The sequence below is a fragment of the Streptopelia decaocto genome (assembly GCF_964273445.1).
Source record: "Streptopelia decaocto genome assembly, chromosome: 1".
In the NCBI taxonomy this organism is placed as follows: domain Eukaryota; kingdom Metazoa; phylum Chordata; class Aves; order Columbiformes; family Columbidae; genus Streptopelia; species Streptopelia decaocto.
The window spans coordinates 97,135,566-97,279,744 of record NC_138663.1 but is presented as its reverse complement, the minus strand read 5'-3'; the positions used below and the strand labels follow the sequence as shown (position 1 = coordinate 97,279,744).

At 37.1% G+C, this 144,179-nt stretch overlaps 1 protein-coding gene and 1 long non-coding RNA gene across 2 annotated transcripts; one reads left to right on the top strand and one right to left on the bottom strand.

The window, feature by feature from the left end:
• Positions 1-39,406: 39,406 nt before the first annotated feature.
• On the bottom strand, positions 39,407-41,040 carry LOC309452735. Its single transcript, XR_014186622.1, has 2 exons — positions 40,908-41,040; positions 39,407-40,323 (listed from the first exon to the last, which is right to left on the bottom strand). It is a non-coding gene; the product is annotated as an uncharacterized lncRNA (long non-coding RNA).
• Positions 40,847-96,959, top strand: PRKX (protein kinase cAMP-dependent X-linked catalytic subunit). Its single transcript, XM_082076023.1, has 9 exons — positions 40,847-41,340; positions 67,748-67,916; positions 71,677-71,940; positions 78,358-78,477; positions 83,096-83,191; positions 87,412-87,469; positions 90,044-90,121; positions 92,796-92,944; positions 93,458-96,959. The coding sequence occupies exons 1-8, from the start codon at positions 41,154-41,156 to the stop codon at positions 92,919-92,921; spliced, it is 1,098 nt and encodes a 365-aa protein (XP_081932149.1). The 5' UTR covers positions 40,847-41,153; the 3' UTR covers positions 92,922-92,944; positions 93,458-96,959.
• Positions 96,960-144,179: the final 47,220 nt, after the last annotated feature.

Below are 144,179 nucleotides of genomic sequence, written 5' to 3'. Positions count from 1 at the left end.
AAAGATTTAATGTCCCTCTAATTAGAAACATGACCAGTTCTGTTAATTTACCTGAAGGAGGAAAGGTTGTGCAATGGAGTGAGCATTAATTTGGGCCTCGGGAGATTACCACTCAGCTTCTTGCTTTTCCAGTTAACTTTTCTGTGACTTTGTATGAGTTGCATCTACCCCGATTCTGAAAGTTATTTCATTATCTGCCATTAAAATCTCATTCAATCTCAGTCAGCTGCCTAAATCACAGAACTAAATATAACCCTGCAAAAACAACCAAGGATTTGTCTCAGAATATTCCTTACTCCACTTAAAAAGACCATCTATATCTGTTGCATTACTTACAGATATTTGCTTAGTATTGCCACCTGTCTGACCTGCTTTAATACATAGTTAATTAAGGAAATTTCTTTATTTCTCTTAAAAAGCTATTCCAATACTTACTAATCCTTAGATGGACTTGTGTGTATCAGAACTGAAATCTTTCCACACCTTACCGCCTCACTTAGAAAATGAGGTGACTTTTATTATTTAACTGAACTGTTGAAAGAATAAAAATACTTTCATCTGAGAAAGTTATAATTATCAAGTTTAGGTGCTGAAGTCAATGTATTCCACATTCGAAAAGCTTACTTGAATACCTAATCAAAACTAAGCACTGCAATTTGGTCAATTTACAAACAGTACATACAAAATAACTATCTGAAACATTCAAAAATAGATAAGCTACACAGTTTTTGTTGAGTAAATGAAATTCTGTTGACAACAACAAACATATTTTTACAAAGTATAAGAGATTATATTCCTTCACAGAAATTTTAAGAAAAAAAAGGACTAATTAATTGCTTTATTTCATTGTGTTATCTTCACCAACTACTGTTACAGAAGTAGAATGTGAAAATACTATATGTAAGGAATGCATCCCAAAAGAAGTACACTCTTCCTACTCATCAAAGTACAGTGATATAATCCATTTCAAAATTGATCTCTGTAAAAATATGACAGATGCTGATGAACATGAAGTTTCAAAAGAAGACATACTGACATATTTCTAATCTTTTTTAACTTCAAAGTTCAGAATTCATATCTGCAATAAAAAGTTCATTTTTCTGATACAGAATATGATTTGTAAATGTCAATTTTATTTCTATGAAAAATAAATAAATAGCTATCAAAATTGAAATTCAGGATTTTCAAACAATCAAAGTATTTGATTGGTCAGTTACAATTTTCTGTTTGACTACTGGATCATGAAAATGTGTGGAACGTTGATTCATTGTTTTGGTGGAAACATTTTAGACTTGAATACTCAAGTATGGGAGAGGATTTCTTCCTATTTAGCTTTCCTAATAATAGATAATATTTGTTTCTTTGTGGTTTTTTTTTTCAGGAAGTATCAGGTTGGGTTGTTTGGCAACTGCCATTCAAATGACAGTTTAAGCTTAAAGAGCCTATTGCACAAATTTTGGAAAAGTCATCGCTTCATCTTTGCTAGCCTTCCCTTTCCCTCAACAGATTTTTAAAGCTGACACATTTTTTCATATGTGAGTTAACAAGGAAGGTTTTTCTTTGTTCCTTGTCAGACTTTTATAATAGAGATTATCAGTTTCTGAGAGATACAATTGAACATGTATTCTGGACTCAGTTTGCTCAGTTGAAAAAAATCAACTGCTTAAAATTGTTATTCTTGGGGAACAATAGCTATTCCTTTTCTTTTGCATCTTTACACATTTTCACATCAACTGAAAATCTCGCATGTCCAATGTCAATATTGTAATTGATTTTCTTAAGACCAGGGTAAGGAATCAACAATCAAAACAACACCCAAACAGCCAAACAAAAAAAATCATAACCTCAGAGTTTTTTCTTTGGATGCCATCAACAAGTATTCCAAATCACAGCCAGATGTTTTGAAATGCTCTCACTGTTGAAACATATACTTTTGCAGTAGGTGGATTTCTTGTAAAGTCACTCCAACCCTGTTCTGTTTGGCCAGTTGCTCTTGATGAGGGGTTATTTCATTTTTCTGTGTTGCACCACATTTTGTGTAAATCACATGCATGTACAAACTTGCATTGCACTCACCCACGAGCCCAGCTGCTCATGAATAACTTCATTGTGAAGTAATTCAGCAAACCCTGAATACCATGCAGACAAAAAGCATCACTTCAAGGGAGTCTGATGCTTGGTCATATTTTGAACTGTAGTAAGGAACATTGTTATCTTACGTATTCTCATGGCTGCAGAAGAACTGTGTTCCTCTGAGCCTCTGTTGTGTGATCAGTACACCCTGTCACAGCCTGCGTTTTCCTCTAGTTCCCAGAAATGTGTGCACACGTATGTTTGTGAGTGGATGTATGCAAGGAGTTCATAGAGTAATAATCTGCACTATTACTAGTTAAATCACCATTGTACAGTGGTGATTATTAGTGATAAATAGCATGTATAATTGAAGGTTTGGGGTTTTTTTTAATGTTATTGTCACTTATTGTGTTGTTGTGTTTTTCTCTCCATGTATTTGGTATAAGTTTTATTGAAGGTTTTGTTGGTTTTTGTTTTTTTGTGGGTTTTTTTAATAAAAATAATAATATTCTGTGATTTTTTTTTTAGTCCCCTAATGCCTAGAAGTCTGTTCCTATGTCATCACTTATGCCTCTGAAGCAGATTGGATAGGATGCTAAATGCTACCCGAGCAGAACTATCATGTATCACTTTCATTTTGTGGTCATGTTGCAGAACTGTAAATAACTTCATCAAAGCCAGTATGCACCTCTAAGTCACATGGTATCTTAGAGTATTTCAGTGTTCACAAGGTATGAAATTACAAACCACAATAATGGGTAATTATGGCTGGTAAAAAACTGTGACCCATATGACTAAAATTTGTATATTTACAAAAAGCAAGGAGTATGTGTGGAATGACATTTTCTACCTGAGCCGTGTCTACTGCTTAGCAGGGTCTGTCTGTGCCTTCAGGATGGTAGATCACTGGTCTGTCAGCCAAGGACTAGTCTGAGAGATCTGTGCTGTTTACTGGAATTTTAAGAAAAGACTGTGCACCTGATTTTCATTGAAGAAAACGGTATTTGTCCATTGACATAAATCACAAAACAGAATTAGGTCTAAGAATATATCAAAGCAATTTAAGAGCAAAGACATTTCAAGGAAATTGCAGAGATATTTGAGTTCTGAACTTTAAGCAAGTGAAAATACTTTAAAAAAAATAAAAAGCATGTTAAGGGATGGAAATATGCAATATAATTTAACTGTCATATACTTATATGCCAAAGCCACAGACTTTTGCAATGTAGAGATAATGCTGCATGTTTGCAACTAAAAATTGACCAACTACTGGCTTCACAGTGTACCTGATTTCTGCCAAGTAAGTAGTTAACGTAAAGCTCAAATGGGTCATACAACACAAATATGTGTAAGAATTTAATGTAAAACATTATTTTAAAATCTTTAATGAAAATAAATATAGACTACAAAATTTGGAATTTTCAGGTTGGAAAACCACTTCTTTGCCACAACCTTCAGAAGGGGAAAACCCTATCCCATTTCCTGTCCTAATTCCTGTTTCAACTTGCACAGCATGTTTAGTTCCAACGATTGCACTACTTAGCAGATACATTCCTGCCCAAGAAACCCAGTCAAGTGTTGAGATAATATCTTTATTTAAATTATAAGATAAAAATAGTGCCACATACATATTTTTGGGTAGTACTTCTCTCCACGATATTAGGAGCTAGATATCTATCTCTGTGATTCAAAGAAACAAGCCACAACTCTAAAATCCTGTGGAGAAAACACACATTATACTGCCTTTGAATCACAGAATGGTTGAGGTTGGAAGGGACATTTTATGGTCACCTAGTCCAACCCTTCTGCTCAGGCAGAACACCTACAGTCAGTTACCCAGGACTGTGTCCAGAAAAGATTTAAGTATCTCTGAGAATGGAGACTCCACAATCTCTCTGGGCAACCTGCACCAGTGCTCTGACACCCTCACAACAAAAAAGTGTTTGCTGATGTTCAGAAGGAACCTCCTGCATTTCATGTTGTGTTCATTGCCTCCAGTCCTGTCACTGGGCAACACTGAAAAGAGTCTGGTTCTGTCTTCTTTACAACCTCCCTTCAGGTAAACATATGCATTAAGTCCCAATTCAATTTCGTGTATTACAATGATTAGCTCAAACCTGTTTCAGCATTGGGCCAATGTTTAGACAGCTGCACTAGGCAGCAGACAACTGTTGTAATACCTAAAACATGGGCATCTGTCCTTAGCAAGTTGAGTCCAGATACTGCTAAACATGCAGGAATTTTTTATTTTATTTTTAATATTACAGATCATCCTGAGAGCTCCCCTACTTGCTTTCTGAGGTAGTCAGCAGAAAAGTTGACTATCAGTTTAGAGATAGGCCTGTCCCTGTGTGTCCATGAACTCCAGAGAAGTGGCAAAGTAGCCTGAATATGTCTGTACCCACTCATAGAGTTATGACTTCAAACATAGTTAGGACACGATACATAGAAAAGGCTAAATATGTCTGACAGGGCACTTCAGCATTTACCCACACCAGCAAGGAAACTGCCTGAAGTTGCCTCGTAGGACATGTTAAGCCCATCCACTGTGGGGGATTCAAACTGGAGCCATCTCTTGGCCTTTGCCCACAAACTAGGAGGGGTCATGCTTCAAAAAGAGCAGGAAGACGTCATTTAGCCACGCATATCACCATCCAGATTGTCTAATACCCTAGTGGTTAATATATTCAGATGAGGTGTGAGATTCTTGTCTTTTATCAGTGATGTCTTCTTCCAGGAAAATGTACAGCTACCCAAATACAGGATTGACTAAGAGGGAGCACACTTCACCTCTGCATTGTAGCTAGACCACTACAAAGCTAAGGGATAAGAGTAATTACTTTTCTTCACAACTGTTTCATGGTACTATTATTAATAATAAAAATTATATTATGTTTTAAGTACATTAATCATGTACTATTGACTAAATCTGCTAGTCAATCTACCTCTATTCTTTGTTCTTTCTTCACCAAATGCATTCTGAAATGCTTCTATGCAGTCAGAAAAAAAATTGCTGAATGAGTTATATAGAAGATATAGTTTATAAAACATAACTCATAAACGCATAAATACTGAAATGAATGTGCTTATTTTGAAGTACCAATGCAATTAAGTCCTGATGTTGTTGTATACAGCCTTGGGAATCATAGCATCGGTTATCATTAATCAGAGGAAAGAATACAATAAATACTAATCTGTATGAAGAAAAATAATCTGTTCATTTCTGTCCACTAGCAAAATAAGAGACACTGGGAACACAAGTCATTTACATTTATAAGATTTATATGTTCATATATGCAGACAATTTAGAATTTTAACTAGAATTTGATTGATTAAACATAATGCCCCAGTGATAAGCTAAAGCCACAAAGCCTGTACTCTGAAAATTTATGCATGGTATCTATACAAAATATTTTTTTATATTTTATATATAAGGACACTGGGAGACTAAGCCTTAATAAACTATTTCTCCAAAGAACTCTGCTGCTTATGAAATACATGCCACATTCTCTAAATACATTTTTTTCTCAAATGTTTTATTACTCTCTATCACTCCAGTTGGTGGGGGACAGTGAGAGTGGGGCTTAGATCTTGCTAGTTCTTGGAGCTGACTATGAACACTTCAGTGGAAGCAGTCGCTGTTCAATCTGTGTTACTTCTTCTAGCCACATAGTATGGTTTATGCATTGTGAATGGAACAATTCATAGCCCCTTTTTGCTTGAATTTTATACCTTCAGGTGTAAAAAAGACTCCTCAAACATCAGTGCAAATGATTTTAACACTTATGGCAACCACAGCTGACTATGCAGGTATTCACACACACAAATAACAGAAGTTTTCTGTCAAATACCCAGTGAGCAGTTCTAGAGTACAGTAACACTTCCATCTATTAAGCAAAGTCACAATGTTAAATTTTTCTCAAGTTTTCTCTGATATCCTGGAAAAATTTGTGTAAGAAAATATGAATTACAAACATTTTCACAGACCATTTTCCTTGTTGCTTCAGTGTCAACATGGTTCAGTTGGTCTAGAAATGTATGGTTATATCCAGAATCCCTTTAAAAAGAAATATTTTTTTTGGCTGTACTAACTTTTAAGCCAGTGTTTTACAGTTTTCCCATGAAGTGTTGTATGGATGTGCTTCATACTCTGGTTCTGCAGTCATGAACAGAGAAAGGAAAATGAACACTTAAAAATCCATGGATTATGGTTATATTCCTGTGAGCTTTCTGCTGTACAGTAGCAGAGCTGACTCCTGCTGTTAGCAAAAAAATGGGTGTGGCTCTCCTGTGTTTGGGCAATACAAAATTGCATACTTGCATCAGCTCTGTATGAATGCAGTTTTAAACCAGTTGACTTGGCCAAAGTCAAAAGGAATTTTGTTTTCATAAACCCAGGGCCACACAGTGAAAAATTATCCACAAAAGTCTATATGTGGCACTCCAATGTGTAAATAACTAATCTCTTACTCTCCTCAAAGATTGCTGATGGACAAATATATTATCCAAATATGAAAGTTTCTGCCATTTTACAGCTTATCAGGCTTTCCCATGAGTATTTCAAGCCCTTCCAGTAACAAATGCTTAAAGAGGAAGGTAAGAGGAAAGGGACAAATAAAACAAAAAATTGTTTATATCTTCCTTGAAGTATTTCCTCATGTACGAAACTGTTGTAGCTAGCTGCTTATTCAAGGACACATTTTATCTCTCCCTATTTAAATTAATGGCATTAATAGGGTGGTTTATCAGCTAAATATATAAATGCATAACGTACACAGCTACCCAAAGTTTGGGGCTTTTTTATTTAAGGAAAATGAAATATACCTTGACTAGTACGGTAGCACTGTAGATTAATTGTCCCTACAAACCAGCCTATTGAGGAGGTGCAAGCTGCATTGTGTCTACAGAAGTGCAAAGTATTTGCATATTTCAAATATGTGAAGATTCATGGATGAGCAAACAAAAATAATCACTGTGGCACATATTTGTATCAGACAGCAGCATGGCTATATATTTCTGCTGCTGAAATCTTCATTTTTTTATTTGTCAAATTATTCGAGCATGCACAGGGCAAAATACTTGAATTAATATCCTGTAAGCCCACATAAAGATACTATAATTACAACGGTTGCTTCCTCTTAGAGGTTTGTTTGTGGGCTTTTATAGTTCCTGAAATACAGCTCCAGTCATAAACAGGCTATATCAACTCTTTTAAAGCATCTCTTAACAAAATGAATTTACATATTATCACAAGAACAGCTAAACAGATTTACAAGGGGTAGATTTTAGGAGTAGGTTAGTTGAAAAGTATATTGAAATATGAAGGACACCATTTTTATTCCACTAAAAGCAAAGAAACACAGAGGATTCAACTGAAGCAGCACAGGGGCTGAAATTAGCTTTTTTACTCCAAAGCAAACAAACAAACAAACAGAAAATACAAACAATCATTTGCATGTCTCTGTTCAGAAATGCCTTACAGCTGCATATATTCCTATGGAAGCTTCTTAGAATACATGGAAGGGAAAAATTAATCTATGTTTCATTTAGTTGTTTGGTTTAGACTTTATTGTTTATAAATAAACAAATCTATTTGTTTATTTATTCCCTCACGTACTCCACCTCACAGTAAAACCTGGTAAAATGTATTATAATAGGAATTAAGTATGTATGTTTCTATTAACACTAAACACGTATTGTGGCTAATAAATAAATAAAGATTTAGTAGATAACTGTCTCAGACAGAAAATTTTGTGGGATGGTTTAAGAATACGATACTAAAGAGTGTACTTCCATATTAAATTATATGGAAAATAAACATAAGGAACAGAGAGCCAGCAGAAGATTATGCAACATTTTTCAGAATATGAATAAAAATCCAAGAGCAAAAATTTTGGTATTTAAAAGAAACAATAGGATCACTGTGCAGAGACCGTTTTTCATTGAAACATAAGGCATGTTTGTACCTACTGTACATGGATTAGAGGTGGTCTTTTGTGTAGATACAATCCTAATGATTGAAGATGTTTTAAAAAGTCTGTCATGCATATAAAGCACAGATTATGGGTCCATAATAATATGCATTGCCATGAAAATTTTGTAACAGCTCTGAGGAGTTGTGCTGTCTGTTGTGCCAATGAAATGAAGAGCAAAACCTATTTCCAGCCACAGAAGACTGGAAAATAAAGCAGGCACTGTCATGCACTATGCATCATGTTGTCTACTTGGACTGGTCAAATGGATTTTTGCTGTTACTTCATACAAATTTCACTGAATGAAGTTTTCTGAAGTAATGAAAAGAAGAAATAGTAGTCATGTAGTGGTAAATTCACAAGTAAGAATATCCAATATTCATTTCCTACAAAATTACTAAAACATGCATATGCCCATTCACAGCAGCAGGAAAGGTGCTGCACTTTTGTTATGTCTTCCCTCCAAAAAAGTTCTTCAGACTAAAATAGAAAGCTCTCTATATTTGTGTAATTCAAACTCATTAAGCTGATATTGTTAGCTGTTGCCAGAAGGCTACCACAAGGTTAGGGATGGGTAGCCAGACTGTCAGATTCATTTTAATTACTTACAAGTAGGTGATTCCCTCCTGAAAAGCTCCAAATATATATTTTTTATATTTTATTATTATTATTATTATTTATTTTTGCTTTGTTTTATCTTTAAATAAATATCTCAATTCAGTCATAAGGATTGCAGAACTGAAAATTGTGTGGTATCAGATTTTGCTGTATTTCATAATAAGGAGGAACAGTATGAAATATTTATCCTAAATACTTTCAGAGAAAGATAAACCACAAATACAGGAATGATGGGACCAAATAATCTGTATCATTCTACCACTGTAACTGAAATATCCAGTTGGAATGTAACTGTCCTTTAATGAATGCAGCAATACCTATAATTTTAGTTTAAATTTCAAGCAACAGGGACATTCATCCCTAAATATTAGATTGAAGCCGTCTTTTTTTTAATGCAACATCCAAAATAATGCAACATCATTTATGCAACATTGGCCAATACATTAGGAAGATTAGTCAGCAAAAATAGCAGACTGTCTGTTAGCACAGACTGTTAGTTGGACAGCAGTGAGGAGCATATACAGTAGCCAAAAAAAAAAAAATGATGATTATAAGTGTTCATAAAAATTATTATCAATACTGGTTTCATTACAAATATCCAGATCATTGAAAAGAGGTAAGGTGGAAAGTGTGATTAGATTTCTGATTTTGCCAAGTTTAAGATTTAAGAAATGCACATACATACATACATAGAAGCATAATTATACATAGGATGAAAGGGAACTCTGAATATTCTAAATCTGAGTGAAATTCCAAGGCAGGTGAGTTTGCTCTGGCTTTATCCAGCCCAGGTTAGAACAGCTCCATTGGTGGAAACTCCAGAGCCTCTCTGGGCAGCTGGTTCAGTCTCACGTTTTTAGCCACTCTGAATTCACAGCTATTTATTTATTATTCATCTGTTATTGAAGTATAACACCCTCATGGCAAGGAAACCCAGTCACACCTGTCATTGGTATTCACTTTATTTTCCTTTGTGCACTTACATAGAGAGTGCCTAACTCCCTGTAATACAAACTGAAGAAACTAATAGATACCATAGATACTTTCTTTCTACAGTTAAGAGTAGAAGGGTTTGGCCATGTGAGCCTATACTGATATTTTTCCAGTAGTACTGTCACATGAATGAAAGCTCATAATCAGCTCTTCTTATTAGTACTAGATAATATCACATTTATTGAAAGATTGGTCTTCAGTCTCACAAGGGCACCTCAAAATCCATGTACCTCTGGGGCAGAGAAGTCTCTACAGTTTTACTAGCTGTAATGTGTAACAACAGTTCGGATGTATATACAGGCAAAAAAGTCTGGGATAATCTGTCTCTGATTCACATTCACAGTTTAAATGGAGGTGAACTTTGATCAAGTTGCCCATCTATTTGTGTGCATATTAAAACATAAGATAAATAATTCAGAAGAAAAAAAGAACAGTTATCCAGAAGGTAACGTGAGGGATAAAATATGGTCTTGATCCAGGAGATAGAGGAAAACATGTTTTTTGCATGGCCTTTTTGGAGGGGCAGAGAGGAAAGTTATCTACAGATTATCAGTATGTAGGTGTCTGAAGATAATGATGAAAGGGAATTTACTTTTATAACATGTTGTCAAAACAGACATATGCAATGTCATCATAGACTGTTTAATCACAAACCCTTAAGACATACACTAATACAAAAATATCTATTACAGTGATATTATCCCTTTCTTAATTCAGCAGGATCACAACAGTTTTGGCCTAAAACGTTCTGAATAGCTTCCACTACAAAGTTAATAATGTTTATACTGTAATTCTGAATTATTTGGATTTGTATTATATTGTAACAGAAATGTTTTCAAAATATTTTGGAAAGCTTTTCAAAAGACAAACTTAATCCATTTCTGTCTGCCACAGGATCCACATGCTGAACCTTGAAAAATCACATTACTGCATGAGTCAAGTTTCTCTCATCCTTTCACCTAATTTTGTTCTCTGGTTTTTATGCCAAAGAGATAAATTTAGAAACATTTAGAGTCAGTGAAATGTTGGATGAAAATAAGTTTTCTATTCTTAGAAAATCAGTGATTTAAGTGTTTTCTTTTATACACACACAGAGTAATTTAAATTATTCACATAAACACACACTAGTTTTGATGCTATTTTCAGTGCAAGATCTAGTTAAAGACTTGGATGCCTTAAACACAGTCTGAGTGTCCTATCACTGATTTTTTTTCTCCTTTGGACTGAACAAGGCATTCATAGCTATCAAGACCAAATGGCTCTTTTTGCTTTTCTTCTCAAGCAGCTGAAGAATTACACAAGAAGAAAACTGAGTGTTATATTGAGAAATGGGCATGTTCATGCATGAAGTTCAAACAAAAAGTGCTGGCAACAAAGAACAAAATTCACCGGGTAGTTCCAAATACATTCTTTGGGTAATTTTTTAGAGGGCAGTGATCACAGAGTTAGCATAATAAAGGCTCTTTCAATAAGTAAACTGCTAAAGGAACTCAAAGTGCCCTTCTTCTCTTGAAGCGCAGATGTCATGCCAAGACCCTGCCAGCATACTGGCTTTACGTGTGCCTGCTACGTTCTATACACCTGCTACTCTGCTCCATATGTTCTCCTGGCCTGCTTTTTTTATGTGTGTGTGTGTGCCTCCTGTGTAATTTTGCTCTTCTCCATGCCATGCCTTGGAGAAAAGAGGGTCATCCATTCTGACAGGCTGCATCCTGATTCCTGTTAGAGCTCCTTTGACTCTCCACATACCGCACTTCTGAAGTACAAGTCATATGCAGACAATTTTGGGCTGGTGCAGCGGTCTCATTATAGTTCCAGGTCTACAGGTGTGGCCAGGGGAGTGAACGTATCTGGCGCTGCCAGAATCAAGATATATAATTTAGGTTAACCCACATGAGGATGACAGGTGAAACTAAACTAATGCAGAACCCCAAAAGGAGAAAGAAGTTTGGAGATGTTCTCAAACATAAGCCACCACCATAAAAATCAGAGAACAGGACTGATGCCATCAGGATTCAGTTCCCCTGGAAGTCTTCATGTTATAAAAGAATGCCAGAGTTAGGCTGGTGTGAGGTGTATTAGAATATGCCAAAATATGCTAAGAGAGTTTGTTCTGGTACTAAGCTGGAAGGAATAATGCATGGAAACATGTACGTAATTAACAGTCACCCTCATATATTAACAGGATGACCACAAATCGATCTGTTCTGCATATTTCATGTGGGTTAGCTTATACCATGCAACTATTTTCTAGATAGTAATCTACACAGCATCATGAATTCAACTTTTCCTCTATTTTATGAATACACAAGTATATTTTGCATAAGTGTTTACATATTTTAAATACACAGTTCTTACTTCTTCCTGTCTTATGCCACACAATGATAGTTAGACCTAAAAAAGAGTATCTGGTGGTATAGCAGATCCACTGTAAATCTACAGAGAAAGCCTAAAGACAAACCACCTACACAAGCAACAGAGAATAGCTCTACAAAATGCTTTTCAGTAATTCTCCACTGAATAGCCATGAAAAAGCATTAGGCATAGAGTTGGGCAAACACAGCTGTGAATTCCTCTGTGATCCTGTATCAAGAGCTGTTCTGTGGATAATCCATTTAAAAATGCTCTTTGGCCTGAACTAGCATGTGCCAAGTTTCTGCATCAATCATGACATTCTGCCTTTCCCAGATAGAAGGCAGTCAACAACTAACACGATTACATGGCCTTGATAGTTTTTAACAGGAAAATGGCTTAGAAACTTGCAGTTGGATTTGAATCAATAATCCCTTGAATGCAAAGGTGGATTTTCATGTGCTGATGCTAAATTACTATTTCTAGCAAACAGGAGACAAAACCAAATCTGTTTTCTTGCTTGTTTGTTTGGTTTGGTTTTTTGTTTGTTTTGGGGTGGTTTTTTTTTTAAGGATTCAGTAGTTAAAGTGTTCAACACTTAGTTTGGAGGTCACACTTCAAACATTGAGAAGAAAGATCCATTTGATTACAGTGGACATGTGCTGATCAGCAAAATATTTACTGTAAATGGGCTGTGTTCTTTGCAATCTACATTGCAGGACATTGCAGCTCCATTAGAAGGCAGCAGTAGTCAAAGGTGTCCAGGAGCATAATTTAATTCCTTTTTAAATTGCAATTATAATAGATTGAAGTTTGTACTCTTTGCAGCTGAAAATTGCTTATTAACAATATATGAAAATTGAAAGTATTCTATCCTGGCAGCACGGTTCTATGTCATTCTAGCAGAACTAAATTTTATTTCAGTTTAGTAGAACTAATTTTACCTAAATAGCCAATGCACACTACTTTAGACTACAGGGTGAGATAAAATGCAAATCACACTAGTGAGGCTAATTTTTCCATTTCATTCAAGTGAACAGCAACTTATTAAACATCAACTTGATGCATTGATTTCCCTGTCACTTATATTTTTTCCCAAGTTTACAATGAAAATACAGGAAGCATAGCACAAAACCTAGTTTTGCCTTCTGAATACATGGACCTACCCCAGCAGCAAATTTTAACTGCCTCAGTCACCCAGCACAAGGTGTAAACTCAGCTCCAGTCAGATCAATCAGAAGGCATTGCAAATCCAGAATAAGGTGCAGTATGAGGATTACCTGAGCAGAAGCATTTAGAGCCTACATTTGTCTGCTTCCTTTTGTCTATCACAAACAGTAGTTTTAATGTAAAATCTTGGAAGTTTTCCTCGGTCCTCTTAGTATAATTCAGTAGTTATCAAATACCTGGTAATTTTAATTATTCAGTATTTATTTTTTAAAATCTCTCTGCAATTGTAAGCACTTGAATTTTCCCCACATTTCTAGCCAGGAGATGTTATCCTCAGGAGTTAGGTGACTGCCTGTAGTCTGAGGAGCTTTAGTGAATGCAGGAGTCTTTATAAGACCTTAGGCTGACCCTTGCTTGACCCTCAGTAAATCTAGGCTATGGTAAAACATTGTGGCTTCTCTGCAACAGGGTACATAGAGCACACCCCTCATATTAGGTTCCATTTCTGTCTAAGGTTGCACTCGCCTTCCTGTCTTTCATCACTGGAGAAAAGGAGAGCTGTTTTTCTATGGTGAATTTCCATCCATCAGACATTTATGCATTTGTCACTATTTTACTTGTATTAATACTTCTTTCTACCATGGGGCTTGGGGTTGGTGTTTTTTACCCATTTTTATGTATTTTTTTAATACTATTTATTAGTGTGTTTGTTTGTTTTTAATGTAAGACTTTTAAATATTACAAGTGAGTTTATTATTGGCAAAAGAGTCTGGATTCCTTGCATTAAAAACTGATGTGCTCACCATCCTTTATTTTGAATAATTTATTAGTCCAAACCCGAAGAGCACCTTACAAAAGCTTCTTCTGAACACACCACACCCACATCCATAAGTGCTGTTCAATTGCACACTCTCCCTACAACCTAATTAGTATATCTGAGCCATTTGCATCTGTGCCAAAGAAATCTATGGCCAAAGATTGAGCCAAAACAATGTCAAATCTAAGGTTTTTTGCTGCTTTGCATCTAGCACTAAATGACTTTTCAAACCTCAGACTATATTCAAAAGAGACTGATAAAAATGCATCACCTCATCATACAGTAGGGAAGTTGGTGGCTTTGTGTAAGCCTGTTTTCTTCCCCAAAAGTCACTGAATCTTGCTTCAAGATATAATGTGAGAAGTGTGGGCACAAACTGAACAGACTGGGTAGTGTTTAAGGGTGGGATTAATCAGATTTAATCCTCAGATAAAGTTTCAAAGAGCTAGCTCACATCCAAAGACTTGACTATCAGTTTTGAACTGTGCCAAAGCAAACCAGTGGCCTAAAAATAAGACTCTGCCTTGTGTCTACCTTCTTCCACATGGTTCTATTTTTTTTCCTAAATAAAAGAAAATTGCAGTGATACAATCCATCAGGAAACAGAAGAAAAATGAAGGAGGTTTTTAAACCATTTCCCACTGAACAAAGAGCTGATCCAAATGAGAAAAGTTAAGCAGACAACTGGTTTATGGTCCACATCAGAGAAAGGAAGAAATATAATAATTCAAATCCATCTATCCTTCTGGCTTTTATAACTCATTCATTTAAAAAAGAAGAAAAAAACCCAAACCTCTTCTAACCAAATTAGGTTAACAGACTAGTGAGGCTGCCTGTTTCCTATTTCATCTTCATTGGTTTTATTTTGTTAATTAAATTTCAGAATATTAACATTAACTTTAATGTTGAGGTTCCTACTTATTTGTAATCAGATTAAGTGATTCCCATGTCTTTCATGTGTTTTCTAGTTCTCCTTTCAACTGCTTTCATAACTGCTTGCTTCTATTTATATTTCTCCTACCAGAAAGCCAATGTCACTGAGATGCTTCTGCTCTTGCTTGTAAGAGATGTTAAATCTGCTATTTTTGGAAAAGGGCTCAGCACCATTTATGCTGACTAATTACTTTCATTTCTTTCATCTTGTTTTCTGTTTTCCATCTCTGTTATCTTGTATTAACCCTTTTCTGTTAACATCCTCTGGGCAGCAGCCTAGTGGAGGCAGGCTACCATGGCGCTGACAGCTCCTTAACAATAGGCAGAGATGCTGGAGTATTTCTGTGTGACAGTCTGCAAAAAGCACCCCCACTTCCTTGATACAGTCACATTCAGAGATAAGCTATGATGGGTCACGTGATTTCCTTTTGCACTGTTTGTTCCTGCCCAATTGAGCAATGGCAGCAGGGAGACATTTTTCTCCTAGCACTCATCGAGATGTAATAACAGAGTCCCTATGGTTAGAGAGGCAAGCCTTGCTTTTGTTGGCACCGTTAAAGAGTTTTAATGTAAACATCAGCCTTGAAAGACAACATACTTGTAGTTAAGAGAATACAAAAATGTCTAATAACAACATATCTTCATTCTACATTCTGACACATGCTTCTGAGATTGCCAGTCTTTCCTGCTTTAAGTCATAAACCTAACACCATACCTCAAGTTACAGCAATCCTATAAAAGACAGAGGTCAGACTACAAGGTGGCTTTCCCCCTCATCAAGCTTGTTTAAAGCTAATACTGGAATCAGCCAGAGCCTTTTCACAAAGAAACGGATATAAAAGTAAAGGTCAAGATCCTGGCTCTGCCTGCTTCTGCCTTGGCCAGAAGAACCAGCTCAGCAAAGACATGAAAGCAGCTCACTTTGTGCTTCTTCAAAGGCCCAGCAAGGGTGACACTGACATGTGGTATGCATCAAAGCACAGTGCCTCCTGATCTTTGGTATTAGCTCTCAGACTTGATTTAACTTTGCTCCAGGCCTGCAGGTGCACAAAATACTTCAGGAGCTCCCAGTCCAAAACACCTTCCAGCTTGGTACATGCTGTTCCTACTCGCAAGCAACAGATCTCAATACAAGATTTAGCATGATTTATATCTGATTATTACATGTTGTTTAATTGTGTTAGGCTACCTCTTAAGTCTTTCTACAAACCAGATAATTTTAGGAGTAGTTGGAGGTGATAATAAGCTCTGGTATACTGGTCTGCTCTCTCCCAGTTGCAGAAAATGAATGGAATGAAAAAGTCATTTGCCATGTGGCCACTACTTGTACACCTAACACTAGTGATTTAAGTCCATGCTCAGACAGGTAACAAAACTGATCACCAGTTACTGAGGTCACAAGACCTCCGCTGAGCCAGGCATCTAATTTTGCAGATTTGGTTTCTGTTTGCCAGAGCAATATTTTTTCAAAACATTATATAATTTATTAAAAAAGTCCTCAGTGGCTTGACAATAACTAGCCACAAGATCCACAATGTCATTAGTATTAGCAAGACCAGTCATAATTACATTCATTTTTCTATTCCCCACATAAAGCCAAGGGTAATGACTGCCAGATATATCCCATCCACTTTGCCTAGGTCGTACCGCCAGGGAATGTGTATAAAACGATTATGGACCTATCCACGTTGCTGTACAATGTCAGATGCTTTTTTAAACTGCCTTCTTCCAGATTCATGATTTATGTTTAAAACATCTCTAGTCCCACTGCTTTAAAACATAAAATGGGTGTGTAATCAATGCAGCGATGTCTCTCTGAGTTTATAGTCTGGAACAATGGCTTGAAATGACATCAATTGCCTCATATTTCCTGGCAGGATGCTATTGCTGAAGTCTGGGGACAATTCTATTAACATCAATTATTCCACTTCTGCTTCTACTAGATCACTTCTAGGTAATCACCCACACTGGACATACCTACAGCTTTTAGCAAATGTTTGCTGTACAAGGTTAAAGACATTCACAGCTTTTCTTTGCATGTTTAAAGTAATTCCCTACCTGGTCAGCAAAGTCAAGAAAGGAAGAAATGTCTCTTCCAAATCAAACTAGTCCCTTGATATTGAAAACCAAACATTGTCTTATGCTGTTTTATGTGCCTGAGGACCCAATTATCCTTTCTCTAACTGCCACCCTTCAGTTTTCCTTTAGGTTCTAAAATGTCTTGTGTTGCTGAATTTAATTAAACAATATTTGAAAAAAAAGGTAATACTGGAGAAAAACATACTTATACAACAGGGCTGTGCAAGAAAGAAAAACAAGAAAGCAAGCACACTGAGTGAACCAGCTACTTAATTTCATGGTGCCTACCAAATCCAATGTGTGACAGAAGTCACCATTTATCTATTGTAACTAAATTGTCATCATTATCCATGGATAGATACTGCTCCAAGGAGAAGTTATTGCTTGGTCCACAGAGATACCATCTAAACCTCCCTCACCTCCCCAGAAAAATCTCCAGCTTTCTAATATGCAGGGAATACTGCAGCATGAAATGAATGTGCCATAGTCACCTTTCTGTTTTCTGACAAATTTATGACCATGCTTTCTTCAAGAACAGTTGAATAGGTTGTTCCATAATGTGCTACTATGCCTGTGGGAGAAAAAAACCAGAAACAGTTTTATTTACTGAAAACACGTGCTGCCTTTTTTTCTTTAAGATCATCTGGTCTTATTTGGTTAGCATAAGGAAAGAGGGGGAAACGGAGGGAGCAAGCAATGTATAATAAGCTGTACCCTACCCTCTGAAAGCAGGATTAGGCTCACAGACAACTCACTAACAGTTTCTTAGTAGAGATAATTACCAAGTCAGCTTTTGTCTGTTTGCCTCTTGTTCAGTTGTGTTCTGCTATCACAGTAGTTCCAGTCATCTTCTTTCTTTCCACACAGCAAATCTACTAGCGGATGAATTATTCTGGCACTATTAATAATTCATTTTTTTATTGTCCACAGGGTTTACATGTAGCTATTTTTGTAGCATGAGTGAAATTGCATTACACAGAGCATTTTTGAACATTTGCCCTGTTACATCCTTTGCAATTCTTATACTTGTGGAGGATGAGTTGAACGAAGTAGTTTATGACCTAGATATAGGCACCATTAAATGAAGGACTAACTCATGATGAGAGCAAACTTCTGGGATTACAGTTACTGTCACAGGGCAGCAGAATTATCAGAGGACAGTGAGATGTTCAGATGAAAGAGGAGGGTGATGAGCCTTGGACAGGATGATTTTTTGCATCTTCCAGAGACCAGTTTGCTTTTTCTAGGCTGTGTTTCTGATTTACCTGTACTGTCACAATAACTCCAAGGACACATGTCATGACAGTTGAGTACAGAAGAAATGTTTAGGAAATGCAAAGTTGCATGCTGCAAATGTTGAGGCCTCCAGACACTGAGACACAGTCCTTCAGACTCTTTTTTTTTTCTTTTTTTTTCTTCCTTCTTCATGAGACACCATCTTTTCACCAGATTCCTTTCATCTTCTTCATCTATACTCTTACTTTCTACTTGTTCTTACATTTTAAGGAAATTTTAATTCAAATGCTGCTACTTCTTCCTTCAATCAACTGTATTTTCAAATTTTGGGGCACAAACATAAGGGACATTTTTCCCTAAATGTACAAATAAATTACTTCTCACTCCCATGATGTTAGAAGGAGGGCAGGCCAAGGAAAATATAAAGAACACAACTGAATAAAAAATTCTGCTTTGCATTCATGAACAGTTTATAAGAATAAAATCTTGCCACTGATTGCCTAGTTACAATCAAGATGCACATCCCAAGTGCAACTAGTAAAAACTCTATGACCACAGCAATAAAGCTGCAGAAACAATACAAATCAGGCATCAAGGAAAAATGACTTTGCAAAGCAAAGTGTTCATAGCCTTCTTGGAAAGCTTTACTCTAGGTTGGTTTGAAATAGAGAGAAGGGAAAAAGCTAAAAATATCAAAAGAGAAACAATAAAAAAAATTGTATTGGGAGAAAAATATTCTCATTTCACAGTATCAAGGAGAAAATGCCCTGCAAAAGAAATCTGAAATCCTGACTAAACAAATATGTAGATCATAAAAATGGAACTGTCTAGAAGCATCTACTATCATGCAGGATGAAGACAAATGGAAAATGAAATAATCACAAATAGATGAAAAATGTTGGGATAAAACTGCATATAAACGAGGATGTCTATAACAGGGTCCAGTGAAACCTGGATGAGAAAGCAGCTTTTAAAAGCAAATTTTCCTCTTCAGGATTAACAAAAAACACTTAAATTGCAGAGAGATATTTAGTCATGATAATTCATACTTTTCACAGGCAATTTTAGAGTGTTGAATCTAAGGTCAAGGCACAGAACAGCCTAGACTAGAAGAACTCAACAGACAAAATCAAGCTCTCGGAAAAACTCAAGCAACTAAATTAAGGTCACCTATGACACCTTGATTCAGGCTCCCACTATAACATCAGCATTAGCATGGATATTGTTATGTGCTCATTATTCAGTGAATAATTGCAGTACATAGAGTAGATAGTGTTCATTTAATAGAAAGTGAGACACTAATATTTCAAATCCTCCAGTTGCAGTGAAAATTAAATTTAAGGTGCTGTGGTGACACATGCCTCCATTAATAAGAGCAGGCCCATGCAACCAGCTCTTGTGATCACACAAATAAAGGTAATAAAATAGCATAAGAGGCAAGCCTCTATGTGGTATTTCTTAATTTTGCGTGCTTGGAAACTTAGTATTTCCTTAATGTGTCCTTCTCTGTATGTGTTTGCTAAAACATAAACTGAAGTAAACCAAAATAAAAGAGAAACTCTTGTATCATGGTGATAGTCTGTATAGGTTGTCAGTAGAACTGGGAACTACAACAGAGGGTTGATGACACTCAAGGAGTATCTTTTTCAGCCCTGATTTCTGAATAGGAGCATGTGCCTGTGGTCACAGAGCCTTTTGCAGTCTTCACCCACTTTTTTCCATATTCTCCAATTTGTTCCACACCAGGCTTTTCCCCATGTGTTTTCCCTTTTTCATTTGTCTTGACTGCACAACGATGATTTCCTCCTTTCAACATCTCATTCCCAGTTTGTCCATCTTATCTCGATACTTCACTAATAACCAGATTCACCCCTGATGATCCCAGCTGCCAAATTTGGGTTCTTCCCTGTGCTGTCCCATTTTCTGCTGAGCTGCATGTCACAGCCTCCTCCTTCATTTTCAGTCCAGGATTATCCACCTCTATACCTGAATCAGGAATTCAGAGAGATTTTCATAAATAGATCCTCTGGTTCAGGGAAAAGGGCAAATTTAGAAGCCTCTCTCTCTTCACCTACTCTACAGGATTTTAAAAAAAAAAAGGCTTTGTAACTTGCAAGCCTAATTTTAGGTAGTACATATTAATACATCAACTATAGTGCCTGGCCAGTTACAGCAGTGATGAGAGTTCCTTTATTTATTCCAGGATATAATCTTAATTTTTTACTGATGAAATCTAAGAAATCCACCCAGTGGTTGTATACAACAGTTCTTCAAAACTTAAGATGGTTGGATTTCAAAAAGGACAGCCAAAGATGACAGAAACTTAGCACAGTGGGCTACCTCTATTTTCACAAGCAAATGTTCAAAAAGAAGGAACATTCTGACTATTTCTATTGTACCTGAACAATCAACCAAACATACAGACTGAGTTGCCTACAAGAAATAGATTTTACAGCAATTTAATGATACATCTTTTCTCACTCCTTCTCACATCCTGGTACTAATAAGTGCATCAATTTTAAAGAGAGTCAGTTATGTTATCACAAAAATAAATATCCCTAAAGTTTTCTTCTACATAACAGAAACTAATGGGAAACCTATTCTAGACAGGTATCTTAGTGTGATCATTCACAACATCTTATAAGAGTACATTAATACATCCTTATTTGCATAAAGACTGCCACCGTGTGCAACTTTCATTTTGCTATTTATTCAGAGCAAATCAACAATTTGTGTGGCATTGCACTTTGCAGTTTTATTTTCCATTAGTAACACAATGCTTACTGCTGGTTTTTGTTGGTTTTTTGTTTGTTTGGTAGTGTTTTTTTTCAAGAAGTATTGAAATTTGAAATGTGTTTGGGTAACACCTATTTTTCAGGTGCAAAGTTCTAAAGTATCTTGTAGTCAGGCAACATCACTGAACATTCAATATCAGAAACCTAAAAACTGCTTACAGAAAAAACCTGGCTAGCAGCTCTGACCCTCTCTAAAAACAGATTATAACCTGAATGGGCTATGAAATCACCACATTCATTGTAACACGGGGTATGTGCTAGTGGCTTCCACTGTACAAGGCTAGGTCATGAGTGGTGACTTCTCTATAATTCATGACTGACATTGACTTGATAGAGAGAATGTAAACAAAATTTTCTTTTAACATTGAAAAAAAAAAATAAGATAAGGAATGATGTAGCACTCAAATTTCCCAAGCATTTTCTCACTCTCTTTTCAATATTTAAGGTGTGTGTGGTTTTTTTTTATTTAGAACATTATCTGATTAACAAAGGTATATTTTCATTTGGATTTATTCATTTATTTATGTTAATTTCTGCATTTGTTCTCAATGATTCAAATAAGATTGATAACATATCACCCACAGGATAAAAGCTTATTAGAATGAGTCGATTATAGTGAGAATTTATAACTTGAATCTGAAAGAAGGCACACAAGTGGAAATTATTGTTAGCATCAATCTGAACTCCTATAATTACCAAAATTTTCAAATACTATGATGTAGCTGAGCTATGTGATTTTGTATTACACACTCAGTGTATTTTCCATCTAATTATCTGTTTTCTAGAGATCATACACTAAATCCTGTAATCCAGTGATCCAGTTTAAAAACTGGTAAAGTGTAATGAGGCATAAATCACTCATGCATTGTGCCATTACATTTCCCATGTACTGAACCAAATCCTCAGCTTCCCAATCCTAACATGGTCCAGCTGTAGGTTACCAGTTTGATATTAGTTTGTAGCTCCATTCTTAGCCACATACAACCCATTTGGGGGTGAAAATTCTCTCCGAAGTCCAAGCTGTTACTGCCATTAATTTAAAACAGCCCTGGAAATGTCAGAATGGCATAAGAACAAAAAAGTTAATGAGTCCATCTCTCTCTACTGAAGCAGACTAGACCATTCTTACTAGATGTTCATCTAGAATCATAGAATCATTTACATTGGAAGAGACCCTCAAAATCATCAAGTTCAACCATAACCTAACTCCAGCACTAAACCATGTCCCTAAGGACCTCATCTACACATCATTTGAACACCTCCAGGGATGATGACTCAACCACTTCCCTGGGCAGACTGTTCCAATGCCTGACAACCCTTTCCATGGAGAAATTTTTCCTAATATCCAATCTTAATCTTTCCTGGAGCAACTTGAGACCATTCCCCCCAATCCTATCACTTGCTACTTGGGAGAAGAGAATGGCATGCACCTCACTACGACCTCCTTTCAGGTAGTTGTAGAAAGTGATAAGGTCTCCCTTCAGTCCCCTTTTCTCCAGGCTGAACAGCCCCAGTTCCCTCAGCTGCTCCTCACCAGACTTGTGCTCCAGACCCCTCACCAGCTTCGTTGACCTTTTCTAAACTTGCTCCAGCATCTCAATGTCTTTCTTGTCATGAGGGGCCCAAAACTGAACACAGGATTCAAGATGGGGCCTCGCCAGCACCGAGTACAGTGGAATGATAATTTCTCTAGTCCTGCTGGCCACACTATTCTTGATGCACACCAGGATGGACTCTCCTTCAAAGCCTCAAATAACAGAAGTACTATTTTTACACTAGCCAGCTTGTTCATTTTATTAATTATCAATGTGTTTTGAATATTATCTTTTTGCATTTAACTTAAACCTCTCCTGTTGCAAATTCAGCCAATGTTGTCCTTGTCCTCCAGTAGACATGTAAGATAACTGAATACCACTATGTAACAGACTGTATGTATTGGAGGTTTATCCTTTAACAGTCTTATTCTTCTAGACTAAGTTAACTCAATGCTTTCAAAATGTCCTCAGAGATCATATTGCCTAAATCTTTTAGCATTTTTAGCTCTATACTGAACTCTTTGTCACTTGCCTACATCTTTCATACAGAGCAATTCCTAAAATTAGACACATCGTTTTAGCTGAGGTCTCACTAGATCTAGAAAAAGCAGAATAATTACTACCTGTGGTATGTATAGCACAACTGCTAATACCCTCTAGAATGAAATTTGCATTTTTAACCACATCACACCGTTAATTTACATTTATTGTGTTGCTGTATGCAATATCTCCAAAATACTTTTCTGTAATTCTTCTGCCTCAGGAGTGATTCCCTATTTTGTATTTATATTTGTATTTTTTTTTTTTGATCCCCAAATGCCTTGATATGCATTACCTAACAGCACTTTGAAATTGCTAAATCTCCTTTGTTGAAATACACTTCTATCAGTCTTGATCCCCCTCTTCCATCCATGCATCCTCTTCCTAGAATCCCAGATACATCATAATCACACCAACATGTCTTCTGTCTTTGAATTTTCATGTGGTGTTTTCTGGCTAGCTAGAATCACACCTAAAACTGCTAGTACTAACCATTTATTCAAATAAAAACATTGTGTCCATCTGACAAGTTATTATTCCTTGTGTGAAAACCAAACTTACTCTTCCAAAGATACAATATTAATTAAAACCACGTACTACAAGTCTGTTATTTCAAGGCATTACATAGCTACACAAAAATAGCTTCATCCACCTACTCCTTATTTTTGGCAGTTTATAGTAAATCCTTACCATTAAATTAACCTTATTCTTTTCCCCTTTCATCTTCACCCAAGTATCCAACCACCCTGCCTCCTCCTGAACTTCAGAGCAGGTATGTGCACATTCTTGATCCACAGAGCAACAGCTTCCTGTGTTTTTCCTTCAGCATGGGCAGGGTTTCACCCTATATTTAAACTAGACATGAGCATTGTAACTATTTCACATAAATGTTGACTTACATCCTGAAGCCTCAAAACTTGCCTGGGTACTTTTCAGAGAAAACAAAGGATGACCTGTAGTAGTGACCTGCATGTGTACCAGCCCAAGAACAACGCAGACAAGAAGTGCATGTAAGGAGAAGCTGGCTGAGTAGGGATTAAAATGGATGAACATAAAAAGGCAGTATTTTATTAACACAACAAAATGCCACATAACATAGTCAAGCGAATAAATGAGAAAAATCTGTAACAGCCTTATAATTATAATGTAAATTGAGATTAATAATAGTAGAAATACTCATCCCTCTTCTAATCAACAAATAGTAGATTATAGGGTAATTAGTAGGGAATTTATATATGATTATTAGGCTCTAGATCACATGGTGACTAATTATAGTAGCAATCTGAAGGCACACTAATGCCCATTAAATCATCTGGCAAAAAGTACATAAATTAAAGATGTAGCACAGCCTAGAATTGTACACATGATCAAACATGGACATAAATATAACAAAATATTTTTTATCATTTATTCTTTTATCCAAAATAATGGAAAGTAAGGCATCTAAGTAATATTTTTTAATAACCACAAGGTAGATTATCAGCACAAGATTTAGTAGAAAATAATATTCATGATTTATTGAATGACCATGTCCACAAAAGTATCTGTATCTGTTTCATTAATTTGGATAAAGGACAATTCAGATAAAATTTGAAAATTTGAAAATTTGAAATTTGAAAATTTGTATGACCAACACATAGTATGTTTGTGACTGCCACTCCTAATTAATTCCAGTGAGCAATGTACAAGACAATTTCTGTCCTTTCAAATGAGAGCACATCCTGAACTACTTAAAAACAATGTAAATTCTTCCTGAATATGTACAAATAAAATTTATCAAATTTTCTAACTCAACCAAATATAAAACTGCCTTCCTACGATCACACAGGGACACCAATACTATGATTTTCTGATGTGGTAGGGTATGCAGCAACTGTCTAGGGTGAAACTGCCAGAGATTGAGTATTAAGGAAATTCAGACCTTAATTTAGGAGCCAAAAGTGAAGTTTCAGTCTTAAGTTTAGACAGACTTAAAAACGATCCTCTGAAGACATTACCATAAAGCACTGTTTTAGTATCATTATTTTAAAACAATGGTAATTTATTTCCTGGGAAAATCAGAAGACTAGATAATTCCTGTGCAACAGAAAACATTTGTACAGCCACTGTCATATCCACTCCTTCATTTATCAATGCTTGTTTTCACTGCAATCCAAAACAATAACAATGATCTTTAAAATTGATAGAAAGTCTGTAACAGGCACAGAAAGAAAGTAAGAGAGTTAATGGAACAGAGCATACACTAAGCAGAATGCAATTAGAAGAACAGAAAAGTCAGACGCTAGTAAAAAGAATAGAGTGCAGGAGAAAGAAAACATAATGAGAAATAACATGGAAAGAGTGCAGACCATAGTCCTGTAGCTGCCTAAACCAAACTGACTTTTAAGTTCTAGTTATAAATGCTAAACAAGATCAAAAGAAATTGTACTCAAGTGAACAATTTGACATAATGTGCTTCATGCTTGTATTAATAAGGACCTGGGAATGTGCTAGAGAACATTAAACTGTCCAGTGCTGCTTAGCCCTATGGAAGATGCTTCAGAACGTGTTCCTTACACAAAACCTGAATTATCAGTTCTCATAAACTGTGAAGACCACTTATAGAATCGGAACATATATCATTTGGTGTGTGAATCTTCCATTACTCAAGGAAGAAATTATTCCTGAAACTCTAGAACTGCCTGATTTCTTTTGAGAGCCAGCACGGGAGGCAGACCTGGCATGTACAGCTCTTCCCCCTGCAGCACAGAAGACTGGCCTTGTTGCCCGTCTGGCATCATCCAGCCTTTTTAAGCGGGTGCAGAAATGTCATGGGCCAAGGAATCACACAGAGAAGAAGAAATGGTAATATTTTACACCTTCTCTGCAGGGATTTGCTTCAGGGTCTTTACCAGACAAGGCTTAGCAGTGAAGTGACTCCAGTACTGCTGTGAAGAGCATAGTGGGCCCAGAGGTGGAAGTGGATTCCTTGGGCTGTGAAATGCAGTTAAAGCAGCAGTTTATAATGACTCAAATAGCTTATATCATACTCCACCATCATGTTTCTCCTCTTTAGATGAATTTTTATTTCCATGTGGTTCTCACTGATATTTTCTTAAAAGCATCCCTATGCTAAGGTGACAACTACAGGGTGAAAGATCTTTAATAAATTTACCTGGTACAACACAGAAGCAGCATCTCTGCATTAGCCATCATTGCACCTGAGGTAAAAAGCCCTGTCAGTTGGGTACTTACCTGACTTCACTGCTTCCAAAATCCTGAGTGAGGATAGCTATGGACTTTGTTCCACCCTTCACTCAACAGTGACAACAAATTCTAACTTTTTCCTGGTTTGGTATCCTTTTTAGAGAAATCCAGCTGCTGTATTTAACTTATGCTCATTTATCACCAATCACAGCAAAAAGAAATCAACCCACTAATCACCCAAAGGAAATTTTTGCCAAACAGATTTTGAAAAAAATTAAGGGTTCAGCTGATAAAATAAATATATGTGAAATGGATAAGAAGGATAAGAACATAGGAAATCTGCTAAACATTTATATACCTGCAAAATAAGTGAGAAATTGAATCATTAGGGATCAACACACTTTTAAAGATGTATGCAAGACATAAACAGATAGAAATGCCACTACAAAAGGTGAAATAGATCTAAAACAGCAGAAGGGAAGTCAGTTGTAAATGAGAATGAGTGAAATATAGAAGAAATTGTTACGTGATTTACAGAAATGAAAATTAGATGGAATGGAGAGTAAGTTTGTAGGCTACATAACAACAAAAGGTAATGAGAGCTCCAAACTGAACTGTTTATATTCCAAAATGATGAAATAGACGAATGATGGGGAGAAATATGGAGAAACAAATATTAAATACCTCATGAAGAACAAATCCTAAGATGGGTAAATTTGGAATGTATTTTACAGTAGTGCAGGTGTAGTCTTCAAACTAACAGCCATGACAGATTTCACATATTTTATATTATAAATGGTGAGATGCAATTACAAAAGAAGTAGAAGAGATTTTTAAAGACATGAAAAACAGAGATGTGAAATATTGGAAAAAGGAATGAAAAAGTGTCAAAAATCAGAAAAGACAGTAGCACCTTGATATTAACTCTTGAGAAATTCATATAGGGACCTGTCCAATATTTGTTGGAATGTGTTTCAGAGGAAGATAGTAAAGAAATATAGACGATAGTAAGAAGTCAAAATTGGCAAGCTCTTGGGTTGAATTTGGCTCTAATGAGAAATTGCAGTATTAAGATTACAACAAAACAAACAGACATTAGAATGTCAGATTTCTTTTTAAACTGCATGAGGATGGGTTCTCCCCAAATACTTGTGAAAGAAAAAAAAAAAAAGACAACAGCAAAAAATACGTCTATGTTATAAAAGGTAGATAATGCACTATAGGAATGCAAAAGAAATATGAATACAAAATAAATCACTTCACTTGAAATCAACTCATGGAGTACATTGTCAAGGACTACAGTTTAAGATTCAACTGTGAATGCAGTCTAAAGGATGCTAGAAATCACTAAAGAAAGGTTTCCCTATCTTTGTGTGTTTCCTGACTATTCTCATTAATTTTGATTATCTAAATTATTTCTTAGATAAATCAACAGATTTCATAATTAAATGTAGATCGGCAAATGAAAGCTTTTTTGGGGGGGTTTGGTTTGTGGTTTTGGTTTGGGTTGTTTGTTTTGTTGTTGTTTGGTTTTGTTTTAAGAACAGTGGTTTTACAAAACAGCTTTAGATGCTATCTAGATTCAGGAAGAAACACAGGTGTGGTGACTCCATTATATTCTGTAGTAAGTCAATGAAATAGTTTGACAAAAATATAAAAATATGTCTGTGAGGTCATCATCTTAGGTGAGTTTCTTCAGCTGCAGCACCATTGCACATGGTTCACATGCATCCTCAGTTCCTGACCACCTCTGCCATTTTTCTGGAAGAGTTATTTTTGCAGTTATGTCCTGACCCAAACCAAGCAAACGGTGAAGCTGAAAAAAAGCCCTCCATTACATCAGTTTTCAGCCTGAAAACCTTGCCAGGACAATTCACTGGGTGGTTTTGCAACTGAGGGGACAAGTGGAAGGGACCGGGAGAAAAAGAAACAATCAGCTTATCTTGGCCCAAACCCCATTTTGCCCCAATGGCTGAGATAATAAGGCAGCTGCATTTCCACCTTCATTTTGTGTGCTACTAATCTGTATATCAAAGGTAAAGTCTTTGCTTTGCCCACACCGCACTTGCCCTTGCCTCCTCTCACTTCTGCTCACTCATGGATTACTACCAGCTCCTCACTGAGGGCACTGGGCTCTGCAACTCCGGTTTCAGTACTACGTTAGTGTAATTAGCAGTGCTCATTCATTCTTCTGTTTATGCCACAGGAATAATCTAGTCCTTCAGGAAGAAACAAAGAGAATTTTGAAGAATGAAAATAAAACAAACAGGTAATGTCCTGCACTCACAGAAATGGAATTTGTTCAGAAAGCTGTGTGCTATCTTGAATAAATGTGCCTGATTTCAAAATTTAAACAGCAAAAGATTCAATTTTAGAGGAGATTTCTTAAAGAGAACCAAAGATACAGAATGGCATTTTGCATTGTAATTCTATGCTTTTGAGAAAGTGCAAATCATAACTGTCATAGAGGCACACAAGTAATTATCGAATGTGTCTCTAGAAGAAAAATGTTAGACCCTTAAGCAATGTTTGTTCTAAATTTGAAACATTGTGTTTCAAGCTAAAATGTGTCAATATAAATTCTGATTCTAGCCTAGTTTCAAAGTTCCCTGTGTCAGGTAAATGAACTACTCAGAAAACGTCTGATTTTCATTAGCATAAACCTAGATATAAACAGAAATACTGAAACAGACTGAAATAAGTGGTAGACTACTTTATGTTCTTTTTCACATCTTACAAAAGCAAAAATTAAAGAACAAAATAATGAATTAACAAATTGAGTTGTTTTTTGGAGGCAACATATGAAATTCTCAGGAAAGTTTTGATATGAACACTTCCTTACTGTAATGATATGAAAATTTCCTAAGTAAGGACAGATAGATACCACCAGAAATCTTCCTGTGGTATAGCAAGAGGTCTTGAAGGGCTGCAGAGGTTGTATAGTTTTCCCCATCTTAAAACAGTTCCCTATTCAGACCTTACAAGGCTCCACTGCAGAGGAAGTATTCTCATGGGCTTGAACGAATGTCACAGCTTCAGCAGGAACACTTCTCAGAACAGAGGGAGACTCATGTAAAGAATAATCTCTTCAGGATATTTATATCACTGCAGTTTTATTTTGAGGTGTCTAATGCACAATCACTTCTAATGACAACTTATGGCATTTATGTAATATGGGGGAACCCATAAACACATTTAGACTAACGGAAATTATTTGAATTCTTTGGAAGGCCTTAGCACAGAGATCTACATGTGTCTTTTATTCCTGTACTGCACTGTAGGGTTAATTTGGCAAGAAATTATTTCACATTTTCAGCAAATGTATATAAAACCAAAACAGTACCTTTGCAATATATTTTTTCCTTTGCATCAATAGTTCCCCTTTTGATACTTTTAGTGCTTTGTGAAACTAAAATTTAGTACATCTTTGAAAAACAATAAACTGGGGTATTAAAGAAATACTTGAAAGTGAATTTTTGAGTTTCCAGCAAACCTGTGTCACAAGTCCACCTTTTCCCTCTGTCAAATCATCATTCACTGTCAGAAACCATCAGTGTGGTACTTTATTCTTATGAGGTACTCCTTGCTCTGTGCTTATTTCATGCTTTCGCATTAGTGGAAAACAATTTCACACCCCATGAAATTAGTGTTACATGTAATAAGAATATGGAATTTGAAGCTTCATTCTGCTGAATTGGCCTGATTTGGTAGAAATAGTTCTTAGAGAACCATGCCTGTAATTTAAACAGTTCAGTGAGATCAAAGGTATTTTTGCCCTTCTTCTTTCACTCTACTCTCACCACAACTAGAGAAAACATATAAATTATAGGAGATTCAATCTAGTAAAGCACCTACTGTTAAGTATGTGTTTAGGTTTTTGTTAGTCAATAAAGCACTTAAACTGACTTCAAAACATATATAAGCTTAAACCAAAGCACACACATATTTGCTTTCATGAAACAAGGCTATGGTGAGAAATACATTTTAAATTAATTTATCCCAGAAAAGCTTCAAGCTGACATCTGATTCCATTAAAATTCACTAAAGATTTTATCCTGCTCAAAATTCCTGAGTATTGTTTGGGAGATTAAATTGTCAACCTTTGAAACCCTATCTAAAGTTAAAACCTTTCTGTCAAAAAACTTTAAATATCAAAGTTGTCACATCATGTTCAGCAAGTAACTACTGACAAAAATAATCTATGCTGTAATGAGACTAAGATATACAAAATTTGTAATATTGCCAAATAAATGTTAGTAATGTTTTTCAAATTATCTAGTGGTAACCATTTCTCACTGAATCTCACCAATTGTTCTTGAATAGCTTCTCAAATATGCAAATCATCTTTGTGTTGTCTTTTTTCCCCCCATCAAAATTATAAATGAAATAATTTTGGTGGAACAGCAGACTACAATGTTGAAGACCTTGAATATTTATAGTGAATGGAATATCTGTCAATGGTCAGGGAAAAGTTACTCCATCCCACATAACAGTAGAAGAATACTGAATAAACATCCATCTTCTGAATATGTCCATCTTCCAAATTAACCTTGTTACTCTGCTATCTGTAACACTACCATAAAATGATTTCCACATATTCAGATCTTGATTTCTTAACTTCTGAAAACCTGCCTGCATATCCCTTTGTTAAGATCCTCACTCATCCTATATGATATCCACTGGGGACATAGGCGAGTACAGTCAGGTATTACCAACAACAGAAAAATGAGGTGGTCAGCTGTCACAGAATCATAGGATCATAGAATAGTTCGGGTTGGAAGGGACCTTTAAATATCATCTACTCCAAACCCCCTGCAATGAGCAGGGACATCTCTATCTAGATCAGGTTGCTCAGAGATCCATCCAGTCTGGCCTTGAAGAAACACCTCACTGGGTGTTCCCCTAATCACCTGTACCCTAAAACTTGTACTTCTGCATTCTGAGGGAAGCAGTTCTGTCTCTTTATCACTGTTTCTTTGTTAAATCCTTGTATCCCATAACGTAAGTTTCTTTCTGAATTACAGCAATTTTCTTCTTTTCAATATGACCCAAGTTCCAGCTGTTCAGATTCAGATACTGAAAAAAACTGATGAACCCAGTTAAATCATCACTAAAGAACGCCATCCTTCTCCCACTAATTTTAGAATTATATTTGTATCTGGAGTCTAAATCAACCAAAGTTACATAAACTACAGGCAGCACAGATGCTTTGACACACACACACACACAAAAGTCATGGGCTACCATATGTGCACTTATTGCCAAATAACAGTATTAATAGTCCTAAAATTACATTCGGCCCTTTGAGGGCAACTGTGAGGCTGATGTGGCCCCCAGTGAAAATGAGTTTGACACCCTTGACCTATGGGACTTGAAATGGATAGAGGTGGCCAGGAAAGCCATGTCATGAGCCATGGTATATGTGAATCCAATTTCTCTTTTCAGCTGTTTCTGTAGACTAGGTTTCTTAGTCCCCAGTGAAATGTAAATCTGCAGTTCCCCACTAAAGGTTCAGAAAGAAGTTGAAAAAGGAAACTCTGCCAATGCTCTCCTTCGAGAGGTTGTCTCTGGGCCTCAGAGGTCCTTGGCAGCCCTCCTCCTCCTCCTCCTCCGCAGCTCCACCTCTAAGTGCTGCCCTGATCCCCACTACCCTGCCCACCCTGCATTTCACTCAGTTTTCAAACAGGAACATTCTTTTTCCTTGGCCTACCTGTCTTCTATTATTTATATTTGTCATTTTTCACATACTGCGCTTTTCTAGAGTGAATTTAGGTATTTAGGAGAATGTAAAAAAGATGAAGCCATCTGGCACAGTTTTCTATTTAATTTTGAGTAGTAACCTTCTCAGCTGTGTGTCATTGGGAGATATGAACCTTGTTCTAAGCAAGGAGACTGCTTGGCTGTCTGATGAAAGGGTGTGTAAAAACAAAAGCAGATAAGAAACCCACAGTATATAAACATGAGGAGAGCAGCTTCCTATAACATGAAAGCAGCACGACTGATAAAGTGGTTAAAGCAGTAAAGTATCTGAAGAATAACAGGCACAAAAAAAGGAGTAACCAAACAAAGATCAAAACCTTATCCCCATGCTACAGGACCTACCAAGTTGGTAAATGCAGCTCAAGTTAAAAACAGAGTTAACAAAAAACGAAACGCATTCTTATTAAAATATACATACTCACAGTTTTTTGGTAAAATAGATTATATAAATGTGTGGCTTTCATGACACATAACATAAATGAAGGAGAAAGAAGGAAAATAGAACAGTTCAAAATGAAAATAATTCGATTAAACTAAAAAAAAAGGTTCAGAAATAAGTTCAGAAAAAGCATTATTATCATACAATCATAGAATCTTTTTGGTTGGAAAAGGCCTCTAAGATCATCAAGTCTAACCTTTAACCTAACACCATCACTAAACCACGTCCCTAAGAACCTCATCTACACATCTTTTAAACACCTCCAGGTATGGTGATTCAACTACTTCCTCGGGCAGCCTGTTCCAGTGATTTACAACCCTTTCTGAGAATAATTTTTTCCTGATAACCAATCTGAACCTTCCCTGGTGCAACCTGAAGTCATTTCCTCTCTTCCTATCACTTGTTACTCAGGAGAAGAGATCAACACCCTCCATGCTACAACCTCCTTTCAGGTAGTTGCAGAAAGTGATATGGTCTCGCCTCAGCCTCTTTTTCTCTTATGGTTTCTGTCAGACTCCAAAATCCTCTTTTTTTTTTCCCCTTCTATTCCTAGTTAACAGGTTGCAGACATGCACATCTGAGAGGAGAACAGTAACAAGAACTAAACTCACATGCAGAAAAAAGAGCATAGATATATTAGATAAAATATGTTAGAGATACATTATGTAAAATATATTAAAGAAATTAATACACAACATTAAGGGTGCCAAACAAATGTCATACTTCATATCATACCTAAAAGAAAGGTTATTGCCTTATTCTTCTATATCCTTTTATGCCAGGAGAGAATTAGATTGGATATTAGGAAACATTTCTTCACAGAAAGGGTTGTCAAGCACTGGAACAGGCTGCCCAGGGAAGTGGTTGAGCCACCATCTCTGGAAGGGTTTAAAAGACGTATAGATGAGGCCCTTAGGGACATGGTTTAATGCTAGAATTAGGTTAATGGTTGGACTCGATGATCTTGAGGGTCTCTTCCAACCAAAATAATTCGACAATTCTATGCATTGCAGTATCAGACCAAAAGGAACAGGGGTTCTAGGGGATTGCTGTGTCCCCTTCTCAAGCATGGCCAGAAATGGAGAAGCAGGATGTCCAACAGAGGCTGTGAACCCAAGTGTTTGCCTTGTGAAGCCTTTCTGGAGCAGCTGGGGACTGCAAAGTGACAAACCATGGCTGAAAACCAAACTTCACCATTCATTCCAACAGAAAACTAAGGAGAGGTCTCCCTTGCTCTGGACTGTGCTCATCAGTGCTCAGCTCCATGTCTCAAATGGTGAGCCCAGGGAAATGAATAGCCAAACTCCTCTTGTTTTGAACATAAGCAGGATTGCCCATCACATTTATAAAAGATAGCAGCAGCTACAAAGGGTTGTCTGCAGTTCCAGTACAATCTCCTAGACAACTCTTCCATGTCTAGTTTCCTCTACCTGCAAATATACCAAAACAGGAAAAATGCTACAAGCAGAGACACTGAGAGCTTTCTGCACAACAGGAATGCACACATGCATGTGAAAAGGCATCCACAGCATTTTAGACAAATTATCAGAAGAACTGCCTATATTAATGGCAAGAGAAACACTTGGTATGTTCAAATGGTAATGTTTAAAATCAGATTCCAAGTTACAATAACCAAAAGAATTTTTAATACAAATGTTGTCATAATTTATTTATGTATATACACATCATAAGAAATATTAATAAGCACATAATAAATTTATATCACTTTATATTTATTAGGCAAAATATGTGTTTGATAATCAGGAAAACAGTTCAAAAATCATGAGTACAAAAATTAATTCTAAGAAATCTAAAATCTATTTCTTCACTTTTAATAGTGATCGGATTGTAAGAGTATCAGCAGAAATATTTTGAAGGCTTTTCTATCCACTTTAGCTCATGTTTCTATAAGGATATTAACTGACAGTGAAAGATAAAAGTATGAATCAGGCCAGTTTGGAGCGCTAAAGTGTTAAGTGTGCCATTACAGAATGAATGTACAGAACTTATAGTATTTTCATGATAGTAAATTAATGAATTGTGGAACACTAGAGAGCAGATTAAGAAAAGAATTTATTAATTCACAGCAGAAGATGTCAGTTATGGATAATAAAGACATGATTAATATTGCTGGTTTCAACTGATAATGTCTTTTCTTTTCACAGTTCCATCCCATTTTTAAAGATGTAGCTATTGTGCATGCAAGCACTGTGCTTTCAAAAAAGAAAAATGTAACAAGACTTGTTTACATTTAGCCATGAATATAAATATTTATAAAACATCTTTGCATAGTATCTGTAAAACTTGGGGGACCATGGTGTCATCATAATTTTAGAGATAAACTGCAAAGATTTGTAGAGATTTGCCTAAACTTGGAGAAGGAAGGGTCAGACTTTGCTTAGCTGATTTTAAGCACTACACAAGAGAGAGAATGGCAGCCACTTGCCTGGGGCTAACCTGGGTTACATGTAACTACATATTTCCTGATAGGGCTAGGGAGATATCCTCAGAATGCAACAAATCCTGATAATCTAAATGACCTACCCATCACTTTCCTCTGGTTTTATGGCCAGCCTCAATGCAACTGTGATTTCTTCATCCAGAACACTGAATGAGGATCTCTTTAAAAACCATTCATGAGAAACACTAACCTCAGCTGCAGACATGTATATCCATGGAGTACCCAAAATGCTGATTTTTTTTTTATTTGAATGGGCAATGGGAGGGACAGCAAATGCACAAGCAGAGGAAAGTGGAGGATAAAGCTGAACCAGCTTGATGGAATCACAGCCTGCCTCAAAATTCCCCATAGCCACATGATGAGTGCACTGAACACCCTAAAACCTTGTGCATGGCAATGGTGTGGGGAACCAATCTGGCTAAAAATCCTAATGACTTTATTTTACAAACAAATCCCTGAACTAATTCCTGAACTGTCTCACTAGGGAGCTACCTAAATGTCAGATGCAAAAGAAAAGGTGTAGGTGGGACAGCTGATGCGAGAGAGGGAGGACAACAACAAAATCGTGGCAGCCTGGATTTGGATCAATTTCAAATGAGCCACACCTTTTTGAGCCTCAAACCTGCATAAATCGTGACACAGGGCAAACCTGACACTAAATCAATGAAGACGGACTCTTAAGCCTGACATCTCTCTCACTTTGATGCCTGTAACTAGAAGAAGATTTGAGCTGTTTCTTTTTTCTCACGCAAGTCCTTGGTCTTAGATATGAAGATACCAATGTGAAAGCAAATAGAATTAAAAAAAAAAAAAAAGAATTTTTTCTGTTCTGATTTATTCTGTCTATGCATTGGATGTGTGTGCCTTAGAAAAGATGTTATATGCAATTTTACTTTAAAAGTCCTTTAACTATGCTGAATATAGGAGGGAAAATGGTTTGGCACAAAAATTTTACATTTATCTAAGGACTCCTTGATGAGATTACTTAGTTCCCTGAGGTTGGTAGCAACAGATGGGTTTTATTATTCTGTTTGACTACCCTGAATGTTATAAAGTTCATGGAATCCATGTCTTGCTACAAAAAGAATTGATAAACCTCATACCAATTTAATAATTTGTGAAATCTATTATTTGACAGCAATCCTTGCAGAACCTTGATAAAATTTGTAAAAACACACAACAGTTACCTCACATAAATTACATAAATATATGTGACTTATACTATATTTATAATAATTTAAGTAACTTTTGCAATATTCCACAGACCAGTGAACCAAATACCTCTTCCCATGGGCACAGGAAAAAGAAGAAAAGAAGAAGTGTTTGTGAAGTAGGAATGCACAATACAGAAGAATATGTCCTGCAGTTGCTTTTGGCAATTTAAAGGAAGGAGGCTGGAATGAGAACTCCTTTCATACAACTAAGATCAAAAATGCTGGATATTCCATTTCCTGAGTGACTGCTATAACCAGCATGCTATCCCGAGTATTCAAAATTAGATGTGCTAGTAAGAATATGTATAACTAGTTCTTTGGGGAAAAGAATGAACAAAAAGATGTCCCAGTGCATGGCTACTCTGGTCTTCCATCTGAAGAAAATATCATCATCTGCCTTTAAGAGCTTGTCCAGCACACTGGTATTTCAGTGTCTCCTATTAGATAACACAGCATTCCTCCATTTTTTTTTCTAAAAAGGCAGCCACAACTTAATTTTGTGAGGGAAGCAGTTTTGCATATATGTGAGATATGCTTTCAGAATGCTTAACAGAACTAGTTCCTCAGCAAACGTAGGCAAAGCAATGTCTTATTTCCAGATCTCAATCTAGTTTTGGCAGGAGCCAGGCACAAACTTGCTCAGACTGGGCAGAAGTCTAGACACCCTTGCAACAGCATTTCCGTATTTGAACTGGCTGAGTCGATGCACTTTTGAAGTGAGGCATCAACTCACCAAGACTTGACAGAATCATGGTTTTGGATGTAGGCATCTATGTTATATTCTTGGTGCTTAAATTCTCAGTTGGATTCAGCCACTATACTCATAATCATTTAAATTATTTTTTTAAAAAATTAAACATAACCATATTAAAATATAAGTGTGATAGTTGCCTTAAGAATGCATAGATACATTCACATGATGTGTGATTGTTCATTATCCAAATGGTCTTATTTCCATACCATGAAGGAACTACTTCAGATGAGTGGAACAATTTCCCCCTTGCTTTGTCAAAGGCAGGGATTTCTTGCACTGAAGGGTGCTCGTTTACTTCATAAGAACTTGCCCAATCCTGAGCTGCTTTAGCAAAACAAAACAAATGGAAAACAGATACCAGTACTAATTATCTTTACAAGTTATTCTTCCTCCTCAGAGCAGTCCCACGTTTTTAGGCCCTGTACATAATGTGACAAAAGGAGAACATACAGAGCTATTTGTTAGTAATAACCACCATTGAAGGACTTCTCCATTTCCTCTCTACATGTTTGAACAGGTTTTCTAGCAAACTTGTAGTAGTTTTACTGTGACAGCAATGGTAGATTTGCTTTAACAAGATTTGTAAGGAAAATTATATACATGCGGGGAAGAAAAAAATACACTTTCAGGTAGACAAACGCAAAACTGCTCAGCCCACAGGAGAGACACTTCTGTCTGCAGTCTTGGAGACATTTAAATGACTGATTCCTTCTCAAAGAACTGAAAGAGCAAGAGTTAGGTGCTTAAATCATTTTCCATTTGCATGATATGTGTATCACAATGTCCCCTTGAAATGACAGAGAGATTATGTTTTATGTCAATTCACAGGTAGTCAGGTAGAAAGTCTGTAATCCTTTCCATTAGTTTAAAATTTTTAACCAAAGATTTCGTGGAGTGAAATAAGAAATGTACAAACAAACAAAAAGGAAGGAATCGGAGGCAAATTAGTAATTTAGCACCCAAATGATCATTGAACTACTGGTGTGGCTGTAGGTGTGACTAACTGAAGTTTGGCAAACATATACACATGAAAGGCAGCATCGAGTAACCAAATGGATATCTGGGATCCTTTTGGCCCCTCAAAATTCTGAGTTTATAAAGGAATATAAGTACATGAACAGTTTTTGCAGCTGAACTTGAAGAAAAAAGCTCTCAACTAAAACCATGAGTATTGAGAAAACTATTTAAACTACTGTTGTCTATATTTAAAAACAAAAACAAACAAACAACAAAACCAAAACAAAACAACAAACTCTTTTAGTAAGGCATTCACTGTCTTTCAAAAGAATCACCTGTATCATCAGGTACTTGTAAGGGAAAATTAAAATAGAGCTAACCTTTGGTGTAAGCACTTGCAAGGTAAAGGAATGGAAACGTAAGGCATTAAACCCTGCTTTAAGTGAAAGGAACCTGGCTGTAGACATCTACTGCACGTGTTGGTAAAGTGAAAAAAATGAGAACTCTGAATTATTGAGGGCAAGGGAAAGGCTACGATTATTCAAAAAGTACCAGCGATCAAATGTTCAGACATTAAGTAGTGGCAAATATCAAAGACAAAAAGAGAACAGGGCTGAAGACTTTCCTACACAGTGTGGCCAAACTGAGCAAGAAACTAAGTTTCATATCCACTATTGCAAACCAGTGGCCAGCTCTTCCTCCACATGTGATATATGAAGTTATGAGTTCTGATTCTCAGTCTCATATACAGAAGGAACAGCATTTTCTTCCCCCAAAATATTGTGAATAATAATCAGTATCTACAAGATAAATTCTAAGTAGGTTATACAGAGGTGCTAAAGCACACTAATGATATGTTGACGTGCTAAATATAAACACTGCAATTATATGGCTACAGCTACAACTGGCGAATGCTTTGGATGCCAGACTAGCAAGGCAGGAAGGTAACTTTAATCATAAGAGAAGAGACATTGCATTGCATGGAGCTAATCCTGTGCTTACAAACCTTGCTGAAACAAGGTGTGCAGTCAAACAGGCCAGCAACTGCTGAAACATGGCAGTAGATGGCTGTTTAAAGAAAGTTTTAAGTTCCTGAATGCAAGTAATTTAATCACTAGGTAAAGTTTGTAGCATAAATAGAAAGATCAGTTGAAAGTAAACAATGCCTTCTGTAAAGTATTTTATGTCCTTTTATCATCTGAGCAGTGAATGATTTCTTAGTTTTTATGAAAAAAAAAAAAAGGTTTTAGGAAGATCACATCTTGATCTTGGCTAGACCCAAGTTCAGGTATTCTCTCTCGACAGCAATTATCACAATTAGCTTGTACCTTTCATCTCAATTTTCAATTATTTGGCTAAAACCCAACGTTTCCTTTTTATATACACTAAGATTTCTTCTATGTATGAATGTTTATTTTTCAAATTGTTATCTTAAAAAAACCCAAAACTGTTATTGTTATGAGAGGTTTGTTGGCTTGCTCATCTTTTGATCAAACAGGAACTAAATTTTAAGCCAGAACACTTACAATTTGCAATTTAAGGAGTCTTTAAAATATTCCATTAGAGATATAAATCACAACATTTTTTGCATACAAGGTACAAAACATAATATAAAACGAAACTAAGTAAAATAGTCAAGCAAAACAGAAGTACAAAACTGCAAAAATGCAGTTCTGAAAATTGCATTCTGACACAAATGAAATTTGAAATTTTGTAGCAAAAGTGATATCATCCTCCTTGACTGATGATTCTTCTCACATGCTGACAGGAAGCAGAGATGACCTAGCATTTTTCCAAATTAGTCATAACACTTCATGTCAACAAGCTAAAAGATAAAAATACATGTCACATTCTCTGAGTATTGTGACTGTGAGGAACACTGTAAGGGTCTCCTAAAATTCAAGAAAAATGTACACAAATTTGTAATTCTTAATTTATATATTTACACTTACTTTTAGCATACGCATATATAATTATTTCTTATTATTATTGAACCTACTCAACACAGAAACTAGTAGGCCTTACACTCCCATGTTTTCACATTTAATAAAAAGGAGATGCAAAATGCAACCTGTGTGACATGATTTACACATGAACTTTACAGATACCCTGCTCACTGGAGCACAGCTGTGAACTGTGTAAAACCGGGCCCGAACAAGGCATGGAAAAAATTTGGATTTCCTTCCCAATTTTGACACAAACGCTTCTCAGTGACTTGGCTCATACACCAGTTTTCCCTGTCTTTCAGCATAATCGTCAACAGTCTTTCGATTTTCGTGGAAGGAGCTGTGTTCGGTACTTAAGAGCTGCTACATTCACTGCCTTCTCAGTTCATCTCCACGCAGCCCAGTGCACCCGACAGCCATCCCCAGCCACCTTCGTATCCTGCAGGCTTGAGCGGGGAACGTGGAGGGGCTGTGGCCGTTGCAATACCTACACCTGCTTGAAAACAAAGAGTAATATGACGCGTGAAAAACCCTTTAACATATGTGGGTGAGGGACACTCACTAAGCCCAGAACAGCCGAGTTGCTCCAACACGAGCTCCCATGCGGGGGGAATTACTGTGTGTTCCCAAAGCTGTCAGTGTGAAACCAGGTGGGCCGGGAAGCGCTGCGCACAGGCCCCATCAATCATTTTTAACTTTCCGCGGGGAGCGGGCGGCACCTTCCTCTTTCCCCCCAGCAGCTGTAGCGCGGGGGGAGCGCCGGGGCAGCCGCCAGTGCCCACACACACAATCCCCACCCAGCAGTAGAGACGCGCTTTCTCTGCGGCGGGACGCAGCCGAGGAGAAGGACAAGCAGAGAACACCGGCGTTATCAGACACCCCCGGGCCGTGCCCGCGGCAGGGGGCGAGCTCCGCGCTCCCGCCGTGCGGCGGGGCCGCGCCTCACCCCCTCCCCGCCCTGCCAGCCGTCCGCGGGACCGTGCCGCAGCGGCAGGAACCAAACCCCGCCCCTCCGCCCCGCGTGTGGCGCGGCGCGGCTCGGCACAGCACGGCTCGGCACAGCGCGGCTCTGCTCACCCTCGCCATTGTCTGCGCGGCGATCCCTGCTGCGAGAGGCGGGCGGCGCGGCGGCTGTCCGCGATGCTGAAGGGCTCCGCGCCCCCTCAGAGGCGGGAACGGGCTCCAGCCCCGGGGCGCAGCCACCCCGCCTGCTGAAGACTGAAACTTTGCGTCTCCGCCGCTCCCTCTGCTTCCCGTTCCCTTCGCCGGCCCGGCTCGCCTCTCTCCATGTGCTGAGCAGCCGCGGGGCGTCCGCTCGGCCCCATGGACGCCTTCAGCGCCGCCAAGGCCAAAATGGGGTCGAAGAGCGGCGGTGAGGCGGTGGCGGCGGCGGGGCTGGCCGCGCCTCAGCCCGCCGCGCCGGTCCCCAGCCCTGCCGGCCCCGGCTCGCCCGCCGCGCCCGAGCCCGCCGCCTACAAGCTGGAGGACCTGGAGACCCTGGCCACTGTGGGTGAGTGCGTGAAGCGCTGAGGCGGCGGGACTGGGCAGGAACAAAGGAGCTGCCCAGGTGCCTGCCTGCGGCCGTGCCCGGCGGGAAGAAGGGCGCGCAGCGTTGGGCGCTCCCCGCCGTCCTCCTGCCGGGCGCGGTCCTCGGAGGTACCCCAACGGCCGGCTGCACCTTTGCCTTGCCGGGCGCGCTCTCTTTTTGGGAACCCCCCTCCTCCGCTCCTTTCTTTCCCCCGGAGCCGCGGCCGCTGGGCGTTGTGGGCCCGTTCGGAGGCAGCGGCGTTGGACCGTTGGCTGTTTAACGGCTGGCAGGTGCCGTTGGGGGCGATCCCCCCCCTCCCGCTCCACACACACACACAACGGCGGCGCTGCGGAGGGGGCCGCCGGCCGGCGGCGCAGGGCTGCCCGCGGTTGCTGCGCTGCAGCCTCGGCGTAGTTGGGGAGCCGTGTTGCGAGCCCGCGGGAGGCTGCCGGCGTTGTCTGTCCGCGGCGTGGGGGGGTGGCGGGAGCACTGACCGGGCCCCGTGCTGCCAGGGGCACCGTCTCTGGCTGCGAGGTCATGGTGGTTTTTGATGTGCAGCTGAACGAGCCTGTCACCGGCTTTGGCCTGGCTGTGAGGCGGGGGCAGTCACTGCTGAAGCCTGAAGACCTTTTGGTGTTAAAACCTCATTCATCTGTTTTAAATTAATTTACCTGCGTCATGATATAAAATTCATCATATAAACGTAGTTGTCAGGATGGTGAAGAGATGAGACAGGTTAACTGAATAGAGTGTATTTCAGAGCCCCGCCACACTGTTGCCATGAATATTCATGCAAAGACGCTTTGCATGTGTAGAATTTTGGTAGAAGGCAAGGTTATGTCTCACATCTACTACACTTAACTGCTCATAATCAGCAACATTGCATAGTAAATGCATGTGTTTAATAAATTGGCATTTCAGACATCAGTGGTGATGTTCATTGTGTTCATATCCACCACTGTATCTGTCTGTGCATTGTGTTTGATCATGTGCATAGTTATATATATTTTTGCACCTGGTTTGAAGGATTGTATGTTCAACTATGTGGAAGTTGTATTCTTTTTTCTTCATAGGACTGTGAAATGATTTTGGATAGATTTATTCTAATAAGTGCTGTAAAACTTGATTTCCCTTAAGCTCTCTTCAGCCAAAAAGATGCAATTTAAACCCTTTCTCAGTGAATTTGATGGTTTTAATAGGTCTTTAGAAATGGAGTTGAAAAGGCCTGAGCATGTTGTGATCAGTGAAGATCACGTTATCTTCTCTTTAAGTGTGTTGTTTTTTGAGATGATTTTTCCAATTTGGAATGCGAACAGGCATTTTATTGAGAAATTAATTAAGGGTATTAAGAGACTGCTTGAAAGGTTTGTGAGCCTTTTTTTTTTTTTTTTTTTTTCCAGAAGTGGTTGGTCTTGTTTGTTACATCATGACTAGTTGCTCTGGATACAATTGTCATCACAGAGGATTATGACTTCAAGTGAAGCATAGGTTGCAGAAAAATAGTAATTTTTAAAGAAGGGATAATAGTAATGGAAGTCTTCCTGAGGGCAATGAAGAAATGTGGAAATAATCTTGGTGCCAATTTTAAACAGTGTAGCTTTTTGGAGTGTTCTTTAAGGTGATCCTTAGAAGTTAAGGAAGAGGAAAGTTGTGATTCCGCAAGATATAAAGAGAGACTTAAAAATACTGAGACTTCTTGATATGAAGACACAGAGAAGGGAATAAAATGTTAAAGGAGCAGATAGCTGCCTATCAGGGCATGGACAGAATACTTAAAGAAGAGCCTCCTTTCCTTTTTTGTCTTCCCCAGCTGGATTTTTTTCTTCTTTCCTCAAATAGCTCTGTGAGAAGATGACCATTCTTTGCATCTCTTACGAACTGTGGCATTGGTTGCATTGTAGAGAGAAGGAAGACAAAATGCAAAAGTTGAAGGATATAAAAATGTGCACAGATAAATACAGAAGGCTTTACCTTCTCAAAGAAGCTGAGCTGGCTTATTGTAAGTTGGTTTTAAAATGGATTTATGACATGTCTATGCACCTTAATAGAAGGCTTTGAGGAGGGAAGGGATCTGTCTCCTGACCAGGAAGCAATACAGCAGCCTCAAAGTGATACTGAAACTGAACACATACCTGCTCCTGAGTGGCAGAATTTATAAAAGACGCAGCGCCCTGCAAATGTGTCTGTCGTGCAGCTGAGATCTGAGCCAGTAACGCTGCATGAGGTTGGGCTGCTCTGTACACACCTCTTAACGTGCTACGTTGCATTCCTGAAGTAAATGGGTTGCAAGTTAACTAAGTGCAGAATACTATGTAGATGTGTACTTCAGCTTGAAAAGCTCATTTTTGTTGTTTGGTTTAAACCTTTAAAAATTAAGTTAGTTAAGTACAGTTTAGGGTTATTTCGCATGTACTTAAAGAGCATATATATATCTATATTTATTTATTTATTTTAGTGTTTTAAGTCTATATTACCCCATCCTCCATTTTTATCTCTGTGCACAGATGAGATTAATGTATGGACATCAGTTTCACTACAGCAATTTAGAGTCGTCTGCAGTTTGATGTGATAATAGCCATTTTCTTTCTGCTCAAGTTCTGAAAAGCTATGTGCTCTGAGATACTGGGAGATGTTGGTGGAGGGGAGGGCGATAGCCAGAAATTACAGGACCAGAAATTCTGACATCTTCTTTAGTAGAACCATTGTTGCTTATAGACATATCCAGGCTTAGAAACAGTGTGGCCTTGGAAACTACCAGCTTGAGAAAGTGGCAAAATAGGAAGCCGAGCTCCATGCTCTTACAGCTGTTTATGAGTAATTTTTAAGGTAACAAAATGACATTCTTGTAGTGGAGACTGTGCTCATCCCTGACTTTAGGTACCTTCTCTTGGAGGATGGGATAAAGTTTATGTTAAAAAAAAAAAAAAAAATGGAAGCAGTACCTCCTTTGAATATAATAGATGCTGTTTTAAATATTCTTCATAGTCCAAGAGGATTAAAATCTCTCTCTTAACCCAACCAGCATAATGCAGGCTGAATTGGACATGTTCTGAGATTTCTGTTGGACACTGTGCCTTGTTTAGCAAAGAGCTCACTGTGAGGGGAGGAAGAGAATAAGGGGAGAACAGTTTAGCATAATGATTGGGAGGACATTTCTCCCCCCAAACACCCCAGGACTCAATGTTTGTTTTGGTGTTTGTGGGCCCTTTGGTAAAAGACATTGGGAACAGAGGCTAGAGTCTCTAGTATGCTAGGTATACTTTTGGGGGAAGTACCCTAATATTTAGTTAATCAAGTGAACATATGGGTTTAGGGAGGGCACAGGAGTGGGGTGCATACTGGTTTCTGGCACTAAGAGAGGTTAAACAGGAAGAATTTTTCTTTTAGGGTACTTCCTGAGAGGTTGAAGATGTGGCTTTTCACCTTTGAGGTGAATGGGATTTTTTTAACTAATCCTTTTATATGAAAGGTGAGGACTCTTGCTCTGGAACTATTGAAGGTGCCTGGTTGTCCACTTTTGTTTTTTAAGATAATTTTCCTTTTAAAGGAGGTTGAAATACGAGAGTTTTCTCAGCATGCTCGGAAGCTCCTACTCAGACCAGGCTGAAATATTCTGTGAATCTCAGTTGAATCCACATACGTGGCTGTGCTGAAACTAAGTTCTGTGCTGCACAAAGGCAAAAATTTATATGCCATGACCACCATGTTTGTTGGAATTCAGCTGCTGAAAGTTCGTGGCCCACCCATGCTTATCTGAACCCATTTCAAAGTTTTTGTAGGTCTTGTCGGTGGAAGACAGGGACTATGAACAGTTTTGGCATAGTTTCTGAATTATCCTTATTTTTGATGAGCATTTAACAAGAGCAGCTTTTCTACTGCAGTAGCTAGAGTGGCTGCAGTTGGACACCTGACATGTGTCCTGAAGTGAAGATATTAAATTTTTAATTATGCCGTAATGAATAAGTAATTAATGTAAACTAGAATAAGTATGAGGAAACCAGAAGATTTTTCTTCACTTTTGGGTAGGTGAAGTTGGGAAAACAAAATTTATGCTCCCAAATGAAATGTATGGTAATAGGGAAGGGGGAAGGAAAAGAATGCTGAGGAGAAAGATGACAAACTTCTTCTTGCCCTCTCTTCTGTGAGATCTTTTTCTTGCCCATTTTTCAAAGTGAAATGAATTCCATAGCAGACTTTATAAATGTAAATAGGGTTTTGTAAATCTATTCAATTGATTGAAATATTTAAATAGTATTTTCATGTGAAAAGATTCTTTAAAACAGCTGTTCCCAGGAAGTGCTTTACACTAAATAAATGCAGAATAAAAAATTGGGCAAACCAGTATTTTAATTTTTATGAGCATGGGAAAATTTTAAAAAGTACATGGGAAAAGTGAGACACAACACATTTTTAAATACTTAATTTCACTGTGTAGACACACAAAATATGCTAGCCAAATATATTTCTGATGACGTTTTATCAGCAGGACAGAAACTACAGGACTGTAGTCTAATGCTTTAAGAAGGTAACTTCTTCTGTATGGGACATTACAGTACTATTTTCCCTGTGTATAGTCTGAGTAAAAAATTATGCACTGGAATAACTAAGTTATTCTTTACTAGTGAAGGAACACTCTTGGCTTTTTTTTTTTTTTTTTTTAAAGAGGCTCAAATTAGTTCTGTTTCTTACCAAGTGTTATTTTTGGTTACACTACTAAGGTCCTCACCTATTTAAAGTATTATATTCTAAGGGGTGTGTGAGCATTTTTTTCCTGTTTTGTCACCTTTTCTTGATACTGAAATGATAAATAATAATCCATTATTTTACTTGGCAGTATCCGTGAATACCACAAGTTTTGAAAGAAAACATGGTCTGAATGTTGTGACTGTAATGGTGACCTGAATTCACCATTACATTTGTACAATTTTGAGACTTTAGTCATAAAGCTAAATGACTTGCATTTTGTTTTCACTCTGTCTGTGGAATGTCTTTCTTGCCTCATTTTTCCCTCCCACAAGATCATACTTGTCCCAAAATAAATCCCTGGTATTGTTATAGCTGATGATCTAGAGAGAAAATGACCAGGTGTGACTCAGCTTTCTTTTCTTGCTTTTCCTGTTATCCACTGCTGAGGTGAATTTCAGTAGCATAATGTTTATTGTGGAGTAGGCAGCAACAGGTTTTTTCCCATAAGGTTCTTGTTCTCATTTGTTTGCAAAAAATGGATTGAAACAATTACTATCTTTAATCATTCAGAAAGGTCAGAAAAGTGAGAGTATAAGGAAGAAATCCAAACATGTGAAAACTGAAAGTTCACATTTCTGCTTTTCTGTCTTCAGTGTTTAAAATTAGTGTTGAGGTAAATGGCTAGTGTTTGCCTGTTACCTGTTTATTTTGCCTTGTTCTTATTTAGGTGTCTGATTGTAGAAAGAAATTCAGTATTTTTTTCCTCTAATGCTGTGAACTTGATTGTAGGCTGTAGAATGGGCTTTGACACTCAGATATGCTTCTTGAAGATAAGTAATTTGTTAACTTCTGTAAATAGGCCAGAGATGCCCAAAAGCGCCTGTTGCAGTGCAAATTAACAAATAATCTGGAATCCAACTAATACTAATATTTCAGAAATAAAAAGCATGCAAAACTTCTCTCCCACACAATCAAAAGCTCCTAACACCACACCTTCCTCCTGCCAAGTTTATGCTTAAATAAAACTTATGTTCCAGATGAAGATACTGTTGAAGAATTCTTCCATCTTGTGTGTCAGGCCAAACTGAAAAGATAGGAAACCAGAAGAGAAGTAGAAATTTGAGTTAATTTTTTTCTTTCCCTCTCTTCAAAGGGAGGAACATGAACTTCAAGTACTGGTGGTTTACAGCATGTAGGCTCTTAGGGATTGACTCACCTTTTCTCTGTTGAGGTTCCTGAATTTGCATGTCTGGACTGTTTGTAGTGGACAGGGAGAGCAGCCTTTTGGAGGTGGATGTCTTTCTATTTTGGATTTTACATAATGAAAACTTAGGCAAACAAATTCCAAGCTAAACTGCATTTAGTCCTGTCTTGGTCCACTTTAAGGATGATATGCAATATATAAATATCAGAAGAATGAAAAGGGTGGTGGAGTTCATAATACCACTAATAATAAATCCAGTAATACCACTTCTGTTTGTTGTGAAAGGCGTAGACATGTATACAGCAATGAAGAGTGAATTTTTGTGAAGATGGGAACTGTGTGTTTACCTTGAAAAGGCTTGTCTGGGCATAGCCTGTTCTTAAATTAGTTTAGGTTAAACAATACAATACCTTTGCTGTTGATGCTTACCAGTGTAAAGCATCTTCAGCAGTAGCTTGTGCTACTCGTGACTAGTTTAATACAGTGTCTTTACCTGGGAAGTCATCTTCCCAATTCTGCAGTGTTACAGGTGTTTTAGTAGTTTCAAAGATGTTGGCAAGTAAAATTTTGCTGAGTACTGTGTATTAGTTTGCACCTGGGATATTCAGATGATAGGGAAGAGCAGTTCTCAAAATTAGACCATATTTCTGTTTTCCCGCAGAAAGACTATCTTTCAAATGAATGAAGAAAAGTGGTGTTTTTTTGTTTTTTTTTTTTTTTAAGAAAAAAAAGGGGGGACGGTATATGGTACGACATCATTTTAACCACTGTTTACACTTCGCATTAGAGCAGTGGTTCAGTTTTTATTTGAAATACCTGTTGCATCGTTATTATTATTCTTTTTTAATACTTAAGGTGGATCAGAGATTTTCCCATAGTACAGCCTCTTCTGTACTATAGAGACTGTAAATTTAGAGTACTAAGGTAATCCACCTGTGAGACAGGTGACTAAATTGTGAATGTAGTTAACAAAACACATTATATTTGGAAAGTGAGTGGAATGTTACAGAATGAGAAAATATACAAAACACACTTATGTAAGTCTCATTGTATTTCTGTGGATAATTGTAATCTTGCTTTGTTAATTTTGGTAAAAGAAATGTTCACATTTTTGCCCTTAGTATTACACTTACTATTTTATTTTGGGTAAATAATATATTCAAGGGTATTGAAATAGTTTCAGTTGTGATGATAAGACTGTAAGTTGGCAAATTAAAGACTTCTTTCTTGGGGAGTTTCAGGGGAAGATGTTTGATGAGATGTTATCGCTGAAGTAGTGTGTGATGTTTGTTTTCTTCTAAAGGTTTAGAGGGACAGAGTGTAAAAGAGATGCAGCGTTTCTGTGAGCAATTTTGCCCTGAACCTACTGATAATCTAAAAAAGAAAATAAAAATTCTGAGAATAATAGATTTGTCATTTTGTAAAACTTCTTTGAACTTGAAGAAAATATCTTGTTCTACCCTGAGGAGCATTCTGAAAATTTTAGAATAGCACTCTCATTATGAGGATTAACGTAAGCTTTTGTTTTTACACAGCTTAAGGGCCACAATCTTACTGAACTCTAAATATTGTGTTTTTACAATTCAGTTGAAACAACCTAACTGTTCTATGTAATGCCTAAACTCTTTGAAAGGCCAAAGATCACTGGAGCAGGGAAAAATAATGTTGAAACTGTGAATCATAGCATACTAGAAGTATTCAGAATGTGTTCTTCTGGACATATCTACATTGTAGAACATACAAGTACAGTTCTTTTTTTTTTTTTAGACATATCTGTATGAGAGAGAAATTGTTTTCACATCATTTCACTACAACTTATAGTTCTATGGCTAAAGTGCTTGTGTGTTAGTAAAATAAGCTTCCTTGAGCTGCTGTGTAATGCTCATGCTGAAAGATTTATATCAGTATCTATACCTATTTTAAGGTTGTTTGAGGATATTTTCATTTCAGAGTTGTTCTTCAAATGTGTTGACACTCACATTTTCTTTTGGTGAATTTTGACAGCTGCCCTTTCTGATCTTAAATTGTGGACATCTGTGGCATTTGTTCATGAAAATTTTCCACTCTGCTGCCTGCTTCTTCACTCTCGTCTCTCTCGGCTTGGAGCAGTTGATAGCTGGTCTGTTAATTGATTGACAGTAACTTTTGTGTAAATGTGTTGTCATTTTTCTCCAGTGAATCAATTGGTGTGTTTTGATACACTTCACCTCAGACAAATTGCTAGTGTGTGTTTTTATTTATTTATTTATAACCAAAACACATTAAAATTAATGAAGGAAGCATAGTTTCCACGGCACTAAACTGCATGGTATAACATATTTCTGTACAATACCAACGGTGATAGAATTGTAGACTCATCAGTTGGGTTGATCTGGTCAGTGGACCATTCCCGAAGTCTTGCATTGACCCTCAACGGTCCAGCTAAATTGGACATAATTATGGTTAAGTAAATCTGAACTGCACGTCTCAGGCAATTTGAATATGCTGTGAAATATCTGGATTTCTAGTCTTGTGACTCTTTATTTGTTGGGGAGTGTTTATTTAATACCAAAGTAAAAGTAGATTGGTTATGTGGTTTTATTTGATTTGCAATGTATTTCATAGTGCTTATGCCAACAGGGTATGGTGTCTAAAACAGACTACTTTTTACGCAACATCATCTTCGCTCTTGTTTCTCTTCTGGATATTCAGTTTGAATATCACCTACCACTTTCTCATTTGGATTATAAATTATATATATGCATACATATATATATATATATATATAAAAATTCATAAAACAAGTTCTACAATTGTACAGCTTGATATAGAAAGAGTGAGGATATGGAACAGTCTTCTGCTCACTTTCTTTCACATATATAGGGCTTCTTAGTTGGCTATCACATTTAGCAGATCTTTGTTTCTACAGCCTATTCATACAGTGTTTACGGCATGTAGCATTTTTTTTTGTGTCAAATATTTTTTATTTCCTTAAAGTGCTGATTCTGAGCTAATTTTTCATGAAAGATCACACATCTGATATTTAATTTTTTTTCTACCTTGCAATTTGCAACAATTCAGGCGTAATTTGTATTTTGTATTTATTGAAGTACTTGGGAAAGGCAACTCAAGGCAGAAGAGCTATGTAATATAAACTATTATTATCAATTGTAATCTGTGACTTAGACGTGCGTTTGTTTTTCTTGGGTACCCTTGGCATTGTCTAATGCATACTTTTAAAAAACACTAAAGCTATTAATGCAATATGTTATTTTCCCTGAAAGATGTGACTATATAATCTGTGACGTTGTCTAATACAGGAGGAAAGCATGTGGAGCTGTCAAAGTTTGGGTTTTTTCTTTTATTTTTTTCATGATTCTTAACAACGATGTAATGGTTTGTTACCGAACTCATGTGAAGTGACTATTTAAGGTGCCAACTATTGCATTATTTTTTGAGTGTTGGTATGGTTCTTCATTAAAATGTAACTTCTTTCACAGCATTATTGGCTTTTGCTTGAGTGTTGTTCTGTTTGTACTGGAGAATATGGGGACTCCCTGAGCAATCTGATATATTTACAGTAATGACACTGCCATTATTGTTGAAGGTGTAGTGAGCTCTGTGGATTAAAGGAAAATGTCTAGTTAGTACTGCTGCTTATGCCTCTCGGGTATTACTCCAGTCAGTAAATTAAATGCTCTAAAATTGTTTAGGTAGATGTTAAGAGAGGAGCTATCCCTCCGTGAACACTTCAAAAACAGGCTAAACTGGGTGTAAGATTTTTACTTTGCTGATCTACTAATTAAGATGCACTGTAATAGCTATATGGATGGTGAATATGAAAAAATAAGAGGCTGGGAACTGTGTTATGTGAAACTTCTGGGAACTATAATAGGAGACTCCTCTAGCCACCTGCCCCAAAATTGATGATAGACATGTAGCCTCAGACCTCTTCCCTCCAGCTTGGTGTTGGCTTTCTACAGCTCCTTGTGTGCAGGAGATGATAGCCTGTACAGTTTTAATTTGCATGGTCTGACAAAAATAACTTCATATTATGCATTGTAAAATTTTAGTTTGTTTTCAGGAAGATTAGTGGGTAATTCCATGCCTGTCCCTTGAAAACAAACAATGAGGACAGCTGCTGGTCAGGCTGTTTCTGAACTGGGATTCTTGTACCCTCTTTCATCAAAATGTTTCAGGTTGCATGTTGGTATGCTGAATTAGTGTTCTGAGGCCGCTGAGCTCACCCTGACTTTTGTGACTTTCAAAGGCCTATGAAGACTTCTACAATATGTCTCTATTTAGCCAAGCCCGTTGTTACACTTGGAAGTGGTAGATACAGAAGTTATACTGGCTCAACAACATATTCTTCCTCCTTTTTTTGTGACCAAATTAGTTCAGTCCACTTAAAATAAATTCACATTAGGAACTATACATGTAGAAATTGCTCATTCATTAATATATTTGAAAATAATGTCATTTGGGATATAATACATTTAAAACTATTTCTAAAAGTTTCCCAGTACTGCAAGTTAATTCAAATTATTCTGTGTAAAAGCTTTCTGCATGTGTTCTAGTAATTTCAAAGTGAGTAGCAGTTATTCCTTGGATCTGTTAGTGGAAAATTTTCCTTGATTAAAGTTGGTTTGGTTACTTGATTATTTTTTTGTTTTGTTTTGTTGTTTGTTTTTGTTTTGTTTGTTTTGGGGTTTTTTTGCTAGAAAAGACAGCTGGAAAGAAGCGAGGAGAAAGACAGCATGTCCTAGAAGACAGAAGCATTAGAATTAAAACAAAATAACTGAGAAGAGATTTTGAAAGCATCTGAAAAAAAAAGAACTAATACCAAAGTTAATGCAAAAATTTTAAAAGGCATGGAAATATATTTCTGGGGGCGGGGGGTGGTTTTTGAAGTTAATTTTTTAAATTTCAGTTGCATGCATTTCATCCTTGATCAGTTGAGAAGTAGAAACAGATTGAGGCATATCCTTTCCTAATGCTGTAAAGCCTATGAAAACCATCCCTTTTCAGTGTTTAATAGAACAAACTTTAGCCGTTGTTCTAAATGTCAAAGTGAAGAGAGTTTCTAGAATTATGTCAATTCTTTATCTGCAACACTTGAATTATTGTAAGCTAAAATATTTATTTTGGTGACATTGGAGATAATTTTTTGTTGCTTTCTTCTTAGGTAGACCTGAATTTTTCAATGCTCCTACTGCACCGTCGGTTGTGAGTTAGGTAGAATACAGACTGGTTGGCTTGCTTTTGGATAATTCTGGGAAAACAAAGCTCTGGAAATCTGTGATAGGACAATTTGCGTGAGTTAGTGCATTTTATGAAATAACAGTATTTGACATCCAAAATATCATTTAGATTTCAGAATTATGCCTTTCCCTTCCTGCCCCATGCCCCCCTCCACCCCCCCAAAAAAAAAAAAAAGCATAACTTGATTTTATTTTGTGAGCAGAAGCTGACCATAAGATGTGGCTAGGGTGTAATTCCATAAATATTCAACTGGCATCAGAGGCAAATGGAGAAATAGAATCTCAAAATCCTACTTAGCAAGGATTTTTAATATTCTTTTAACTTGAAATGTGTATGAATTGCACTATATGCAGGTATGCAGGTGATGTTACTGACCAGTGAAATCTTTCTGTTGAGAAGAGCTTGCAATACATGCTAATTGTAAGTAGAGAAGCAACACTGTGAAATGGGAAACTCAAAGACAGGTGGCTTTGTGGCTAATTAGCCAAATCCCTCAGCAATCTTTCTTTTTTTCTGACAAGTCTGCAGTTAAACTCATTTAATATAAAACTAAAGCAGGATTTGGTTGCATGGTTATTAGTCAGAATGTTGGAATTCCTATTTTAAAATTATTTTGGAAAAAGAGAGTAGGATAAGGGGACTTAACACTGTTTTGAGATACGATAGGAATTCCAACATTCTGACTGTCTACTGCATTGTTTGAGAGCAAACACAGCTTTGTTGCTGGGCCTCCCTTGGTTCTCTGTAATATTCTTGAAATAAGGTAAAGCAATGATTGTAGTAATAGAAAAAAAACCCAACCAAATAACAAACAAATAAACAACCCTGCACCTACACACACCCACCAAAAAAACCCCAAACAAACAAAAAAAACAAAAAAAACCCTCACAAACGAACAAAACAAAACCATACCAAAAAAAACCAAACACAAACAAACAAAAACAAAGAAAAACGAACCAACCGAACAACCCCCAAAACCAACATAGAAATCCTAAGACACTTGGGGGAATGGGAGAGCAGTGAGAAGGAAAAAAGCTCTACTGTTTAATCAGTTTGCTTCGGAGATCCTTCCATAACATAGTTCATTTAGTTTTATAAGCAAGACAAATCTTCTTTTTTGGAGTGCAAACTATTGAATAATTTACCGTAAAGTGCGGTCATCTCTTAAGTTTTGCATGTCATATACAGGCCTCATATTAAAGACTAAGGAACTTGGTGAACTTGACTATAAAGGGCAGTACAGTGAAAACAGGTGCTTAGGGACTCTTTAAACATTGATAGTACCTCTTATTGATAGGACCTCTTATAAATGAAATAATAATGATAACAATAATAATTTCATCAGTCTCTTTCCTGTCTTCTGAGACTGTTACTTGTTCCTAGGAAACGTGCAAGCATCTGAAATAAACTGCAGTTCACTTTGTAGAACTGTAAATGAACTATACCTAACATATTTCAACTTTCTTCAGGGCAGAAGTATGCCTTTTATCTTTGCTGCTGAAAATTTAACATGCTTCAGATTCTGTAAAAACTGTTCATGGATGATGAACTAATAACTGTCAGATACAGTAAGTTTCACTTGCAACTGATTTGGGTGATATATGAACCAATGACCTGGCCAAGATAGATGGATTTTATGTTCTTTTATAACCCTTCTATCTGGCCCTCCCTTCTAATTTTAGCACGTTTGTGCTTGTGCACTGTTTATTTGTAAGTCCTGAATTATAATTTATATTTAAGTGCTTGTTCTTTAAAATGAATAGTTAAAAAACATTTCTGTTGAAGGGTATGCTTTGTCAACTATAATCGTGAATGAACCTCTTAGTAAACAGTGATGCTACAGTTTTGAAAAACAGAGGTTACAAGGGAATGTCAAGTACTCTTGGTGTGTGATCTACACCTCATGAATTCAGTTAGATGTAATTTAATCTATCCTGTCAAGGTGGTGTTGGATTTGCTGTTCATTGCTCTCTTTGCCACAGACTGTGATCCTGTTTTTAAGTATGTTAGACTAGGTTCAGATAATTTATTCTGAGATTTTATGGGGTGAGAGAATGGGGGAGAGTGGAAGTGAGAAGCAACTATAGCAGTAAACAACAAAATAAATTAACCTGTGGTTGAGTAAATGGAAGTATGTGTGCATATATATTATATATCTGTATATCTAGGTACATGGGTATGTATTGCTAAGAAATCTGATATGTGATGAAGACACAGGATAGCAGAGTGAAAAAATGAAAATCTAAAATAAAATATTGATTCTTATGAGAAAAGCGAGCTTGGGTTTATTTTCAAGATTAGAGTATTAATGATTAACTGCTTTCAGTGACTGGAAAGTGAGAACACTGCAGACATAAAAAGGGCTCTTTATGGCTGACTAGCTCGTAACTGTGACTGTGATATGATGGGTTGGAAATTCTGTTTCTTTTAGTAAGGTCCATCCAGTAGACTGCACTATTATTACTACAGTATAATATACTTGATAGTCTTTATGACCATACAGAGTATTATGAGTTAAGATCTGGAAAATAACTACTCAGGGCTTGTGGAATACAGCACTTGATAAGTCTGTAGTGCTGAAAATAGCTTTCCATGCAGTATTTTAAATACACTTTAGGTAGAAGTTAAATTCTTGTGTTAGAGGTCTGTGAGAAACGGTGTAACCAGGTAACTTTAATAATGGACTGATCAGTTTTAGGTCTTAAGGTTCTGATCTCCTGATGCTTTTGACTGTCATAAATAATGGAGAATTTTGCTTTGGTGTTTTAAAGCTTTCCTTCCTTCCTTGGTCATTAGTAAAGATTTTTATCACCCCAAACTTAAGGCGTGAAGAGTTATGTGGTCTTCTTAATGCATTTAAAAACTGTGAACTAAATTTTGTTTAATGGTGTTGGAAGTGTTTTTAGATTTTTGTGGCAAGCTCTTGGGTCTTATAGAAAGATTTGTGTAGAGTATGTGCTCGTATGCCTGCCTACTGTTGTCCTTCTGGATTCATATGGATTTTTATCCATGGTATTGTTCAAATTCTACAACATGAGGATGAGGTAACATTTTTAAATTTTTATTTTAATGGAGCCAGTCTTTGAATTGACAGATAATATTGAAGACAGGCCTACTAATAAACAATTTAGAAATCATCAATTTGAACAAGATTTCCATCAGAATTGACACTCAATCTGTATTTTGAAAGTTTATATACAATTTAAAGAAGCATATACTGTGCCATTAGTGGAAGTAATAGTGTTATGCAGTAAAGGTTTTGATTTTATTAGTTTTAAGCATTTTCACACTACACGTAATGTTTTATATTGGGTAAGCTGGTCATGATATAAAACTAGCTATCAAATAATATAAAATGCATCTGAAATAACTTACCTGCATTTTGATACAAATATTGCAAGAAGTAATAAGCTTAGCTCTTCTCCAGTGTTTATATTAGCTTGGAAATTTAGGAGTGAGTATTCCAGCTTGCTAGGTGTAAATAGGGGCAAATTAAGTTGTGCTCATATGTCCAAACAAAGCATCCTTCAAAGAATCTTAAAAGCCTTGGCCAACATGTGATTGAACCACATATACTGTAGAATATTTTATTTCCTTGTGCCATTGGTGTTTAATTTTGAACCTTATCCTTCTCTTTGTTCTTCATGTGACTGTATGATGAATTCTCTGTTTCATATTGTGACTCACAAATAATTTCAAATCTGTGAATTCTTTATGAAAGAGTACATCCATATATATATAATAAATTCTTGAATGGTCTCATCCTGGTTCATCTTTGTCCATTTAAATAATTGTCAGTTTTGTGCAACCTTCTGTTTAAAATCTTATTTGTTCACTTGGGTGGGTTTCTTGGGTGTGATATTCAGAGGTATAGAACTGGACAGAGACTGGATCCTGGTTTGGAGATGGAAGGGGAAGGAAAGTGTGTGTATAAAACTAACAAGGGCAGCTGGCTTCTAACTGTGGAAACTTCGTGAAATGACTTTTCTTTCCTATTAAGAAGCTGCACAGTAAAACCAGAAAAAAAAAAAAAATAATTCTCCATTCTGTGTTTCGGTTAGAAAACAGAACAGAATTTCAGTTGAGTTTAGATTTATGTTTCTACGTTATAGAGAAAAAAACAAAACAAAACAGTGTAGTGGTCTAAACAATCCTGAATAGTGTGAAAAATTTAAAGACCACAGTTATTTTTTGCTAGGGTATTTAAAAGTTTACACTAAACATAATTGCTAAATTAAAACTGGCATGTCCTCAGTAACATTAGGTATTAACACAAAGAATATTTTCAGTATTTGCTTCTATCAGTAATGTAATTCCTGGGCACTGTAGAGATTTTCTTCTGAAATGTTTAATTGATATTTGAGAATGGAATTTGGAGACTGGGAATTTGAAACTTAGTATTTGTGTTAGTGTGTTTGTTCCAATTCCATATCAGATATAACTTTATTTAGATATTCTAGAGTTACTTCATTTTTATCACATAATAGCTCTTTATGTGGAGAATGTTATTATGTCTATTCTAGTGCCAAAGAATAGTGATTTCATCACCTTCCGTTGGACAGTGTTACACTATTTTTTGGTAGTGTAGCATGAGAGAACTTGGGAAAGTGATAAACATGTCAAGTAAATTCTAGATACATAATGCCTCTTTACTCTCTAGTCTCTCAGGAATATCAGTTAATAACTGCCTTATGAATATAAACTTGGGTCACAATGCTGAAGATTATAGACTTGTAGAGTTATCACTTGGCATAGCTCTGGTGACATGTATGAAGAATTTAGTGAGTTACTAACAATTCTTTTTTAAATCTCACTGCTGTATACTTCCTTATACAAATTAGCATTTTATATGTCAATAATTTCCATGTCATGATATCCCACATGCACTTATCTGTCCATAAAACTTCAAGGTTGGTTTCATCTGTCTGAATGTAGACCTATACACTAAATGGCTATCAAACCTACATGTGTAAAATCACTTTATAATCGACAGAGAGAAATAGGTACTTCTGGATTCATAAACTGGATGTGTAAAACTGCTCAGCTGAATATAGAAGTGCCTTTCTTCCCCCCTCTGACTTGGAAAGGATTCCACCTGACTGGTCTAAAGATGAGCTCTGTAATGCATGAGGAAGTTCCAGCTCAAGGTGTCCGGAGAGGAAGTATTTCAGCTTGTGTTTGGGGTACAGATGAGCTGGTTGGTTACTGTTTGTACAGTGTTAGCCTGTAACTTTACTACTGCCATTTTTTTTTTTTGTACTGGAGAAGACTTTTTGTAAGTTCTCACCATAAACTGCAGCAGGCCAAGAACAATAAGCGCCTTTCACAATGTATGTCCATTATGTGTTTGAATGTCCAACCATAAAGAAATTAAGTGAGGCTACGTGGTCCTCTGTGGTAATCTTCTGTCTTTCAAAAAAGATAGAACTCCAGTTTGTCATTTTTAAAAAATTTCGGTCTTAAGGTTTGAAGATATAATGTGAAGAACAAACTTTCTGATGCTTTAAGGCCTTTAACTTATACTCAGTGGACAGGCTTTGTCTTCAATGTGAATGTCCAGAGGTTGTTCTTTGTTTCTTTTGTTATCCTGAGTTAGGTCAAGGTCAGTGAATTTTCAAAAATGGAAGTCAAAAGTCTGAATGAAAAATAGGTTAAACTTAAAAGAAAAAACTGGAAAAGTAGGTATTGGCTGCCACAGAAGTTTAATTTCACTCTTAATGTGTAGAATTTGCTTTCTGAATATTACTGTGTCTGGATTTCCACCTGGCCTTTATAGCTAAATCTCAAATTTGCTGGTATACTTGTCCATAAATACATATACAAGTGTGTTTCTGGACTAGGGCCTCCTATGCCTAATTCTGTGTGAACACACGAAATAGTAGGCAATAGATGATCTTGAAGAGTTTTTTCCTCAGTTGCCTATGTAGCTATTTCCTGAAACATACGAAAGAGCTAAGTGCTGAGTGCATTTAAATTAAGTCCATCTTCGATCTGTCTTCATCCAGGGGCTCTTCAACATAATTTACTCTTCAGTCTTATGCTTGAAAAGCATTATAGAAATACCATATTAAGCAGTGAATAGATAATCTGTTTCAAAAGTTTTTAAAAATATAGGCTTTGTGCACTATGTGAAATGTCCCCCTTGATTTGTTTCTCCTTTAGCACTACTTTAGATGGAAGTGAAATGTAAATGAAAGGAATGTAATGTAAGAGGTATGAGTCCCGCAAAGGCTTCTGTCCAGCACTGGTGAAGGAGGAAATCGTTCAAGTAGAAACAATGTAGCTTTTATTGTGTTGGTTCAGCAGTAATAAACCTTTGTACTTTAATAATATTTTTTGTTAGCTTTTTAAAAGAACACAGTCAAGGGTATTAAGCCTGATACTTTGTTTACATTAATATGAGACTGATTTGCACCAAGTGGTTCTTTTGGAGAAAACAAAGGAAGAAATCTGCAAGAGCCGAGTTCCAGGACAGACAAAAATATGCTGATTATGTAAAAATCCTGAAAGTGTGTTAGAGGCACACATTTCTGGGTTGGAAAGGAAAGTGGCTAATCGGATGTTAGATACCTACTAAGTACCCTTGTGTAGGTTCACATAGTTCAGGGGGAACTGCTGTTTAGATACATGCTGCAGCCTGTATCTCTAATCTTTACCTGACTCCACGGAACTTTAACTTCTATGAAAAAAGTGACTTTTTAAATCCATCACAGATTACTGCATTCATAAATGTTTGTTTCTTAGTCATCAAAATGTTATTTACTAGATGATAATGTGAGTTTTGGGCACAGCCATGATTTGTAGTTATTTGGCTCGCCAACTTTATTTTAAGATTTTCTGTTTTCTTTGGGTATAATTTTAAGTTTTGTCCATACAGTACTTATGCAGCATCATATAGGACCTAATATGTAGCAACTGAGAAGAGCAAAAGCTGCTGAAACAGTCTATGAAGTACTTGAACTGTGGTGTATCTTCTACAGAGGTGCTGTTTTAAATTTTAAAGACCTTAATGACTGTTGCCTTTAGTTGAAGTTATTTGAAAAGCTTTTGTCTGTCCTTGACTTTGTGACACATCATATTGGTTTATTTATTTATTTGTGTGTGTGTAAAACCAAACTAAATATTTCCATGTTGAATTTGAGTAAAGCAACTAGCCAAGTCACTTTCATAAATGATTCCTGTAAACAGGGAAACTGATGGCAAAGATAGAAGTAGTGACAAACGATGAGAGAGAAAACATTGCTGTCCTCTTGGGTACAGATTTGATTGTGGCAATTAAGCTTAGGAACAGAGCTGTTTTTCCAATTTAGTATATCCCTGCATAGGTATTACATCTTCTTACCTTCATTGAGCGGGGGAAGGAGTGGGAGGGAATCACTGGGAAGCACTTCTAGCTCATAATCTAATAGGAAAAGTGAAAAATTATGTATTAATGATTTACCTGAATTGAATATTTGTGTACTACCAGAGATAAACTGCAAGATATTTGTCTTCATGGAAGACAAGGCTTAGACTGCTTCTGGGACATCCAGTTCAAAACTTTGACTGTAGCAGTAATCCCAACTCAAGAAGCAGGTGCCATATATTCGTAACAGCAGACCCAAAATCAAACAATATCTGAAGAGAGATCAAGATTCATCATTTTGGATTATAATATAAAATGTTTCTGTCATAGCATATATTTTTTTTTTAACAATCAGAAAGAATCTTGTAGCCAAAAATCTGGGATTTGATGATACCTGGAATAATATTGAACTCATCTTTTTGGTTTTCCTGCTCTTTGCCTGATTCTGTTTACTTTGTGATGCATTCATGTATTTTTGTTGTTTGAGATTTTAAATAATAAATTATAACAGTTGTCTTCCAAGAAGCTCTCAGTTACTGTGCTTATTTTAATCTCTACCTGAAATAAGCAATTCTGTAAATAGGATTTGAATGACATTTTGTAACTTTACAAAAAAAAAAGTCCGAAGATAGTGTATCTTGCTAGTATACTTCCTAATTTACAGATTCTTTTCAAACTGTTAAAAAAGTGACACTTTTTGATAATGCTTTAATTACCTGAAATTCTTATCAGATGAAATAGATAATTTAATGCTTTCTAGTGTTTTAACTTTGAATGTGTTGCTAGCCAGACAGGTACCCAGTTCTTAGCTTAACTGTGCTTGTCTTTTAAAATGTGATGGACCAAGTTGTTTTAAAACCAGGTCAATAAAGCTTGATATGCTTTACTTTTAGCAGGGCTTTCGTATAATTTAAAATACGCTGTTTCAACAGGCCTCCTAAATTTAGTTCAGCAAAAGTAGGTTAGTTTCTAGGTGGAAAACCAGTACATCTTTTCTATTTGAGCTATATTTATGAAAAAAAAAAAATATATATAGTTTCACAGTTGAGGCCTCTCAACACTTCATGTGCAATGTTTGAATAGGTAAAAAGGAGTAATAATGACTTTACAATTTCATGTTTTTCAATACAGAGGGAAAACTTTTCATCCTCTCATCTGTTCATATTCTTTATGTCAACATGTCAGAATTTACAGGTAGTGGAAGGCATGGGAAGGGTTAAAAAAATACCATTGAATAATCAAGTGGGGAAATACCAGTTTTAGGGGAATTGATGTGAATAATTGTGGGTGTTAAAGTTTTGCAAAGGGACATGCATTTAGTTTCATTGTTCTAAGAGCTGTTCAGAAATGGAAAGGATTAAAGGTTATCACCAGCAGGCTAACGACTTTCTGGTCTCATTTATTTATTTGTCCCTGGTATTTCAAAATAAATAAAGGATAAAGAGAGAGGAGAAACTTTAAAGAGTTCTGCTTATTTTGTTTAAAGACATCCTGATATTTACAATATTTTTTGAGAGACCAAATAAGTTGTGAGGCACAAAAAAGAATTATCTGGAATTAAAGGAACTCCTCTTGTGAGTGTTCTGTTCAGTGGCACTTTTTAGAACTCGGAATTCTGTCTCTGAACTATGTGAAAAACAGGAAGCTTGACTGGTGTGTATTAATTAGCCTGGTGATTCCTGTGTTCTTTGTAATTCAGAAAGATTTAAATGAGTGGCTCAACAAGAAGAGTTATTGACACAGTTGCTTGCCTATTCTCTGGTATATGATCTTTTGAGGTCCCTTCCAATCCCAAACATACTGTGATACTGTGATATCAAATCTTGTGCAAAGCTGAGAAGAGGCTATACCAAATCCCAGACTGTTAAATGTAGTTTTAATGGTGTGTTGTTATAGGCTCCCTATGTACCAAGTATTAATAAAAAAGAACCTTAAAATATGTTAGATCCATGAACCTCTAAATTTCTTTATTTTTCTGGTATGTTTTTCACGTTTAGATCAGAACCCTAACCATCTAGAGTGGTACAGAAGTGTAGAAGCAGTGATCTAAGTTATGGTGAGCAATCCACAGCTGTTTTGTGGAACAGTGTGAAGACACTGAATTTGAGAAGGTTGAGCGGTAATCTGCTAGGCATTTTCTGTTGACACTGGTCTAAGGACTGAAAACTTAAATGAAAAATGTGAACTGGGCTGCTGTGATGTCCAAAATCATCATCCTTATTCTGTGTCACTCTGTTCATATGCCAGTCACATCTGTTGTATAATAGAAGCCCATAGTTACTCATGTAATGCGGTTTCCCCATATCTTTCTCCTAAGTGTTAATCTTCTGATTACCAGCCTCTTTGGGCAGGCTGGTTTCCTTTCCTGTGCCACTTCTTCCCCTTCTTTGTCAAGAATTATTGATGGTCCCTACTCCCCCTCTTAAGACAGGTATTACTAGGCTGTTCAGGTTCCATCCCAAAATGAGACAGAAATTAAATGGCAGACAAATTTGACATTCAGTATTGAGTTTATAATCTGCTACAGTTCACTTAGTTTATCTGTGGTATTCAACAGAATTAAATCTGTTGTGCTTCTGGCTACCAACAGAGACTAATACGTGGCACAGTAGGAAACAGTCTTTTAACTGTAAATAAAAGCAAATACATCATCTTTTTTTTTTTTTTTTTGGCATCTGTTGAAGTCTGTACCAAGCCCTCTGGGACTCAGAAAGCAGCCCTCAGGGTTGTGGATCCCATGACCTAGTTCTTTCTTCATTAAAACAGATGGTATCTATCTGAGCAAGGCAAACTTGGTTTTAAGAAGCTGGAACAGCTGGGCCTAGTTAATGGGAGCAAATAAAAGAGGCAAACTGAGCATTAAATTAGTCACCTACATCAGTAGCAAAATAGTCACTACATGATTACTCACTCAATTTTTTTAACTGATCAAAAGTTGCAGGATTAGTTTTCTTAGCATCAAAAGTATCTAAAATTGCTTCAGAAATATTCCCACATTCTTTATTCTTTTCTACCAGGCTTCAAAGAGAGTAAAATCCTGGAAGCTAGCTATGGTATTTTGGCATGGCATTAGGGAATCAGCTTGTCTTGTAAGACTGAGAAGTCCTCCTTGTGTTTGATACCTAGCCCAAGCTGATCCTCTGCAGTTTTTGGCCTCCTCCCTTTGTGTGTGTTTAACATCAGCAGGTTACCTAATGGAGAAGATTGCTGGCATTCTTTCAAGTTCTGCAGCCTCACTAAATTTGCAAAGGCATCAAAAAATTTTATTGTTTCTGTTGTAAACAGATTATACCAGATTAGTGGTTAGCATTTTGCATGTTTTATTCTGTTTTCCTGTTTAGTCCTGAAAATCTTGAATTGCGTTGCATGTTGCAAATAGTGCAGGCACTCTTCACTTGCCTTTGTTACTGGTGGCTAGAAACCTTCGTTTGCTATATGCCTTAGTAGGGAGAAAGGGGACTGTGCAAATAAAATACAAATACTCCTTCACACCTTCTAATAACTGTTTTCATGAAGTATAATTGTCTTGCTCTAACACTCTGGCATTATGTGCCAAAATAAAGGGAGGAGTGTGTGTGTCTAGCCATTGCCCTTCCTTCAGCAACATAGTACTTGGTAGATCCCAGGACTCATCTAGAATGGTTCACAGTCCCTGAAATTCTCTTGGTTTGAACTAAACATTAAATAAATATCAGTAGAATATTGTGCAAATCTGTAAACACTGTACTTCCTTTCATTGTTATGTGCAAGATGGGCAAGTACAGAATATTTCTATTTTGAGGTAATCCTAAGGAAAGTTTATCTGTCACAGGTCAAATGTAGCTTATTCATACAGCTGAGCTCAGGGGTGATCAGGGCAAAAAAAAATGAACACTTCTTTCATGGAGATTAGCAGAAACTGTTCATGAGCTCAGTGTGTCCTTCCCAGCAGGCAGCAGTGCTTTGATAGAAGGCTAGTTAGTAACCCAGCCCTCTTCTGCTTCCAAAAACCTTCCCTCAGATTTATGGAGGTGGGCCTCCATCTTTCATGCTCCCCCTTTGTTGCTTCAGTTTTTTTGGTTTTCTTTCCATGAATGTGAGAGGCAGATTTTCCACCTAGTCAGAACAATAAGACCTGTTTTTATCGAACAGCTAGATTTTTCTCGTCTGTGCTAAACAACCACAAAAATACCCAGTTGCAGCCTCCCACCTTGTCTGTTGTGTCCCATCCCATTCCTCTCCCTCCTGCTCCCAAGTAAGAAAATTTTAAAAATCTTTGCAGAAATGGCTAAAAGCATGAGTAGGAGATCCAGACCAAAAGTTTGAAGTGAGATTTTTGAATTGTAGATATCTTTGTATGCAAACTTTATCTGCTTATCTGAAAACTAGACTTGCTAAGCATTAAAAAAAAAAGGCGGGGGCTGGGGGAAGGCAGCTCAGTGATTAGTCCTGAATGTGGCTTTGCAAAGGCATAAATTGCACCTGATTTGCTTATTTTAAACAGCTGTTTTTAAGTTTCAGCAAGTTCACTTGCCTGCCTTGTTCATGGCCCACACATGGTTAAAGTCTTTTTTTTCCTTAAATGAAAAAATCATGGTACTTACCATGTTTACTCTTTGCTTCTCTCTGCAGTGAGAGGAGTTTAACTGAGCAGCTTAAATGGTGTGGGTAAATTCCAGAACATCGCTGTTATTTTTCTTTAGAGCTTTAAGAGAGCATATTGTTTGTCAAAAGTGCTGGAGGGGTGGTTAGTTGTGTGTCTGGGCACTGTCACTACCAACTGATGTAGGTCTAATAGAGTTTCTGAGAAGACTTGAATGGGAGAAAATTCATATTATGAGAAGAGACGTCTGAAAACAAATGTTAGATGACTTCTTGGTCTGTATTGTCATCTTGATTTCCATAGTTGCTTGAAAGCGGGCTAAAGATGTTTGAAAAAAGGCCGCCTGCAATCAGTTAATAATAAAACTGGTTAGGGAGGTTGTATGTTCTCGCCTGTCTGTGTGGTCTTCTGTCTTTCCCAGAGGCTCTCTAGATTAGGTGCCTGCCACTATTCTGGAATAGCCTGCCAGACTTTGCTGCTTCTGGCAGAGACATTTTCAAAGAGGCTGTGTTTCCAAAGTTAGAACTATTGCTAAATAGATCCCTTACCGGTCCTTCTTTGCAAATGGATGGAACTTGTGATTTCTATTATTATTACTAGTATTATTTCTTAGCAGCACCGCTTGTAAAGTTAGACCAATAACGTAATGAAAAAATAAAGCATTCTAAAATAAGAATTTGTAGGACAAGTAGAACAAGTCATGAAATGTGGGATCACTAGAGACCTAGGAACAATTAGGTATGTGTTCATCTGACTTCCCTGTTGAATATGTCTATGGAAGCACTTTGCACTTGGATACTTGTATGAGCATATAAACCCAGGATTTGTTTATGGGATTGGTACTATTAGTTTATCTGAGTCCACATCTGGAACTCTTAAAAGTTTAAGTTGATTTTTAGTTTTGGTGTGAACATGAATATAGTTATTTTTAACAGTGTTTTCACTCAGAACTTAAATTTCAGCTCCTAATTCTGAAATAACCTAAATTATTTTTTGTCTACACATTCAATAAAGATTATAAATAATCAGTATTTTAAGTAGCTTGAAAAGATAGCTCTGCTTGGAAGCTTTTGGGCCTTTATTTTGGTATATTTTTTAGGGTTTTTTTTCTTCACTGCAGAAGCCCATCCCCATGAAAATAAGGTTGTTTACAGGTATAGAGATACAGTCATGTAATATGACTGCATTGTTAAAGGATTTAATTGCATGATAAATTTTCCAGAGTGATGTGGTGCCTTACTTCACTATAACAGCAAGCTTTATCTGACACCTGTTTTCAGTTTTCATAGTTAAAGAACTGTAACTCAGGACAGGTGGGAATGTAAAACTGCTTTGATAGAATCTTTTGTGCTTGGACAACGGTAATCCTTTGTGGGTTTGTGTAGTGAGAACTTTTATCTCAAACTGGTTTTAAAAGCTGTATTAGTAGTGGAGCTGCATGTTCCATGAAAGTGGATTGCTGAAGTTGTTAGTTTCTAGTTCGGAGTATGGGTCTTTTGTTTTCTCTATTTTTTTTTTTTTTTTTTAGTTAGAGAAACAAAATGTGAATGCTTCAAGTGAGAACACACATACAGGAAACAAATTTTTTTTTTTTAATCTCAAGTTTCTTGAACCTACTGGAGGTAAAAACTCCCTTGTTTTTCTCTTCCCTCCCCAAGTAATGTAGTTTTGGAAGTTCATTTTTTGATGTCTTCCCCCCAGCCTCTCTCTCAAAAAATCTATTTCAGGTACATACTCATCTCCCTACACCCACTACATGTCTTGGAAAATTGTCATGTAACATAGGTGGATCATAACTGGTCAGCACAATCTGAAATCAGTTGACATACTAGTTAATAACTGAAATAGGTCTGTGGGCTGCTTTCCTAGGGTGTGTGCAAAGAAGAGGATGATCATGAGCTTCAGTATGAGATTTTGATGTATATGGAAGGCATTTCACAGCAAGAGAGTGACCTTTCACAAGTTAGGCAATTCATTTGAATGCCAAGTGTCCTTTATAGTCACACATATTTCTGTCAGAGAATAGGATTAAAAATATCTGCAGTACTGTTCTTAATGGAGCATACATGGCATTGTTAAATGAGCAAAAAAACAATGAGCGACCACCCCATGAGCTGAAATGTTTGTCTTCAAATGTGTAACGCTGTGCTGCAGCACAAATAGAAGTGCGGCAGAATGTGCCAGTTTAAACTATCACTTCAAACTGAGAGAAATACAGTTGTGTATAATTGTCTTGAGTGCAATGCACTTAAAGGAACTTCAAGAATTACTGTATTGAATAGAGAAATGCAGAATACATTATTTAAAAGACGTTTTTATTTTTCTTTTATATTTTTAAGAGTGAATTGGAAGAGGAATACATTAATTAAAAAAGGGTGCATGAAATCTACTGTTTCTGTATAAGTGTGCAGCACTCTTAAGCAGATTTTTTTGTTGTTGTTGCTAGAAGGCTTAGCAACTTGTAGGTATTTTTTTCCAAGCATCCCCTTATCCTGCTGAATCACTTTGCCTCTGTGCACATTAAAGGTAATAATCTCCTCACCTGAATAACTGCAAACAGCTGTTCTTGGTCATGGAACCTTGGTAGCTGGATATTTTGAATTTTGTTGCTGTTGTCTTAGTTGTTCTTGTATATTCTGTACTCTGTGTTATGAGTTCCTACCCTGATTGATTTTTAGCTACTTTGTTTTAATAAATAATATATGGAAAGTTAAGTAGTTCTTTTGTGTTGAGGAATCATTGAATCCATTACAGTGAACTTTATATTCTTGGTCAGTGATGATTTTTTTTCTTCTATGCCACACATGCTAGATATAATAAACTGAATGCTACTTCTGAGTTTATCCTGCCCATCTCTGCTCGATCTAAATTAAAACTGATCTCTGAAATTTAAGACAGTGTTTCCCAGCCTTTTGTCTGCACTTGAGGACAGATTTGCTTATTTCATTTATATTTGCTGCATTTGAATCTTACATAATACATACTTGTTATTTTACATCTCCCTTACCCTTTCTCAGGACCACTTCTCTTCTTTGCAAGAAATGCTTCCAATATCTATCCAAAGAGTGGCAGTATCATGATGCCATTATTTTAATTAAAATCATTATCACAAGAAATTGAGAAATCCCCCCCAAAATGGTATGAAAACAGGTAAAAAAAATGTAATACTGATGTATTGATGAGGAGTAAAAACAAACCAACCAACCAAATGCCACCACCAAAACCACCACCGCCAAAAAGGCATTGAATTCCTGTAGGTTTTAATTTGGTGAATTGTCTTTTTTTTTTTCTTTTTTTACAATAAGCTGACATTTCTTCTTTGACATTTCAGGCACAGGTACCTTTGGGCGTGTTCATCTAGTGAAGGAAAAAACGGCCAAACGTTACTTTGCACTGAAAGTAATGAGCATTCCGGATGTCATTCGACTGAAGCAAGAGCAACATGTGCACAATGAAAAGTCAGTCTTGAAAGAGGTCAACCACCCCTTTTTGATAAGATTGTAAGTTCTAGTCTTTTTAAGTTCATTTATCTATAAAGTGCAGTTAAAATGTTCCATTGCAAGTTCTTACGCATTTAACCAACACCAAGCATTTAATTTCTATGAGGTAATCTAGACTAAAATAGACTGAAGTATTTATTATAGAAGAAACCAAGAGCCATAATTTAAACATTTAAGCAATAATTTATTATTAGCTTTACTTTTATGCTGTAGCTTTATTCTGTTTGTTGTTTTCATACTGCAGAAAAGAAATTTCCTTAAGTGGTGGGAAAACATTAGCGAAGACATGTTAGGATTGGCTCATAACAATGACTTATTGAATGATTCTTGATGTTAGAATGATGAGAAAACAATATTTGTGCATATTTCTTTGTAGATATCTAGATAAAGATATAATTAGGTATAAGTATCTTTTGTGAACTTTAGTTTTGCAAACTTTATTTTTAAAGAGTTTAAATGTCTGCAGCACTTCTTGGGTTTTATTATTCCCATATTTCAGGTTAAGTGATAGAAACTATTGAAAAACATGATTTAAACACATTTCATGAAGAATACTTTTTTCATAGAATTGTGGTGATTCTAGTGATCGCTTTACTAAAGAGAGAAGGCATCATACTTTTATCTTCACAGCACATTTTTCGCGTCTGAGTACATACTTATTAATGGGATAACTAAACCTCTGGGTAATTGCACAGTTAATTTCCATTTGTATTTTCTCATGCATGGATGCAGGGCCATTGACTGAGATTTGTTTTGCATTTACCTATCCTAATCAGTTTTACATAAAATTACAGAAAATTAGTCTTACTTGATTTCTAGCTTCAGGGAGTGCAGCCTCCGCCCTGGGCTAAGAAAGTATCAGAGGGAAAAGAAGAGGCAAAAGCATGGTCTTCACATGAAATATGAAAGACCTGCGGGAGGAGGCTCTTTCCCTGGTGTGTTGTTGCTTTTTCCAGCATCATGGTGCTATTAGTTTCCAGACAGTGTTCAGAAATCCTGTGTGTGGCAGAGTATCAGTAACAGGAGTTCTAGGGTACGTGAAGTTCGAGATGCATGCAGGAAAGCAAGATGGAGAGGCAGAGTACATCTAGTTAAACTGGTTAAAATATAGACAGAACAGGGAAAACAGGGTTTTATATGTATATCTGTGTATTTGATTGGTGCAAAAGTAATTGCAGTTTCAGACTATGAATTTTAAATCATTATAACGAAGCTCAGTCACATCTTTATTCATCAAAATAGGAACCATTACAGTCAATGCAGTTTTGCCAATGAGAAATAAGTTTGTTTATTCCTGTAGCATAAAAATCCGTGCTTCAGGATTCAATGAACTCTTGCAAAGCATTTTCTGCATCCTGCTGGTTGTGGAAGCATTTTCCTGGCAAAAAGTTCTTGAGATGCTTGAGGAAGTGGTAGTTGGTTGCCAAGAGGTCAGGTGAATATGGTGCATGAGGGAAAACTTGGTAGCCCAATTTGTGCAACTTTTGAAGCGTTGGTTGTGCAGTTTGCGATCAGGCATTGTCGTGGAGAAGAATTGGGCTCTTTCTGTTGACCGTAGCCAGCTGCAGGTGTTGCAGTTTTCAGTGCATCTCATCAGCGTATTGAACATACTCCTCAGATGTAATGGTTTTGCCAGGCTTCAGAAAGTTGGAGTGGATCAAACCAGCAGCAGACCACCAAACAGTGACTGTGACATTTTTTTAGTGCAAGTTTGGGTTTGGGAAGTGCTTTAAATGTTCTTCTTCATCCAGCCGCTGAGCTGGTCATCGCCACTTGTCATGTACAATCCAGTTGTTGTTGCATGTCACAAGCCAATTGAGAAATGATTCGTTGTTGTTGCGTAGAATAAGAGAAGATGACACTTCAAAGTGATGATTTTTTTTATTTTCGATCAGCTGATGAGGCAGCCAATTATTGGGCTTTTTTACCTTTCCAATTTGCTTCAAATGCCGAACAACTGTAGAATGGTTGGCATTGAGTTCTTTGGCAACTTCTTGTGTAGTTGTCAGAGGTTCAGCTTTGATGATTGCTCCCAATTGGTCGTTGTCAACTTCTGATGGCCACTGCTATGCTCCTCATCTTCAAGACTCTCATCTCCTGTGCAAAACTCGAACCACCACTGCACTGTACGTTCGTGAGAAGTTCCTGGGCCAAATGTGTTGTTGATGTTGCGAGCTGTCTCTGCTGCTTTATGAGCCATTTTGAACTTGAATAAGAAAACCACTCGGATTTGCTTTTTGTTTCACATAGTTTCCATAGTCTAGAACAAATGTAAAATAAACAGCAAGTAATAAGCCAATAGCAACAAAACATAAAGCGAGAATAGTGCATTAAAATGATGTGTAACATAACAATGCTTATTTTGGAATGTATTCCAATATCAAATGGCAAATTTCAACAATGCAAAAACTGCCATTACTTTTGTACCAACCTAATACATATGCAAATTCTTAAAACACCACCTTGCAAAAATGACATTTGTGTATTGTAGGTGCGACTTTGCTCAACTTCTTAAAATACATCTCGAGAATTTTTATGTAGTCGATAAAGATACTGTGGACATCAATAGCTAATTAATGATGTTGATGACTTTGTGATGGGGAAGTAGTACCATAAAAGCAAAAGGCAAGCCTGGGCTCTGCTTTATTTGTCACTTTGAGGAAATGGTAGAGCTGGTGCTTATGTCTGATGCTCTGTCTCATTTTTTGGTTGCGCTCAGTGCTGGTATCAAGAAAGAAATCTTACAGAGCAAAAGTCCCTCATGGGTTTGGGAGCTCAATTTGCTCTGCTTGTCTGTCTTGAAACTCTAAGCTTTGATTAGGAACCAGCTAAAGAAGGATGGGAAAAAAAAAAGATATTTGATCTTTCCATTCTTGTGATACTGCAGAAACAGTTACTAGAAGCTAAATTAACTTCTATTTTTCTATCAATAAGTTAGGTAGGGATACAGTGTTCTTTATTAAAATAATAGAGATAGCTGTTTGTTTTAAAGTAGCAGAATATTCTTCAAGATTCCCATGAGGAGTTATGTGTGAGGAAGCATTTGAAAGCCACATGGAGTGATTTTCTTTCTTTCTTAGCTGCTCTTTACTGCACCCTAGTAAAAAATGTACCACAATAGTAGTTCTTAAATTAAAGGCGATAGTCTAAATTACAGAAATTAATCTTGGTTTGCTGTCATGTTTGCTTTTCTATTGCTTTGCTTTAAAGATGCCATAGAAGAGCAAGCATTGTGATCTGATGCTTTTCTAGTAACTAGTCACTTCACTTGGGGTTGTATATTTCTGGGGGAAGGAGTAAAGGGAAGGAGAACTCTCTTGTCCTGGTTTTGAACATACTTTCATAAACATCTTTGCAGAAGCAGATTCTGCTCACTCTCCGTCACTTTAGCAATATTTGATTAAGTAAAATGTAAGAATTGTCTGGTCTTAGCAGACTGACAGTAGACTAAGTCACTTTTTAGGTGCTTAGCGGAGGCCTGTTGTGTACAATGCAACAGAATCCATCCATTAGATTTTTCTCTCTTATCCTGTGCTGTGCACATCCTGAATTATCTGTTTTACTTTTCAGGTTAAGTCAGCTGCTTGAACATCTGTTACATAATACTGCTACATTCTTGGAGTTACAATATTTGCACAATAGGAACCATAAGTTAACTGTGTACATAGTTTTGGCAACAGAGATCATTTTATGAAATTTATTTCTGAAGCAAATCAGATAGAGAAATTATGTATTCAATAAAATAATATTTTTATTACAGATTTTGGACCAACCATGATGAACGCTTTTTATACATGTTAATGGAATATGTGCCAGGAGGAGAACTTTTTAGTTACCTGCGCAACATGGGACGGTTCAACAACAGCACAGGACTGTTTTATTCTGCAGAAATTATTTGTGCAATAGAATACCTGCACTCCAAAGAAATAGTTTACAGAGACTTAAAACCTGAAAATATACTATTAGATAAAGAAGGACATATCAAGCTTACTGATTTTGGATTTGCGAAAAAACTGGTGGACAGGTAAGTGAACATGTGAAATGTAATTACATTTGGAAGAATACAAGTTTGATTTCAGAGCTCAGCATTTCATCTAGTACTGCATGTACTTCACACATATCAAATCCCTTAATATGAAGGAAATTATAGTTTTAAAATGGGTGTATGGAAACCAATATTACACCCTTGGTATAACAAGGAACAATATCACAGATAAGCTACCATAAAAATATTTTTATATGAGTATGTTTGTTTAAGTTTTCAGTAGTCATCTTGTAAAAAGGGAGTTCACTGAAGTAAAATGAGCAAATATTGAGATGTGTACATCAATATATTGTACATAATGGAACATTTAGCAATTCAACTTGTATGGAAGATTAATGTTTTTTAACTTGTGTTTCATTCTTCTTTCCTTTTAGAGAGATTTTTGAAATGTGGGAATAACATTTTAAAACTGGATATTGTGTTTTCACTATCCTGTTGCTAAAATGAAACTGGAGAGTCTAGACAGAAACATTAAGGCCAGCTGCATCAGAAGTATTTATTTAACTTCTACAGTACTGTCAGCCTTATGTCTGTTTTATTGGTGTATGTAAACTTTTTGATAATGCAGAGATTTTTTTCCCAGCAATTTCTCTGTTCTCTCCATTTGAACTATCTTTCCAAGGCAAGACCCCTCATTTGGATTGAAAAACTAGCCTGTCATATTAGAAAAGCGGTTTTACAAGGTTTGGTATTATGCCTTAGGGCCACCTCTAGAGAGAGACGGTATCTCATTGTTCCAGTTGAGGCAGCCTAGTAAGTGAGTGAAGTGTTACATGGGTGCTCATTCTCTCTCTTCCCTCATCTGTTTTACCTGTTTGATGCTGCAACAGTTCAGTGGGGGACAGGGAAAAAACAGAATTTTACACGATCAGTTTGAAATTACAGTGGTTCTGAGGGAGCTACTCTTAATGGTCCCTTATGAAGTAAAAGTCAGACAGGAGAGATCAAGTGGTGTTATGAAGATCATAAAGGTTCCTTGCCTACTGGTTACATGCTCATGGTGCTGGGCTGCCTCTGCACAGGAATAGTAGGCATCAAATATGTACACTGGTTCTATTCATCCTTAAAGTCTAAAAGTCTCTTTTAAAACCACAGTGTTTTAATATCAGCATGTTTGATTGAATTCAGTTTTCACTGGGCAAGAAGATAGGTCTATAAATGTTGGTGCTTTTTTTAATATTTTGTTTTTAAATCAAAATAACTTTTTGTAGGAAGAGGTAAGGCTACTTCTATTTAAGAAAGTAGGACAATCTCTTTATAAGACAGTCATACAAATTGTTATGTCTTGCTTTTTACATGCAGACACTGCCACTTAGTGGTTATTCTTAATTTGGATTTCTGTGGGTTAAAGGCACAGCAGAAGTAACTGTTCATAAATTAAGGTGATAGTTCACATCAAAGTACATTTTTCAATCCGGAAGATGAATCTATTAGAGTAAATGTGTTCAAATGCATTGTAGGACATCAAAAACAAGTTACCGCTGCTGCTTTTAATTGGTTTTTTTTGCATCACATCTTGCTGGGTAGGGAGAGGTACAGAGCAGGGATGAGACGGATCAATTTGTGTTGAACTGAATCATAGAACCCTATAGTAGTTTTTTGTCATACCTGCTTCACCTATTAGTGTACAACAGCTAATATAAAATGCAGAACATGAAGTTGAAAAGAGCACAGTAGTGACCTATTCAAGTCCAATTATCTTTTTTTTACACCTACGTAGTATTCACCCTACTAGCTGTAGTCATTTTCATGATGCTGTTTTTGTCACTGTAAAGATACAGTCGTCAGCAATTTATCCAGTAATGCACTTCAGTAGGTTATTTTGTTTCACAGACTATTTGATCTAAAGCATTAGAGATGTTTTTGTCATTTTTATGCATCACAAACATCTGTACACATTAACCTTACAGGTATATGTGTGTGTATATATATGTATACATATATAGTGCATATGAGTTGTGAAATAAAACACAAACTATATATGTTTTTGAAACAGCTGTGAGGAAGACTGCCACTTAGGAACAACAAATGTTTTCCTATAGAAACATGACATGTAAAATAAAGCATGGTCTGCAGAAGACCTTCAGTACATTTGCAGATTTTGTGATACATATTATTTCCTACAAATGATTCTATAGTTGCTTAATTGAGACTTCTCTGTATGCATTTTCCTTTCTTCCTGCTGCCACATGTGAAAGAGTGAAGCATTCTCACCAGGTCCATCTACTATGGAGCTGCTCTTTAGAGAGAACAACCGTCTTGAGCTCATATTCCTGCTGTGAGAAGCAGCCTGCACACCTGCTTTCTTATTAGTAAATTATCTGAAGGGCTAGACTCGAATTTATTTATTTATTTTAGTTATTTATTTTTTTTTTTTTAGAGAAAGAGGAAGGAGGAAAGCGAGGAGGTGTTCTTGTCTCCTTCTATTCCTTCTAGATATGTCCTTCTGTTTATCCTCGTTTCTTCCTTCTCAGCCGTAGTGTACTTTTAAAAATTGTAATTTTTTTCTCCAAAACAGTATGTCTTTGCCTCAGCAGCTCTTTATTTCTTTTCATTTCCACCTTCATGTTCCTTAATTGAAGATTTAATAACCTTTTCAGTTTCTTGTAAGTACATTCACATGAAATATATGTGCTGCTGCTTTTAGAAAGAGGCCATGCAGAGAGAAAAAAGGAGGGGAAGGGGGTTGCCTTAGGGATGTAGAAATTACTTGCTTTGAATAACCATTACATTTTTAGATCTTTCACTTTTCAGATATAGTATATCCATTAAACAAGTATTGATCTTTCCTAATTTTTCTTTCTTTTTGTTGTTGGGTTTTTTTTGTTCATTTGGGTTTTATCTTTTTCTTCTCTTGTGTTCTGTCAGAGAAACTAAAACAAAACTTCATAGAATTTTATATTATTTATGCACAGGCTTCACTCAGTTTTATGAACGTTTCAAGTAAACATATGGGTTTTGTGGGGTTTTGAGGACTGTTATTCACTGTTAATTTTATTTGATTTTGGGGATACTTCTGCACTGTTGCTTAAACTGCATGCACCTCATGGCTATTCTGCGGAGTGGACTTAAAGAGAAAGAGTAAAACAAAACAAGATGTAGCAAATCTTGTTTGTAAAGTCTATCGTGTGTCACTGTGGAAGCAAGGATGTCTTGCGGACCAAACTTCTGTGGGCTGGAAACAAATCATTCTTCTTTGCGTATAATTATGGAGAAACTTCCAGAAGAGAATAGCGAAAAGTACATTGTTCTGATCTCTGGTTCCTACGTGAAAAGCTAGTTAGAAACTGAAGAGGTGGATGCTGGATAGTGTTTAACACTAAAATATGTTAGCCATTGAAAGTTAACTTCTTAAAATAATACTGTTAACAAGCAAATATTGTTTTATAGCTTATCTTTGTGACCATAGAAGCTTCTTTGTTTCATTTTTATGCTCTAAAATTACATTTTCAACTTTATAAACTATTGCTTACCTGTAATTCAGCTTTTATCTTGAAAACCCAGAGCAGTGGAATTTTTGTAGCAGTTTGAAGAAAAGAGTCTATTCTTATTTTTTGCTTCAAAATTTATCTTCAAAAGGATAATCTGGAATTTCAGATGCATATGCAGCAGTCATGAAATAGTAATAATAAAACAATACTTAAAACAATTTGGTCTTTTTATTGAATTTACTTGATGCACTTTCCAGTATGTTGAGTAGTTTGTTTCATGACCAAATAAAGAGGAGTACAATGATCCTATGGCACAAATACACATCTTGACAAAGAATTTGAGCTTCCTCTGTGTTTTTATGTAGCTAGTAAACATAAATTTGATTGAAATTAAGAGGTAGATGACCTGCTGGTGGTAGCAGATTTTATTTCATAGTCCAACTAGGGAACTCAAAGTTATGTTTGCCTTTCCTTAATTTGTGGCTTTCCTTTTGCTTGAATAAAAAAGATCTTGTGATTAAGCTGTAAGGTAATCAAGGGTCATTTTAGTTACATTGTTACCAGCAATTTATGTGGGTCTTGGAAGTCATGGTCATGTGTTAAACTATTTTTTTTTTTTTCCGTAAATGACCTTGACAAGGCTGCATCTTTGCTGAATTTGTGCATTCATAGGGTTGGAACTTCTGGTAGTGGAAAGGACAAGTGTGGTGTGGCATTGTCCTGCAAACTGGCTTGTCCATTAAAACACATGTGCCTGCCTTGTCTGCTTTATTTGTACAGCCCTTCTTCCAAATAAAGTAAAACTGGCAGTTGCTTCATTTGGAGAGCTGGCTAAGTCGGTATGAATAACAATTCATACGATGGATTGTAACCAAGCTTTTTAAATTCTGGGGAAGGGGGGGAATATTCTGTTTTAAAACACAACAAAACTTTGTTGTTTTTCTTGGTTACCCAGTCCAGATCTAGGCAACTGCTAGATGGCAGTAGTGTGTAAAGCAGTGCTGGAGGTAAGAATTTTCTTGAGCATGCTTGATTTGGAAAATAAGAGTTTATATTTTCTAGCAATAAAAATTAATGCCACCCTTTTATTATAAAAGTTAAAGATGTATTCTTTACACTAATGAGCATAGTTTCAAAAGCCATGGACCATGTGCATATATAGTGTGTCTAAAGCTGGAGTAATTTAGCTTTTGTCATATTAAAATCAAGCCTAAAGAAATTCAGTTCTGTGTATCATAAATCTTCATTTAAAGTCTTGACTGGCTATACAGCTCCTCTTCCTTAATTTTAAGTATTTTTATCAATCAAGGCTAAGGCTTAAAAAAAAAAAAACAAAAAACCAAACAAACAACAAAAAACCACAACAACAACCAAAAAACCCCAAAACGAAAGTAAAACCAAAACAAAAAAGCAAACAAAGGAAAACAAAGCAACAAAAACCCAAACAAAACAAAAAACCCATCCAAAAGCTCTGTTTAAGATAAGTGTATTATTTAATCTTTTAAACATAATAAATTAAAATTTTAAAATGTTAAGAGGAGTCTGAAATTTGATGAGGTGCATCTTGAATATCCATTTATGGTTAGGAAAAAAAAAATTTGTTAAGTTTAGCAGAACAGTGGTAGGAAAAACTAGACGTTGAAGGGGGTATATATTATATTAGTGTATACTATTTCCAAAATTTATTGCTATTCGTCTTAATGCATTTTTTCAGGACCATGTTACCAGTTTGATTCATGCCTTGGAGAAGATTCTTCCTGCTCTCACAAATAAAAAAACATTGAGTTTCTGTTGTTGCAAGTTAAAAGTCCTGTGCAGTTACCGTTAATTTTGTAACTGCATCATTTGCCATTTTTTTTTCTAGAACTCTTCTTAAAATGCAATATACTTCTTATTTTTTTCTTATTCTCTTTTGTTATTTCATCATTTCTTGAATTTATGAACAGTTTTTCAAAGTTTCATCTTGTAACTCGCTGTCATGGATGTGTATTTTACTGAGAATGAAAGCACTTTTTTTTTCCTCAAACATGTATTTAAACACAAGTGAAGGTAGTGAAGCCAAGGAAATTTTGCATTGGTATTATTACAAAGAAGATTTCATTCTTGAAATTCTATTTCAGAATTTTCTGTGTTTCAAATTGTAATTTGGTCTTTGTAATTAACCTCTTCAATTTATTTCATGAATTTATACAACTTGAAATACACATTTCAATCAGGTAGCAATATAACACGTATATCTTGAGTTTATCACTAAAAATGACAATAAAGTAGATCAAAATCAGCATTACTTACATGTCTCACGCTTGCTTTATTACACCTTGTATTTTAAATAATTAAAACCACAAAATGTTTTCCTTTTGATGGATATTGTGAGTGTGATGACAGGTTACGTTTCAATACTATTTTAAAAACGTTACTTATGTTGTAAAAAGAATCTTACTGATGTCTGCAGCTATTTACTGGTATAAGCTACTACTTTTTTATCTCCCCCTCTTCCCTTTATTTTTTTCTACACAAATTTTTTTCCTTTTTGCTGGAAAAAGCCAATAAGGTTGCTGTTTGCTGGGCGTGTCAGAAGTAGTCCATGAATTCCAAGGATGTGCAGCTTATGGTGTGAGAACCGCTGTTAATAATTCCAGAACAACATATAGCCTAATGGATACCACACCAGCAGCTAGAAACTTGGTGCACGGTTGCTTCCTGTGGCCAGGAAATTTCGTAATTTACATAGATCGCTGTTAGAGGAGAGCAGCAGCAAAGCAATCCTTTTAGATCTCGTAGAGCTCTTTCTTTTTTCTCTTGTTCCTATATACAATAAATATACACAGGCATATGTTTGGTACTTCCTGTGTGTTTGATTGTGGGGTGGTTTTTTTTGATATTTTTTTTTTTTATGTTACTGTTATTTCCGTTTCGTCTGATTTGGTTTGTTTTGTGTGTTTTTCTGTTTTTCTTTTCCTTCCAGGACATGGACGCTCTGTGGCACTCCTGAGTACCTTGCACCAGAAGTTATACAAAGTAAAGGCCATGGAAGAGCTGTAGATTGGTGGGCCCTGGGAATTCTTATATTTGAGATGTTGTCAGGGTAAGTGATAGTGATTCCTATATCACGGCAATATGATGTAATACAGGTTTATTTACTAGTTCTGTAAATTTGGGCTAAATGTATTATTGATATACCAGTTTCACTTCTATCTCTGAAGAAACAAATTGGGAAACTGTACAAAAGAACGCACTTCACTGTTGTTACCAAGATTTACTTTTTTGAGTTTGCTGGTTTGGTTGGTTTTTACTGAAGACTTTTTTAGCAGCTGCTATTTTCCTTATCTGTTTTGGAAATTTCAGGTTTTGTTGAAGGTTAGATTTTTATACATAAAATCCTTTATATTTAAAGGGTAAAGAAGAGGACTACCTGTTTTCTTTGAAACTTCTGTAATTAATTTCTAGCAGAGTAAAATAATACTTGCAGTGGGAGCTTTAGTCTGGAAAAATGTGTAGTTGCAAGTAGGAAGACTTTTATTAGTACAGCTTGTATTGCTACTGAGCACTCATTTTCTTCAAAACAAATTAAACATAACAGAGAGACGCTTAAAAGGTCTATTTAGAAATCAGTTTGCTCTAACATGACTTTTGGTGTTTTGGAATTTGATTGATAATCAGTGTTTTGGAATGATACAAATTCAAACTGAAGAGAGACTTTCTGGCATTAATATAATTAACAGTCTTAATTTGTTCTGATTTCAAAAAAGAAATACTATTTTCAGTAAAGTAACTGGTTTAGGGAGACCATGACATTATATGCTGAATAAGGCATCCATATGTTTTTGCCTTTTTTTTTTTTTTTTTTGTCTTGGCTTATATCTATTGAAGGTACTTGCTAAAAAAGAAATGGCATTTTGAAAGAAATGAGTTTTGCTGTGGTTGGTGCAGTAGAATACAGGTAAAAGCAAGATTTTCATAGCTTTGGAAAAAACATGGTGTATTTCATCAGTTTTAGTTTCATAGTCATTAGAACTACTTTTTGGTACCAAGGCCAGCACACTCTGCCTTCACATGCCCTGCAGGTGCGTCAGGGTGCTTTATTGCCCTTCATTCTGGATCTGCAGCCCCACAGAGTGAAGTCAGAACAAAAATATCCTTGCATGGATTTGTTCTTCCTTTCTGTGTGCAGCACTGTCAGTTCAGGGTAATTTCAGTGACTCTTCTGATGTTTGGACAAGCTTCTCAGATTGCCTGAGCAGACAGTTCCCCTGATGGACAATCACTGCAGAGCTCCAGTCCATCATGTGCATTGGCCGTGAAGAAATTCACCAACGGCTTCGAAACTTTATCCCAGGACAGCAAATGTACTAGTAGTTCCCGGCTGACCCAGGCATGCTTGGCTGACTGGTCTAATATTATAAAAGTCATTATTTATATAGGCCAATCTGTGCAGAGGCCTTTTCCATGCTCCTTCTAAGGGTGAGTGGCCCATATTGATTAAGGGGTTCCCTCTTGGAGGGTTGAAAGCAGCAAGAGGTTCCCAGAAGCCTTCTTGACACTAATCTTAGTCCTAGACAGCATGAAGACTGCAGATAAATGGGTCTGGTGTTGCAATCTGAGCACAGGTGCTGCGGTCTCCCAGCTCAAGTCTGAATGATTTACCTTCCTGCCACTGGTTTTGATGGAATCGCTGTCTCATCTGTCTGGTCTCAGCGTAAGTGCATATTGGGCGTTTTCCCTTCCATGCCTTACAGAGGTGTTGATAGGATTCTCTCTGCTAAAGCAGCAATAGAAACATGGTTTCCAAAGTTAACATAATGACTACAGGTCAAGCAAAATTTCGTCTCTGGAGTGAGACCTCAAGACTACAAGGCACTGAAGTGTGACTGGTATATGTTCTTCATAGAAGAAGGGAGCAGCTGCACTCATTACTATATAGAATCATCTGTGTCCTGAAACTGTCTGGCTCAGATGATGAGATCTGGATTCCCCCAGGCTTAATAGAAACACTTTGGCTATAGAGACTCTTAACCAATAGAGATAAATAACACATTTCTAAAAGGCAACTGTTAGGGAAGGCTGATTCACACAGCAGCTGCCTGCTGCAAGTGATTTTGTAACTGGTTTTGCTACAGTATTTGGGTAGATACTCTCTTCGTAATGATTGGATGCTGCTTTTTTTTTTAGTGTTTTGTTGTGTTGTTTTTGTTTTGTTTTGTCTTTTTTTTAGGGGATGGGGGCATTGGTACTACTTTCTTAGGGTGGTTAAGATTCTGGGGGTTGAGAGAGCTGGGGATTGTGGTGTGTGTGTGTGTTTTCTTTCAGATGGCAGGTTGTCACATTGGGCATTTTTCAATGCTTCTAGCATTTTATCAGCTTTCCACTATTGTTGGCAACAGTGTTTTAAAATGCTTTTCCTCACCAGCTCAAGATGTCTTGATATTTATTACTAAAGCTGTTAATGCCAGAACAGTCTTAAGTAACTTTAGCCCTTGAAATTCAAAGTGGATATAAGAAATGTAAAAATTATTAGTAGATGAACAAAACTAAACTTGAAGACTAAGTTATTGTCTGCAAGTAAATTACTTAAGACATTTGGTAGTTATTTCCTGAAGTTACTCTCTCTGAACCCCAAAAGCAATTAAAAATAATTGGTAGATGTGTGCATAAGGAAATAGTCTCTCTAAAAACAAACAAACAAACCTACATTTTCTTGTTCTGTAGTGTCTTATTTCTCCAGTTTAATCTCTAGTGGCTCGTGGAATTCTAGTCCTGCACATACTAGATTTAAGGCAAGGATGAATTTGGGTTTAAGACAGTAAAATACAGGAAGGGGAAAGAACAAGCAGAACCAGGGGTGAAAAGAAATGTTTACAGAGCAGATCAGTAACATTGAGATCACCAAGTTAACCTGAACAAGCTAAACAAACCAGCAGTAGAAAGAGTTGAAAGATCTGTTCCTTTTGAGTAAATGTGTTCCATTAAAATCTATCATAGAGGAAAATATACCTTTTATTTTAGGTTAGTTATGGTAGCTCGTAATTGTACTGTCATTAAATATGTAGCTAAATGAATTTTCTCATTTAGTGAGGGCTTTGTGGTTTTTATTCTTGCTGTGGTGGTTGTATGTGATGTGCTGGTCTGTCATTTTAGGTAGCTAATGGTTGCTGTTTTGATATTCTCAGACCTATGTGTTTTCCCTTGAGGTTTTAAAACTTCTCCTCTTCACTGCTAAACTATCTGTTATCTTTGAGACCAATGTCAGTGCCATTGTTATGCATCAGTTAGCAAAGGGAATGGTTTGCAGCTGTTCTAGCATATACTTTTTTTTTAGCTTCTTTTCAATTAGTGGAAAAAAGGCAGCTGTTTATATTTGTGTTATGGTGTGAAGACAGTCTGAAACTCAAGGGGGGTTTTGTTGATTTATTAGGCAGATTCCAGCACAATACTTGTGGTGTTTTGTTTAAAATCTGTGCTGTGTTGCAGATTGACATTTGCAAGCAGTATCCAAAGTCAAGTAATTTAGTTTGTTTGTAAGAAAACTGTGTAATCTTTAGAAGCTATTCTAATTTTGCATACAATTCAAATACACTTTAAGCAGTGTTGCCATTAGATTATTATATAGCCAGGTGTGATTTAAATTTCTCTCAAGAATTCTATACATAGTAATTTCAAATTTTCAAAGTGGAAAGGTAAACAGCAATTTAAACATGTAAATATGTGAAAACATACTTCATGATTTCACACCTCAGTAGTGTACAGAATATTTGGAGGAAAAAACCCCACATTTCCTATCAGTCTGCTTACTGCAGCTGGCACCTTTGTAATACATAGTCACAAAGTTTCATTCTCATTGTTTTGTGCAATTGGTTTGACTCAATGATCTTAAAGGTCTTTTCCAACCTACATGATTCTGTGATGTATAGGTGCTCACACTGAGCTTCTTGCAGTAATTGGTGTATGTGCTATAATGGTCAAGGAAGCACAAGAGAAAACTCAGTTCCTACTGTAGCTGTAAGACAAGAATTAGTCTCACTGTTAGCTCCTGAGTTCATTAAGAACTTATTAGCAAATAGTAAGTGTAGAATGTTAATTGCATCTTGATTTAGTGATCATCTTGGGAAGATTTTGAAATTAGTCTTATCTGTCCAACATAGAAAGACAGCTGTGCTTTGAGAGGATGTCAGGTTCTGAACAAGCTGTCTCTTTCAAACTTTCTCTAAGAACACATATACTAGAATTCAAGAAGTCCAACAAATAACTGAACTGGACAACCTATGCATATGATGGTCCTTTTGACACTTCACATACATACTAGTGAAGAAAGGTGTGCCTGCAGTTACAGGACAATCAAAAATGGCAGTACTGTTTTGCAAAGTGTACCCTTAGATTTTATAGAAAAAGCCAAAGCATTTTTTTTTTTTACTTAAACACTGAGACTTTGTATCATATTTGATATTTTTACTGCTTTAATGTAATAAATACCCTTCTTGTAATACTTTTTAAATAATTTTAATTCCATATTTGTTGTGTTGCATACAAAAATGTTTTCTGTTTTGCAATAGAAGCCTTAAGTTACTCGTCAAGGTAGTATTTGATGATGCCCTACCAAAAAGAGCTATATAATCAATTTCTGATGGGAATTACTATGATGTAATACTGTGTATAAGATTTTCAGAAATTCTTTTTCTAACTTCTATAAATTTGCTGTATTAAAATAGGTTTCCTCCATTTTTTGATGACAATCCCTTTGGTATATATCAGAAGATTCTTGCTGGCAAAATAGATTTCCCGAGGCATTTGGATTTATATGTAAAGTAAGTCCATGACTCCTAATACTGCCTTTTATATTCTGAACACCTCCTGAGCACTGTTTCTAAAGGATCTTCACAGAAGACCAGATATCAGATTCTGATTTTCTAAAATACCATGTTGGAAAACACTTTAGATCACGTTCGCTTTTGCAGTCCAAGTAAAATTATGTGTTTGATAGACTTCAATATTGTAAGATAGTATCTGCCTCTCTTTTCTGCATATTTTGGAATATTAAATGCTTTTCCACCTTGTACAAAGCTCATTAGTGTTATGTTGGTGCCTGGAAGAAACAAAAGAGGAGAAATATGAGGAGATAATCTTAAATGAGTAAAAATTAGGAGAGCAGGAAGCAGACACTAAACTGTTTCTTTGTATAAATACGTACCAGTTAAGTCACTATCAGTGTAAATATTTGAATTAACTCCAATACTTCAGAAGTTCCAGTTTAAATCAACTTCTGCTTCTGATAGCAGTGCCCCAGTTCAGTATGCAGTCTTATGCATGCATCTGTGGCTTTATTCATAGTATTTTGCAATCATTACAGGTATATTGCAGATGAAATGCTTTCCACTATTAAAAAGTTCCATGATTGAAGTAATTGTCAGTAAACATTAGAACAGGGAAAGTGCTATTTTAAACATGAAGTTTCTCCTCAGAAGCAGAGATGATTGAGTTAGTGAGGACAAGAAGTTTTTCTTAAATTCCTAGGTTAATCATTCAAGGTGTTTTGGAGAAGTGACCTTAGAGATGGCACTTGCTTGCTGTCACCACTAGGAAAATGTATAAAACGTTATATGGCAAATCTAATGAAATCTGTCCAGCTTTGTCTGAATTCTTATGAATCCTCTTGCAAAAATAATCATTTGGGGAGGATATTTTAAGCCTCCATTGAATGAGCAAGTGCACTGAATCAAGCATGTCTGTATCACCATGGACTGATCAATGTCTCATATTAGTGTTTCTTATTAAAAGAGTTTTCCCCTACTATCTTGATGCTGTTTCCAGTGTAGTGTAGTCTCATTGTCTTGTCTTCCTAACTCTTGTCTCTCTTAGGAAGAAAACTGAGTATCTCATCTAATATTGTGTGCACTAAAGTATTAGAGTGTGACCAGAATATTAACAGCTCCAATTAGGTTATTATTACTAACAATCTATCTAACATGGTGAAAGCATTTAAAAGTAGAGATGCTGTTAGTTTCTGTTTGTGCGCAGCAATCACGAACTGACATTGATTTCTATTACGTAGAAGATGCTGTGAAGTTTCCTAGTTACAGTAGTAAGCATGCATATGCAGACTTTTCAGTCTAGATATGACTGTCAATAAATTGTAGGATATATTAATGAATACAGTTGTTGATATACCTCTTTCCTGGCTTTTCTTATTCGGATGTACTTTCAGTATGTGCTTGGCAACTGATTCCCATTACACTCCTGCTTTAAGAGGTCTCACGGAATGCTAGCTTGGGCTTTCCTCCTTTCATACCTTGGGTCTGGGTGATCTCCTTCATTTGTGTGGCTCCACCTGCTTTCTGCACTGAGTTGTTGGCATAATCTATCTCTCTTGTTCCATCAACCCCTCTTCCTTTTTTTTTTGAAACCACAACTTTATAGTCTTTAAAATCTCTACACTATTAGCTGAAAGCAAGTGCCAAGATTGTTTTGTCCTAAGATGACAGTCTGCTTCTTACCTTAGTTCTATGGCATTTGCTTTCTCTCTTTTCTTCCTGTCAGTTGGTATCTCAGCAAGGATGAAGACTATTTTGTGTCCTGTCACATCCAGGCTATGTATGAAATATTAGTGTTATATGTAGTATTTATAACAATTGAACTTCAACTTTCTGCTCTTAGGCAACAAAACTATTTTCCTTTTTGAACTCTGAAAAAACTTTTCTACCTAGATATACTACATAAGCTTACTGGTTGACATTTTTTTCTACCCACCTACTCCCCATCATCCTCCGGCACTTCTTACCATTTGAATTTGTACCACTTTTGTCTTGTATCGGTGCTGTTCCTGCCAACCTGATCCAGCATCTCTTTGTGCTGCTCTCTGCTGTGTCCCTTTTGTGAACCACCTTGCAATTTGGTCTGATGTTTTTTCCAAGTCCTTTGTCCTGTATACATGGAAGTCCTTGATGTGTTTGACTATTAGTTCAAATCTCCTCTGAACAGCAGCTTCTGCCATGGTGGTGTTAATAAATTAACCAAGTAGAAATTCCAAAATATGGCTGTCAGTAGTTTTGTGTTACTTTATTTCTGATGAAACGTAAGTATTAATTATGCTCTACCTATTTCTTTGGTCATTAATGAGTTTATAAGGTTTTTTTTATATATATATATATATATTTTTTTTTTTTTTTTGCTTTTGTAAACTTTGCTAAGACAGTTTTGGAAAATAACAAATGAAGCATCAGTGCTATAGCAGTTTAATTATTGGTCTGGAAAGACCTTGATGTAGAATTTAATTCCTCAAATACACACATTAACGTATCTATTGGATTGACTTTAACATGATCATTTCTAAATGATTCTTTAGAAATTGTAATAAAGAAGCACTAAACTATCTGTTACTTGATTCAGTTTAATAGCTGTTTGTTCAACTGAATGCCTTCCTCTTTAATGGCAGCACAGTACCACTGAGCAGGCGCATCCCTTAACTGTGCTTTTCTAAGATTAATTTTTGAAGCAAACCAAGAATGATCCATTTAATGATTTCTGGTTCTATAGGAACAGGGAACTCCATAATTTATCTTTGGCTGTATAGCCTGTGAATTGAGTTCTGGGTTTCTGGTTTTCTTTTCAGGCATACTTCTCCTTTAAAGTCTGGTTATAACCATTCTTGTGGCCTTCTCCAAAAGAGATGATCTTCTCCGTGAAGACCTAAAAGGAATTATTTCAGTGAAGGTGACTGTAAAAGGACTCAGTCACGTGATTTAATCTAATCCAAACATTGATTGTCTGGAATGATCATGAGGGTTTTAAAAATTGGTTTCTACCTTGACTTTTTAATTGTCCTTTTATCTGGCAACTGAATGTTTTTCCAGTTGAATTTTAGAACTATATTCCTGCCAAATACAACAGCTTTTCAAACATTCTACAACTTTCTCAGTTCATATTTTCTTTATGCATATGCTTTTGTGATTTCAAGGATAAGTGACAGAATACTGGTTTTGTTTTGGGATAGTAGGTATTGCCGTTAGGGATGGAGAGAGGCAGGTGTGTCATTGATATTTTTGCATTATTTTCTGTAAGTAAAGCTGTTATTTTATTTTTTTTAAACCTTCTGCAAAGTTAAAAATTGGAATTAGCAATACTCTGTAGATCCCTAGCATTTTATACAGTATTGCATTTCTCAGTTTTATTCAAGGCTGTAGGAAGAAGGATGGGTAAACTTTTGTTCTTTGCTGTCATTGGTACTTACATGAGACCAGAATGCTGTTATTCTAAAAATAAATAGCAAAATAATCTTCAAGATAAAAAGCTACTGCCAGATTTTTTTCTCAACTCATAAGTAATCAAGCTACCTCAATAAATTGTGATACTATGAGTTTTTGTTGGAGTTTTTTGATTCTTAATATTTAAAGTAATTTCCTATTAAAGTAGAAGTCCTTTATGTCTGAAGTTATGTTCATCTTTTGAAATGTTGATTTAGCTTCACATAGAACTAGGATCTCAGGGGAAGCTTTTCATTTTCAGTGAAATTAAAGCTTATAGATACTAGTTTTAAGCAGATGACTAGCTCTTGCGTGGTTTCTGTGAACATATAGCTGCCACAGAATTTAAATGTCAGTGTATGAAGTCAAGGGTGCAGCTTTATCCTTATTTTAAAAATATGTTGGAGTTATGTTCTGCCAAAGAGGTTTGAGGTCCATTTTGAGATTTGGAATACCCAGCAAAATACAAAGACAAACAAAAAGCAAAGCAAAACAAAAAAAAACAACCAAATAAAAGGATACTACTTTGCAGGGGAAGACAGAGAAAGTTTTTCTCCTTTGTTTCTTTAAGGAGTCTAAAAGGAATGTGCAAGAATTCTGCAAGTTCCTTTCAGAACAGGTTGTTACTTTTTTAACTTTTATTCTTGTGTCATAAAATATGAAGGAAATGAATGGATAAATGATGCACAGTATTAGCTAGTCAAAAGGAAGTACACTAATTCTATAACATTTGTATGACAGTCAAATATAAATTACTTTTAACAGAGAACATGCTTTCTTTCCTGCAGAGACCTTATTAAGAAGCTGCTTGTGGTTGACAGGACAAGACGATTAGGAAATATGAAGGTCGGTATAAAATGTTAGATATAACACAGAACATGGCACAAGGTTGAAAGAATTCTGTAGGAGAGATGTAGAAGAGCTCTTCTATGGCTTTTGTTTTTATAAGCATGAAATTGAGATATATCTTCTCATACATTACTTCAGTTGTGCAATCCCAAATGCAAAGTTTAACTGTGTTTTTCTGGAAATCATACTCCTATTTGTCTGGATTAATACTTTCTTTCATGACAGTTTTCCTCTTGCCTCACTCCAGTGCCCCATCCCCCTAGAAAAAAAAAATAGAAAAACAAAAAAACACCCCCCACACCAAAAAAAAACCCACCACATACCCGTTTACTGATTAACTTGAAGACTTACATTAGGCCAGAAATATGGTGCTGAGACCTGTAGTACAGGGCACCGGGTGGTTTGGTTCTTCCTTTGGATTTGTTTAAGCCCAGAAGGCGCACTAATGAAATTTTAAGCCCAAATATTATTTTTGAAAAATGTGAGGGTTGTTGTAGTGCCATGTAGTGAAGTTTGGTCGTTGTCTTGACAGTCTGGTGGTGGGGCTGATTAAGTGCAGTCAAATAGTCTTCCACCAAGAAGAATTATTCATCCTATTCTCAACAGACTTCTGAAGGCAATAGCTTACTAGTCAAAAATATGCTTGTGTGTCTCAGGTAGCTTTTCAGCCTGCCTCAGAAACACACCTGTATCTGTGATACGTCAATCCTGTGAATTCTGGGAGTTGTGCAGATGTGGTACCACTTGTAATGCCAAGAAGATGACAACAGCATTACAAGCTGATGTGATTCTGCAGCTGTGCATCAGCTGTGTTTGGCAGCGCAGGGAGAAATCAGCTGCATGTGAATTAACTCTGTACTTTACCAGGCTGGACAAAGTACCATGTGAAACTCAGTGTAGGATAATTTACCCTTGTGGCAGAGTATGTTAATCCTTTATTCCATTGATCTGTTACTGTTGTTACAGTGTTGCAGATACCTAAACTAGCTTGTGTAATCTCTTAGTTTTTAAGAGAGAGCTAAAATTTCCATTTCCAAGGTTTGCTTTTTTGCACAAAGCATAGTTTATGTTGCACAGAGGTAAAGGAAGTAAAAGATACACAGTCATCCAGGTTCCTTGAACATGTTGATATAAGTACAGATGCTGAACCTGCAGTCCAGAGTTCTTTTACAGAGCCTTTTATGGCACAAACTTGGCCTGGTAAGAAAACCTAGGAAATAAATGTGTCCCTTATCCTTCAGAATTCTTTGATGCTTTGCAGTGTTGGTGGGGGGGAGGCACAGGCATCAAGAGGATTAAGGCTGAATTTTCATAAACTGAAAATTTAGAAAGTTATTGACCAGTGCAAACTTTTATATCTTTTGGCAGTTTTGAAGGAAAACAAAAACAATCCTTGGTTTATTCAAATGTTGGGTTTGGGAAATGTGTTTGGCTTGCTTTCTTTTTTCTTTTTTTTTTTTTTTTTTTTTTTTTTTTGAAGTCTGTGGTTGTTTTGGTTTGTTTGAGGGTTTTTCCCTGCAATTGACTAAAATGCCAAAATCAAAAATAGTTCTAATTTGAAGTGGGATTTGATGTGGGGGTGTTAGTTCAGTCTTAATTCTGATCCTTTTCCGTAATTATAGTTGGTTTAAAAAGATTTAAATCCCATTGGGCATTTTCTGGTGAAGCGTTCAATCAGATCTACTTTTGAGGGAACAAGGTGATAAATTACTCTCCCTATTGCCTCTTTGGATCTGAGCAGAGGTAGTCTCACTCCATATAAGTCTGAATAAAACAAATGTGTGGTGTGCTCCGTTCCATGGAGCTGCGTGTGGTATGAGTTTCAGTGCTGTGCATTAAAGCTGTGCTGTGATCGGGCCTGAGACAGAAACAGCTGGTTTACTCCAGTGCTTGGTGCCTTGAGAATGAGTCTGTGCTTGAACCGAGCTTCATCCTGGGGGGGGGAAAAAAAAGAGAGAGGAAAAAGAGACATTTTCATTCTTTATGTACATAATCAAAATAGTCAGCCTAGAGAGGATAATCATTGCAATGCAAATACGATATATCTAAAATGAAAACAAATGGTTTTATTATGTATACTTCTGGAATAGTACTGAGAACTTCTTGTCAGCACTAAATATCTGTCATATTTGGTAAAACTACATGCTTTCCAGACATCATTTTTGAGACAATGTCAACCCTCAATTATTTTTTTTTCTTAATGTAAAAATTATAAAGTATGTCTGAATAAGAGGCATTCGCTAAAATGTTGAAGAAAACAGAAGTGAGTAGCGCTGCAGTGAATGGTTTTGTGGGTATTTTAAAGCCTATTCTTGATCTTTGTTCTATCAGAAGAATGCTGATTGAAAAAAAGGGGGGGGAGGGATATCTTATTGCTGGAACTTGTGGTCTGGTAGGGAAATAACACTGAATTTATCCTGTAGAATCTTTTAGTAATTATCACCTGAGAAAAGATAAAAGGTTAGGTGGACCATTAGTCTGCCTTGATACCACAGTTCTTATGATTAAATACAGGATTTGGCATACATATAACTTACTAAATATTTATTTATTTTTTTTCTCTCTTTAAAGAATGGAGCAGATGATGTGAAGAGACATCGATGGTTCAGGTCTATAGACTGGGACGCTGTACCGCAAAGGAGACTAAAGGTATATTCTGCAAAATACTGTATAAGACCACAACAAGATATCATTGTTCTTTTAAGATGATCTGTTGAGGTTTGCTTGCTTGTTGCATCTATGTTCATGTGTGTGTATATGCACACATCAATAACTACATGTAATTTTTCTCTTATACATTGCAGAATTTATATGGCTGTCTACTTGCATTTTTGTCTGTATACAAAATGTCTAAAACAAAAAATCCCCACTTTGTTTTGCTGAAGTTCATTAGTAAATACAATGTTTAATTTTCAGTTTTAGGGTTTTACAAGTAACTACTTGTTTTAGGTGGTTTTATGTTGGGGGATGAAAGAGGATGGTGGCTTGGTTAGATTGTTTTGTTTTGTTTTCTTGCTCTTATGTCTGTGGAATTTTCTTACTTTGGGCTTTATATTTTAGTGCCAGGTTCAATTCAGGTAAATGCTTTAATAAAATGTAAAGCATATAGGAGTAGGAAGAATAGGGAAGGTGAGAGGGGAAAATTTATGAATGTAATTCTAACATACTTTTTAACAGCACTGAGTTCTATGAGGGCAGATGTTTGCAAAAGCTATTAACACTGCAAAATGCTTTTTAAAGTCCTTTGGAAGTAAAACTGCCTTCCTCCTTTCCTTTTTCGAGTTCTAACTAGTATGATTTCTTAGAGCAATGATATTCAGTAACACGGGTTGCTGTATGCAGTCAGTCAAGTACTGATTAAATGTTTGCTCTTTCTTTTCTTTGCATTAGTTTCTTATAAAGAATTTCTGGCTAGATACCTTAAATTGAATTATTGCAAAATAGATAAGAGATAAAATGTTTTTGATGTGTTCTTGTGGACAACATCCTAATACAAAGTTATAGTTGACTTTTTTCTTAAAAAAAAAGAAAAAAACCCCACAAACACGGTTTTACATTGTTTTGAGTGTGTGGGTTTTGCAGGTTTTTTTAATGGTTACTACACCCAGTTGATGTTTTTCAAATCATTTACTAAAAATCCCCATCACACAAATAGGCAAAAATACAAACTGGATGCTAACACGTTTTATAAATATTTCAACTCTCAAGTTTATTACAACCTACTGGATTACTAAATAAACAAATAGTATTAAAAACTGAATGTTAGAGGCACAAATCAGAAGTCTAAGGTCCAAACATCCTTTGTATTGCATTTTTATTATTAAAAAACAAACAAAACAACAACCTCACTCTGGCACTCAGATTATTATGAATTTTCCTTTATCTTTTTTTTTTTTTTTTTAATTTTATTTTTCTCTTCTGTGTCACTTCATAGAATTTATTTTCCTGCCCAAATGCTTACAGGGAGATGAGGATCCCTAGGCGTTGCGCACAGTGGAGCAGGTAGTTCTCTGGAGCAGAGCAGATTCTGTACGTTCTCAGGCATCTGGGCAGTGTGCTGTGGCTGACACATGGCAAAAGCAGGACTCCGCTTTGGGCTGAAGCTCAGCAGTGCCATCCCTCAGGACCCTTTCTTTCCCACCGAAAACCTGCTGATGGCACTGTTACAAACTGAGAAGCCAAAAAGATTGGAGATCTCAGAGCTCGTGGAAGCCAGACATGTCTCTTTTTGAGGAGACGCAGAATAACATTTTGCTGTACTGTGTCATTCTGTCTGTGGTACGACTTTTATTAGCCAGTGTGCTGATTGTCCATAAAGTTTTGTCATCCTCAGTGTTTTGTTGAACTCGTGACGATAGTTAAGTTCTCTGTTACTGAGAAGGGGATAAAAAGATGAACGTCCTTTGAGAGAAGAAACTGGTTTTACCCTGCATTAACCCCTACATTAATGAAATGTTCCAGAAAGGAGCTTTGTCTCATAGCGTGTGGGTAGAAGGGCAGAGTAATCTTGATGCTAGATCTAAGACAAGGAAAAAAAAAAAACAGGAACTGTGAACCTGTTGGGCAATACTAGAAATTCAAAGAAATAGAAAGCAGATATTTCTCTTGGCACCTCCAAGTTTCCTTAAAAAGATGAATTTGAATTAAGATGCTTTTACAGACATCCTTGTGTGATTAATTTTTTTTTTTTTTTTTTTTAAAAACAGTGCAGCAATTTCCTTGCCGAAGTTTATAGCTATGCTTGGAAAAAGCGTAGTAGTTAGTGTGAGGTATACACAAGTTAGTTATTTCAGCCTCCTTAAAAGCAAATGATCTATTTGAAAGTGAGGAAGAGGAGGCTTTTTTCCTTCAGTGAGAAAGCAGTTACCCACACTGCTATCAAGACCCATTCATAGTTGGAAGGAACCTAATGTGATTCCACTCGTTTTTGCTCACAGGGCCACAGAAGTGGGGAGGAGTGAGGAAGGAGAATGGCAGATGATGCTGTAACAGCATGTGCCTGGAAGCGCAGTTGTAGGCATCATTGGCAGTAGTTACCTTCAGTCTGCAAAGCAGTTAGGACCTCAGTGCTAAATAAAAGATATCTGTATTATAAGTGTCTTTCAAATAGCTGCAGCTAAGACACAGCATTGGAATGTAGTCCGTGTTGCTGTAACCTTCTCTCTCTCTCTTGTGCTGTTCATTATTGGTGAAAAAGTGAACTTTCATAAATATGTACCCCTTTTGTTTAATCAGTCTTTTACAGAACTCCTGCTTTAATATGATGGAGAGGAGCTCATTGAGGAATCTATACTAATATTTTTGTTGTGCTTGTTCTGACTAGCCTCCCATAGTACCAAAAGTGTCCAATGATGGGGATACTTCCAATTTTGAAGCTTATCCTGAGGACGACTGGAACAAGATGCCTCCAGTACCCCCTAAAGATCTAGAAATTTTCAAGAACTTCTGAAAGCGACATCTACACTGGACAAGGTGTGTCCAAATGTCAGGAATCCTCTTCAAAACATTGGTCTGTGAGTGAGAGCCATCTGCAGAAACTACGTCTTCTGATTCATAATAGTGATTAATACTTCCTTACAGCTCATAAAACCAACATGAATCACAGTAATCAATAGTATAATTAAATTGTTGTAATAAAATATTGTAAAGCAGGCTTATGGAACGACAAAGGTAATTTATCTGACAGGCTTTCATGTTCTGAAGTGATGAGTTATTCACATACAGATATGAAGTCCTTTCCTTAAACCTTTTAAAATAGTGTGTTAAAGGCAAATATCTAGACTGATTTGACAGATAAGAAAACGTGATTGTTCTTGATTGCAAGAGTTTTATATTAAGAATGAAGATGTTAGTTAGAGGAATAAGATTTTCAGGTTAATTCTGTACCCTGAATTCTGTCTGATCACTGTGATAAGTTGATACTTGTTATTTAATTCACATGCTCCACATTGTATTTAGTGTTCCTTTCTCATTATTTTTTCTTAGAAACTGGAAAGGAATTGAAGTGCTAAGACGAAGTCTGAAGAAGAATGGAGTTCATACGTAAATGAAGACTTTCTTTGTGGATAAGAATGATACTGCATTCAGATACACATCTTAGTATAGATAAAATACCTAAAGAGTTGGAGGCAGACAAGAATAATTTTTTGCTGTAAACATTTGACATTAGTAAATTGTAATATTGATAGTCTACTCTGAAGTAGACTCACTAAAATGATATATTTTAGGATTATTTTTTTTAACTTATGGTTTAGTTAATTTTCCTGCTATTTTGCATAGTTAACTCATAGACTTAATTTTATAAGTTTGTACTAAACTTGTGTAATTAAAAGCACAAATTAGTATATATATGTATATAATGAATACAATACAACTAAAGCACAGGAGCTGTGCAAAGATGTAAATTTTTGTACTTTGCAGAGTCTATGATTTTTATTTTTCAGATAATGTTTTTCAAGAAGTTCTCTAGGAATAAAAATCTTAAAAAGGATAAATGAGTTTTTCATCATCTTATATACATTTTATAATTCTTTGTAAAAAGTAAAAATAATTACGTTTTAAAAAAGGTTTGTACCTAAAATTTCCACTTGCAACCATAGTACTTGAAAGCAGAAAGACAAGGGCATGTTTTATTGTTGATTAAGATGCATCTTAATGGCTAATTTATGAAGTTCTGTTACAGTGATGTCTCTTTACAAACCAGGATACTGAGTGATGATTCACTGTCTGAAATGAGATTCCTCACATGAAGACTCTGTAAAAGTTCGGTTCAGTGCATACCGATAAAAGGACTCTAACAGGCTCTTACAGGAGATGTTCTCTCTCAGGCTTGCTGTCTTCTCCAAATGTGATGCACAAGCCATAACAGACTTCTTTCACTGTTGAAATAGTTGTTGTTGAATGCTTGGCACTTTGGAATATCAGAGGGAAGACCGAATATATGTTAGAGCCTGATTTTTCTGCTCCTGCTTTTGGAAATGTCCTGAAGTCTCTGCTGCCAGGAATTTGATATATGCAGAGTTCAAACCTTAGATGTAAGGAGTCTCTTTTTTTCATCCTGTACTTAGTATCTTTCTAGGAGCTTGAGTACACTTTATTTAGGAAGTATTTGCAATGCTGTTTCATTTTAAGTAGCACCAAATATCAGTATGTGCATATGTATGATGCATCTACCTATATGAATACACATAAACATGAAAGTAGATTGTATACAAGTCAGGATCTTTTTTTAGGCTTTTTTCACGTTGCATATTGATACTTGTGTTACTGTAAGGGAAATGATTTTGAAGTGCTTTGATTTCAAAAACTAATTACATTCTTTCATATGTTGTGGTTTTAGATAACTTTCAGTGAAATTATAATATCTAGACCAAAAATATATTTTTTAAAAGCATATCAGATCACTGAAGCTCTGCTACTATGACTGATGGGCTCTATGTAAAACTGTTTAAGTAGATCATACAGACAGTTTCTTCCCCAAACTGGTCCCCACATTTTTGATCTGCAATGCCATAAGAAATGTAGTTCAAAGATTTATTTTTCTGAACTAAATCCTGAATCCTTACGAAGTAGTCATTCTATTAATTGCTAATTAAATTAAACTGTTCCACAAGTTGGTGGCCCCAGCTGCCACTCAGTAAATACTGTGTCGGAATGTATAATGGAATGCAGGAAAATCCATAGTAAATGATCGTTTTAACCTGGTAAAAATACCTTATTCTCTTAAAAAAATTAATCTGTTCCATTGTATTTGTATCTGTGAAATTAGTTATTCCAAATCAATTGGAAAAACTGAAGCACACAGCTTACTTTGTCTAAGGGGAGCAAGCACAGTTTTTAATGTGTAAGCTTACAGTATTTTGTGGAATCTGAGTACTACAAAACCAGTTTCTTATTTTAAAATGTACATAGTACAACAAGCAAGTGTGCTAAATATAGGTTTTTTTTCAATTTTAAAAACTGTCTTCAAAGTCTTCAAAGCTGAGGAAATGAAGTTGCATTTGACTAATGTGCCACAATAGTGGTTAGAAGTATGGAATGCTTCAACAACAGGAGACAGTGGATTTTCTTTTTATTTATCTTATCCATTGCTGGCAGTGGATGCACTGACACTCATTATGATAGAGACTAAAAAAAAAAAAACAAATACAATCTTCTTAATAATGCTAATCCATTGACTTTATATTATTTCTGGAGCCATGTGTACAGATGCTTTACTACTGACCTCGTCAAGATGCTTCCTAGTACAAAACTGCTTTCAAATTTTTTTTAATTAAAACCCTTTAATTAAAAAAAACACCCCAAACATTTTTCAATCATTATTTTAAGTGATGAGTTATTTTCTCTACATTCTTGAACTTAATGAACTGTTATTACATGTCCATTTTATTGATTTGCACAAGTGAGTCTGGTTTAAGTACTGGGACTTCATGGCCCACTAACATAGTTCTGTCTGAGTGCTCATGCAGAAGTCCCTGGATACACACTGCACTAAGGACTGTGGATTTATGTTTTTTTTTTTAAGCAGACTAGAACACTTTTTTATTTTATATTCAGGTATGGTATTCTCTGAAGTTCATTTTATTATGGTTAGTTCTTTTAACACATGTTTTTGCGTATAGACTGTTGCATAAGGACTGTTCTCTTGCAAGACCCCATAGGCCTTTGGTATTCTGCTTCGGTGAACAAGAATGTTAAACATTAAGAAACAACCTTTATTTTTGAGTTTTATATATCTATATTTTTAATTGCCCAATTTGAGGTTTTAAGTGATAAACATGCATTGTAAACTCAATTGCCTTGTAACCAAATGATATAAATGTTTCATTATATCAATGGAGAACATGCTGTAGATTTTCCTGTAAATTAGCTTATCAATGAATATGTGTGCTACTGAGCTTTAACTGTGATCTTCCACTGTAGAAAGTCATTGTTAACAGATCAAATATAGGTACTAAACTATGTTGAAATGGATGAACAGGGATTTTTGCAGTTTTGAAAGCAATTAAGATATGGCTGTTCCGCAGCCCATCTGCTTGCCTTTCAGAAGAGTTGTGATGCAGTGCTTCCTGTGCTATAGAATTATTTTTCAGCTTTCAATGACTGTAGCATGATTCCTTTTGGTACTGTACTGTGTACAGGCTTTCCATGTTTTGCACTTTTCTATGGCAAACCTTGACTGCTTTATAAATACTCCGTTGTGTAGTAAGTAGTGATAGCAGTAGTAGGCATTTGTGTACTGCATAATCAGTTTGAACTGTTAGACTTCAGAGGTTAACTTGGACTAGTGGTGTATGTTGCTGGTTGCTTGTGGTAGCTCACATGTGTAAGTACTGTTCAAAGTTACAAAGTCAGCCCTCATTGCACAATGAAAATCACTGTGATCTGTACATAAAACCTAGTAAAATTTTATTGCTGTTTAATTTATGTAATATCTGTCAAATCTGGATTCATTAAATAAACCTTTATATCTTTTTAAATGTTTAAACCTAGTTTGCTTCCATTTATGTTGGGAGGAGGTAGAGGTTCTTCATCCAAAAAATTATGAAAGGGAGAGGAGTAGAAAAACAACTGTTCCTTCTTTTCAGAAGTTGACTCTTTCCAGAACAAGACACAAGTTGTGGAACATATTTCAGTTGCTGTAGAAGAAGCACAAAAAAGTATATTTTAAAATTCATTTCAGGTAGTGCACCAATAGTGAAAAGTGTTAACTCAGACTTCTCATTAAACTTTGATTATATGACTGTAATTCCTTCAAAATATTCACAACTTAATGACCAAATAGATACCGTTTGTGCTAGTTAAGGGTTGTTTTTTTCTAAGGTTGGTGCAAAAGGAATTATGGTCTTTGCATTGTTGAAAATTGACATTTGATATTGGAATACATTCTGAAATAAATGTGGTTATGTTTTATATAATTTGAATGCCATTTTCTCACCTTTTTTTTTTTTTTTTTTTTTTTTTTTTTTTGCTAGTGACTTATTACTTGCTGTTTATTTTAGACTATGGAAATTATATGTTAGACAGAAAGCAGCGGAGACAACTTGCAACATCAACAAGACGCTTGGCCTAGGAACTGTTCCCGAATGTACAGTGCAGCAGTGGTTCAAGAAGTTTTGCAAAGGAGACAAGAGCCTTGAAGATGAGGAGTGTAGCAGCGGCCATTGGAAGTTGACATAGACCCACTGGGAGCAATCATCAAAGCCAACCCTCTGACAACTACATGAGAAGTTGCCGAAGAACTCAATGTCAGCAATTCTATGGTTGTTCAGCATTTGTAGCAAATCGCAAAGGTGAAAAAATTCAATAAGTGGATGCCTCATGAACTGACTGAAAATAAAAAAAAATTGTCCGAAGAGCCTCATCTACACGTCTGTTAAACCCCTTCAGGGATGGTGAGTCTACCACTTCCCTGGGCAGCCTGTTCCAGTGCTTTACAACCCTTTCCATGAAGAAATGTTTCCTGATACCCAATCTGAACCTTCCCTGGTGCAACTTGAGGCCATTTCCTCTTTTCCTACACTTGCTACTCAGGAAAAGAGACCAACCCCTCCATGCTACAACCTCCTTTCAGGTAGTTGTAGACAGTGGTAAGATCTCCCCTCAGCCTCCTTTTCTCCAGGCTCAACAACCCCAGGTTCCTTCAGCTGCTCCTCATCAGAGTTATGGTCCAGGCCTCTCACCAGCTTCGTTACCCTTCTCTGAACTCTCTCAAGCTTGTCAAGGTTCCTCTGGTTGGCATTCCTTTCCACCAGCATGTCAACTGTACCACACAGCATGGTGTCATCGGCAAACTTGCTGAGGGTGCACTCAGTCCTACTGTCCATGTTGCCAACAAAGACGTTTAACAGGACCGGTCCCAATACCGACCCCCGAGGAGCGCCACACCTCACTGATCTCCACTTGGACAGTGGAGTGATGAATTTTGTCATTGTAGTTCAAAATATATTTTCTTATTGTGCTACTGTGAAAATCATGAACAGCACAGAAACCTATCTTCCTTATTTAATTTTGTTATCAGTCTTTATGTTCTGGTTTATTGTTTGGTTTTGTTGTTTTGTTTTGTTTTTTCTGATTTCAAGCTGTCAACAATAATAGTAGCTAACAAAAATGTAAATGAAGTGATATTTACCTTTTACTGTCTTTTAGCTCCTGGTGTATTCTGTACACTAAGTGGAGATTTCATCCTACTTGAAATAATTCAGTCCATAAGTTTTTTCTCTCTAAATCTCATTGGTTGATCTTAGATTGGCATAGCTTCAAGCAGTTAAATAGAGAAAAGCTGCAAAAAGACTATAGAAACAGTCAATGACTTTTAGAACATATGTTGTCCAAAAGTGTGGGGTATTTTTCTCTGCATAGGGCCATAGCATATGATGTATTAGAAAGAAAAATACAAGCCACCTTGAAAATCAGGTTTTAGTTACAGCATGGTTTCATAGATTGCCAAAGTTTGTTGTATTTACTGGCTTCTTTTAGCTAGTTCCCTTTAAAGAGCTGTATTTTCCTGTATTGTTTTGGAAGTGCTTGCTTCATGTTCAAGCTTGTTTCCCTATTGCCCCGAGGGTGACATTCAGTGGAGTTCACTGCTGTTTTTTTCTATCCAAAAGATAGAAAGAGGAAAGATCTTCTTTCCTCTTAAGGTGTTATGGGAGGTAGCAGCAATAAATTGCAGATTAAAACAATGCATTATAGTGAGTCATATGAAAGACTAGAAATAAGAAATAAAACAAAGCCTTCCATACAAACTAATAAACTAATTATTTTCACAACTTTAACTTCAGCAGAGTTGAAATAATGAGCTAAGGAATTTGTTCAGTACCTTGCTTTCTCAAATGCTGTGGAAAGACTGTTTAACCCCTCTGGACTTAAAGGAGGTCTGAAGTCACGAAACAGACTATGTGTTCATGTCAAGTGCTGCATACTGGTTGCTCATGACAAGCAAGTTCTTCTGGTGAAGGTGGTGCTGAGTTGCTGTCTCTATAGACAGCTTTGAGTTTTCATTTGGAAGAAAACTGATTTGTATGTCAACCAGGTAATTGTAGAAGGAATGTTACCTCATTGACTTCCATGTGTAGAACTAAGTTTCCAGCAGTTCATAAACTTTTTAATCTCAGAGGTGTTTTAAATGGCCATGCCTTTCAACCTTTCTTTAGCAAGCCAGCGTGGCATTTCTCTGGCTTGTGGGGGAGTTTTGGAATTAGTGTAGCACCCAGCTCTTTGCAAACTGAGAGGCGGAACACTGGTGTGCTCATGTGTTGCTGGATGTGCACTGGATCCAAAAAGTACTGGATGCTGCTCAAAATGCACCTCTGTCAGATAAAGAAGTTTCAGCAGAAACTTATTTCCACCCAGTTCTTTCTATGGTGATGTGACAAGCTGGCAAACAATGAAGTCTTATAACATTGTGCTGGCATTTCCACCAGATGTGGTTGTCTGGATGATTCATAAACACCGAGGAGCTCCCATACGGCTAGCTGGAGTGTGGAAAGAGAAAGCGTCACCACGAGAAAGCCTTTCCAGGAACCACAATTCCAAGCATGATTGCATTCGTCTTGCCAGCCAAGCCCCTCATCATGGCAGATGGGAATGGAGCACAGTGAGACCTCTCGGAAAAGGCAATGTTACTATGGGCAGGAAAGGCATTCAAGACAAAGGCTGGAGCAGTTTCACATATGTTCCTTGGGCTGGGTGACAAAGTTGTGTGATAGACCTAAAGACAAAGACCTGTCCACACCCACCTAGTTTTGTTCAGGCACCCCAAAAATGTAACTACCATGTTGCTCATGCAGGGCTCCTCGTGTCAGCAAAATAATTCCCTCTGATGTTTTGGCTTTTGCAAATACAGAGAACACATCTCCTTTCTCCTTCACTGAAAACTGTATCATGGGAATTGGCCTGGAATATGTTCAACTGAAAACAGAGGAAGACTGATGCCATTTCCAAGTAATGCCTTTATTGTGATATATCTCACGTTTACTTAGCAGTCAGTTTATGTACATACAATAATAACACCATCTATTTTTTTTTTTAATTCACAGCTTTTGAAATGGCATATAATGAAAAATAAAAACTTTCCAGATAAAGTCAATAAGTGTTTGTCCACTGTTAATTAACAAGAATGTGAATTGGTTTTGCCCTTTTGGTGACAGGAGGGTTGAGGAAGAATTGTTATCCCTCTTAAAAAAAAAAAAAAGTATATTTATATATTTACATATTTGTATCTATAAATATATATAAAATAACCACAGAAGTACTTCTATAGTATACTTAGTATACTCCAGAGTCTTTATATTTATTTTTAAACAATAGTAAATCATTCAATTGTTAGTTCCAAACAGTTCTAAATTTAAAGATTTGATCTTGATAAAGATATACAGGAAAACAAAGCACTCTTCCGTTCTCATTTCCTGTTTGAATTGATGAGAATTCGAGCTCCTCTTTAGTTAACTTGGCAAACATTACTTCCCCATGAACTGTCCTTTTAATCAAGGATCACAAAATGTCCTCATAAGAAAAGCATGAATATAATCCAATCTGTGTTGTAAAAAAGTTTTTCTTTAAAAAATAAGACACAGCACTATTAAAAGCATTTAAATGGCTTTATACTACTGTGTACAGAAGTGATTCCACTTTCAGCTTGCTGTGTTTCCAATACATTGTGTGTTGCCTTCTAATACTGCTGATCACAATCTTAGAAGTATAATACATAGCAATAAAAGCACAGCAAGGCACAGTGAGATAACAAAAGCACCAAGTGCTCTGATTCCTCCCAATGGTCCTGATTCAAAAAGGAATGATGTGAATGAATCAGGAGATGGAGACTCTGGAATAAGTATTTAAGCAAACAGCCAAGGAGCTTCAGAATGTCCTTAGACAAAAGGAGATGGCACAAACCTCTGGAGGGGCTGTGTATCCACTTGCGTGGGGCATCAAGGATTCCTTTGGGACATTTAGTGTGGATGTAGAGTATAAGGAGGCTCAAGGGTTTTGAGACTTTGGTCAAAAGACTTTTTTATTGTATCCTCATCTTTGTGAGTCTGACAAATTTGAGATTTTATAATTGAAATAGGTATTTTGTGATAATAATGTCTGCAGATACTAGTGATTCTGAAAGTGACAACATTTTTAGGGTCAGTGAGCCTGATAGAAATCACTCACAAAACAGTCCATTTAACTGGGAGGCATCTAATGGAAACATTTTCCAAAACAAAAGTAATTTTGTTTTCTATTAGTTTTTCTGGTATTTTCTGAGAATTTCTAATATAGAGTGTCAATCATAAGTTTATTCACGTGAACACTAAGAAACTGCTTAACTGAGTAATCATCAGACACTCCAATTTTAGGTAAGATAACATTGTCATGGAGGCATCCTGAAAGTCAATTTTAGGCAGACAGTAAGTTCCAAAAGAGACTTTATTCTAGCTGGAAAAGCATAGCCAATAAACCAACCAGAAACAGGGTTTATACAATTATTTAGCACTCTGACAACATAAAACACAGGTTCAAGTATCAGTTGAGGAGATTATTGGGGTGATACAGGGAATTAACAATTAACTAATTAACACTTAAAAAACTAACACTTGACACTTAAAGAACTAACCCTACCCCACATCACTAAAGACACTTAGAGACTAACCCTTTAACCCACATCACTATTGCCTAGCCTTGCTTAGCTTTGTGTAACTTATTGTATGAGAAGCAGGAGTTCGCTGATGCCTTGCAAAGATAATAATCCTTGGGTGCATCCTTGGTGCATCCTTGGGTGAACTAGATAACAGAAACTTGGGCACAGGACAGGAGACACGCCAGTTTTAACCAACTCAGCATCCTGAGACCTAACCAGCTCATCACACTGGACCAAAGGTGACTGTACAGAGAAAGAGGACCCGGGTTCACGATCACTGCGCAGCTGCAACCAGGAGGAGCCAGAGGTGGAGACTATGGAAATGGTCTCCCAGAACTCATTGTAATAAGAACCGCCTTCTTGGGGACAGGTTATGAATATGTATAGGTGTTCCTAACACTTTCATGAATATGTAACACTTTACTGCATTTAACCAAGTTCACAGCTACTGTAATTTTACACACACGTTAGGTGAAACGATTCCCCGTGTGTCCGGCATCGTAAATAAATGCATACCTTCCTTATAACTTCAAGGGTTCTAAGGTCATTCCGTGCCTCAGGGGTACGACAACATAAGAATAAAGAGGATCCACGATGTGCACACACATACAAGGAACAAAAACAGAGGTCTTTCACTCATGGCTACTCGCAAGAAAATAATCACTCGCCTGGGTTAGGCAAGCGCTCACACTTGCCAGGGTTAGGTAAGGACTCATTCAAGGATATATCCAGTAAATAACTGCTCATCACAGGAGGAGGTGAGGTGCTCTCAGTCCCGGGAAGTCCCAGTCTAAGGAAAGGGCTCCAGTTCACAGACCTGCTGCTTCAAGAAGACCACTCAAAGGGGACCCCATTTTATAGCCTGGTCAGATCTGGCGGTGGGCATTACAATGTGGTCCAGAAGCTTCTCAGCTACTCTGAGCACCTCCTTTGTTAAGGACTCTGTTGTTTGACTGAGGGTCCCACCCCTCCTGCCCCCCCTAGCTGTGTGGAGGTGAAGTCACCCCTGCCCCAGGATAGGGGAGGATGTGACTGTCAGCACCTTGGTGCCACCAAAGTTATGTACATGGGGACAGGCACAGTGGGGCACAAAAGGTGCTAAGGAGCCACCAACTGCCCTATTGGAGGCTCCAGACCTGAGTGGGATGTGCAACCGCCACAGCCATGCAGGTAGCTTGGACATCTGATTTAAGAAGGCTGTGATGTTGACATGCTCTGCTATCCCTTTAGGTTGCTTTTACTCACTGAAAAATAGATTTGTCATCACATTAACAACACCTGTAAACTTGGCTTGTTCTTGAGAATGGTAATGAGATTGGGAAGATTATTTCTTCTGTAATATTTTAGGAGTTTCAAACCACTTCACAAGAGCAAGATAATAAATTTATTCTCGTGTGTGTGTCCATCTCCCTTAACACAGTCATAGTGGGTTAACATCATAACGTTTCTGTTTTAACTGAATGAAATAACAATTATTAACTTTAAATGTATAAATCAGGCATTTTGAAGGAAAAAGTGTATGGTACTCGGGCTAGCACCATAGAACTGTGAAGAAAAAAAAATCCAAACCTGGATCAAAATCTCTGGTTTTTGCTTTAAATGGTCTCCAGGGAAGCAGCTGGGAGATGAATTAAGGACAAAGTGATTTAATTCATAAGAATGCTTCAACATATGATTTCAGAGACAAGAAAAACCTTTACTAATACACTGAAATATTTTTGTATCCAGGTCCCATATGTGATCATTAAAAAAGTGTGATTCAACAGACTGGAAATGCGTCACCCTCATGTACAATGACGGTGCCATGATCCAATAAAGAGCTTCGGGAGACCTATTTTCAGTCCGAGTTTTCCACGACATCCAAGTAGTGAGCAAAAATTCTCTTGAATGCTTGCAGTACACTGGATTTTTGGATGCTGTCAGACACTGTACTGAAGTCGTGTAGGCTTAGTACCTCCCAGGCTCTTATTCAGCATCTATCATGAGAATTCACTGTACATGTGCTTCTGAAGTCAAATTAATACTTGAAATTCTTTTATAATTTTACCTCTGCAAGCATTTGCCGGCTTTAATGTAGTGGAATGAGGTGGATGAGCAGGTGCTGGGGAGGGTGAAACCGTGCGGTAGTGGCAGCATGGAGAGGAGCAGAGGGACGGGAACCTGCTGGATGATACAGAGCAGTGGCCCCCACCACCCAGTACCTGCTAACCACAGGCATGAAGCCTGAAAGGGCGTTTTTAGTAGATGCATTTGTGGTGGAGGTGCTGAAGCATCCCACTGTGCAGGGTGCAAACCCAAACACCCACATGTCTCGTCTGTCTTTCAGCAGACCTATAAATGGTAGCACAAATATGGGAGCCAAAATAAGGAGTGGTCTTTTTCCATGTATTTTAGTAAGATGAGAATGTGCAGCATGATCCAAGGTGGGGGGAAAAAGGAAGGTGAAAGAAAAAGTAAAGAAAAAATAAAGGAAAAAAAAAAGACTTGTGGGGTAGAGCCTGTGGTCTGGGGTTTGCACAAAGATGTTAAATAGCAGCCTGAGAGAGAAAGCAGAGCTTTGACAGCTAGTTGGGGGAAGAGACGAGATCTGAAAGAGCAATGGGATAGAAAAGGGAAGCTGTCGCCATTCCAAAATGAATTTAAAAGGAATGAGGCAGAAAAGACTTGAACGGAGACATTTCATTTGCCTCTTCTTACATAAAGACCCAACTTCCTTAGAAAGGAAAAATCCTTTTAAAGTATTTTAGAATGTTACTCCCTATCAGTAGCCCTGTTCTTATGGCACAGGTTGGTCTAGAAATAACAGGCATGCTGCTGTCATCGTGAGGCCAAATTTCCTCTCCTTTCTCGAGCTGAGGCAGGTACACACAGACACGCTTACAAGATGTCTCAGTCTGACTGACTGAAAGCCTCAAGTCCTCTACTACAGGCTGGCACAAGTAACCACGAAAGCACAGTCTCCCAAGAAAATGGTGCTGTTGTCATCTTTAGTAAAATAAAGTGGTTACTTACACAAAAAATGAGAACAGAAGTTCAGAGACCAGTTTACTTTCTCAGCTTTCACCATATTTTTTTTCTTGGAGCTAGCTGATATTATAGGGGCAAGGATCTAGTATGAATGGATGAGAAAGAAAGCAAAAGCTCAGGGTTTTGCAGCCTGGTAGGGAGTCTTGGACTCCACACCTGCACCAGAGGTTATTCCTGTCCAGTGTAAACCAGTCTTACTTGGAAGCACATATCCTTATTTTCTCAGCATCCTAACTAGTTTTGTAGTAGTTGTAGTTTGCAACTGTCCACTCAGGAACTGTCTTTCTAGGCCTGAGCCTGCAGGACAGAAGACCTTGGCAATACTTCAGTTCCTTTCTTTCCTGAGAAAATTGAAAGGATAAGGGATAAATAATGAAAAGCAGATTACTTACATAATTATATAACAATCAAGAAAATAAAAAAAATGCAAACAGCTCTAATAATTACAGCTGTGTTGCCAAGCCTTGGCAGCCTGGCTTACTGCATTTCACTGTCCTTATCCACTTAAGGTCCCAGTGAGTCTGCAAAGAGCCTTTGCCTGCCTCTCTGCTCTTCCACACTTGGTGTTTCCAAGGGCAGGGCCCTGCAAAAGCAGGATACCAGCACAGAGCCCCTTTCCTTGCTCTCTCTGTATTTTTAATCCTCTTCCAAAGTAGGGCCAAAAAGCTGTGAGGTCAGTGTGAACCATTTACTCTAGGTCATATGTTGAAGGGTTCCTCTGTCCTTTCATGGCTGTGAACACAGTGATGATCTATTACCATTTACATGCAATACAGTCATGGTACAGCTGCAAATCATAGCAGTGCTGCAAGTGTTATAAATGACACTGGCCAAAGCTCCTTCTATCGCTATATGTTCTCCATTTCTGGGGCTTACACTTGCATTGTGTTACAAAGGCTTTGGCCAAACTTCTTTCTTCCCCAAGGAAGCTCAGCACAGCTCCCTCATGCACCACAAAGTCCAAATCAGAATCACATTTCTGGACAGTGAGTCGGACTCCTGGCCCCAGGTCCAGCTGCTATGTCTGGCTGGGGAAGCATGTAGCAGCCTTGAAAACTGCTCTGAACACACTGTGGAGTAAGACAGAGGGGAAAGCGGCTTTGCCCATCCTAAACGCTCACAGCAGTAAGGTGAGATGGACGTGCCAGAGCTGGCTGTGGCTCTTGGTGGTGGCTAGGTTAAAGGAAACATAGCTCTCCTCCCACTCCTCAAATATTTGCTCTATTGATTTGGTCTGATTTTTCCCTAGCATGAGAAATTTAGAAGGTGGAAGCTGAGATCAGTTTCTGATAAAGCAAAACCATCTGTTAACCTTGAGTGCTGTCATGTCTGTATCCAGCAGCCAAGAAACTTCCATTTCTGCACTGCATTATCACTGTACAACACTTTGATCAGCAGGAAAAGTCTAGGGCAAACAGATTTATGGAGAACAGAGCTTTGCTGGTGTGAATCTGAAAGGTGACTGCTCTCACCCAGCAATGAGATCTCTTAAAATGCAGGTCCTCCTCTTCACTTGCTCAGTGAATTAGTTGTGCATGGTCAGTCCCGCATGGAGGACTCAAAGAGGGAAGGGATTTCTGGTAAATCAAAGCCAGGAAATGGTCCTGCAGAGGATGTAAATGTCAAACCAATGTCTTCTCAGTTACTTTAAATGACATTATTTGTACAGGGTTTTTGGTGTGTATGGTGATCCCAACTGCCACTGCGTGGAAGGTCTGCATTGTGAAAGAGAATATTTGAGTAAATAAAACCCTTGGTTTTTTTCAGTTAAAAATTGTCTGTGCAATTGTATGCATATAGGGACTCAAACTGAGAGTGAGTTATCTTAAACAAATAGCAAAAAAATCTTCATTTAGGATGTCTGAGACCATAATACCAGGTGGCACTGTCCCAGACATAAAGGGTGGACTCAGACAATCAGTACCCTGGCTTACTTCCCATATGTGTGAGAATGACAGTCAGTCTCAAAGCTTGCATTGATATACAATTTTTCATATACCTGTTCCTGAATCTTACCTTTAAATGACCTGAAATGGTATTTATTTTTCTGAAACTTGTAGTCTGGGACATTGACACTTCCCTGAGTATCTCTAATTAGAAACATTTGTAATTGATATCTGTTTGTGTACATTTGTTTGCTGAGAGAGTAGAGCAGAGAGACATCTTGACTAAATCTGAGATACTGTGTCCTGAACAAAAAATCAAACTTTTTGCAGTGAGGTCTCTGATATGTAGCAAATCACCAATGACATCAGTAGTATTTTCTACCTATTGTTGCTATAGGTATGTAGTTGTTCCTCTGTCAAGGTTCTTTAAATACATCTCGACAGTAATGCTAACAGCTGTGGGTTCAGGAATGCAGAATGCACTTATTATTCAGGAGATCTGACTGAATTTGGATGTTTTCCTTGCAATTTTTTTGTAATTATGTGACTGCAAGAGGTGCTGTTTAAGATTTCAAGGGTCAATGAGCGAAAATTTAATTATATCATGCTGACAGTTCTTTTGCTTTCCACACATAAAGTATTACATGTTAAAATCCTTGGGCCGATTAGCAGAAAATCAAGATTAATGTCTTATCATACTGTAAAGAGAAGGAAATATGGGCATTGTTAGCAAAAAAATGAACTCTGATAAACTAGACAGCTATAATCCTTTTGTGGAAAGGACTAGGATAATAGAATGTGACATTTGGCTTTGTTGATGAAAAGAGCCTTATAAAATAAAACACAACTCAGATGTTTGATCACTTCAGGGTGACATCATATAGGCATTAGCTGCCTCCACGTATCCTCGCCACACGCGTTCCATGTACAGCTCACTGTGGAAGAGGGTGGATGGAAACAGCTGCTTTGTCTCAAATATTCCAGATAGCAACTCCTCAAAACAATCTGCTGGTGAGCAGGGAGTTTGTTGTGACTAAGTAATTTTTAGGGGATGTTTCATCTATTTGTCTTGTTTTCAAAGCCCTGCTTCCTTCAGGATTTTCTAGTGCAAGAGTCATGATATACAGCTAATATTAATGTTGTTTGCATTATAGATTGTTGTCACTTTGTCCCTGACACACAATTTTACCATCTGTATATGTGTGTTCGTCAGTTTTGTACTGTATTCAACACAGATGGGTTGACTCTGTGATCAGGGCTCTTGGATGTGAGTCATGCAAATAATTAATAACAGTGCCACCCACCCAGAATTCTCGGCGTCCTGCGTATTACAAATGACAGTCATGAGGGAAAACTGACGTGCAGCATGAAATAACTTTGCTGAGGGTCACTCAATTAAATGTTTAAATTCAGTCTGCCTGCCAAGATTCTTGACCTCCAAAGCCTGTTTCTTCTCTAATCCATCTCTTGGTGATACCGTATGACATTGAACTCAGCATGAAAAAAAAGGCGTCGTTTTGCAGTGGTTAAGAGGAACCCATTTCACGTCCTGTCATCTATGTCAAAAGCCAGATCTGGAATGCAGATAGGGAAAAGTATTTCAGATTGCATGGGAGTGAAGACAAATTCATTGCACCTACAGATCAACTGAAAACTCAAACAAAGTAAACACACACCCTTACTTACAGAAGAGCAAACTGAAACTTGTAGTGTTTCCTGATTTTCTTTTGGCTACGTTTGCATTTGAGTGGAAGTATTATGAAGAACAACAATGTTTGACTTTGATGCTTTGATGAAAATATTATCGACTTTTTTTCAACAACAGTGAAGTTACACAGCTTCATAATTCTTTAGACGATTTTCTGAATTATTTTTTAGCATGCACATGCCTTCTTTTTTGATACGTTGATTACTAAGTACTGCATCAACTCCCTATGGAATTTTACTTACAATATTTTCTACAAACCACATAATGAAAATGTATATCATTTGGATGAAGTAATGAAACTGACCTTACTTAATTTCTTTGTGTAATCCTGCCAAAGTGTAACAGTAACAATGACAAATATAAACTCAGAATTTCTTAGCCAAGATTTTGTAATGAAAAAGCATCAAATTCCACACACATTATATTCAGCTGTGTAATTGCTTTGTAGCGACTCTGTGATAGAGCAGGTGGTTGGGAAGAGAAATGATTCAATTTGCCTCATTTTGGTATGCCTTTACACAGTGAAACACTCTTTGTTTGTACACAATAATTGTACAAGAGGCCAAAGACACCACCAGAATCCACATATGAGGTTGTAAAACTGCAACGTAGCATGAAATAGAGCAAGAGAGATTTTTTTTTTCAAAACTATAACTCTCTGGTCCTAAAACCAGAATACCTTCAAAAAATGCTAGATTGCTACAATAGCTTTAGCTATTTCTGTGTTTACCTCCTAAACCGCACTATTCAGTCATTAAAATCAATATGCTGATTAATATATCCACACAAACCTCTGCTCTTTTCTGGTATTTGCGTGCCAGACACTTAAACCTGTTTTAGCTACTCCACTTCAGACTGTCTGCACAGGAAGAAAGCAGGAGTTGTAGGAAGCAACCCACCAGTGAGCTATCGGGTTTCACTGGAACTGCTGTGTGGGATTAAGCAGAGAGATTGCAAAAAAAAAAGGGGGAATGGAAAAAATCTATGCATCTTTGTGTCCTGAGGCAATGTCTGACAGTTAATTTAAGCCTTCTTAGACCCTTATATGCTCTGTCGTATCAGCTGAGAACTGAGATTTCACTGCTGAGCTGGAGCTGTGAAATTGTCTGGCTGCAGAGCGGACACGCAAATTGCTGGTATTCCCAGCTGACTTGATAACAGCAGCACTGGTGCCTTCTGCTATTGCCTTGGTTTCACAATAAATACGTAGGTGGTGGGTCGGTATTTCCCCTCGGCAGTGTCTACATGCTGTGTTTAGTAATAGTCATGTAGCTGTAAAAATAACCAAGCCAGACTTTACCGACAGCTCTCTTCCCCGTATGCTGAAAGCAAGAAAGGCAAAATGTATAGCTTGCACTTCCTATACCCTGGACATAATTTTAAGGGCTTTCTTTTTTAATCTCACACATCTTAATGTCCTTTCACCCCCTCTCTCCATCCAGAAAACCCTAGATGCATAGTAAAATCTTCAGACAAAGCCACAAGTGATGGAAAGTCTGGAAATAAATAACTATTACAGTCCTGTAAGGTGCTCTTTGGCCTTTATTAGTACAAAGATGGCCTCATCTCCCTCATTTGTTTTCCCCATCTTCTCTGTGTCTTTCAACTGAGCTACTATTTCCAGTAGCTCATAACATATACTGAAAAGGTAACATTTCTCTCCTGATTATAACAGAAACAGCATTGAAGCCTCGAAACGTGGAGTCTGTCTGGGTCTGTTGTGATTGGACCTGCTTTCAGATCTGGGATTGCTAGGTGCAGAGAGAAAAGATTTACTCTATCAGTCTACACATCTTTGCCAGGGCAGGGATGTTCCCCATAGCACATTTTCTAGTGTTAAGTCTAATTTTAAATGTGGCTTCTACCACTTCCTTACTCTAGCCTTTTGTACTTAAGAGTTTATCCCATTGTCAGACAATTTTTCCATATATTCAAGTGTTTACTCTCTCAGTTCCATCATATTACTCCTAACAAACTCCCTCATACTATGTTTAATAACTTCCCTTCTTAATACCTTCAAATATGTGCGGACGATTATATGTTTTGCTGTAGTCAGAATTGAATCAGCTTGCACATGCTGAACACATTAGGACCTTCCAGGGTTTTGTGTGCCGAATGGCTGGCCCCATGTTACCGGGTTTTCCTGAAAGACGACAGTTCCTCGCACATGCCAGTGACCTGGGAACATCGCTCAGATGTGCTGACGGGTGCTCCAATGGAAGAGTGCCCAGGGGACATCTGTCTGGGGAGGAAGGGAAGTGGGGAGGAAGAGATACAGGAGTTTAATTCCCTTCTAGCACCTAGAGGAGCATTGGGCATGGGTGACAGGGAAGGGAAATGAAGCTCTGCATTTGTCAGATACCTGTTTCTAGCAATACAACAGCTGAGAGCCTTGCATTGAATGAGAAACGTTCCTGAGCATCTCTCCTTCTTCCTGACAGCAGGGAGAGGAACAGAGGGGATAACTTCTCAGTTCACTATTTCATGACAGACTTCTCTCCCTGCTTCTTGGTGCCTAATCTTTATTTAGCACTATCCATATATTTTAGGCTTTTTGGCACCTCTAAGATATGTGTGTTCAACTCAAATTGGGGTGAGGGACACTGGCCAAGTGCAACGTGACCTAGTGGACAGTCCTGTGGGACCAAGGGGAGCTTCCTCTCAGCTTTAGAGGAGAAACAGGCAATAAGGAAACTGTGAGAGGGAAGAGGATGTTTGGATAAGGTAGCTATTAAAATAAAAACAATAAAGTAAAAAATTAAAACAATAAGATAAAAAAATAAAATAAAAACAATAAGGATCCCTCATGTTAAATTTAGATGGAGATAGACAATGCTTTACTATACTATTCTCAAGAGATCAGGATAGCAGATTTTACTAATCCCATTACATACAGATTTCCCCAGCCAACTCTCGTTTCCTTACCATAAAGGTATTTCCATCAGCATCATGTGCTCATGAGCTGCACAAAACTCTCCTTCAGCTACCACCTTATCTCGCAGGTATGTAATTCCACTGCTAAACCAGCGTAGGTACATTTAGTCCATCACTGTCCCAGCAGGACACAGTAATCAGTTACGTTGTTACTAACGTTGTCCAAAGGACTGGTTTTACAGATATATTCTGAGTATCTATATTAAATAAGATGGTGCCCAAAGCAGTGGCTCCTGGCTTTCCCAGTATTTCGATGGAGAGAAAAGTCATGCAATTTGTGCAGGATCCAGTTCAATTTCTTCTTTATTTGTCAAGATTTGAACCAACATCACCTCCTCTCCTGTGGATGTACTACTGGGGAAAGTCCTTTCCTGCTCACTGATTAATGCTACTTACAGGATGTATAACATTCTTTATTACTCAAGCAAATGGAGAACAGAACCCAGCTTATCTGCTTTTATGGAAGAAAGCTGCTCTGCAAGGTTATCCTTCTTTATGACTTCCAATGTAAATGCTGAACAACTAGACCATTAGATATCAGAGATGCTACTTGCTTCATTTTGTGTAAAAAGTTATTATTTGAAGCAACTATTTTATTTTTTTTTTAAGGGATCCCAGAGGTAGCTGGGACAGGTGACCTATTCGTTGGAACAAACATTGGTGATGTGGGACAGCATCGTATCCCAATGGCACGGGACAACTCCTCAGTGTTGGCATTTACTACACTAGGTAGCTCACGTAGCTCACCACAGGGCTGGACAGATCTCCTGCTTAGGTATCAGTGCATTTCACAGGAGTGCTCCTTGTGGGGGATATGGATTTGACTTTGCCACCCGATAAAAAAATAAATCAATAACTACTCTCAATAACTACTCCCAGCTGAATGTCCCAAGTCAGTGTGCTGCAGATCCACACTTTCACTGTATGTCTCCATACTTCCTCTTAGAGTGAGCTTTAAGTTATTTTTATGCACAGCTTCATTGGAGGCCTGACGTGTGCTCTCATGGGAACTTTGGGTCTGAATCCCTCTAGGTAGGAGAAGACTTTCGGTGCTTCTGCACTGAGGTATTAATTCTGTCCAGGAGTGTGCTCAACGCCTTTTTATGTGCCGTGCTTAATGAGAAACTGTGCCTGGACTCACCTTTAGCAGAGGCTTCTGCTTTGAAGGAGGTTTTCCTCATAATAAAAGGCACTTAAGCACCAGCAGGCAGGATTTAAGATACCCTTCTGCTTATTAATAGTATTTTACTGTAAATGCTTCCTTACTCACAAGGCTGGATTTAAAAAATTAATTGTATTTAGATTTACCTCACTTTTGTGTTATGGAAGGAGGCCTCGATGTTTTGCATATATTGTTATATATTTTTGAAGATTTTTTTTTTTTTTTTTTTTTTAAAGCTTATCAATTTAACTATCCAGTTGCCTTGCATTTTAGATTGTTATGTCCCCTGGGTAAGGACCATGCCCTCTTTTTGCTTTCTAGCACACTGGAAGTTGGTCACATATTTTTAGGTAGTAATTATAGTAAAGGAATAAATTAAGAAACATGAGGAAGAAATAGGTGAAAAGGCCTATCTAATGTCTTTGTGTTAAAAACACTTCCAGTCAAGACATCTTCCTGGAGCCTATTGTTTGTCTAGCATAACACTGAGTAAAATGAAAATAAATTATAACTGCTTGCATTGTTTTGAAGCCCAGAATATGACTTAGAAAAACCATTTGCAATAACAATGAAAATGGCTTATTAACAAAGAAGCTGAAGTATCACCAGATTTAATCCATCACCTGCTTCCCTGCCAGCAAAATTATGTCTTGTGTGTATTTACTGCTCTGCCCTTCCAATTCTGCTTGCTCATACATACAGAAAATTTCTTTTAAAAGATTACAAAAATATCCAGTTGGCATTAATTGGAGAGATTTTTGTCCTATGAGAAAGAATAATAACAACCATACCCATTTCAGTGGTACTACACACAAAAGCCTTATGATAGGATTGAAGGAGGGTGAAGGAAACGTCTGGAAGTTGTTCAGTGCAGCCTGGACTCCTTTTTTTCCATTGAAATGAAGGCTGAGCTGTTCAGTCATGAATGAGAACAACAGTGGCTTTTAAAGGAATGCAGTTCGGAAGATTGGCTTTTATTGGCAGTTTGTGCAAGGTCTGTGCTTCCAGAGTGCTGTCAGATGCAAGTCTGGAGTGACTGAGGAGCTGGACCAGCTCTTTTCTGTTGCGTAAACTCAGATTTGGTCTTGCAGCAATAATCGAAGACAGACAGGAAAGAGAAGAGAGGCTCCTCTGAAAAGGGCACTGTAAAACTTCAATTATAAACCAGAATGTGCAGATTCCACTTGGCTGGGTGGAAAAGCCCACTATTTCTCTGCTGTTGCAGTAAGGTTTTAATTAAAGGTAGGTTCTGGTTATAAATTTTACAAAAACTGCATCTGGATGGTTTCTTAACCTTTAGCTAAATGACTGAAGGTATGGCTTTCCCAAGGTTTCAGAAGGAAAGTTTAAGATAGTATTTTCTCTTGACGGATTTGAAACTTCTATGAAACTAAGAATTGAAAAGAAATCTTCAGCAATTCTTTGACTTTTGCTGAGCAAAATGAGGTTAAATCTGTTCATTCATTTAATGTCTCTCTTAATGGAAAGTCACAAATGTGTAGGAAGGAACAAAGAGTTCCCAGAATAGGGAAGCAAAATGCATTGGCCAGGTCAAAGCACATTCAGACGCACTGCAGTAATATCCTGAAGAAGGAAGCCTGGCAGGCAAAATTGTTAGCATTTTATTATTATTTATATTACCGTCGCCCCCAAGGAGACCCCATTGCTCTAGAGTTGCTCAGGCCTGTCCCAGAGCGCTTTTGACCTGTTCTCTACCAACTTCTTTTCCATAATCATGTTCTGCTCAAAGGGCACTGTAAAACTATGAAATGCAAATTAAATATATCATTACCAGACTCTTCCATGTCAGGATTTTTTTAGAATAGAAATGACCCTTATGATGAATACACAGACAAAGAGAGTAAAGGTTGTCAGTACAGGCAAATTGAGCTTATTCAAAATGGGTTATTGTTATTTCTGAAAAGAAGGAATATCTAGGTGATCTAAGTACATTAAAAAGTATTGTGAATTTCCTTTCTCATCTTGCCATTTTTCTCTGGGACTTAAACTCCATATTCAGTAAGCTATACTTTCCAAGTGATGATCTTCTCCCAAAGCATACTTTGATGTTACAGGTTTTTTCACAGAGTCAATACAAAGTGGTATTTCAGATTGTAATAAGCATGAGGACATATTCCAGATGTACCATCCCCTTTCCACCGCATATGTGTGCAATGAACTATCGTTCTCTCTTAATGTGACAGCATTGTCTCAGAACAAGTTTCTGAACCTCCCATTTACCTTGTAAATTCCTTACATGCAGTTAAATCATGCTTGGTTTTATATAAAGAACCAGACATACATTGCGGGATTTAAAAAATTCCTTTTATCCCATTGGGCTGAACACATTTAATAATGTGAAGAAATCCAGAATACCTGTCCTTTATTGTAGTATTTCTAGAATCCTGGCATATGCAAGAACATACTTGTCAGAGAAGGAAAAAATATCTGTGTTTATACTACATTTGATAAACAGAATATCCTATTAAATCATTTTCTTGGTTCTTAAGTTGGAAAAGTTCAATAAAATTGAATCTTTTTATTAATCGTATTAATTTTCCTTGCAGAACAACTATGAATCCTGGTTAGACCCTGCTTAGCCATGTTTCATATAAAGGTAGTCTCACCCTAGAGAGCAAACAGCCTGCACTTGTAATGCACAGATAATAGAATCATAGAAAGTCCTGAGTTGGAAGGGACCCACAAGGATCATCGAGTCCAACTCCTGTCCCTGCATATGACAACCCCACAGTTCACACCATGTGTCTGAGGGCGTTGTCCAGTCTCTTGTTGAACACTGTCAGGCTTGGGGCCGTGACACCTCCCTGGGGAGCCTGTTCCTGTGCTCCACCACCCTCTGGGGGAAGAACCTTTTCCTAATGTCCAACCTGAACCTCCCCTCCATCTTCCTGACATTCCCTCGGGTTCTGTCACTGGTCACTAAAGAGAAGAGTTCAGTGCCCGGCCTTCCTTCTCTCCTTGTGAGGAAGCTGGAGATCACTACGAGGTTTCCTCTTAGATGAGCAAGCCACATAAAGGGAACACGTAAAGGTGAAAAAACTAACAGAGGAAACAAGCAGAATACACAGAAGAGGCCAATTCCCCCTTAGCATGAGTTTTAAGTCCTTGCTTGTTGTTATTTATTATCAATAGACTCAATCATGGGTTACAAACTAGCAATTTCATTTGACATTTTTATATTTGGTTTGTGACATTTGTCTGATATTGTATGAATGGGAGCTTGTAACACATAAAGGCTCCAAAAGCCTCATCAGGATTTCAGGAATGAGTTACAAGGGGCATATACCTTACAGTATAAGGATTTTTATCATTGCCTTCACCAGATTCCCTGCATCTGTGGTCCAATTGCCAAATAGGATTTATAACTCATTCCATCCTTATGCTATGTGAGAGAAGTGAGCAATACAGGTTCCCTCAGCTGCAAGCTAGAATTAGGTTGTGGTTGGAATCGATGATCTTAAGGGTCTTGTGTCCAACAAAAGTTGTTCTATACTTGCATTGTGGTCAGAAAAGCTGCACTCTGGCCCTGACCAAGGGCTGAATTTCTAGTGTGGTCAAACAGATTAGCTGTTGCTGACAATACTTTAGCAGATTTCTCTACACATGGCCACGAAACATTTTTGGAAAGGTGAAATACTGTCTTACAGACATTCCCCTCTTCTAAAAACATTTCTGAAATGAAGAAAACTTTTTCTAGGCTTTCTGTCAATTTGAATTTTAGAGCACAAAAAGCCATCTTCATCTCATAATCCCACCCACTCGAAAATAACTATTAACTGCAACATTGTACACTGGTTTTCTATGAAAGTCATGGCAAGTTCCTTCTTGATCTAGGTTGTACTCCTTCTGCACACTGCTGGCTCTGATAATTTGTTTTATACTGTTTCAGGTAGTCCACATTTACAGACATTTTACTTTATTTAATAGTTCTCTCCTAGTGTCTGCTTTAGACAACAAAAGAGAAAAATAAATAATGTTTTGTAAAAAAAAATGTTTGGGGATATAAGAAAGAAAAGGTCAAGGAAAAGACAAAATCAAAAACATGAAGAGGTAAAGAACCTTTTAGTAAAATTAGTAATAAGCAAATAACCTGATTTATTGTACCTTGACACAAGGACTGCTACACAAAATTCACTAGTAACATTACCTTTTTTTTCAATTCCCTTCTGAATTGCTGTGCAATTCCTTAAAAAAAAAAAATGCACTGTCAGCCTTTGAAATCTTGTGTGCATGAGTTGCATGTGAGAACTGCACCAGGGTACAACACTTCCCTAAACCCTTTTTCCTTTCCTTTTTCCTTTCCTTTTTCCTTCCCTTTCCCCTTCCCTGCCCTTCCCTTCTTTTTCTTGCCTTTGCCTATTTTTAAAGAGGTCCTTAACATGTATCAAGTACCAGTTCTAAAGCCAAAGATCAAATATGAAAGGGAAAAAGTTAGAAAAAACAGAGACAGAAAAAGAGTCAGAAAGAAGGGCTGAAGTTTCCCAATATCAGGTTATAATTTTTATGAGAATTAAACCTGAATGAGGCTATGACCTCAATGGCATGCTTCATAGGCTTGGTCCCCTGATCCTGGGGATCTCTTGGAAATGCTGATGTAGTTTCCTACAGACATCAGACCAGAAATGGTGCATCCCTGTATCTTTTTCCAGAGTGGTGCTAAGGTATGTTCTGCTACCTGGGAACTGAGAACTGTACTTACCAATATACCAGTTATGAAATGAAAATGGCATTTGTTATTGAATGAACATTTTGGCTCTTTAATGAGCCCAGAAAATGTAGATGTCTCAACAGTTTTGCTTGTTTTTACAGAAGCCAAAGAGAAAATCTTGTTTCATATTAAAAAAGATAAATAAACTCAAATAGCCTAAACTGTAACCTCTGCCACTAGTCAGGAATGTTATGTAGTGCATTAAAAATGAAAATCTTTATCCAACAGAGATCAGTATTTTATATGAACATTAAAATAAGTGTGGTTTTACTACTTTCCACTGTTTTAATAATACAATAAACCCCCAAGCAAAATGGACAAGGGTAAGTCAGCATGATGTCTGCTTTATATTTCTGAAATAGCTACCAAGAATAGTAATGAATGTGATCTCAGTGGATGCATTATAAAGCATATTCTAATGAATTTTCCCTTTTGAATAACTGGTTGGCAGATGAACATGGCTATGTTAAGAGGAAAGCTAGGGGAACGAACGTATAACGGTGTCAGTTGTTAGGATATTGTTGCTAACAGTATGTTCTTGCCTGATCTACATGAAGCCTTCCAGAAACTAGTATTTTAGTAGAGTGGAATGTATTGTTTTGCCTTCTGATGTCCCTTCCGTGAAACTTGGGAAATGGGAGAGAAAACAAGGCATTCAAAAGAATAAAAAAACGGAGTGAGAACATCTGCAGTCTTCAAATTACAGGGATTTTCATACAGTTACCTTTGAGGATTAGGGGTTTTGATTTTCTGGGAGGGTTCCCTGGGGAGTTGCTCTAAGAGCAACCCAGGATCTCTGAACTTTCATGCTGCAGTAAGTATCTTCTTTTATTTATAACCATCTTTCTGGAAAAGTAGTCTTCATTTTCTAATTGTCTTAGCTTTTAGTTTTAAAGAAAAAATATTCCTTGTGAATTCAGTTTCAGCTACATAAATAAGGGATGGAGAAGGCTTCTATATTAAGAAAAAAAAATTAATGAATACTATTTTCCATTTGCACAAGAGTTGTTGAGCTATGTTTGATGACCAAGTTCTCTGGTCTTGTAACTGTGCTGAACTTCACTGAAGACACTGAAAAGCTCACAGTTAAACCTACTAAAAATGAACCTTTCCTGAAACCCACATTCTTAAAGATGGAAATTAAATTGAGACAACTGTTCAAGGCTGATTCAACTTGAAAATTTTCTTAGGCCTTCCTGAGATGCTCCGAAGGAAATACATCATTAAGCCCACGATTATCAGGAAGATTATAGTCAAGTCTGCATTACTTAGGGTGGGATCATATGACTTTTGTATTATCTATACAGAGACCCTTCACTTCATATGGCTACATGAAGGAACATGACTAGGGAAGTGATTGTGGCATTGTACTCAGCATTGGTGAAGCCCCATCTTGAATATTGTGTTCAGTTTTGGGCCTCTCATCATAAGAAGGACATTGAAATACTAGAGAGTGTGCGGAGGAGGGCAATGAAGCTGGTGAGGGGCCTGGAGCACAAGTCTGATGAGAAGCAGCTGGGGGAACTGGGGCTGTTTAGTCTGGAGAAAAGGAGGCTGAGGGGAGATCTTATCACTGTCTACAACTACCTGAAAGGAGGTTGTAGCATGAAGGGTGTTGGTCTCTTCTCCCAAGTAGCAAGTGACAGGACAAGAGGAAATGGCCTCAAGTTGTGCCAGGGGCAGTTTAGATTGGATATTAAGAAAAAAATCTTCATGGAAAAGTTTGTCAGGCATTGGAACAGGCTGCCCAAGGAAGTGGTTGAGTCACCATTCCTGGAGGTGTTTAAAAGGCATTTAGATGAGTTTCTTAGGGACATGATTTAGTGCTAGAGTTAGGTTAAGTTATGATTGGACTCGATGATCCTGAGGGTCTCTTCCAACCTAAATGATTCTATGATTCTAAATCACTGTTGCGGCCTGTAGATTCCCCAGCTCAGGCCAGCTCCAGCTCAGAGCTTCTTCATGCCACAGCTCATGCAACCACCTTTGTTCTGTCTCTTCCCCTGTTCTTCTAGACGAGATTACATTTGTTTATATTACTTGTGCTTTTGTATTACCCAGGTTTCTGTGACAATGGGATACTAGGATATTTGAGCTAATAGTCACTAGCAATCCCATGTCTACCTTAGTTTCTCCTGAAAGCATACCATGTTCCCAGAGTATGGGCAGAAAAACTATTTTCCCCAAAATATAGGCCACTGCCAGCCCTGTAGGCCTACATTTGGTAGGACTCAGGGTAAATGTTTGTAGAAACACAGAAACACTAGTGCTTTTCTTTGCAAAGCTGTATTGCAATTTCAGCTGCTTCTATTATGTGTGTTGTTAGAGATGAACAGCACCTCTACTGATACCAGATTAAACAAAATTGTACTGACATTTTTATTCTTTGGAGAAAACAGAATTTTTGTATTCCAGGTTAAAAAATGTGTGTGGCTAGACAGATTTTATGTCAGTTTTTCCATTTGGTGCTGACTTCATTTAAAACTATTTTTACTGAGAGTTCTGCTCAAAGAACATAATATCTTGTTTTATAGATTGATTCTTAGGACATTTATATACTGACTTTCTTCAGCATTGCATACTTAGATACCCTGAAGAAGTTTTTGTGTGCAAATGATTTATTATAGGAGACAGACTTTTTTTTTTTCCTGAAAAAATTTATACTGGGGTTTTTCTTTTCTCTCTGTTTTTAAAAAGGATCATTATCTCAGAAAATATATGGGAGAAACAATAAAGGATATGCATGTTGGAGTTTTTGCTTAACTTCTTGCTAACAGTAGGGAAGTAGGCCAAAATAAAATGAGAACAGAGCTTACCAATTTTTTTTTCTATGAGCCCAGGACCACCATAGCAGTGTAAGAAAAAAGGTATGATTCAGAGCTAACACTTTGGAAGGAAAATAAATAGAAAAAAAGCATACAACTGATGTCACTAAGTTTCTTACTAATTCTTCACAGATGTAATTCAAAAGCCCTAAAAGTCAAAGGAGAAGATAAGAGACAGAGCCACTGGTTGGCATTCATCCCAGGGACATAGCTATATATAACTGGTTTACAGTAGTCTTCCTTTCCTGAAAATTGAGGGTATAAAAACAAAAAGTCTCTTTCCATCCCAGAACCCTTTTAGAATATTGTAGCAATCTGAAAGTTATCTGTTTTCATTTGTTCTGGGTAGAGCTGTGAGAAGTATTACATACACATCAGCTAAAGCATTTAGGACATAATTAAAACTTATATGAGGTATTTAAATAAAAAGATCTTTGAACACAAGAATTTCATTAAGGATGCAGAAGCAAACGTCCTACAGACACGTATGTCTAAACTTGGTTGTTTTGATTATTTTAGTATTTGAACAAATAAATCTTTCATTGCCAAATAATAGTTTTAACCTTTTTCAATATGGCATTGTCTTCTCACGATTGACATGTGGACTGTCTTCTGTCCCTTTTCCTGTATTCTGCAAATGTATAACTACTGTAAATTGTTTCTTGACAAATATAGTGAGTGCAGTGAAAGTAGATGATGCGTTATTTCTTGAAAAAGTGTTTAAAAACACCCTGAAGCTTCTGGAAAAAAACTGGTTTGATCTTAAACTGGACAGTATAAACTTCCCTGGAAGACTTAGGCCTGCTGATGAATTATCTGTCTGGAAAAGATATCACTATTGATTCTTATAAAAATTCAGCAGTCTTTCTTCTTACAGTTTTGAATATTTTCACATGAAATTTTTCATCAAATGTGGACAAATGGTAACAACCACTTAGCCAGAGACTGCAAGTTGTGCCAAGTGGCTTGAGCCTCGAAAATATGGGAACTCCTATCCATTTACACAGCTGATATAGGAAAATAATGTGCCCACACCCAGCCCTCTTACAAAAACATGCAGAACTCATGCAGATCATTTTTCTTAGTGAGGTTGGCCTGTTCTTTGTGTGAGACTACACTTCCAGGGATCTTTCTGGGAAGTAAGAGAAAGCTACTAAGATATAAATTGATTGCCCTATTACTGTGCCAGTGCTGAGGCCAAAGTCTTATTAAGTGCACCACATCTTTCTAACCATTTTCTTCCACAAATTCTAGATGACCAAGACAATAATTCTCTGTCACTTGCTTTCATGTTTCTTTATAGTTTTATAATCCAGTTTTCAAATTTTTTTTTCCTACTAAATTTTACTTCTTCTAATAAATAATGATAGTGGGATTTATTATTATTATTATTATTATTATTATTATTATTATTATTATTATTATTATTATTATTATTTTTGTTTGTTTGTTTGTTTGTTTGTTTGTTTGTTTGTTTTACTGAAAAGCAGAAGATAGAAACAGGACAGGTTTTTAAAGCCCAAATTCATGTGACTATATCTACAGATGTAAAAAGGTGATCTACAAGTGGAAGACAAATATAAAAGTGATATCATTGTCTTTTTGTTTGGCTATGATTTGAGCTTAGGATTTTTGGGTTCTCCAGTAGTAAATGAAGACATCACTAACATCAAAAACACAGCAAAGAACTAAATGACTTAGAATTGCACTTAGAGGGAGAATCTCTGGAAAGATTCCCATATAGATTAGGCATCTATATGAGAAAAATATTGAACAAAAATATCCAGCAAAAAATAAACTTCCAGAAATTTGAGGCCTATTCTTATGTTTTCAATTTAGGCCCATTTCTATACAAGATGATGTAATGAACTTGACTTGTAAAAATAAGTAATTTGTTTTGAGGATGATAAACGTTTCAGGTTTTACTTTGGGAAAGAAGGAAAAAGATTACAGAGTTATGAGTGGTTATTTTTGTGGTTTTGTTTGCTTGTGTTTTTTGTTTTGTTTGTTTGTTTGTTTTTCCCTGGCATAAACTATAAAGACAATATTTTGTTGTTTATTAAAAAAAACAAACAAAACCACTTCTCAGACAAGAGAATGGATTTTTCAGACAAATACTGTCCTTTTACTAAATTTCTGAATGGAAACTACATAGACATCAACAGAAGTAATATGGAAACTCAGAAGCTCTTCAATACCTTGGAAAAGAAAGAATTAGAATAAAAGAAAAAGAAAACATCAGAAGCCAGCAGTCACACTGTCTTTTCCAATACTCTCTCCTTCAGCCTCAAGACCAAGTCCAAGTCTGTTGAAATTGTTTAGTAAACACCCTTTGCAGAGTTGATTGGTGCAGATCTCCATCCAAAAACATCAGGATTACTTTCACAGCCTAAAACATACCTAGTGTGAGTGTGAAGCAGTTAAGTAAACTTCTAATGAGCAGCATGAATTTGAAGTATCTTCCTTTCCTTTTAATGGCCTACTGGTTTACTGATTTCTTTTCCAATCTGGATTCAGGTTTGGATTCAGTGTTTGGATGGAAGAAAATTGTAGCAGCAGCAGTTGTTCATTTATATTTTCTTTCTTGTTCCCCCTTTTTGTTTGTGGTCATTCCTTGTCCCTTCCTCTCCCTACTGCAGCTGTAAGTAGTGTTGTTTCAAATGGACATACAGATTACTTGACTTGGTTAACATTTTTTTTTTTCCTAAGTCTGTCTTTATTTATGAACTTTCTGGTTGTTATTTTTACTTTCTACTTCAGAACCCTCCAGTTAGTTTTGATTCAGAATATAGCTGTTAATTATATTTAATTATTTTATTATTTTCATTCAGCGTCTTTCTGGAACAAAGAAGAAGACATTTCCTTCTCAAATACCATCTTTTCCTCTGAAACCTGTTAAGTGACAATGGCTGGAAACAGAGGGACCCAGCACAGGTCTGCCTTGCTGGCGAAAGTCTGACAGATCAGTATTTTGTAAGATGATCTTTTCCATAAAATCACAAGTTGTTCCAGATGGCTTTTTTGACTATGTCTCTATGGAAAGGCAAAGGAGAGGGACTGAGAACAGGCATGTGATTGCCAAGCCTTGTGCGTACTACTGGCGAGCACTTGGCCATACCTGGGCCTCAGCTTTCCTGCTACTTTTTGTATCTGTCAGTGGTTATTTCAGACCACTCCCATGCCTCTGCAGGCCACATGAATAATATAGTGAGCTTTGGAGGGCTGGAGTAGGTCACCAAAGGAGGCTAAGGAGTCTGTAGTTTTTAAGAATTAATTAGATATGATAAGAGTGAGGTAAGAGCAGCTTGAGGAGGCAGATAGATCTCAGTATCACATGAAGGTCTCCCCAGAACTGCTTATTATTCTTTCACGATATGTCTGGCTGTGCGACAGCATGCTAAATGTTTTGGAGACTAGCTTCTGCAACAAGGGCAAAGAACATTTTTAAGATAGTCTGTCAGTTCACAAAGTGGTAATCTTGATGAACCTGCATTAAATTTAACAAAAATCTTGTAAGGAGACCCTAGGAATTCCAGTTCTGTACAGATAATTGTATGTGTTAGACAAAGTCATAGCTGCACACTGTACAAACTCATGATTTAGGCTGGATTAGGCCTAGGCAGAACTTGGGTGAGATTTAAACTAGAAGAAAGCTTAGAAAGATGATGTAACTTTTTCAGAACTGGCTTCTGTTTTCAAACGTCTTCTGTGTTGTTACAGGATCTTCTGACATATTTGGCACATTACACCTTACAGACTGCAATAAAAAAATGGCTAAACAGTAATAATGAGATTATCTTCAAAAACAGCAGATGTTAAATACCTGTTTTTTTAATAGAAAATCTTTCAGAAATATTTTCTGATGTTTTGTGAGAAGAAGAAGGTGGATTTCATTGTTCTCTTTCTTCATCCTGCCACAGAGTGATAGAAAGAAGTTGATACTACTCTGTCCAGGTTCTGTGTAACATCAGTTGTGGCACATCAATGCACAAGGCTCAGAAAATCATTTGCAGGTTTCAGACTCTAATATCTCAAGAGAGGTTTTGTTTTCACTTTTGGTTTTTGAGAAACTGTATACCACTAAGAGTTAGGAGAGAGAATGAGAGTGCGACCTATGCCCCCTAAAGGTCATAAAAAGTTTTTTGAGGAGGAATAAATAGGTTTTGGTGTTCTTCTCAATACTACTAGCACTTGAAGTGTCATGTGTAAATGAAACATACAGTTGCTTAGGTTGCATAAAGGTGAACACAGGGTGAAAACATAGATGTATTTTGGGTAGTCAAGTCATGTAGCAAAGCAGATGTGATTTTTCTATCAGCATATTTGAAAATCCAAGAGATAGATATTGAATTAATATACTTTATATAAATTATATAGCTATATATACACATGCATAAGTTTAAAGCTGTCTAAAATTTAACCTGTTTTCTTCCCAAATTGGATTCTACTGAATTTAAATTAAATTATGCTAAATTAGAGTTCTGCATAAGTTAAATTCTGAAATTCCAATCTCATTCTAAGGATGCTGAATTTGGTTTTCCATCAGCACAATCCTCCCAAGCCTACTCTGGCAACTTTATAAAAGCATTTTCCTTAAAATATCATATTTTGAGGGCTGACTGTTTATGAAGTGAGATCTTTAGCTGAGAAGCGTAGTAATGCACAGGAACTGTTTTCCCTAGATGTTGCTTGGCTGTGGCAGCAGCTACTGTGGTCTTGGACAGCACATGTTTTTCAGAACTGGTGAAGCTGACCATGTGCAAAAGCAGTCCATTTTACTACTTCAGTAATTCTAAAGGTGATCTACGTAGTATATATAATATGGGCTCCATGGGATTTTCCTTGCACTCCAACTCGTGGTGAATGACAGTGATTATAACTTTCTTTGCATCTTCATTTGCATTACAAATTATTTAACACAGACTGTGATTTGGTGCTATCTGGATGGGCCGTGGCTCACAGGTACCTGAGGCAATGCCCTTCTGTTAAAAGTAGTGGAAATAGCATTGTCACCAAAATGTACCTGGCACCAATTCTCTTAAAATTCTGATAAAGATTTGTATGTATAATAGAAAACTGTACTCTAAGACAGCATAGGTGCTAATGATACTCGGAGAAAATCACAAAGAAATAGCTAATAGAAAATCCCTTCCAAGATATTTCAAATAAGCATGTTGGACTGATGTTCATTTGATTCTCCATTAATGCACACCTGGAATAGTCATTGCACCACTCAGCAGGAAGTTCACTGTGCTCCCATCGTGATTAAGTGGTATCTGACACCTTCTGCATGTTCATTTTGTCTCATGGTTCCATAAGGTGGAAAGTAGGGAAGAAGCAGGTTTATTGTTTTCATTTACTAATAGTGTTATGGAAGACCTAACAGTATTGTCAAGGGAAAAAAATAAAAAAAAAAAAAAGCGAAACCAAAGCATCTCCACTGAAATAGATATAAACCATCACAACCTCAACATACACTTTAGTTTAAATGATATTTCCATTTTCTTTCTGTTTTTAAACCATTGTTCTTGTATTTTTAGATGTAGGACAAAAAATAGTTATAGAGGGTAGGTTGTGAAAGTTAAAAAGCCAGGTCATGGACTTGCCTGCAGAAGCTGCCTAAATTTGTCAAAAAACAAGGCTTTTTTTTTTTATAAGTACTTTCTGAAGTTTATATTTTTAAACATGTGATAACAGTGGAAACTTGATTTGCATAGAAGTCTTCAGTGTTTCAGGATTTATAGGTCTGTGTTATTAGACACCTGAAGTACAGAATTCATGTGTGAGCAGGCACACCCAGACACTTTGGAGCAAGCTATTTTTCTGACCAAACTCACTAGAAATGATTGAATTTCCATTCAGGAATGCCAGAAACACTTTCCACATTTCCTAAATGCTGTAAGAGACCAGTTTTGAGTTATATGCCTCAGTATTCAGTAGAAATATATTTTAACAGTAACTTTCTGAATCTGATTTTTTGCCGTATCAAGTTCAATCTTTTATTTGGAGTATATGAAGTTGTAAGGTAATAAGTGGTGTTAATTTCATGCAAGGTATGTCCATAACCTGCCTTCTTGCATTTCTTAGAAAGGTTTGGATACCATCTCTGAAACTGTTTCTGCAAATAATACTAGGTATCTACACCAGAGACTGTGGTGGTACCACTACTTTTTGAAATTGTTACATGATTTACTGACTTTCCTCATGATGTGGTACAGGGTGACCTAGTTTATGTAGAAATCTGAAAGATGCTTATATCCAGAAAAGGCATATATTTCAGAATTACTGGAGAATTTCTCTGTTGTAACAGCCAATTTATGACCATTGCAAGTGTTTGAGGCTTAGGAGTTTGACGGTGGTTTTCTTTGGGAAGCTGTTTTTATGGAGAAATTGATACAGAATAGGGACAGATGTTAGGTTTGATTCTAGGAGACTATTAACCTACAAAGATAATTGATTGTGTATATACCAAGCAAATTTCAACAGGGAAGAGATTTTGTTTTTAAAGTTAGAGCAGTTATAAACAGACTTCTCTAGTTTCTTTTCCCAAGAAAATCTGAGACCTGTTCGCCCATTTGTGTGAATGGGAGATGGGGAGCGGAGCCAGGTATGTCAGAGAGATGTGGTAGCAGACATTGTCTGCTTGGGGCTTTGCAAGTGGCCAAGACCACAGCATGGCACTGGGACCTCTGTTCTGCTCTTGGACCAGCAGCAAACGAAGTCAGGACACTCATGTCTAGAAGGAAGAAGCTCCGGCAGACATGCAGACACACTTACTAGAGGTTAATTTTTGTTCCCTTGGTAATGTTTGTTGAAGCTCCAAGGCGCACAAGTTGCCACTTGTTTTCTCTTTTGTTCTCCAAAGGTAAAGGTCCAAATATTTGCCACTGAAGATCCCAGTTCATTCTCTTCTGATTTCTTTTTGGGTTAAACAAATCCACTCCTTCTTCATCTGCTTTTCTCAAGGTTTACCAAGAAAAGCAAAACCAAATCAAACCACAAAACTCCATGGAAAAAAATGACATATTTCAGGGCCTGAAATGCATGGGACATCTTCAGTGACAGAAACATAATTAAGTGTAAATATGTAGTACAAAACATGACTCAGAAGTATGATGTGTTTTACCAGGAACCAAGAACTGGGCAGGTCCTTTCTTTTGAACAAGAAAAAGCTTCTGGTAGGTTAAGGCTAAAATGAACAAAGGATTTATCAGAATCTTAATCTACATAAAAATTTAAAATGCTGTTACTAGAAATGTGTATAATCCAAACTTATAGCTTTGAATACCATCAAGCTTTGATTAGTGGGCATGTTAGAAGGACTTTGACCAATGGAAACATGCTAGTCTATAGTAGAATTCATGTGTCCAAATCTGGAGGGAGTAAGTAGTAATAATATATTTTCCTCAGCTCACAGATAAGCAAAATATAACACAGTAGGATAAGACAAAAGTAGAACAGTGATTTCTGTGGAGTAATCCCAGCTAATCAAGCTCTCCAAACCTTTAAGAAGATCCAAATCTTTAAGTGAGGACCTTGATGAAATAAGCCTTGATTTAGAGGTCATACAGACAATGGCTTTTTATATTAAAAAATCAGATTATCTGCTTTATTTATAACAGGAAAAATATGTGAGTTATTGATCTTCTTCATAAAATGTTTAAATTTCCTGTCTTCTGTATATAGTGATATAACAAGGTCAAACATACTGTAGGAGAGATATGTGGAAGAGGAAGTTAGCAGTGGATAGCAGAAGGGCCCTTTTTTCAAGGAAAAACTTGGAGGAATGTTTGACACATGATGAAATGGAGAAGGCTCCATTCATAGAAGACCAAATTATTAAGATGGAAAGTAAATAAAAGAGTGAAGAGAAGAAGCTCTGTTTGTCCTTGTATGAAAGACCCACAAGGTTTAGGGTATGAACCCAGATCTGGGATGACTGTAGACCACAATGATATGAAACCTGGAAGGAGAAATTACTGAGGGCCAGCATGGAATTTTCTGGAATTTTTCTGGTTGTGTTCTAGGATTTATATGCCACTGCCATCAGTAACTGTCTCCTGATAACACTAGCTTTCAGAAATACGTGAGAATGCCTGTTCCCAGTAGATCGGGATCAGTAAAAGGAGAGTAAAAAGATTTGCCAAATGGTATGCACTGAGAGTGACATTCCATCAGCCTCTGCAGATGAGAGTTTCCCGGTGGACCCAGCTCATATCCTTGTTTGTTGTTTCACAATTATTTGTAATATGTTAAATATCATTGAAATCATTCTGCTATGAAATTAATTTTTTTGTTGTTTCCATGCTGCCACTCTGAAGTTGTGATAATGGTTGTTGGAACTAGCAAGATAAACAACCATGATTTTACCTGCTAAATATTCAGGAAGAAGGCTTTTCTAATATACCACAGCATTTTTCAACCCACTTTAGATATAGTAAATTACAAAACACCAGTATTTTAGACAAATGATGGGATTTTCTGAACATATCAAGTGCCTACTTACTTGTAAAGCACTGTAACTCTGTTAGGTCAGGACACATCATTTTGAGAGCATTAATTGGTTTTCATCAAGCTGCAGGGAGAAATAAAGAATCTCTTTTAAAGCCTAGGAAACATTTTCAAATTGTTGTTTGAAACAATAAAGTTTAACAAAGGAATCCATCTTGCACAAAAATGTTCCCATGTTCAGCCAACTCTATTTTTTTCACTCGTTTGCCACCCAGTATTATAATGATCATGCAATTCAGTTATGTTTTTTATTATCTTCTTGGGAATCTCTCAAGAACTTTTAAACCAAAAATAATTGTCTACCATCCTAAAAGAAAAAGAAAAAAAAAAAATCTTGCAATGCAATCCGCATGTATGTGCTCTTCCTATGGGGATCCCTGACACATGAAGTTTTCAGTTTTAGAGTATGGGAGGAAATTAAGGTGGCTTTCTGCTGTTGCTGATAATCAGCCCTGAGCAGAGTTAAGTCCAGACCAAAGCATGGCTTAAATCCTCATGGTTTCTCTCCAGCAAGAGATCACTGCTCAACACAATGGTACAGAGGGCACTGCTAGGCATTCTGCCTCTGCAGTAGAGGGCCCATATCCAGACAGCATATGACTTGGCTTCAGTCTCTTCTCAGCCTCATGTAATGCCTTGTAGCTCTAAGAGGTAGTCTATGATTTTTATTTATATATATATATTTTTTTTTTTTTAGTACAGAGTGCATAAAATGTGAAAGACCTGTGCTGTAGAAAGAGTGGTATGGCCAATATGATAGCATCTTGTTCAAGTGTTCATCATTTTGTAGTGCTGAGCACTGAAACAGCTAAAGGATGAGAATGATAGTTTTTGTTGCCTTTGCTTTTGAGATGAAAATCTCCATCTGAGGAGAGGTGCTGTGACAAGCCCAGTAGTGTTCATCCGCACAGGACAGCATAAAATCCTACTTAGGTGAAGGAGAGTGTTGTAGGATTCAGTATTCTCAAATTTGAAAAGAAAGAATAAACTGCACCCAGAAGGAGAAAACAGAACATCTTCATTTCAGATTAATTCCTTGTTTTTCATTAGCCAAACTAACATTCCATGGTGATGCATCAATAAAATATCAGTTACTTTTCAGCCTACCAAGTTGTCAACTTCATGCAAGTAACAGCTTTGTGGGTATCTATTAACATGTCCATAGACTAAATGACTCAGTAGACTACTCCTGTAGGGCTCAAATCCAGTTTTCTCATGAATGATGAAAATGGCTGCATAATAGTGAAATTAATTGAACACTTGCACTGATACACTTATTATTCATCTTATCCCTAAGAAGTTCTCTCTAACCAGTCAGATGGACCCTTCCCTAGAAGCAACCATTTCCCTCTATTGATGACCGTGGGTTCCACAAGTGACTGGCTCTGCTACAAAAGGTTGTCCTGTAGATGTCCTAAATGGGCCAAGGTAAATGTTCCTTTAGCATAGCAAGGTTTTTTCCCAGTTTTAGGGGAACATTTATATTCCAACAACAATAAAAATGTTAGTGGTGCTGCGATTCAGGCACTTTGACCTAGTTGTGTTGTGGTGCTGATGTGGTTTTAGAAATGCATAACTGCCATTGTGTCCTATCTTCACAGTGGACTGTAGGGGCTACGAGAGTCAGCATTGCTTTGGCTGCCTTTCTGACATCATTTCTGCCATCCACGGTGAATTTCAGTAACTATCAGATTCACCAGAAATAATGGGGAACACTCCCACAGTACCGCAGAAGATAGTCTGGATTTTTGGCCATTTGTGGGAACTGATAGATCAGTCTGAAACTTTTCAGGCAGGGAGGGAAGGTGAACATGGTTTCCTATCTGCTTCTTTGACTTTCCACAATTACCAAGCAGTAAGGAGGAAATTATAAGTAAAGAGGGTGTTCCCCTTTTGCATGTTGCATAAAGACCATTTTGGCAAGTGGACTCTGTGAAGAAGACTCCTTTCCGTTCAGATAATCAAGGCAAAACCATACCTAGTTTGTGTCCTGACTCAGTATGTGATACTCTTCTACTGTTCAACAGCACAGGACACAGAGTGTGGGGCTGTCCCAGATCAGAACTATAAAGATCCTTAAGATGTGTAGTATTAAAGGACTCAGCTTTATGCACCTTTAGAATTAGATGAGGCTAAAGAAAAAAATTTCAAGCATTTATACTTTGGACTTGGAGGCACATCGCCAGCATTTTTTTTTTTATATTAAACTATTCTCTACATTGCAATAAGCTGAGATGAAAGAATGTCATATGGCTATTTGCAGTGCAGATGTTCTGGAGCTAAACACTGGAGCTGAACCCTACCTTCTTATCTTTTATAAGGATGTTCAAATTAAGGGATTGGATTCAACCCTATCTCTGATTTATATGTATTTTAAATAGTGCTATGCATATATACATTTCTATTACTAACAGCTTTCCTTCCTGAAGATTAACAATGTCTGACACTTACATACAGTTACAAATACACAGAGTTAATAAACATGTCATTTAGCCTAACATAATATGTTTGAAATAAACCATCCGAAGAAGTATTTTTAAAAATATGGCAGCTGTCATATTTTTGTCTGAAGACATGAACCACTAGGGGCCACCATACACCTCAAAAAATTAGATTTATTTCCCAGAGGAAAATCTTAAAACTCATTCTACTTGTATGTAACTGACTTCACCTTTCTCATGAAATTTATTTGCAGAATTTTCAGTGACATGGTTTTCTTGTAGTTAGGTTTTACTTTCTGTCTCATTTCCAGCGGCACAGTTGTGTACATGTCCATGACAACAGACTGAAGATTAGGAAGCACTAAATGACAAGCTCACTTCATGAAAGGTGCTTTTTCTGTGAATTACTCCCAGATAAAATCAACTGTGTTCAACACCAGTTTAACAACTATAAAAATAGTAAAGCAGCCTGCTTTGTGTTTTCAAACAAGTGCCTCCTGAGAGAAGACCATACAATTATAAAAAGGAATCCTTTTTTTCAAGGCTGTGATTGAAGTTATGATGAATTGCAACTACTTCCGTTGGAGCTAGTTCTTCACTTGAGGTCTTTAAGATTTTAAAGGAAAATGTTCTGTTTAGTCACTCAGCTAACTACTTATAATACATACAACTTCTGCAGTAAAAATAGCATTTAGAGAAGTTATCTTGTTTCTTTGGCAGAGGCTGCATGCACATAACTTTCCACCTCCACCCCTTCTCTTTATCCCAGTTGAACAGTAATTGATGATACAGAGCATCCTGTAAGATTAAGACCTTTGTTAGTATTAGAAACAGGAGAATCCTGAAATCCTGCGTGGAAAGAGTTTGTTTTAACCAGTAGACCGCTTAGATTTGTAAGAGAGAGAAGGAGAGATACTGTTAGTTGGATACTTGGGCAGATGTTCAGTCCATATGTGTACTGGCGATATGATTGCATTAGACCCAGCAAAACTGTCTGTACAGATTACCACAACCTAGCCAATAAGATTCATGGCTACCTTCACATTTGTCTACGGGTTTCATGTGAGAAATTTTAAGCTACATTAGCAAATTTCTAATATAAACTACTAGAATCCAGATTCCAACTAAAACTTCTTTTTTTTTTCTTTTTTTTTTTTTTCTTTTTTCCTGTTTCCATTTTGGATATTCTGTACAGAACACTGGAATTTCCATTTTCAAAATGCTTACATTTAGGGCAAGTTCTTAGCCACAGTGGAAGGATTAGAAATACCAGTTTATAGCAATTAATACTTCTCAATTAAAATCATGTGGTGTTCACTGGAGTCATAATGAGACTCCTATTAAAATGAGGTTGAATCTTGCACTTTTACATTTCTTCCCTTTTAGATGAAAGCAGCCAGCCTTTCTTCTGGTTATTCCTTTATCTCTGTGTTCAACCAGCTGAAGAGCCTCTGCTGCTTTGCAGACCGAAGAGTTTTCAGCAGCCATTGCCTTTCTGGAGCAACCTGCACACAAAGAAGACTTTATTTAGAAGGTTAATATGTACTGTTATGCTATGATTGTTAATTTCAATGCATAATCAGTTTTAAACTGCTGCTCCTTTGAGAGTGTGAGATAGTAAAAGAAGACATTAAATTTTGTTTAATGTTTATTGTCTTTGTCATAATTTGAGAAAAGTTTAAAAAATGAAGTTATTGAGAAATCTAAACTCATATTGAAGGTTGTAGCCACTAAGGCGCTGTTAAGTCACTGATCTCTTTAATGTAGCATCCCCAAATTTATAATCCGTACTCTTACAGGTAAAGGTCAATAGTCAAATATAAGGGAAACAGACTGCCTCTTAAGATGAGCATGTGATTCATGAGAGGGATAGAGATCAAATGTTGTTTCTGCATGTTCTTTATTTTCTGAAAAGTCAGAACTTCAGTGTAAGACGATAGTGTAAGAATAAAAAGTATTAAAGTGTTGCCAAGGGTAATACCTCAGAACAATTAAAGATTTCTGAATTCTGGCATAAGACACTGATCAAGACATAAATCATAAGTGGGGGTAGCAAAAGCATTCATGAGTTTTTACACAGTAAACCCTGCTCTTCAGTGGGACAGTACCGTCTGTCACAAATGCTGTCCACGATTTTCAAAGGATCCTCTGGATATTAGACATCAAGTTCTTGAGACTGTTCCACAGGATTTGATGATTGTACTCCCTTAAGACCTAAATGTTGTTTGCATATTGCATTGGAAAATGAGCATACATGTGTGGAAAGAGCTCAGTATCAGTTATTCCATTCACACATGCAAAGCTCTGTTCTCATTCCTTCGCTCTCAAACACACCACATACCAGTTTTGCCGCCCTAGCTGAGTGTTTTGTCTAATTGCTAAACCATAAATGATAATCTGCTATACATAACTGCCATGCTGACCAGCATCTTTCTGTCAAGGGGATACTATCTTGGGCAACAGTTTTGACTCATGTTTTATGTCTTCCTCAGAAGAAAAATGCTGTTAATTTATGGACCCATGAGGAAGGGAATGTAAGTGGCTCCAAGATACAGTTGCCTCTTCTAAAACTGGTTCTGTTTGCTTTTTTGTGGTGTTTTTGTTTTCAGTGAAAATAGGTATGATCATAAATCCATATCTGCTTTCTTTTTTGATTTTTTTTTTTTTTTTTACACGGATTGTATGGTGTATCTCAGAGTTCACCTTTTAAACAATAAGGGTAAAAAATGTTCTGTCACCTCATGGTTCAGCTTTGGAAAATATATTTTCAGTTTGTGTTTCAGACAACTTCTTGGTTATACAAAGACGCCATTTTCGTAGGCCTAAAATTATTAAAGAATTTGGTGAAATTTCAGCAACATGTTTTCTTCAGGGAGTGAGTCAGAAAGTCAAAAGGTTTAATTGCAGACCTCATAGCATATTTATAGTTTTTGGACTTCTTGCAGTGTTTCCATAGCATTTGAGTTTTAAAATTATGAATCTGTAATTTTAGAAAGTTTTTTAAGAGTTAAAAAATCAAACTTGAATCTGAAATTAACCTAAATTTAGCTGACATGTTTGTTTGTTGTTCATTGATCAAAGGGAAAAAGCCCATGGATTTTGTATGATAAAGTAGGGACCCATCCCTACTTAGGTTTTTGGTTTCCATATTTTTTCTGACTCAACTACCTGTGCACTGCTTTTTAAGAAGACCTCAGGATATGATTTTTTAGTGAATTTTATTTCTTCTTCAGACAAGTGTATAACTTCTGTTGAAGTTAGCAGGACTTCTTTCTTTTTCTCTCCGCTGCTTTGCAGAAACTGCTAGGCTCATTTACTTCCCCGTTATACTAATTTCCTAAGCTGACACTTTAACTTACCTATCTGGTTTTACCTCCTTCACTTTTTCTGGGCTACCATTATATGTTTCTACTAGTTTTGCTCTTTCTTATTCTAACTACTTGCATGGATTTGGTGCAAGGATTGATGCACCATTTTGCCTCTGTGGCCCCAGTAACTAACTCTTCAGCACAGAGTGTCCCCACAGCCTGACTCCCTGTCTCTCTGCCCCCTCCCCACTGTCAGGGCTGTTCCTGATGGGTGAGATGACCCCTTGACCCACATGCTGCAAGCTGGAACTCCCTTTTTCCCTTTTTCACAGTCCTAGCAAAACATTCCTCCTTCACGATTCCCAGAGGAAGTGAATAAGTCATAATAATGGAGGGAAAGGAGAAAAAGCTGCCAGTTGTTCCAACCCCTGGATATTTTGGTTGTAAGGAGGGGCATCACTTGATTATTGGGAAAGGATGCTGTGCTATTCTGAGATCTCAAAACATGAGGAGGGTAAACAATTCCAGATAGGGGAGACATTGGTCCTCTGGACTCAGAAACCGATTAACAAAATCTGCTTTCATTTGGCGGCTTAAGGTTGTACTTTGGACTGGAATAAAACACATGCTGACCTTCCTGGGTTTCAGTTACCTGCTTTGCTGTGACCACGTCTCAAAAGTGTGCAGGCTCCCTGTATCATGGGGGACATAATGCCATCTCTTCTCCGCCCTCACAGGTTGCCTGCAGTCTGCCCAGATGCTTTTTCCCCAGCAGAGGCAGGGAACCATGTGCCACTGAGAACCTTGCCACACTGGCAACGCCCTGGCCTCAGCCCAGACCCCCACAGCCAGGCTAGGGCTTCCTGCCCCAGGGGCTGCCCCTAACCCCAGCTGCCATGAAGGGAAACAACGGTCTTTTGCAGAGCCCTGTGCTCCTCTGACCCTTGGGAAGCCTCTGTATTTTGCCGTTAATGAGCTCAGACGACCATTACAAGCTGGTAACACTGTTTCTAGTCCCACGTGGGTGGACATTTCTAGCATTCAAAGCAAAAGAAATCTGGGTAGACATGTTATCCATGCTACAGGTAAGTGCTAACAAGATGTTTTAGTGTAACAGTTAGACATGGAATGTAATCTCTGGCTCATTAACAAATATGCACATCACCTCCGCATTTTAGATTGGGATGAGGCCCTGAAAGGTAACAGCTTTGCTTTACGTTTATAGAACAGATGAATCTGAGGTATAGGTATTCTCTTTCCTTCCATTTGCTAAGGTAAAAAGTTCAACATTTTTGTCTCTTTTTCCATTCAATCCTGCATAGATCAAAATTTGATTTATCAGTTATGTATCATTATGGCCAGCCTTGGACCCAGGTTTATTTAATTGCTGTCAGAGTGGCACGCTGTTACTTACACCTCCTACACTGCAAATGGAGCACCTCCCATCAGAAAGCCTACTATCGGCAGCTGTTACCCATCAGATACCGCTGTCATGTCCAAGCAGCCAGTAACATGACCTCTCCCAGGAGAAATAGTACTGTAGTGTTACTTGATTCAGGAGTCCAAGGCTGCTTTGGCTGTTTCTGCATTAAAAGAGAAATAAATCATAGGGTTCTTTCAAACGTCTGCAGGTCTCTGAAATATCAGTTGTCAGATATACAAAGAAAATATTAAATATCCTAATGCAAAAAGCATGAATGTACAACACAGAGACAAGGTACCAGGGAAGTGATCTTCCCTTCCCTTCGCTTCCCTTCCCTTCCCTTCCCTTCCCTTCCCTTCCCTTCCCTTCCCTTCCCTTCCCTTCCCTTCCCTTCCCTTCCCTTCCCTTCCCTTCCCTTCCCTTCCCTTCCCTTCCCTTCCCTTCCCTTCCCTTCCCTTCCCTTCCCATTATGCCCATCTGCATGGCTTTTCTTGTTTCCACACTCTTTTCTAGAAAAAAGCCACCTGCAAATATGTCTGACCAGCAGAGGTTATAGTAATTGTGGCTATGATTATCGCTTGCAACTTCTGCTTCACACTGATATGTAAGCTTATGTCAGAAGGAACCATTTCAGAATTATCCCTAAGCTTTTGTATATTAAATCAGCTTTGCGTAAATAAAAACACAAAGAAGAGGAGAGGAGAGGAGAGGAGAGGAGAGGAGAGGAGAGGAGAGGAGAGGAGAGGAGAGGAGAGGAGAGGAGAGGAGAGGAGAGGAGAGGAGAGGAGAGGAGAGGAGAGGAGAGGAGAGGAGAAGGGAGAGGAGAGGAGAAGGGAGAGGAGAGAAGAGGAGAGGAGAGGAGAGAAGAGAAGAGAAGAGAAGAGAAGAGAAGAGAAGAGAAGAGAAGAGAAGAGAAGAGAAGAGAAGAGAAGAGAAGAGAAGAGAAGAGAAGAGAAGAGAAGAGAAGAGAAGAGAAGAGGAGGAGAGAAGAAAAGAAATGGCACACCAACAAATTACAAATCTATTCACTCGTGTTGTTAGCTTTTGACCCCTCAATCTGAAAATGAAGGATGCTGTTTTAAAGAGTGCTGAACTAATGAACTTCTGCTGTGGAACATCATGTCCATAATAAGGTGTTGAGATGGCACAATCTTGTTATCACCTGAGGAGAGAAGTAATTCCTATGCATTTTAGCTAGCAAACAGGATGAATTATGTCAAGAAATGTACATTCATCAGTGCTGAAGGATTACATACATTTACACCAGAATGTTTATACCAAGTTAAATATAACAGAGTGACAGGAAACTTTCCTCCTCAGTTAAGTTTGGTGTGTGGTTGAACAGAAGTGGTTAGAGATCAAATAAAGAGGTGATCCTCATGGTATTTTCAGTCTGAAGATGATTTTATGCTAATAAATTTCACACATTGCTTGCTGTACCTAATCAGTGTTTATTTTCCCTAGGTTATAGTAACAATTTCTGTTCATGTCTTTAACCCCATCAGTTGCTAGCACTGTGAAGGAGGAGTTGTGTGCATACAAATTAAAGACTACACATACATGAATGTGAACTACTAAAGTGGGACCATGTTCTGCCTTAAGCAATACTGATGTAGGAAAATGCAGGTAGTGCACCGGGGAAAGAATTAGATCCTGAGATTCTCCATTTGGCATGTGTATATAAAACATGGTACATGCAAAGACCTTTTATCAGGGCCTGTTGTGATAGGACAAGGGTCAATGGTTTCAGACTAAGAGAGGGGAGATTCAGGCTAGACATGAGGAAGAAATTTTTTACTATAAGAGTAATTGAACACTAGCACAAGTTGCCCAGAAAGGTGGTAGATGCCCCATCCCTGAAGACATTCCAGGCCAGGCTGAACGGGGCTCTGAGCAACCTGATCTAGTTGAAGATATCCCTGCTCAGTGCAGGGGGGGTTGGCTTGGATGACCTTTTAAGGTCCCTTCTAACCCAAACTATTCTATGATTCTGTGACTCTATGTATGATTGGCAAGGACTACAGTAATCTTAGACTTGTTTTGCTGGTTCTGACACCTCCATGGTTATGAACTTAACATGAAAACAATTCTGCCATTGTCAAGCTGCTTTGCACAGACAATGAACAAATCTATTGGACAATGCACACTGTGCATGAGAATTCAGTCTCTGAGGATTACATTTTGTTTGCCAGAACCTGAGCTATTTTCAGTATGTTTGACGACTTTCCAAAATTGGAAAACATCTAACTGTGGGTGTGGGACAAATAGGGAAAGAAAAAAAAAGCCTATAGCTGTTAAAATTTCCACTAATAGGACTGAAAGCTGTGAGTAAATGTGCCCGTGATGGCAAAAAGCATTTCATAGATCATTACATATCCAGAATTAACTATTCTTCTTTTTTTTTTTACATGTAGCAGATTTGTGCCACATACAAGACACCATTCTTTTGTATGAATAACAGATATAAACCTACTTATCATAACAGGAGAAACACTTCAACATATACCATAACCCCTGTTTCACACTTAAAATTTCAAAGATTGTTGCTGTTTTCAGTTGCTGATATAACCTTACAGATTTTGCCTTTCAAAAGCTCTGGGATACTGCAAGTCACTGTACAAACAAAACATTGAGAAAATAAGGTGATACAGAAAGCAAAGGACCACTGCATGATCTCCTGTTTTCAGGTTGCACTTTGGAGGCATGAGCTGCTTTGTTTGATATTGAACTGTCTTATGGGTGAACTTCCAAATCAAACTTCCTTTCTACTGATTTACTGTTTGGCTTCTGTAATTGTTCTCATAACAGCAATAATGCAAAGCCCTCATACCTTCAATTTTTGTTTAAGTAAAGGATAATTATTTCAGTTTTACTTACAGAAGAACAAACAGAAGGAGGTCCAAATGCCAGGTCAGTTGCATAACTAAGCAAAATATTGTTTTAATTGTAGTTGTGCAACCCCACTGATTTGATGAGAACAAATGAAAATTGTAAAGCAAGACATAATGTGACTGTGTCTTTATCTGTGGATACAAATTCTTAGGAGGACTTTTTTAGGTCCTAGCTAATTAAATTTTAGACCCTAAAGACCGAGACAGTAAGGGAAGAAAAACGTGATCCGCAGCCATCTAGGACAGGAGTCACCTGAAATCATTAAGCATCTTCCTCTTTTGCCTAAAAATTCCCTTGTAGATCTATTTCTGGTGCTGTAGTTAAGCAGGACTGTCCCAGTCTGAACACCCAGTTGCCCACTTTCCTCCTCTCCATACTGCGACCAGGGAGGCTGGCAGAGACACCCCTGCCCTGTGCAGTGCTTGGTAGGTCAAGCACACAACATTAGAAGGAACCCTTGAGACCCAGTTCTTGACTCCAGCACTACTTCTATTTGCTTCTTTTCTGCTTCCAACTCATGTCTGTGTTCTGTCTCTGTTACCAGAATCATTCACACATTTTTACATTGAATAGACATTGAAATAATACAAACATATATATATATATATATATATTTTTTTTTTTTAGTTTTTTCGAGCTCCAGACTTAGATCCCAGTGGTTAAGTCCTATTTCCTAGAAGAAGCAAAACATGAACTGGCCACCTCTTTAACTGAGAAGGGGATTGAATCCTGGCTCACTACTTTCTAAATAACTGCCCTCACCAAGGGGGTGTTATTAAGGGCAGATGACACCACTTTCTATTGCTTTAGCATCAGTAGCTTAGAAAAGAGATCATTAGCTCTTTCAAATAATGTTTTATACGTGTCTACACTTCAAGTTTCTAAATCCTGATTAGGGACAGTAGTCTCTCCCAGTCCCTGAGTCACACGTTCAAACACCAGAGAAATGTCATTTCAGTCCTATTTTCTGTACAGTGTTTCTTGAGAGGTGTAGGTAGTTCCCTGTCCACTTGTGTTTTCTGGAGCTGCTACTGTGAATCTTATCCTTTATGAATCCTCAAGGTTTAAATCTGAGTTGTCAGTTCAGAGCGGTGACAAGCTACCTAAAAGCCAGTGTCAGGCTGGTAGGATTGGGTAAACCCTTAAGATTAATGTATCTAGAAGAAAGGTGGGCCAGATCTGGATGGTCAGAGGGATAATGACTCTCAAGCAGGCAAGAAGGGGCATAGAGAACTGAAGTTCTCCAACATTGCTGCAGAGCCTCGGCAGAAGACCCTGGCAAGAACTAAAACATGCACATGAACAGATAGATTTAATTACATGAAGAGAGCCACCAAAAGTGACTGTTTGATCTTGAATATTATGCTGGCATTATAGAAAAATAGGGCTAGAAAAGAATTGCAGAGTTTGTATCATAATTCTAATTTTTACCTCTTTTCCCTCAGAGGAATCTTGTACATAAGCTTGTCTAATCTGCTTGTTAAGACATCAAGCAGTTGAAACCATATAACCTCCTCACACATTTTATTCTTTTTATCTCTCCTTATTTCTAGGAATTTCTTCCCAACAGCTGATCTGAATCTCTTTGTAACTGAAATTCATGCCATCTTGCTTTTCTCCATTAACCCAGAACACAGATCCTTTTCCTTGCTGCTTTACAGAGTAATGTGAAACAGTTTTTACTTTCTTGGGGACTATCACGATTTCCTCCCTCAGTTTTCTGTTCTCTAGTCAAACCAAGCCCATTTTCAAACTTTTTGCTCTAATTTAGATTTTCTAACTCTTGGATCAGTCTCTTCTGTCTTCCTCAAGTGTTGTGTCTCAAACTGGACACATTATTCTAGCCAAGGTTACAGCAATACTGAATTGACTGAAAAATTACTTAACATTTCTAACTTTTGTTTGTATATCTTGGTATGCTCTGTGCCTCTCCTACAAGAGCATGATGCAGTTGACTCACGTTAGCTCCACGTGTATGTCAAGATTCTTTCATGAAGAACTGCTAACAGCTTGTTTTATGGCTGTGTTTCTGCTGTTGATTATTCCTTTATGAGTGTAAAGTCTCATGTTTGTTCTTATTGTGCCTCATATTTTCAGATTACCTCTCCAGTCTGTCAAAAACAATTCCTAATCCTTTCTTCTGGTTATTTTGTCATCCTACTCTGTCTTTGAATAGTTTGTACATTTTGCAAGCCACTCTTTTCCATCATCTAGATTTCCAAAGAAATCTTAGAGAGGACTAGAAACAGAAAAAAACAATTGTCTATTACGTGCCCTTATATTTTGCTGGACTTGAAGTTATTGATATTCATTAATAAAAAAATAACAAGCTAGAATGATAGCTTGAAATCTAAAAGTGGGGTGGCCTAATGTATACTGTGTGCCCAGGAGAAAATGAAATCTCTGGAAGGTCAGACTTCATTTGGAATTGCAGAAGCACGGAGAGTTCTTTGAGGAATTCCTGTCTGACCCTAAATTAGTGAGAAGCATGTCAACTGTGGCACTTTGATAGATTTAATTATCACAGATGAGACAGTAATTGGAATTAAAGATCCAAAACTACACATAGGACTTCTGGAAAACGCAAATTTAAGCACATGCAAAGCTTGTGTCAGTCTGCATCAATCTGCAAAAATCATTTATGAGAGGCTAGAAGTACAAGAAAGAAAGCAAGATGTGCATACACCAGGCAGATTGAGCAGTGGGACAGACAGCTGGAAAACATATTCTATAAAGTAGAAATACTCAGATCAAACAGCAAGAAGTCACAAAATCAAAGTACTCAAGAGATGGGAACATGCAGGCTAATGATGTCCAGAATTTGCAAAACGCTGTAACAACAGTGAGAAATGTAACATCTTTAGAAAAATTCACAAGCCAGAGCAAGAGAAGCAGAAGTAGGAAAACACCCAGTAAAGAGGTGAGTCTGACAGTGCAGCACACAACAAAGTAAAACTTTGGAAACCCTGAGTGGCATTCATCCCATCTTTCTTCAGCAGCTGAAAAATTGAACTTTGTCTTTTACGCTAGATGCCTCAGCTCTCTCTGCAATCAGTGAAATAGACATCTCCATAAAAAAAGGAGGTTAAACAACCCTGCAACCTGGAACATAGGCAAGTGGGGGACAAGACACTGTGGAGTCCAGTAAAAGCATATATAAAACAGAAAAGGTGAATAAGGAAAAATCATTCTTGTTAAAAGTGATCAAATAATGCCAGAATTTGGAAACCAGTGCAGAAAGGGATGAGAAATGCAACCATTCGTCAACATTTAAATTCAGGACCAGCAGAAGTAGAAAACAATTTGTAAATACGGTGCTACAGTGTCCAGAGGAAGCAGTAAATGTTGGCCAGAGATGTCTAGTCACGCCTACAGGCAAAAGGAAAAGGTAACTGCAAGCCAGGAGTATAAGAATCATACAATAAATACCGCAACATGCTTGTTTGCTCTTCTTGAAGTATTTAACATGTATCATAGTTGGAAATGTTGTACACTACAAGACAGAACTTTGATCAAATCCACTGTTGTTGTGCTGGTGTCTGGAGACCAGAGAGAGCAACTTACAAGTGTTTGGGGAGACCAACACAAGTGGGCACCCCCCCAGGAGCATATGCCAACTGCTATTTGGAGTTACACAATTTTTAGTTATGAAGGAAGTTATAGGTTACACATAACTCTTAACACTTCCTCAGGCAGGAGGTGGATAAACTGAGGTTGTTGGATATAGAGCATCTGTCAGTCCAAGAGGTGAGAACAAGAAGACTGCTCCCATTGTAAAAAACTGTTCTGACTGGAAGCCTTCCTTAAACTTGCCTTCATTTAGGATGTCAAATGACATATTGGCCATTTACATAAATAAACCATACTCTTTATCTTGGCACATCCTTCCATGTTCAGCTGACAGACACTTCAATCTAGTTGGAACTTGAACTAAAGAGTAGAACTACTGAGTAAGCACCTTTTGTTTGTCTGAGTTAAGAATTATTTCGGTATTACATGGTGTAAAATAATTTTAAAGTGTCAACTAAGTTAGCACGTTCTGGGTACACCAAGACTGTTGATGATGCTATGGAAATTATTGCATTTCATTCTGTAAGCTACCTTTTTACTTAATATCAATGTACCTCAGTTTTCATCATATGTGGAAGTTTTGCCTCTGTGTAGGTGAAGTTAAAAGCTGGAAATATTTGTCCAGTCCCAATGGTGATTTCCTTTCTAAAATACCAAATGAGTCAAAATAAATACAAGAAAATCGGTGGGTTATTCTACTAGGCTAATAAAAAGCAATTCACTTGGAAACAGTTGGAAAGCTGTTACTTGGCATGTCTACATGAGGAGGTGTAGGCAGGCTGAAGCAGAGAAAGCTCCTCAGATACCTTTCCATTGCTCAATGGAGGAAGCCAATGTAGTTCACACAGCATCTTCACAGAGATCAAGGTAATAATAATTTTTAAATCATACATGAAAACATCTAGAACTTTGAAGCAGTTATAGTTCATACATGTAGAATTTATGTACATATATGGTCTGGAACTTGACTTTGAATACTGAAGTGTTGAGCCTCTACAGGGTGATCAGCAGCATTATTGATGCTGCTTTGTCTAAAATATTTTATGTTATTTATTTGGATGTTTAACAACAGAGACACATGAAAGACACTCTACTATCAGAAAATGAAAGGCAATTCAGCTTTATATGTATTTTTAAAGTGCTGTTTAAGAAGAGTTATGGTGTACTCTGCTAGACAGGGTTAGAGAAAAGATGTTAAAGAAAATGTTAAATTGTATGAGATTTAGCAGGAGATGTGAATAAAGAATGAACGTAGGATGTAAACTAATTATGCCCTAAAATGCCCTGTGACAATGTGAATATTCACTTTGCTTAAGGGTTTCACAACTCTCTCATATAAATCCCTGCATAAGCATATGGGAGAATCAGTGTAGAAAATATTAGTCTATTTGAGTGACTTTACTTGCTTTAGCAGCTTTATGATTATAGTACTGTGATAGAAAAGGCCTTGAAATACTTAAGTAATTAAGCTATTATGTAACAGCTGTGTTTCTTTCGTAGATTAATACAGAGACTGCAAAGACAGCCTTCTTCAGAGGATGCCTGTGGAAAGAGTGTGTAACCTGGTCACTAAATGTGTCCTAGAACAAAAAAAAAACAAAAACAAAAACAAACAACTATGTTGGAACTACAGGAATTGAAGGCTCATGCAAGTACTTCTTGAAG

What these genes read in the sequence shown, in the direction of transcription:
- PRKX (XM_082076023.1), top strand. Translation starts at nt 41,154, where the DNA reads ATGGACGCCTTCAGCGCCGCCAAGGCCAAAATGGGGTCGAAGAGCGGC. An exon ending in ATATTTGAGATGTTGTCAGG is followed by an intron (nt 78,478 to 83,095) that starts GTAAGTGATAGT and finishes GTATTAAAATAG; the next exon opens with GTTTCCTCCATTTTTTGATG. An exon ending in GACGATTAGGAAATATGAAG is followed by an intron (nt 87,470 to 90,043) that starts GTCGGTATAAAA and finishes CTCTCTTTAAAG; the next exon opens with AATGGAGCAGATGATGTGAA.